We start from the raw sequence: 144,179 nt of genomic DNA on the forward strand, positions 1-144,179 counted from the left end.
CTCTGGCCTCCTGGTTCAGCTTTGATTCAGCTTTGCACCTTCTATTATTACTACATGTCATCAGAATATGGCAGAAGAAAAACAAATTAAACAAGCCAAAGGATCATTATGAAACATATAAAAATAAACTGGTTTGGAAACACATGTCTGACGATCCAAGATGCATGACATATTTGAACGCTCATTTAAACTAAACATCTATCAACTCCTGTTCTTGATCACAATGCTGTCTGTGTAACTGAATAAAATAGAAGTGGTGCACTGTTTAGATACAACAAAAAGCTATAGGAAATAAGGCAACGAATCAAACAATTTTTTATGAGTACTTGCCTAGTGGGCAACTTGTTACTGTCTTTCAATTCTATTCTTTATATTCATATAACAACATAATGATGAGAACAGACCTTTCAGCCTAACGATGCTAGCTATTATCCTTACGCTAAATTGTACCTAGTGCTTGGTTTACCTGCAAACTAGATATAATCTCTAACATCGTATCAAGCCTGGTCTTGAAAACCTCAGACCTGAAAAACTCTTCTACGCAGTGACTACACACTGTGTGAAAAAAAAAAACTTCTTAACATCTGAAAGTATTACTGCATGCAATAGATGGAGCATTTACTGCATTGAATACATGCAGTAAATATTGCCAAATCACGATATGCAAGTCATTTTAAATATAAAGGAAAACAATTCCTGCAAATGTTTACCTGTTGGAGGTTTCTTACAGTATGTTAATGTAAGCAAAATAGGGTAAAAAAAAAAACAGCTTGATCTGAGCTTTTAATTTGTAGAATTCAGCAGAAGAAATTATCAAACCCAACTCATTGTGGAATAACTAATGTTTTTGAAGAGTATTTCTGTTTTGGTAGTTATTATTTTAATATTACAAGGTGCAAGACGTTCACCATTTAGTAGCTTTCGTTTTATCGACTAAAATTCTGTCTTCGTTGTAACATCGCAATAAACTCTTGTTCAGATCTTTCAGACTGACTCCACTCGCTGTAATTTCCCTTATAAAAGGGCCGATTCTGTCCATTTAGGTTCTGCATACTGCTTTGTCTGTGTTCCCTTACTTATATGCACTCCTTATACTACAGTATATGACCGATTTGAGTTTTTACTGAAGTATATATATCAGAAATGAAAACCTTCCAGGGACATACAGATGCCAATCAGCCTGAACACCTTGACTATCAGCACTCTGGGGCTCCGCCCCCAAACCAAGCCACACCCTGCCCTCCGCTTCACTACGCAGGCTGGAGTGCAGTGGTCACTTGGACATCTGGGGTGGACAGTGGGGTCACTTTGAGGACTGTGGACACTGGGGAAACAGTGTGATTGAGGTAACACACAGTGTGATTGAGGTGAACACCAACGCGTGTGATTGAGATGAACACCAACACGTCTGATTGAGGTGACTGTTTACTTCCTACATCTTTTGTAACACAATGTGGTCTTCTTGAAAAGCATGAATGTCTAAGTTCTTTGTTAACAGACAAGCAAACATTGCTAACGGGGTGGGAGCCGACCAGGGGCAAATCCCCATCTGAAGCACACCATCCCTTTAAGTGCTGGCAAAAGTCTGATAGATAACTGACCATTTCAAAACAAATATCCCATTTCAGCAACATCCAGATCAAAATTCTTTCTTTTTATCTAATCTGTTTAAAAAATATGGTAATAATATTCAAACAGTTTGGGGCAGAAGAAATATGTACCGGAGGACAATTGATGTATTTAACAAAGTCCATTCCCTTAAAGGTGTCTATAAATGTCCTCTCTGTCTGGGGTTGCCTTGCCATTTTGATAACCCTTTTCCGAGCACTCGGCCCTGACACAGATATGTGAAAACAAGGCTGCAGAGGGATAGTCTTGCGGTCTGCATGTCTCAGAGCAGGATCGCCTCTATCGCCAGTGCTCTCTGAAAGCTGCAAGCTGGGGGGGTTGTGGGGGAAACTCATATTGGAGAGCGTATTGGAATTCTTCAGCCCTGCCGAGGCACTAGATATAAAAGGGATTATATTCAGATTATGAGAGGGATCGCATTTCCCTCCTGGGTGGAGGGGGGGGGGGGCACTGGGGGGGTCCCAGTGCCCTGTCTGCACCCATACTGTTGCATCAGCTGCCGGTCTGTGTTAAAAATATAGCGGCGGGCATTCACTGGGGTTGGGTTACAGGGCGAAGCAGCTTCCAGGAAGTGGCTGCTTTCTGGCGGTAAGCGCCAGCAGGGTGGCGGGAAGTGCAGGGGCGCTCCATCTGGGACAAGGGACACAAACAGCGGGGCCAAACAGCGGGGGCCAAACAGTGGGGGCCAAACAGCAGGGGCAAAACGACGAGGGCCAAACAGCGAGGGCCAAACAGCACGGGCCAAACAGCGAGGGCCAAACAGCAGGGACACAGAACAGGGGCCAAACAGCAGGGACACAGAACAGGGGCCAAACAGCGGGGCCAAAGAGCAGGGACCCAAACAGCGGGGCCAAACAGCGAGGGCCACACAGCAGGGGCCAAACAGCAGGAGGGGCCAAACAGGAGGGCCAAAGAGCAGGGACACAAACAGCGAGGCCAAACAGTGGGGGCCAAACAGCGGGGCCAAACAGCGAGGGACACAGAGCAGGGGCCAAACAGCGGGGCGAGCAGGGACCACAGCGGGATCAAACAGTGGGGACCAAACAGTGGGGCCAAACAGCAAGGGCCACACAGCGAGGGCCACACAGCAGGGGCCAAGCAGCAAGGGCCAAACAGCGGGGCGAAAGAGCAGGGGCCAAATAGCGGGGGCCAAACAGGGGGGCCAACAGGGGCCCAGTGGGACCAAACAGCGCGGTCGAAAAAGCGGGGCTCAATTAGCAGGGAGCACCAAACAGCTGGGGCCACAGCAGTGCAGGGGCCACGACAAGGGACAAACAGCGGGGCCACACAGCAGGGGCCAAACAGTGGGGGTCAAACAGCAGGGGCCAAACAGCGGGGGCCAAACAGCAGGGACACACAGCAGGGGCCAAACAGCGGGGGCCAAACAGTGGGGGCCAAACAGCGGGGCCAAACTGTGGGGGCCAAACAGTGGGGACCAAACAGCAGGGGCCAAACAGCAGGGCCAACAGCAGGGCCAAAGAGCAGGGCCAAACAGCAGTGGGGGCCAAACAGCGGGGCCAAACAGCGAGGGCCACACAGCAGGGGCCAAACAGCAAGGGCCAAACAGGCGGGGCCAAACAGCGGGCCAAACAGCAGGGACACAACAGCGGGCCAAACAGGGGGCCAAACAGTGGGGCCAAACAGAGGGCCAAACAGCGGGGCCACAACAGGGGCCAAACAGGGCCAAACAGCGGGGCCAAACAGCAGGGGCCAAAAGTGGGGGCCAAACAGGACAGGGGCCAAACATGCACAGGGCCAACAGCGGGGCCAAACATGAGGGCAACAGCAGGGGCCAAACAGGGGGCCAAACAGTGGGGGCCAAACAGCGGGGCCAAACAGAGGGGGCCAAACAGTGGGGGCCAAACAGCAGGGGCCAAACAGAGGGGGCCAAACAGTGAGGCCAACAGGGGCCAAACAGTGGGGACCAAACAGCGAGGGCCAAACAGCAGGGCCAAACAGAGGGACAAACAGGGGCCAAACAGAGGGGCAAACAGTGGGGCCAAACAGCGGGGCCAAACAGAGGCGAGCAGGCAACAGCAGGGGCCAAACAGTGGGGGCCAAACAGCAGGGGCCAAACAGCAGGGACACAGAGCAGGGGCCAAACAGCAGGGGCCAAACAGTGGGGGCCAAACAGTGGGGACCAAACAGCGGGGGCCAAACAGCGGGGCCAAACAGCGGGGCCACACAGCGGGGCCAAACAGTGGGGGCCAAACAGTGGGGGACTAACAGCGGGGACACAAACACACCCATCCAAATCACTCCTCCACCCTCAGACCGGACAGACAGACATATTCATGTACAGTACAGACTTTCATGGAGGTTGAATGTATGACTGCAAGATACAAAAATGCAAAAACTGCAAATGACAAAAGCCACAATTCTGAGGTCAAAGGGAAATGGACCATTTTTGCCTTTCTTCAGAATATAAACCCATCTCCATCATTACAAATAAAGCATGTAATATTGCATGTGTAGAGCTGAACATTGAATAGGAATATCTACACCAGACAGAAGCCTGATGAAAACCTTACGTAAGGTATAATGACATTTGGCCCTGAATGATTTATTCTGAGACGTGACTTTTAAGACGAAGTTGAGCTCCAGTAATGCTGAAATCTGAATAAAACAGTGTGTTCCTTTGTGTGCGAGCACATCCAATATTCTTCTCCTGTTCGTGCCAGTTAAATTATTCATTGTCATCAGCTCTCCGAATTGCCTGGCTGAAGTTGCCATTGGTAACAGCGGTAAGTAGCAGCCAGTTTCAAGTATAGCTCACGTCAAGTGACTCCTGGTGCAGGGAACTCATGCCACTGCATGCCACACGGGCTGAGGGGATGAACACAGAGGCAGCTGCACATCTCACAGTCATACAGGAAAGAAAATACTTATAAAATCATCAGCGTATGTGCTGTGATACCAAACCGCCATTATGAATGTACCATAATGTCAGTTCTCTCTCATTTTTATCAGGGATGTCTTAATGTCTGGGGAGTGCAATTACCCTCCTCCAGGATTAGCCGAGTGGGATTTGTGTACTTTAAAGGGTTGATGAACTTTGATAAAATCTGGATAAGTAAGCAAACAAAAGGCTTTGGCAACTGACATCCCAAGAGATCGGGGTTGCTTGAAGTTTGTCTAAGCTTCTGCAAAGACAGTCTTATCCACATACAGTGGTTTAAGTAATTCCTTGACACATCGTAGATTACATAAACTGCACAGGTCAATACACAAGTCATGCTAAGTGTACCACGTTGGAAGTTTGTCATTAATATTTATGTTACTTTCTTCACATAATTCTCTCTGGTGGCAAATATTTTGATACTGCACTATATTACAGCAACTGCCAAGAGGGTGAATGGGATTGAACAATAGTTTTAGGGTTATGGGCATAATAGCAATGCACCACTTTTCCAACAGATGTATTTAACTGAAAATATTACATTCAAATACAGGAGAAATTTACGATTATATATATATATATCTAATATATATATATAGATAGATATATATTTAGATATTTTATATAAGAAAAACCCAAGCTGCACAGTGCTCTTTCAGAACAGGTTCTCAGAGAGCAGAGTTTATCTGTGCTTTATATGCTGTAAGGACGTTCCAAAATTATATGATGCTTATTCAGTTATTTACTTTACTGACCCCAAGAAGAAAAGCAGGCTCTGGAACAGAACAATGGGCATTCGATACCAAAAGAAATAATCTGTGCTAGGCTCCGGTCAGAGCACTGGTTAAGTGTGTATACTGTTACTTTAGCAAACCACAACATTAAACTGATTAACTCCATTTTCAAAAATAAACAGAAAAGAACAATAGTTTTTTTTTCCCTGCTTGGCCAGTAGTGTGTGAACACACAATGGAGATGTTGCTGATTGCGTCAGTTTGAGAACTACGTTTTTTTTTACTCTCTCCCCCCTCATGTCATGGGGACTATGTGTTCTGGGAGTGCAGAAATTTTTTCCAAGAATTTGTCGTGCTGAGGCTTGGAATGATTTTATCTTGGAAAGTCCAGATAAGATCTTATACTGACTTATAATGAACATATGATGACACACAATGTATATCTCTGTTATGCTCCTGAAATGAAATCCTATATTAAAAATGAATAAAATATGCCTTCTTACGACAGACAGCTGGGCTTTGGAGCCCAGCGCAAGATCTACATAATGAGACATTTTGCCCCTTGGAGCTATTGGATTAAATCCTGAGTTTCACATTGGCACAGGCACATTGAAACACTGCAGCCAACACTGTTTTGTCTGACTTCAGTTTTGACTTATGCTCAGACTGCTTAATTGTATCTCTCTGTACTTCTCCTCTTTCAGTTCGCAATTATCAAATTCCACAAATATTTATCGCAAGCAAAATATTACAAGTAGAAAATTGGGGGGGGGGGGGGAGTTCAAAGTTGAAATAAGCAAAAAGTGAGCATCTGTAATAACATTTCACACATCATCTGAAGGTTAATGATATCACTGCTCCCCTGAAAAAAGTTAAAACATGACAGAGTGCTAATTGGACTTGAACCCTCATGGGATTTAAGGTTGGATGCTTAACAGCCTTCCTCGGGGTGCAGGGAGTGTTCGCACAGCCACTGGTGCTAAGGAGTGCTGACGAATAAACCAGAATAAACGAAACATAAGTGGCAAGAGAAGTCATCACTGACGTGCATCTGTAGTCACTTACACATGTGCATGCGCGTGTGCGTGCGTGTGTGTGTGTGTGTGTGTGTCTCTCAAATGGCTGAACTATGCATAGGAATGCGTGTAGAAATACGAGAGATGTGAGTCTCTGCTGTACGGGAGAAACATAGCGTTTTCTGAGTGTAATTAGTGCAAGCCCTGTCCTCTGCCAGCCCCTAGTGAATCATGGAAACTTTCAGATAAAAATCCCAATGACTGGGCAGAAGAACATGGCCCACTTGTTTCCAACAACCATGAAAACTCTGCGGAGCCAGATAAGACCAGATTAGACTCGTTACGCTCAGCGCTATACTCTCTGCCCCCACTCTACCTCTATCAATGCCACCTGCATCTACATATCTTTCATTCTGTGGGGGTGTCCTTGGCACTGAAAGATGCTTACTTGCATTTTCTCTCTGTCTCTCTGTCTCTCTCTCTCTCTCTCTCTCTCTTTCTGGCACTGTGGTTTCAGACTTCTACCAATAACACATGGTTGCCTCAGGCTATTTAATTTTTTTTTTTCAAATTCAACCATTGTGGCTAGAGATTGCATCGGATCTGAAAGCTGAATTTATACACAACATGGGCAAAAGTTTGTGGACACCTGATATCCAACATCTCATCCAAAATTATGGGCATTAATATGAAATTGGTCCACCCTTTGCTGCCTATAACAACCTCTACTCTTCTGGGAAGGCTTAACACTAGATTTTGGAGCATTGCTGCAGGGATTTGCTTTTGCACCGCAAGGCGTGGCTCACAGTCAGCTTCCCAACTGATCGCAAAGGTGTTGGAGAGATCAGGGCTCTGTGCAGGCCAGTCAAGTTCCTCCACACAGTTCTCAAAACCATTTCTATATGGACCTCCCTGTGTGCCCGGGGGCATTGTCATGCTGAAACAGGAAAGGACTTTCCCCAAACTTTTAGAGAAGCACAGAATCATCTAGAATGTGATTCTGTGCTGTTGCATTAAGGCTTGCCTTCACTGGAACTAAGGGTCCCAGCACAAACTATGGAAAACAGCCTCAAACCAAAGGATGTCCAGATACCTTTGGTCATATAGTGTATATCAATGAATCCACAGGTGGTTATATTATTGGGAAAGATGCACATGTAATTAGTTTTGCATCCTCCTATATTTTTTAGTATGAGTCACAGCCAGAATGTCACCACATGACAACATGACACATGACAAAAAGAAATTTCATGAAGTGAACCACAAAAACAATGTAATTTCTTCTGTTCTTCAGCAGAGTAAATCACGTTATCAAGGTCCTCTTACATTCTCTATGTCATTCAAAAGAATGTGTCTGAAGCCACTTTCATAATGAGCAACAGCGAGGTGCTAAGTGCGAGCTCAGAACAAATTATCTGGCCTGTTTTTAACATCCATAAAAATGCTTTGCTTGGCAGTCCACTAGCAGGAGGCCCATTCAGCAAAGTGCCTGTATATTGCTGATTGCTCTTCATTCTTTTTCTGCTACTGGTTGCCCGTATTTGCACAAGCTGCCCCTAACCCCTCACCCTTGACCTATAGAACACATATCATCACACTGACCTCTGCTGGAGGGATGTGGAATAGACTTCCATAGATTTTCAAATCACTGAAGCTCACCTCAATTGTAGGTGTGAACCCCACTTATACTGCTGTAAGCTGAAGAAGCTGAAGAAGCATCCTCTATATTTCTGCAGCTGCTCAGTCTAGTGCTGGCAAAACCGGTACTACCAAACCAGCACTACCAAACCAGCGCTACCAAACCAGCACTGCCAAACCAGCGCTACCAAACCAGCACTGCCAAACCAGCGCTACCAAACCAGCGCTACCAAACCAGCACTGCCAAACCAGCACTACCAAACCAGCACTGTCAAAAACCAGCACTACCAAACCAGCGCTACCAAAACCAGGGTGCCTACCAAACCGCACTGGCAACACACCAGCCAGCTGCAACCCCAAACCAGCCTCCAGCCAAACCAGCGCTACCAAACCAGCGCTGCCAAACCTGCACTACCAAACCTGCACTGCCAAACCAGCGCTACCAAACCAGCACTGCCAAACCAGCGCTACCAAACCAGCACTGCCAAACCAGCACTGCCAAACCAGCACTACCAAACCAGCACAACCAAACTTGCACTGCCAAACCAGCGCTACCAAACCAGCACTGCCAAACCAGCGCTACCAAACCAGCACTGCCAAACCAGCACTGTCAAACCAGCACTACCAAACCAGCACTGCCAAACCAGCGCTACCAAACCAGCACTGCCAAACCTCACAACCAAACCTGCACTACCAAACCAGCACTGCCAAACCAGCACTGTCAAACCAGCGCTACCAAACAAGCACTGTCAAACCAGCACTACCAAACCAGCACTGACAAACCAGGGCTACCAAACCAGTATTACCACACCAGCACAGCCAAGCCAGTGTGACCAAACCAGCACTGCCAAACCAACGCTACCAAACCAGTGCTACCAAACCAGCATAGCCAAACCAGTGTTACCAAACCTGCACTGACAAACCAGGGCTACCAACCAGTGTTGCCAAACCAGCACTGCCAAACCAGCGCTGCCAAACCAGTGCTACCAAACCAGCATAGCCAAACCAGTGCTACCAAACCGGCACTGCCAAACCAGCACTACCAAACCAGCATAGCCAAACCAGTGCTACCAAACCGGCACTGCCAAACCAGCGCTACCAAACCAGCATAGCCAAACCAGTGCTGCCAAACCAATATCTTTGCATTGTTCTACTGCGATACGAGATGGACAAGTCAGGACTAATCAAAAATCCAATTTTGATCTCACCCAGAATTTCAATGAACTCAAAGAAGAGGACGCTCATGGAGATGATTTAACGTTGGGCTGCATGTCTTGACGCAACCTTTCATGTACTTTAAGGTGACACATCTTAGCTCATAGTCAGAGCTCATCTGAAAGATGTTACAAATCTGAGGGGTAAGCGGTTCTTTCGAGTGAACCCATTGCCTTCACTCCTCCAAGCAGCCCACACCACATCACCGACAGATCATCATTTGACCGCAGTAATCTGCTGTCTTCCAAGTGCAATCCAATCACTCCCAGGTTTTCCATCAATCTTTAAGGCCTCACCTTTCTGTGGCTGAATGAAGGTCCTTTTATCGACATACAGGTATAATAGCACGAACAGACCAGCAGGAAATGGTTACATGTGACAGTTTTATGCTGGACCATTTTACATTTTCACACGCACTTCTGGCCTTCGGTCAGTGTAGAGTTCACACCTATCCAAGGCTGAGAGCCATAGAATACTTGCACAGAGAAGTCCGGATGTTTTAACTGTCTTGATCTGTGTTTAGTAAATCATTCGGATTTTCCGCTTAACGCACACTCGCAATGTCTTCTGCAAGGCATACGCTAAGAGACCAGACACTTCTCAACAGTAAATATCATCCAAGGTGAAGTCTCTTCAGGACGTTTTAAGTCTCCTTGCATTTATTTAGTACAAAAAAAAAAACAGAACAGCAAGCCATTATGTATTTTTCATATTCATGGAACAGAGGTGGACTTGGGCATCATTTCCATAGGGAGCACGACTTTCACAACGAAATGCAAGAATCTTAGTCACTAAATCATAGTGTTGTGTCGTTTGCGAACGATTCTTTCAAAAGAACGAATCTTTTGGGTGAACGAACTGAACTGAATCACTTCCTGAAACGATTCGTTCATGAACGTGAACTGGTCGTTCATTGGAAACGATTCGTTCGCGAACGTGAACTGGTCGTTCACTGACTGACTATCGTTCGCAGACTATCAATTCAGTGATTCATTCACTGAACGTACTAGAGATGTGACGGTACACTGAACTGACGTATGCCCGAATCGTTCGCGAACGACACAACACTAGCCCGAATCGTTTGCAAACGACATAACACTAGTTCGTTCCTCTTGCTGTAGCGCAGGGGTCCTCAATCTCATTCAGAAAGGGCCTGTGTGGGTGCAGGCTTTTGTTCCAACCGAGCAATTACACATCTGATTCTACTAATCAAGGTCCTTAGCAAAGACTACTCTAGTGGTTGATTAGTAGAATCAGGTGTGTAACTGCTCAGTTGGAACAAAAGCCTGCACCCACACCGGCCCTTTCTAGATAAGATTGAGGACCCCTGCTGTAGCGGATGCAAGGAGCGAGGAGTCTCTGGGGAGGAAAGTGGGTACGGTATGGAATAATGGATAACAAATGGATAATAATCGAACATCACTGTCACACAAGTGTGCTGTTTATTTTCAATGAAATAACAATACTTTTTTTAAACATGTCTCAAAGTAGGCTAGCCAAGGCTACTATTGTATCGACTACATTTTATGAGAAAACGATGTATCTACCTAGCCAACGTATATCAGATGACACTTCCTCTTTCGTTAGAACAAGTCACGGTAAAGAAATCAGCATCTAGGGCTAAACAACCCAATTTGGGAAAATTACTGCACTGCTATTATTTATGACATTGGCTGTCACAGTCATGACAGTGGAGTACTCATTTTTTTAAGTAAAATGAATCGAGGGCTATGTGGCAGGGGCAGTATAGGGCAGGAGAGACTAAATGGAATGCACTTTCTACGGAGAGCCGGGGATCTGAATTTGAAGGAGATTGTTGATGATTTTTCTTAACGCAAAGGTGCCCTTCAAATGAGTGAGTAGGCAAAGTCCTTTTCAACGGGAATGGAACGGTGTACCTCCTACGACAGGCAGTGAGAGCTGGTTTCTTTAGAAAACACAACGGTCTGGCCAATATGGCCAAATTTATGTAACCTGCTGTAGCTTTGAAAGCAAACTGATTTTTCAGCACGCACTGTCAGGAGTTTTCAGAGCCCTGAAATTGAGCTTTGCTTCAGATCTCAAAATTGATAAATCCACCACTGTCAAGGAATAGTGAAGTACAAAAAACTGTGGGGTCACTTAATGAAATGTGTATGCATGATACAGTATGATGTCCCATATATATATATATTCATATTTAGAGAAGGTGTGCTGTTATTACTTTATTTTAAATAAAGGCAATGGAAAGGCATATGCTCATGCATACAATATTGTTATTTTATTATTGCAAATTCCAAAAGGAAAGCCTTTTTTTCTGTATGTTATTTAGAGTTAATCAAAAGGGAGGATAGTCTTAAGAAATACACGCTACCCTCTAGCTTCAACTGACCGGACTGTGACCGGACTGTAATTTTAAGTCTAGTTGAATGTAGTGTAAAGACTTCTCCAATCACAGAGCAGTGGTCCTAACCTTACATTACTACTTCATGTCGAGTTGTGGTTTGGTTTTATTTGTGCTTATGTGGTTTGTGACCAGGAAAAAAGTCCCGAATGTGTGCCCAGTTCCGTTTCTGGTTTCAGGGAGAGGGATTCCAGCACGGGGCAAACACGTTTCTGTTTTCTCTTTTCTCATTTTTGGAAAGACCATCTGCATTTGTGAGCTGGCCTCATGGGCTGTAACTCCTCTGTGATTGCAGGAGAGTGCGAGGGCCCGTTCCCTTCTGAAACGCACCCTGGCCCCCATGAGGGGCCCGTTCCCTTCTGAAACGCACCCCGGCCCCCATGAGGGGCTCGTTCCCTTCTGAAACACACTCTGGCCCCCATGAGGGGCCCGTTCCCTTCTGAAACGCACTCTGGCCCCCATGAGGGGCTCGTTCCCTTCTGAAACACACTCTGGCCCCCATGAGGGGCCCGTTCCCTTCTGAAACGCACCCCGGCCCCCATGAGGGGCCCGTTCCCTTCTGAAACGCACCCTGGCCCCCATGAGGGGCCCATTCCCTTCTGAAACGCACCCCGGCCCCCATGAGGGGCCCGTTCCCTTCTGAAACGCACCCCGGCCCCCATGAGGGGCCCGTTCCCTTCTGAAACGCACCCCGGCCCCCATGAGGGGCCCATTCCCTTCTGAAACACACTCTGGCCCCCATGAGGGGCCCGTTCCCTTCTGAAACGCACCCCGGCCCGCATGAGGGGCCCGTTCCCTTCTGAAACGCACTCTGGCCCCCATGAGGGGCTCGTTCCCTTCTGAAACGCACCCCGGCCCCCATGAGGGGCCCGTTCCCTTCTGAAACGCACTCTGGCCCCATGAGGGGCTCGTTCCTTCTGAAACGCACTCTGGCCCCCATGAGGGGCTCGTTCCCTTCTGAAACACACTCTGGCCCCCATGAGGGGCCGTTCCCTTCTGAACGCACCCGGCCCCATGAGGGCCGTTCCTTCTGAAACGCAATCTGGCCCCATGAGGGGCTCGTTCCCTTCTGAAACGCACCCCGGCCCCCATGAGGGGCCCGTTCCCTTCTGAAACGCACCCTGGCCCCCATGAGGGGCCCGTTCCCTTCTGAAACGCACCCCGGCCCCCATGAGGGGCCCGTTCCCTTCTGAAACGCACCCCGGCCCCCATGAGGGGCCCGTTCCCTTCTGAAACGCACCCCGGCCCCATGAGGGGCCCGTTCCCTTCTGAAACGCACCCCGGCCCCCATGAGGGGCCCGTTCCCTTCTGAAACGCACTCTGGCCCCCATGAGGAGCCCATTCCCTTCTGAAACGCACCCCGGCCCCCATGAGGGGCCCGTTCCCTTCTGAAACTCACCCTGGCCCCCATGAGGGGCCCATTCCCTTCTGAAACGCACCCTGGCCTGCATGAGGGGCCCCTTCTCTTCTGAAACGCACTCTGGCCCCCATGAGGGGCTCGTTCCCTTCTGAAACACACCCCGGCCCCCATGAGGGGCCCGTTCCCTTCTGAAACGCACCCCGGCCCCCATGAGGAGCCCATTCCCTTCTGAAACGCACCCCGGCCCCCATGAGGGGCTCGTTCCCTTCTGAAACACACTCTGGCCCCCATGAGGAGCCCGTTCCCTTCTGAAAAGCACCTTGACCCCCATGAGGAGCCCATTCCCTTCTGAAACGCACCTCAACCCACATGAGGGGCCCGTTCCCTTCTGAAAAGCACCTTGACCCCCATGAGGAGCCCATTCCCTTCTGAAACGCACCTCAACCCACATGAGGGGCCCGTTCCCTTCTGAAAAGCACCTTGACCCCCATGAGGAGCCCATTCCCTTCTGAAACGCACCTCAACCCACATGAGGGGCCCGTTCCCTTCTGAAAAGCACCTTGACCCCCATGAGGAGCCCATTCCCTTCTGAAACTCACCCTGGCCCCCATGAGGGGCCCGTTCCCTTCTGAAAAGCACCTTGACCCCCATGAGGAGCCCGTTCCCTTCTGAAACGCACCCTGGCCCCCATGAGGGGCCCATTCCCTTCTGAAACGCACCCTGGCCTGCATGAGGGGCCCCGTTCCCTTCTGAAACGCACCCTGGCCCCCCATGAGGGGCCCATTCCCTTCTGAAACGCACCCTGGCCCCCATGAGGAGCCCATTCCCTTCTGAAACGCACCCCGGCCCCCATGAGGGGCCCGTTCCCTTCTGAAACGCACCCTGGCCCCCATGAGGGGCCCATTCCCTTCTGAAACGCACCCTGGCCTGCATGAGGGGCCCCTTCTCTTCTGAAACGCACCCCTGTCCCGCACGATCACGGAGACAGGGGAGGACACTTCACATGCAGCTGGTCCAGGAAGACTGCAGGTTTGCACTGAGACATGTGCAGTGCTATTGCTGCTTTAGCATGAGGAGAACATGCTCAAGTTAAAATGTCCGGTGGAAATGCCAAGTAATTTTTATACAGGCCCTGTTTGACTTCCTAAATTATTGTAAAATTAGCCTAAAAATGAAACAGAAGGCTGACAAACCGGGACGAACTTTGCTCGTAAGTTCAGTGTTTAATATGCAGTAATGGCTGATGGCTGCTGGCCTATGTAAAATCCCATGGTTCTGATGGTGTGTTGGCGTTACAGGCCAATGTCTTCATTATAATTGCCTCACAATTAGTTTGAGTTTATTAGTTTTAGCGGCTCGTGTATTCCCCTCAGAATAAAAAAAAAAAGATATATTCTGACTAAACCTTAGCAGTTATGTCACTATATTACACTTGGCTAGACAACTCAAACAGCTGCTTGGATCCTGGAAGTTTGATAACTGCACTGTTAAAAATGGCCTTTTATGAGATTTAAATATAATATCTCACGGTAAGATACTGTCTTCTGCATTTTACTGTGAAATCAATGGCTACCTGGATTTTATTATATGGCACATTACATGGTATATGGCGGCTGTGGTTGAAACCTCATGAAGCGACACTAACGGCAAAGTCAGAGTCACCTAGCAGACAGGTATGGTCAGTATTAAGCAGTGCTAAGTTATTTCACCAGTAAGATTCACTAAGAGTGGCTTCCCCATTATGACTGTAATATATGCAGCTCACTGTGGTCATTATAAACCCCATGAAACTCATCGTAAAAAGAGCAAGGGGTTGCCTGATGTCCTAGCTAAGTTTCCAACCTGGCTTTCTCAACCTGCCACATAATAATTCCCTGATGTTGAATTTTTTAAGGTAAATTGTTGGCTACTGAGTTGCATTACCTTTACAGTCGAAATGTGAAAATATAGGCGATTACCGTAATTTATAAACAGTTCACTACTGTAATTGTACATGAGCATATAGCAAATAAGACAGTAATCCATAGTCTTATTTGCTGTGAAATCATAGTATATGGTTGTCTTTTAATTGCAATTTACTGCGAATAATTTACAGTAAAGTACCGTGAATAACAGTACAGTAAATTGCTGTGAAGCTTACTGTAAAAGTACTGCAACAACTTAACAGCAATTTACTGTAAATTTACTGCTAATTATTTTACAGTGCATACATTTGCATCCATGTGAATTTCACTCACAAGCACACCATACAGGTAAATATACAGACATAAATAAAAACCATGTTCAAAAAGTTAAATTTGAATGCTTAGCCATTTGAATGCTTTGCCTGCTCTTTATACATAAAATGCATGCTCCAAGCCTGTAAACTGTAAAAAAAATAAAAATAAATAAAAAAGTATTTCATATGAAATATTTGGATGGCTGTTCCCTGTGGCATAGAGGAAAGCCAGTGAAAAATACATTTATTAAAGAGAAAAGGCCTTAAAGAGATATGCCCATATTAAAGAGAATATGAGGCCCTGAAATATAGCGAAAGAAAAATAAGTTAATAAAACAAGCCGCAATAAGAAAGTCTCAGCCGGGGAAGGGAAACATAAAGATGAATAATTAACCTATGCAGCAGTGGGCAATTATTAACTAATTTCAGACTGGGAAATAATAGTGCACTGTAAAACGTTAATGTATTTTACACCTCACAAGAATTTGTCTTTATTTGTTCAGCTTTATAGAGAACTGGGCTCAGTAGCTACCAGTGCCAAGAACATTATAGTTAATTATCCATTAAGAAAACATTTGAAAGGCTAGTAAAATTAACTGCATTGTTGTAGACCCTTCATTATATTTATTTTTGTATTATATATTAACTCAAGGAGAGGGCCCTGTGTAGCTCTCCCCCTCCAAAAAAAGTTATGCTCAGTTTATTCCTCAAAGTTATGGAAAAATGACTTACAGAGCTGAGCCCTAAAATTAAAACTTCACTGTTATTCTAAAGTAGCAACTTCTGAGACTAGGATGCTCTTCTACAGAACAATACGACAACCAAAGAAATAGAAAAGTTAACAACATTGAGAGGTATAGTCCTGCTATAAAGTGCCAAACACTGAGAAACCAGAGGCTCTTGTGCCATGACACAGTACTGTTTGCTCGTATGCTTTTGGGAAGAAACCTGGATCTTCTGTTTCAATTTGAAAGAGGATAAAAAAATGCAATAACTTGTCCTCGTGTTCTTTCTGCGTCTGCAGGCCCGGGCTTCAGCCTGGCAGTCGAGCTGGGCGCCCGCCGCGGCTTCATGCTAGCACAGTGCCTTGGGAAGGCCGGTGCCAAGCAGAGGTGATGTCATTGCGAAAGCACCTTATCCCCGAATGCCCGCATCCTTCGCTGATTCTCCTTGACAGTGGAAAAAGGCGAGAAGCAAACAGGCAGCGCGATTCCCAAAAAAAGAGAAAGGAAAACAACAACAGAGAGACGAGGAGAAAATCCCACTGATAATGCAGATCTTTATCGCGGATGCTGAGAAAGCCGCTTTTTTTCCCTCCCTGTCTCGGTTTTGGCAGTGGGAAAGAGCAGTGACAGGTTTTGGACTCCATAAGGTATCTGAGAAAATAGGACATGCATTATTCAAGCACTGCTGGAGCTAGATTCTCAACAATATTAGATAATTACCCATAAAGCAGTGCTGTTATCTCACCAGTTGCTACTTATAAAATATGTTAGCCCGGGACTGGTTGGTGAGTGATTTGGAGACCAGTAAAGAAAGCAGCATCCTGTCTGAATGTGTTAGCTCTTTTCAGTTTTGAGCATTCATTTAAAAAAAGTAGAACAATGGACCCAGCCAGCAAAAAAACGGGCTTTACGCATATTGTGAATGTGAACAAGCAGGGTTAGCTCTAGAACTAGAATCCACACGTAGCATCCGCAGTTGGCAGCCACTCCCCCTGGTCCACAGCCAATTTCACCCGGTCTGCAATCCCTCCCACCCCCCACCAGTCTGCAGTCACCCCCCCCACCCCCACCAGTCTGCAATCACCCCCCACCCCCACCGTCTGCAACTCCCCCCCCCCACCAGTCTGCAATCACTCCCCCCCACCAGTATGCAACCACCCCCCCCACCAGTCTGCAATCACTCCCCCCACCCCCACCAGTCTGCAATCACCCCCCCCCCACCAGTCTGCAATCACCCCCCCACCAGTCTGCAGTCACCCCCACCCCCACCAGTCTGCAATCACCCCCCCACCAGTCTGCAATCACCCCCCACCCCCACCAGTCTGCCATCACCCCCCACCAGTCTGCAATCCCCCCCCCCCACCGTCTGCCATCACCCCCCACCCCCACCAGTCTGCAATCACCCCCCCCCACCTGTCTGCATCACCCCCCACCCCCACCAGTCTGCTCACCCTCCCCACCATTCAATCACCCCCCCACCCACCGTCTGCCATCACCCCCCCACCAGTCTGCAATCACCCCCCCCCACCTGTCTGCATCACCCCCCCCACCCCCACCAGTCTGCCATCACCCCCCCCCCACCAGTCTGCAATCACCCCCACCACCAGTCTGCAATCTTGCCTCAGGCGAATGAGAGGCTACCCCTGTGCATATGAGAAAGCACTTTTAATAGAGGACTGCAGGATTTCTTTCCCATGTCTTCTCAAAGTGTTAAACCCAAGGAATTTTTAAAGACTAATGTTGTATTAAACCGTGGTACACGTTGGGGGGAAAAGCATCAGCTTATATAACTGTGAAAACCTATTTCTGTCATCATTTTTGGAGCATGAGACTCTGTTCCCTTGTGTATGACTCAAACAATGTTAATTATAGACTCATTTTCAGCTAAAGCCAAGTCACACCTTGGAGGATAATAAAGTGAGAAAGCAGACAGTGGTGGAATAGGATTATTAACACGACACGTTTGTTGTTATGGCTAGGATTTCCCTGTTTTCTGTACCATAGCCTCAAACTCTCACTGTTGGTGTAAAATTGATTTATGCATGTAGATTTTGGAACCTCAAATGGGCCATAAATTGCTATCATGATGACATTTTACATGTTTACATTTTCTAACTTCTAAAGAAAGAGACACATAAAAATATGTAATATACATTCATGGTAATGAATATTCACTGAAAATACACGTCTTTAGTATTTTAACCTTAAGTGTTTTAGTCTTGTAATGAGACTTTAAAATGTAAAAATGTTAGCTTGTTTTAAGTTACAAGTTGTTCAACAAGTGAAATTTTCGTATCCCATTGGGAAATCTTGAAATTAGTCAAATATTTTTGTCTTATTTAACAAAAAAGTAACAGAAATAAGATTGTCTACATGTAAGAGTGAAATAGTAATTTTTTGTGTGTTTTTGCAGTGTTTTTACTATTCAAATTACTGTTAAACTTTTTTATCCATAGTCTATAGCCACGGTATAGTGTTGGCTAAAAAATTATATCAAGATTTGTAGCTTTCTCAGATGATTTCACTTGCTTTCTTTCTTTCTTGTACTATTCTGTACAGGTTCTGTCTGAATTCTTAAGTTCTGACTTTATGACTTTGGAAGTATTAGCAGACTTGCAGAGCCAACCACAGCTTTCTTTGAGTTTTCTTATTTCACATCATTTTTAAACCAGAGCGACAATATTTCACAACCATGAACTTCCCCTATTATGCTGCATGTACTTTGTTGAACTATACAAATGGTGAATATTAGCAAATTAGTTGGCATGGCAATGTGTAAACACATATAAATGTTTTAATTTTTCTTTGCAATTTTGGCATCTCCAATCCCAACTGAATTTGGGAATGACCAATTTGTAAACTATGTATAACAGTGCTCATATACGAGGCCTGCTGCCAGCTCAGGAGAATGAAGATCCTCCGAATCCTGCCCACCAGCGGCTTCTTTTCACACTGCAGTCACAAGCTGTGCATGTGCAGAGTGGATGCAGAGGAGACCCAATCATACACGTGCACAGAGAGCAAGCATGCGCAGAGGAGACCCAATCATACACGTGCACAGAGAGCAAGCATGCGCAGAGCAGGGGCAGAGGAGACCCAATGATACAGACAGCAAGCCACAGTCACTCGGACGGTCAGCAGAGGTTTGGTGACCAATAAAAACTGCTATCCCAACTGACTGAATCCCTCCCATTTATCCCTTGGATATATGTCTACCCCTGCAGGGCTGTCAGTCCAGAGTCGGCACTTTTAGTTGTTAGCACACACTAAACTGCCCTAAATAATGTCTTCCTCTGGTCTCCCACAGAAGTTATAGTGCTGTGACTTCTGAAATGAAAACAACTATAATATTTGAAATAATATTTGGTTAGTTAGCTGCATATGATGGGAGTAAAATATACACAGTATCTCAACCCACCGTGCAGAATTTAATCCCGATGCAAAAGTTCAACACATGCATGTGATGAAATAAGGATGCACACATCCATTTTCATCACAAAGCTGTTAGTTCACTTGTGTGATAATATTAAATCTTACTAAATAGCTCAAATAAATAGAACTTAGAATCTGCTTTCACCTATGAGCAAATGTGAATCAATGACAGTTCTGTTTACCGAGGTCTGCATCTCTGGATATTGTGTTTACAGGTCAGTGGTCCCGGTTACTTCCTGTGTAATTGAAAATTGATCAACCGCGCTCTCCTGTAACTACCGGATGGCCCGTTCCAAAACAACGCGGGGCAGGCCTTGCTGCCTTCGGCGGGATAAACCATCATTATGCTGGAGGGGGGCCAGACCACGATCCGCTGACCGGAGTGGCGGTGGAACTGGAGCCTCGAGACGTGGCAGCGCGGCCTCGGGAACAGGCCTGCCAGCGAAACGTCCGGCCAGCGAAACGTCCTCTCACACACATTCCTGTGAGAAGGCACAGGGATCTCTGCCTTTTAGGCTCCGTGTATTAACCCTTTGAAGAGCAGGTTGATTGGAATGTGTTTTTTTTTGTTGTTTTTTTTAAAAGTCAGTGTTCTAGAACACTATTGCTTGAAGTGATTGTTACATCAGCATTGGAATGTTCAGTTAAGAGCATTCTAATCATTTATTTGTGATCTCAGGCCTTAAAGGGCTAATTAAGCATCTCAGACAGGGAGTTTTCACCCTTTTAACTCGCAATGGCCATGGTTACCATGAGTGACTGTTTCTGCTCTGAGAGACTATGAATATGGACCCGGGTTTTTCTGCAGTGATCTGTATGGGGTGGGGTGCAGGGGGGGGGGGGGGGTGGTTCATAAGAGGGGATAGAGAAGACAGACAGCTGAAGCAAATAATCTTTTCTGGAACTTTCTTTTTTAAAAATCCTCTCACAATGCTGATTGGAGCACAGGCATTTTTTGATAAAACGGAGCTTTCTTGATAAACAGGCCTTTAAAAGGACGGGATTACAGGTGACGGAAATGATTTCACGCCATCTAATGTGATGTTGCTATTGTTTTAGTCTCAGCCTTGAATGTCCCATGGTCGTCCTCCTCCTCCTCTCTGTCATTACCGTGTGTTTTACGGGCTTATAAAATAAGACAGGCCTTTTGACTCAACATAATTGAGTATTCACTATAGATTAGTCCACGTTCAGGCTCAGTAAAAGGAGTAAATAAGTTCCCTCAAGTCTGGTACATTTGGAAACCTCAGGGGGGAGTTTGAAGTGAAGGTGCCTTTCTCAAAGTGTTAAGCTGTGAACTTTTGAACCTTTTACCTCGCTGTTCACTTCCTCCTTGGACATGCAGTCTCCCTGTTTACTGAGGTTTGAAACTGGCTGTTTGGACTTTCTTTGAACTTTTCTCATTAGCAGTCCTCCACCCCCGAAATGTCTTTCCTGCAGCAGAACAAAGCAGCCAATCCCCTGATGAGAAGACAACCCAGATAAACCCACACGCATGCATGGTGGTACATACTGTACCGACACACATGCGTTTATGCGCACACACACGCACACACAAACATCCACACAGACACACTCATGCACACACAGAGACACACACGTGCGCACACACGTAATGTACAAATACATAGACACACACATAGACACAAACCTCCACACACACATACAGACACATACACATGCACACACACACCCACAGACACACACACACAAACATCCACGCACACACACACACACACACGCAATGTACAAATACATAGACACATGCACAAACACCCACACATAAACACGCACACACACCCACACATACACATGTACACACAAATATCCACACACACACACACATAATGTACAAATACATAGACACATGCACACACACAATGTACAAATACATACATAGACACATGCACACTCCCACCCACACATACACAAATACATGCACACACATGCATACACACACCCACACACATGCAAACATACACATACACCCACATGCACACACACACCCACACACATACACAAACACACACACACACGCACACACACACGTACAGACATATGCATATGCAGGCCTGCACACACACACACACACACAAACCCAATTCTTCCATGGACGACTAAAAAAGATGAGATCCAAATGGTCTGGTGTGATTATTGTTGTACTTGAACTTAACACAGCTGGGCACACAATGACGAGATTGTGCGCCTACTTGATGTAACGCTATCTTTCATATATTACTCACAGTTCAAAAAAGCAAAGACCCTGGACTTCAATTCCTGCTGAACACCTGGACACAATTATTTATGCTATAAATTAAGCATTTTGGAATGGCAGTTTTGGTTGGGGAGGGCAGCCCACTCCCAAAATGGAGAGACAGAAGTCTTCTGCATGGCTTGGCACCAGACTCAGTCTAATCTGCCATTACAGCAGATTGCGACACAGGGGTAAGATGGAGATGGTACACCCTTAACCTCTCTAAATGGTTTCAAATGTCTTCGGCACGCTCAAGCAGCCAGGCTCTCTGAATGCATGCCGATTCCGCTGTCACTCAAAGTCAAGAAGCAGGCCAGGTTGGGTCCTGTTCTTAAACATCATGAATATATTTATGTGTGCATTTGAAGTCATTTTTCATGGATTTATGTGTTTGAAAAAGGTGTGTGAAATGAACCTATAGAAGGCTGAAGGTCTCTGCTTACTCTCATTACTCAACATAATAAATATCATTACGAGTAATAATTCACACGTTCCTGATGTCATGTAGCAACATTTTATTCTCACATTAAAGCAGAACAGTCGAAAGGAATCTCACGGTGGGGATTGGGATATTAATTATTCATGCATTTAATTTCTTCAGTATTTAACCTCCCTGCCCTCCCTGGTATTCTACCTAGCTGTGTTTCACTTGATGCTTACCATCAATATCAATTCAGCGCTAATAAATGATATGAATTCAGCGAGCAAAAGCAGGATTTCGGTTAGCGTAGTGTTTACTGCGTCTGTTTCTGTAGGATTTTGATTGCAGTTGAGATGGTGGATAAATGTGACGGTGAGGTCACTTCAGCCGCTCTCAGGTTCTGAGATTTAGCTCTTAAATCCGACGAGCGACGCAGCTGCCGCCCGATCTGATTAAGCGTTGCCGAGATGCGCTGCGATCGATCGCCGGGCCCTGGGTGTGCAAACAGGGAGAGGAGACGTGCCCCCCTGCCGTGCTCTGGATGTAGGGCCCATATTTTAGTGGCGGTTTCAGAAACCTGACACCCCCCCCCGGAAGAGAGGATACACTCCCCCAACATGACACACAGCGATTATGAGAGAATCAATCTCTCGCATAAAGACTGCTGTCTGTGGGTTCTGGATTCAGTTCCTGGAATTTTACAGTACTGCCATTTTTACTGTGGGATATATGCTGAAGCAATTTCGGGCCAGAACCTTGCTCAAGGATACTTCGGCAGTTACCCGCTTGGGAACCTTTAGATTACAAGCCCATTACACTGTCCCTTTACTGGCTCTGACCTACAGTGACCCCTATCTGCTGATGGCGGTTTTATAGAAGAAGAAATCACCAATCACACAATTTTACCTGCTTCTGTAACCTTTAACCTCAGGTGGTCTTCCATTGCATTATGGGACTTTAGCTTCTATAGACTTTCTAACCATGGTTGATCTGCTTCACAGCACATACAGTAAGCTTTGCTAAGTGCAGAGCAGACCTGGGTCAAATACAAATTTTTTTGTATTCAAATGTTTTTCTGTGCTCTGTTGATCTTGCCTGGTGTAATTGAGCCTGCCAATATGACCAGAAGGCGTGGTTTGCACTTTTTGAAAGAATTTAATTGGTTACAATACACCATACAAGATAAGTGAAGTAGTGTATTGAAATTGTATTTGACCAATTACCAAATATCCACCCTAAATGGAGTATGACCAAACAAAATGTCTAAATTATGCATTGCTGTAAATCAAAACAAATTCACGTATTTCACTAAATCAACTGTATTTACTCAAAAAACTCACTGTTGCATCATTTTCAAGTGGTAATTAAAGCTTTCTGTCAGTACAGTGATCTAAAATAGCTATGGGTCCAGAAACATATCCAAAATATCTCCAAAAAGGAATATAATGCTTTTGTCCATTGTAAAGCATAAAAATGAGCCCCTTATGAAGGTTTAAGATGAAACATTGATGTCAGATTTAAAAAATAATGCTAAAATATTGCGGCGAGTTAGACAAAATGGAGTTTTCACAGGAGTTTTACGAATCGCTCGCACAGAGCTCCGGTTTATTTTACCAGTCCTAACTATTGGTTTACTTCTCAGACCGTTACAGCAATTTAGGCACAACACATACACAAGACGAGGGGCAAGGAACGCGGGGGAAACTCAATAACTACTACAAGAGACGTGATACACAACAAAACTGTACAAGCACACGTAACACGGATCTACACTATTAACACACAAAAGCACGCTAACTACACCTAGCTACACACAGCTATACACAAGCAAGTATTTATATGGCGCCGCCTAGCTAGCTACCAATTGTAGCGGGAGCGTATCTGTGTCCCCAGGGTCCTATGTTCCCAGGGTCCTAAGTTCTATTGCACCTGACAAAACGTGAACAATTTTTCATAATTTCTTGGAAAATATTATTATTATTGAGGACTTCTGAGCATAGATAAGCCATTTGTTTGCTGATAGACATAGCTGACATCGTTTTGTGGAGTAAGGCAGAAAATCATTGATTTACTGCCTCTGTCTCTATCTACTGAAAACAGATAAGATTTCATGTAGAGCTGGGGAAAATAGGACCCTGGGAACATAGGACCCTTCGTCATGTTCCTATTATGTGCCATATAAATTCGGGGAACATAGGAATTACCCCATCGTAGCTTGCTGCCTATAGCTAGCTACACCAGGGTCGCCACAATATTGTCACACAATGCTGTACAGTACCTAAATGTGTAATAATGAACTCTTGAATGTATTTCTATACTCTGTACTCTCGTATGTATTCTTGTATGGGGATGGGACGATATAAAAACAATTTTCAACCATCCACCACGTTTTGGCAATGTTCCAACACTCTCTTCATCACTGTTGCATGCATCACAAAAACTATTACACTACTCTTACATTACAGTGTGAAATATCCACATTATATAATACCACCAAGCTATTTAAAGACACTCAATTTCAAAAATAACGTATATAACCGAAATATTTTGAGCAGTAAAACTTACATTTTTATCTGTGTTCAGCAGATGGAGACAGAGACAGTAAATCAATGGTACAGTTCAATCCGCTTCTGTTTTGCCCCAGAAAACGATGTCAGATAGGTCTATCAGCAAATTTATGGCTTAGCTATGCCCAGAAGTCCTCAATAATAATAGTATTTTCCAAGAAATTACGAAAAACGTTGACAACGTTTCGTTAGGTGTAGCGTCTTTTACTGCTACCACAGAGTGATTGCGTTGTAAGTGAATATGATAAGAACATTTTCGGTTACGCTGACCTATAAAAGGCTATTCCAAAATCAAAATTAGACATGTTATACGTCGTTAGAAAGCTTATACTCTCACCTACTGAATAAATGAATTGTCAATCAAGCCAGACTGTACTAAAAATGGCGACCACGCCGTAAACTACAGGTGTGGTATTATGCCCAGCTATTTTTTGACGGTACCCAGGCATCACAAATGCGCGTATATTTTACAAACAGATTGTCCAAGACAATATATGACAACTCAGTCTCAAAAGGGACATTTCTACGCGTAAAACCAATGGTAAGGTTGTGTATTTATTCAATATTTAGTCCCAGATACTGACTGTAGAATGACATGGCATAATTTTTTAAAAATGTCTTGTTTATTTCGTTATTCAGTTAGCAGCGTTTTCATTGCTGTATTGGCGTATCTTAGGGTTATTGTCAGGTTTATCTTGTTGCTATGGCGGAATACGATTTTTGAGTGGTAAAAGAATATTTTATGAATGCCCAGATAGACAATATTGTCAATTATGTCATGGGTGGGGGCGTAGTTGCAGATGAAACTGCAGGGAGGGGTGCGTGTTAAATGAACGACCAGAGCGACAAAGCAGCATAGTTGTCGTGTATCGTCTACTAATGAAAGTAAACCAAAGTGTTTCTGTTTTTAACTCATACTTTGGTTGCAGTAGCACTGAATGTCTGAGTTTAGTAATCTCAGCACGGGCCGACCACTAGGGGCTTCGCGCTAAGAGGTTAAGCCAAGCACGAAGACACCTGATTCAACTCCTGAACTAATAATGGTCTTCAGTCAATACGTTGGTAAGTAGAATCAGGTGACATAATGCTCGGCTCCAACAAAAACCTGCACCCACGCCAACCCTTTTCAGGTTAGACTGGGTAGCCCTGGACTAGGAGATTTCACAGTCTGTGTAAATCTAAGCAATCAGCCTTCGACAGTAATTAGCATTTGCCACAGAGAATAGGTTTCTCACCATGCTCTAGGCTATTACTTATGAGTATACTTCTCTGTGCTTGGACTGCATGTTTTACCAGCTAGTATAACTACCTCTGACTGTAAGCTGCCCAACACACTTCATCATTTGCTCTGATACATCCCTCATTATATTTCTGTTACCATTCATATTAGCTTAACTATTATACCGGGCCGTGGGGGATGGGCTGTCCTATTACCGGATTCCTCCTGAGATTTCTTCCCATTGGGGAGTTTTTTCTTGTTCACGATTTGTGTGTCCTCCTTCCCACTGGGGAGTTTTTTATTTATTTATTTATTTTTATTTTTTACATCAATTGATCATTCTATGGGGGTTCAAGCCTTGATCTGCTTTAGTTGTTTTGGCCCAATTTTCTTCTGTTTTTCCACTGTAAAGGCCTTTGTGACCGTGTCTCTCTAAAAAGTGCTCTACAAATGAAGTTGAACAGAACAGAATACACCCCTCTCATTGGGGTGCTACACAAGCCAAAGTCACACTGGGCAGGGTAAACTCTGATGTTCACTTTCCTCACTTTTCAAACTGCACCGAGGAAGCAAATAAATCACGCGTGTTCCTTTTCTGGCAATTGTACCGCAAAAGTTTATTTGTTGAGGTCGTGCGTAAAAGTTTCACACGTTTATTACGGGGGGGGGGGGGGGGAGAGAGAGAGAGAGAGAGAGAGGAGGAGGAAAAAAAGCTGGTTAATGTTAATGTGCGTTAGCCCGTGTAATTTATGGAGGCAGTTTTGTAGGATAACGTCAGTGGGTGTTGATAATTGCCGGGGCGACGTCCCTGACCCGTCGCGGGCAGTGCAGGCGGTATGCGCCCGATGGGAGAGCTGCGCTTCAGGCGTCTGCCGGCGGCCGAGGCGCGGCTACTCGCGCCGAGGCCGTGCGTGTCTCAAACTGAGCGCGCTCCACAAAGTGATGTCAGCTCCAGCGAAGCCGTTTGTCCCAGGTTTTCCTACCTCTGTAATTGTGTTTGCTCTAGAGCGGGCCGGTCCAGCGGGCCGCTCCTCCGGCTGTTCCTCATTATGCAGGCATCGGCCTGTGCAGCGACACGGAGGAACCGAACGCACCGCAGCCCGAACTCAGTCAGCCACGCTCCTCAACTCTACCCACATTCAGATTCAGGCAGCAGTTCATATCGTTGCAAACACAATGCTTTTGTAAAATTTAAGGACAGTTGTTGACTGGATAATCGCTGTGGTTTTTGCATTTCTTTTCTCTGCAATGGGGCAATTTAAAACCATGAATGAACAATTTAGTGGCTGTGACTGCCCTGGGAAACAGTACCTGCTTTCTATGGTCAGGATGGTAAAGGGTGTAGGAGGATTATTAAGGGCATTACCTGCTCTCGATGGTCAGATTCGTACAGGGTGTAGGAGGACCATTAAGAGCATTACCTGCTCTCTATGGTCAGATTGGTTCAGGATGTAGGAGGACCATTAAGGGCATTACCTGCTCTCTATGGTCAGACTGGTACAGGTGTAGGAGGAGGGAACCCCATGTAAGGGAGGCGGATTACCTGCTCTCTATGGTCAGACTGGTACAGGGTGTAGGAGGACCATTAAGGGCATTACCTGCTCTCTATGGTCAGACTGGTACAGGGTGTAGTGCAGCAGTACACCAGGGGCTCGGAGCTGAGATTATGCAGAGAATGCGCCGGTCAGAAACAAGCCGTCCTGTGAAACACGTTATAAACATCTTCAGCTGGTCGCTCTGCTCTGTCCTTAGCAACGGTTTCTATTGCTTTTTGATCTTGGCTACTGATACTGCAGGGCACTTTGTAACTCATTTGTCAGGTCTAAGCCTGTTAAACGGAATATATATATATATTTGAAAGTGTGGCCATCTTGAACATCTGGGCTAACGACCACAGGCCTGTTAAGCTGACTTGACAGTTTAAATCGCACTGTGTAAGAAATGATGGCGAAAACAGAAATAAGTTCTTAATGCTGAACTGTCCAGATAATGAGTAGCTAGGCCTTTGTAGCTGCCTGAAGTTGCCTTTGCTTCCCTAATGAGAATTTAAGTTTCCTTAGAGCCTCTTCCAACTCCATGCTCATAATTTATCTGTCATTCACGCACTCAAAATCTTTGCACGGATCACTGAGCGAAGCGTTAGTCACGTCGCATCTGTCTCCTTCAGACGCCAATCATGCCAGACAGTCGTTATGAATCACTCATTAACAAAGTTATGGCAAACAACTATTTTTATGGTGATATATTTGGCAGGTTAACGCGTCCTAACCACAAGATTTTTTTTATGGAACACCAGTCGAAGTAGATCATCTAATTCACCCAGGTATTTTAGAGATGGCTTTCACAAGTCATTTACCAATTTTTAAAATTTTAAAATGTATTAATCTATTATTGTTGATGATTTTCATGCTGCACCCTAGTCATCAGGGATTTGTTTGTGTGTGTGTGTGTGCGTGTGTGTGTGTGTGTGTGTAACCTGTTTCAGCTTCAGAAGCTATTAGTTCAGACAGAATGATGCCCTCTTAGGTAAATTTTAAATAAATGACAGATTGAAACTATAACTATAAGTGCAATATTCCTTGACTCATGACTGCATGAACAATGGAAGTGACAGACAATTTTCAGACATCAAATCTAGATGTTGCTATTGCTGTGATTCCAGCGCATTTTCTCTCTCTTGACATTACAGAAGCGGGCCGGCCTCCTCGTAGGCTAACTCAGTTCAGGTCCGACTGGGCAACAGCGTGCGGCATTATCAAGTGTCACCTTGCGTCATCCGTGTATCTGCGTGCGGAAAGGGCAGAGATACGCGCGCACGCCGCTAAAAGCCGTGGAACTCAGTGAATAATTGAGGCCTTTGTCCGGAGACGCGGTATCGGTGGCGCTAACGCCATAGCATTCGCCGCTGATTTTCCTGTCGGCCTCTGTGCGCCCGTTGTTTAGCGCTGGGGGTCACGCTGTTTGCGGCGCGACCGGCCCGCTGATGAAGGGCTCTCAGCAGTTTTTGGGAAAGATGGCGAGTGACGAGGCCGGCCGGAGCGAGTTTAAGTGTGTGAAAATGGAGCGCCGATAACAGGTTTTGGGACCAGTTCCACGGCAGACTTGTTTGTTTTTAAACCGGTTGCCAAGCAACCGATCGTTTAACCCTGGTCAAGCATCCCATCCCACAAGATTTTGGGTATGGATTAGGGTAGGACTGAACTTTCACCTCAGTGCTAACCCCTGCTGTACTGGGCACAGATAGTGAAAGGCTTTCTTATTGCCATTCATGTGCAAAAATGAACGTCGCACTGAAAATTATAATAGAACAATGTCAAGACGTGCTTATTTAAAGTGTGCAATATATCAGCACTCCAACCATCCAACCAACACACACACACACACACACACACACGCACTCACATTAAATGAGTTAAACGTGCAAATACTTTTTGTTGTTTTTGCAGTTATCATGCCAACGTTATTACATAGCACACTGCAACTTTGCAAGCCCTTTCATGTAATACTACAGCCATGAACGTAATGGTAGCAATAACAATAAAAAATGCCGTTATGATTTAAGTCCTCATGGAAAATGAATGATAAACTCAACAGCGCTTATGAAAACACGGAATGACTTTAATTTCATAATTGCGTGTGAAAACTCACAACTATGCCTTTCCTTTTCTCAGTCAGTGCCGTTCTGAACCGCTCCAAAGGAAATAAAGCTGAGCGCATGCTTCACACATCGTGGCTTCAGCTCTTTCTGACATGCTTCCCCCTCTCATCCACCGCCACCAGCCAGGGCTAGGCCACTCTTCTCCCTGCTCCCAAAAGCCTGACAGCTCCTCTTTACCTCTGTATTTCCTTACAGACTCTTTCGCTGACTTACTGCCATGTGCAGTGTGCTGCCCGGATGGCCTACCTGTCCTCTGGAGACAAGGTCTCCCCCAAAAGATTTAGTGTCTCTCAACCAAATCTTAGGCACTCCATTTCACCATATAGGGCTTATTTATTTCATGTAACAAAAAGGCCTATCACACCGGCATCAGTGTGCTTCAATGAATCTTTTCTTGGGGTAGTTTTTAACAATAAAAGCAGCAGCAACAACAACAACAACAACAACAACAACAATAATAATAGGTTGATGTTGATAACACAAACATATTTTATTTGTGAGTTGAGTTTTTAGTTTATTTATTTGTAGATAAAAACACGTAAAGCATTAGGCCTTGATGTGGTTCCCGTGGTTGCGATGCCTCATTCGTCACGGTCGATGATGTTTTATTTTGCGGTGGACCGTGCAGTTTGTAATGCACCTGACCATAACAGCTCCTGGGTGGGCAGGATCACAAAATCATGTGAGAAAGCAAACTCCTGGAAGCCATCTGCATGTGCAGTGACTGTCAGTGGTTAGCGCTCAGTATATCACTTACTAGCTAGCTGATGTGGCTAACAACATGCAAAGAGCCATTTCAAAAGAGGCTGGCTAGCAGACGCAAAAGCGTTTGAATTATGATATCTGTGGTACTAGTATTCTGGCAATGCCCTTTAGAGTGTTGTATAATGTACAACAAACAGCTTTTTCAGTTCTGTAAGAACAGTCACACACCCAGTGGTTTATGATAAAACCTGTGATAAATAGAAACCTTATGTAAGTCCTTCAGAACAGAGCATGTTCCAGTGTAAGCAGTTCTTAACCGACATCAAAAAATGTTACTCTCTTTAGTGTGAGTTAATTCTTTACTGAATTTCAAAGTGGTAATCCTCGATCAGTGCTGCGCTTGTATAGGATTTATTAGATGTGACTTTGCTGGATTAAACAGAACAAGTCTTAATAAATTCCTACGCTGCTTATTTCACAATAACTTTGTTGTTAAAATAATAAAAGGGGGGGGAAATCCATAAGCGATTCACATAAAAGGTGTATCACATTTTCTTCCCTGCAACCAATCCTTGGAACTTTAATCCGTTGGCCTGAAGGATGACCCCCAGGAAAGGGCTTTTCTGCTTTCAGCAGGTTTGTGCGTAGTTGTACACCTTTCATCCAGCTTCAGTGGTTTGGCTTCTTTCACAAAGAACCGTGGTTTTGGCTTGAGACTGTGAGGTCACACCTCCAACATTCAAGCCTGAATTATTGTCTGACTTTTAACAATGCCGACTGGACCGAGGCCAAGCGGTGCGACCTTTGGTGAAGTTTATGGACCACGTGAACTGTGACTCACCATTTAATGCGGTGAAGCTGCTCAAAAACGTCATGTAATTGATTCAGAATGCATGTTACATAAACACCGGGTCTGAAACTGACGGTTTCCAAGATGTTATGTCGAACAATTTAATGTTGCTATCAATACTTTAAATGGAGAATTCTCATGCTTCTGCGTGCCATCTTGTGTTAAAAGTTATTTTTTCAAACAATGTTTAAAACCAGTTTTGTGTTTCTCACGCAAAAAGATTGTTGAAAAATAGTCTCACGGCAATATAATATTCAATTTATTTCACGATAAGAACAATGCTAATTATACCCAAGTGTCCTCTTAGGGCAGCGGGTGGGAGGGGGGGGCTTTAATGGCAGGCCTGTGGACACCAATTCGCCGTTACTATGACAACCTGGAAACAAAGCTATCTTTCATCCCAGGGTGGAAATGTGTTGGTTGTTCCATTTTCATGCGCAGTTCATAAGTATTGTTTACGCAAGTGCAACATCAACCTGTTTCCCAAGCTGAACACTTGGGCTACATTATGTGGCTTTAGAGAGCGCAATAAACGTACCAAACATGGAGAACCGCAGTTTACCCCTGCTAGCTCTAAATTAGACACAGTAAGGCACAGTTACTTTTCCTGCGTGTTTTGTTTTTTTTTGTTTTGTTTTTTCCTTTTGCCTTTTAATTGTGCTTCAGGTCTCTGTAATCTCCGAGTAAGACCATTTTTGGGTAAAACACAGCTCAGCAGAAAAAAAAAAGAATGGAACTGACTTGTAACTGTACGGCATTCCTTCTCTCGAGTGGCAAAGCACTTTGCTGGGTTCTGACCTGATTATTTTATGGTGGGGTGGATTATCTTGTCTGTCTGTGTAATTATGAAAGTGTAATTTGGCAGCACAGCCCTCAGTTTCTCCTGATGTCAGCATGTTTCTCCTTTGTATTGTGTTTCAGGGAATCCCACTGAAAGTGCCAGAGGTGAGATAAACCTGTGTTGGGCTGTTCTGCATGTGCACACTGATGGATAACTGTGCAGTTCATGTGAGATAAACCTGTGTTGGGCTGTTCTGAATGTGCACACTGATGGATAACTGTGCAGTTTATGTGAGATGAAACCTGTGTTGGACTGTTCTGCATGTGCACACTGACGGATAACTGTGCAGTTTATGTGAGATACAACCTGCGTTGGGCTGTTCTGCATGTGCACACTGATGGGTAACTGTGCAGTTTATGTGAGATAAAACCTGTGTTGGACTGTTCTGCATGTGCACACTGATGGGTAACTGTGCGGTTTATGTGAGATAAAACCTGTGTTGTGCTGTTCTGCATGTGCACACTGATGGATAACTGTGCAGTTTATGTGAGATAAAACCTGTGTTGTGCTGTTCTGCATGTGCACACTGATGGATAACTGTGCAGTTTATGTGAGATAAAACCTGTGTTGTGCTGTTCTGCATGTGCACACTGAAGGGTAACTGTGCAGTTTATGTGAGATGAAACCTGTGTTGGACTGTTCTGCATGTGCACACTGAAGGATAACTGTGCAGTTTATTTGAGATAAAACCTGCGTCGGGCTGTTCTGCATGTGCACACTGATGGATAACTGTGCAGTTTATGTGAGATAAAACCTGTGTTGTGCTGTTCTGCATGTGCACACTGAAGGGTAACTGTGCAGTTTATGTGAGATAAAACCTGTGTTGGGCTGTTCTGCATGTGCACACTGATGGATAACTGTGCAGTTTATGTGAGATAAAACCTGTGTTGTGCTGTTCTGCATGTGCACACTGAAGGGTCTCTGTGCAGTTTATGTGAGATGAAACCTGTGTTGGACTGTTCTGCATGTGCACACCGATGGATAACTCTACAGTTCATCTCAGATCTGCACATTGGTATTTCATGATTAAATCGCAGTCTTCAGCAGGGGTGCACAACAAGGGCTGATCCGTTTCAGGATTTTATGCCTCTTAATTGTTTAGTTAGCGCAATCATATCTTTATCTGACATTTGTATGAGCACCAGCTACAGCCGCAGTCTGCGAGTGTATCCTAAACATTTTACTGTGCTCAAGTACAGGAGGACAGCAGTCTAGTTTATGGAGCTGTCAGAACACTACAACTGTGTTCATTGGCTGGAATAAAAAACCGGCCCTCCAGGACCGGAGTTGTGCTGCCCTTGCCTTTAGAAATCAATGGAGTGTAATTATTTTAGTTTGTCTCAACATGTCCTACTTTTGACCAATGCAAATACAATCCTTTAAAGTTTGTTATTTAAGGTAAAATGTGGTTTTGTACAGTGACATACTTCTTGACACCTGCATAGTGTGTCCTGTATAGTGTGTTCTGTACAGTGTGTCCTGTACAGTGTGTCCTGTATAGTGTGTTCTGTATAGTGTGTTCTGTACAGTGTGTCCTGTCTAGTGCGTCCTGTATAGTGTGTTCTGTATAGTGTGTCCTGTCTAGTGTGTCCTGTATAGTGTGTTCTGTATAGTGTGTTCTGTATAGTGTGTCCTGTACAGTGTGTCCTGTGTAGTGTGTCCTGTATAGTGTATCCTGTATAGTGTGTCCTGTATAGTGTGTTCTGTCTAGTGTGTCCTGTATAGTGTGTTCTGTACAGTGTGTCCTGTATAGTGTGTCCTGTATAGTGTGTTCTGTCTAATGTGTCCTGTATGGTGTGTTCTGTACAGTGTGTCCTGTATAGTGTGTTCTGTATAGTGTGTCCTGTATAGTGTGTCCTGTATAGTGTGTTCTGGATACTGCACAGGTTCTTGCTAAACTGGCTCCTGGTGAGAAGATGGGCAAAGTCAAATTGAGTCTCTTCCCATGATTCAGCGTTTCTGCGTCCGGGTGATGCGCATTCCCAGAGAGCAATGCTGCTGTAAGCACTTGTGTTTGAGCCGTCTTTCCTTGCCATCGGCGAGGCAGCGAGGGGCCGAGACGTTGTGCAGAGTACGTGGAAAAGCGAACGCGTTCGGTCTCAGGTTTCACAATGCTGGCAGAATTATTATCATATAATATTACTCACATTCCACATGAATTCCATGATTTCTTTGTCTGAGGAAGTGATTCATGACCAAGGTCATACTCTGCCAACGGGGGAAGGTGGATGCCCAGTCGTGTGCGTTTAAACAGTATTACTCATCTCACTTGGATAAAGGCATCATAATTATTTAATGCAAGATACTGTTCAAGATTTTATTTCGGTGTCTAAATTCATCATGCTTTCTGGATCAATCAATCAGTATTTCATTAATTTATTGTGAAGTCAAGAACTGAATGAAGACCGTATAATGTAATATAAAACCCTTTAGGGGCTATGTTTTGGAAATAGATCATATCTCTGAAAGGGTTTTTTAAGTTAAAAAAGGACTGGTTATGCGTTATTTTGAAGTTCAAACGGAATACGCACAGAGGTTCACCTGATACGCTGTAAAGCAGTCCGCATGTCGGATTTCTTTAAATCTCTGGACGGCTGGAGAGAGAGCAGCTGTCTGGCCAGACTAAAGGCCATTTGCGATTGCTGCACTTCTTCATCGTTACAGCAAACGGCTCGGCCCTGTTTGATACCAGGGATCGTGGCTCAAACCTTCGCTGCTGCTTCCAAAGGGAAAACACCCAACTATAAACCTCCATCATTTCTGATTGATTTCGCTGGATAATTTACAATGCATTCCCTGCTATAAACCACACGTATTTATTCATATTGGTGTTGGGTTTCTCTCAAAAGTTATACAGTTAAATGCAAAAGTATTGGGACAGTGACACATCTTAGTTGCTTGGGCTCAGTACTCCAACGCAGTGGATTTGAATTAAAACCATGAATATTAAAGTGCACAGCCAATTTTATACACAGGCCCCCCCATTTTAGGCGAGCGGATGTACTCGGACAGTTGGCTGCTCAGCTGTTTCTTGGCCAGCTGTCTGTCTATGCATCATTAGTTCATGCACAAGAAAGCTAAGAAAAGGTCCAGAGTCGGTTCTAGGTGCGGAATTTGCATTTGCAGTCGGCTGCTGTTGTCTCTCAACACGAGGACCAAAGAATTGTCAATGCCAGCAAAGCAGGCCATCATGGGGTGGAAACATCAGAATTAATCAGAGACATAGCCAGAATATTGGGGGGGGGGGGGGGGGGGTTTAGCTATTCGCTACAGCCAGTCTGCTGCCAAGCAACAGCAGGTGACGGGGTGTGAGATCGTGCGGCGTTAGTTTCAGGGTAACCCCTAACCCGTGCGTGTGGAGCTGCGGGCTTGCGTGCGCAGGGCTCCTCCTAATGCAGGCGGGCAGGTGTGAGAGAGCCTCAGCCCGCGCTCCGCAGGGAAACAGGGACCTCCCCTGACCCTGCACCCCTGCACCCTGCACCCTGCCTCCAAGCCAGAGACAGAGAGGGGGCCGACTCTGACCCTGCACCCTACACCCTGCCTCCAGGCCAGAGAGAGAGTGAGAGAGAGAGAGAGAGAGAGAGGGGCTGCCCCTGACCCTGCACCCTGCAGAGAGTGGGCGAGAGAGGGAGACAGAGAGGGCGAGAGAGAGAAGGTGAGAGGGAGAGAGAGAGAGTGAGAGAGAGACAGAGAGGGCAAGAGAGAGACAGAGAGAGGGTGAGAGAGAGAAAGAGAGAGAAATAGAGGGTGAGTGGGAGTCCTCTGCCATTTTTTCTGGTCGGGTTTAATTCTTTTAAATTGACAGCAGCTGCGATGATGTCACAGTGAGCGGTATATTCCAGCACTGGCGCAGGGGCTGTATATAAATGTGTATACTCAGGTGTGCTGTGTGAAGTCAGGGCCGCCTCACGGCCAAACCCAGGCCCGAGGGGGCCAGCCCTGCTCTGGCTCCCCCTGCTTCCCATGAACCCAAGCCCTCGGAACAAAAGCGGGGAATAAATGATCCTTCTCTCACTTAGCAGGGGTGGCTTCCCCCCCCCCCCCCCTTATTTTTTTGCATTTTATTTCCTCGCATTGCAAATCCGGTTAGCGGGATGCGCTGTTGTTTGCGCCTGTCATCCCGGCTTGCTTGGATTGGCGGTCTTTCTCTGCGTGTTTTCGGGTCAGGTGAGGATCCCTTATCCGCGATTGGCTTAAAGGGGCCGGGCTATTGTGGGCAGCTGTCATTAACCTGTATTTTCTCTTGAGTATATTCCTGCTGAACCCTCCTCAATGCGCTCCAGAATAGCACCAGTGTTCTGTGTATTCCGGCTGTCTCTTACTTTGTAAAACGTATTATTCTGCAGGCTGTCGCTGCTGAGATCTTATCCAGAAAGAAAAAAAACGGCACAAAGCATTAATCTAACACTAGCAGTATTTACTTTAGTCCAAAAGGTGTAAAAAATATAAACTTTCAGAATTGATTTAGCACTCACAGTTTTACAGCCAAAGACCTAAATTCACTCCACATTTGTCCTCAGCTTCGTGTCAGAACTTCCTGCTAGCTTTAGCTTTGTATTCATAAACAGCTTAGCAAACTCATTCCCGAACTTGCAAATCTATGGTGATGAAGCTAAGCTAAGGAACTGAATCCAGTCCAGTAGGTTTTTTAAATCAAAGTGCTTCGTAAATTTTCTCCTTGTATCTCACTGTGTCAAGGAACTGTTGAGAAATGTTGTTGGCAAGAGATCATTACATTACAGGCATTTAGCAGACGCTCTTATCCAGAGCGACTTACACACGACTTTTACATAGCATTTTACATTGTATCCATTTATACAGCTGGATATATACTGAAGCAATTTCGGTTAAGTACCTTGCTCAAGGGTACAACGGCAGTGTCCTTACCCGGGAATTGAATGAGACCAAAATCCAGAGAAGGGGGCCTTGGAATACGGGTGCTACTGATCGAAACTGAACCACAGCTTCAGAATCCAAACTTAGGTGAATGTTCACCTCTGAAGGACAACACTTCTGTGATAGTTCCCAGAACATGTCTTCCGTGAAACAAAAGTGTTGTACCAAAACTCCAAACAGATCGGTCTGATATAGTATAGTTACAGGGTATGGTATAGTAATCGATATAATACAGTATTTAGGGTATAATATTTGGTATAGGGTATAATTTTTTACAGACAGAGCAATCTATAACAAATTATCATTTCTGTGGATATGGGTGTTTTTATTTCTGTTGCTGAAGAAGAAGAAAAAGAAGAAGAAGAAGCAAAAGAATAATCTTAATTTATAATCATATGGTGTGCTCAAAGAACTTTCCAGAACAGTAGTGTCAGAGCAGTTGATACAAACGGCATTAAAAGGTACCTAAGCCATAGTGTAATAGAAATGTAAAGTCAACAAGTAAAACATACGTCCTAAATAGAGAAAAACAAAATGACATACAGTACATATATAAGAATACAAAATATATAAAATTATAATAAAAACATAAAAAGTACAGGGTGCTTCAAGTTTAACTATGTTATCGGGGGCTGAGCCATGTGCAGTTTCTAAAGTGACCATTAATGTATTCAATTCTGCAGGAAGCCATTGCAAACAAGTAAGACTGGAGGTATATAAAAACTCCCTTCAGTTATAATTAAAAGCTCCTCTGTTTATTTTTTTAAACAGCACGGAGTCAAGCTAAACTCTGATGATTTAGACCTGAATGTTGAGGATTGCAGTAGTCCAGTCGAAAAAAGATCAAATTGTGGTTGACTTTGTCGGGTATCACTGGAAGGCAAAAGCGTACTTATTTTAGCAACGTTTCTGAGCTGAAAATAGCATGCCTGAATAAACCGGATGTATGCCCCTGTGCTCCCATTGTGCAAGACCGACCAAGGCCTGGATTCAATCATATTTGTCCGTAAATTTGATTTCAATAATTATAAATTAGCGCTCATTTTTAGCATTTGTGGGCTGAGAGACAAACTGCTGTACTACTGCTGAGAGCTACAGCAAGGCCTCTTATTTGGATCCACGGGGCCAAACAGAGAACAGAAAAGACACAAATAAAGCAGTGTCGTTTATTTGCTTGCGTTGTGAAGCTCTTTTTTCGATTTCAGTGATACGCTCTGGGACCTATTTTAATTAAAATGAAATTACAATTATAATTAAGCTGTATTCTGCCTTTTTGTTATTTTCTCTATTTTATATTACTCAATTATTCTTATTTGAGACCTGGCAGTTATGAATTTTCTGTAATGTACTGTAGCTATTGTGCGTTATTTGTGCTTTAAAAAAAACTGAGCAATACATTGTTTTCAAAGGTGAAATTTTTTCCAGCTGAATGCTGGCCTTCTTGTTCAGCGGCAATAAAACAGGGATTGAAATGATGTGTGATCACCTTTCACATAAAAAGCAGAGAGGACCTCCACCAATCACAGGGCATATTGATAAAAAAAGAAAAAAAGGATGCTGTTGGCGATTGGTAGATACTTTATGGTTATACTTACCGAATCTAGCCAGAACATGCTTAAGCTGTTTAGATACTTTGTTTGTGAGGCACAAATATAGCTAGCTAAGTAGGTCTCAGTTTAAAAATAAATCTGAATTAATGCATGCATGTGTGTGTGTGTGTGTGTGTGTGTGTGTGTGTGGGCATGTACGTGTGTGTGTGTGTGTGTGTGTGTATGTGTGTGTGTGTGTGTGTATGTGTGTGTATACGGGTTCATTATGTACTCTGAACATACATCAGACACAGGGGGATGGTGAATAACTGGTTCTGTAGGGAATATTAATTGAGAGACCTTGCTGAAAACACTCATCTCTGGATGCATTCTCTAAAAAGACCTCAAGTCTCAGTGCCAAGACTTAGTCCCCAACTACTATAATCCCACACTAACACACCCAGATCCTGTAATCCCACACTAACACACCCAGCTCCTATAATCCCACACTAACACACCCAGATCCTGTAATCCCACACTAACACACCCAGCTCCTATAATCTCACACTAACACACCCAGCTCCTATAAACCCACAAAAAAGTATTTGTATCTGTGCTTTTTTTTTCTATCATACTGTTAAACATGATATATATATATATATATATATATATATTGGAACAGTTATCAAATGAACAGAAACCCATTTAAATATGTACATATGTTCACCACGTGTTGAGAACCAATCAGGAGACAATTTAATTTGAATCATGTTACAAAACCATATTATCTGCCATGATCAATCCGGGCTTGTTTGAGAAAGAGAGAAAGAACAGCAACACCCGTCACACATGAAAGGCCCTTTACGTGGACGTTACTGCTTTATTGCTCTCTGTTCCCCCATCGCTGACTCTGTTCAGAGACTGTTTCATTTTAAAGAGTCAGCCTGCCCCTGCGTATCCGGTGTGTTTCTGGGTGCGCGGTCCGTGCCGGCCTCGCTCGGAGAACGGGCTTCAAAGCAGAGCTCCTGATGCTCGGCGTCGATACGGCCCAGCGGAGGGCACGTTCTGCGGATTATCTCTCCCGCGCTGGAACTACAAAGGCAGGACTGTTACCGCACAGGGGCCAGGGCCCGTTAAACACGGCCTTGCGGTCATCGTGTGGAGGAGCCGGTCGCTTTTGAATAAAGGAGGACACGATCGCTGTGCCCGGCTCAGCGTCCTGGTGGTTCAGTCAGAGGAACACAAACAAGAAAGAATCCTGTTTTAAAATGCGTATTCTAAACCGGGTCCTCTCTGGACAGTCTCCCAGAATCACACGGGAACAGAAGGTCACAATGCCTGTGTGAATCAGGGCAGGACAGGATGATTCAGTGCCTGTGTGAATCAGGGCAGGACAGAGTGATTCAATGGCAGTGTGAATCAGGGCAGGACAGAATGATTCAGTGCCTGTGTGAATCAGGGCAGGACATTGTGATTCAGTGCCTGTGTGAATCAGGGCAGGACAGAGTGATTCAATGGCAGTGTGAATCAGGGCAGGATAGAGCGATTCAGTGCCTGTGTGAATCAGGGCAGGATAGAGTGATTCAATGGCAGTGTGAATCAGGGCAGGATAGAGCGATTCAGTGCCTGTGTGAATCAGGGCAGGACAGAGTGATTCAATGGCAGTGTGAATCAGGGCAGGATAGAGCGATTCAGTGCCTGTGTGAATCAGGGCAGGATAGAGTGATTCAGTGCCTGTGTGAATCAGAACAGGACATTGTGATTCAGTGCCTGTGTGAATCAGGGCAGGACAGAGTGATTCAGTGGCAGTGTGAATCTGGGCGACAGTGATTCAGTGCTGTGTGACCCAGGCAGATAGAGTGATTCAGTGCCTGTGTGAATCAGAACAGGACATTGTGATTCAGTGTCAGTGTGAATCAGGGCAGGACAGAGTGATTCAGTGCTTGTGTGAATCAGGGCAGGATAGAGTGATTCAGTGGCAGTGTGAATCAGGGCAGGATAGAGTGATTCAGTGCCTGTGTGAATCAGAACAGGACATTGTGATTCAGTGGCAGTGTGAATCAGGGCAGGACAGAGTGATTCAATGACTGTGTGAATCAGGACAGGACATTGTGATTCAGTGGCAGTGTGAATCAGGGCAGGATAGAGTGATTCAGTGGCAGTGTAAATCAGGGCAGGATAAAGTGATTCAGTGGCAGTGTAAATCAGGGCAGGATAGAGTGATTCAATGACTGTGTGAATCAGGACAGGACATTGTGATTCAGTGCCTGTGTGAATCAGGGCAGGATAGCGTGATTCAGTACCTGTGTGAATCAGGACAGGGCAGAGTGATTCAGCAGCAGAAGGTCACATTGCCAGTTCTGTGCATTGCCCAGCCTACAGAAGGTTGTTCCTCTGCCTGAAATTCAGACAGTGGAACAAAGAGGTATTGAGCCGATACACCTGTGGTACAGTGCCATGGATCAGGGCAGGTTTTGGGTCATGCCTTTAGTGATAGACAGTGATTGCTGTTTCCCTGTTACAACACAGAGAGCTATTTTTTGTTGCGTATGTAGGTGATTGAGCTTTATGTCATTAAAATACGTTAAGAATTTGGAATACCAGAACAAATGTGTTCAAATAACATGTGCCAACATCCAGCAGTTCTCTAACAATCTCAGACCCTTCAACATAGAATAGAATAGAATAGAATAGAATAGAATAGAAAGGAAAATGACTTTCTTGTCCATCTGGAAGGGAACATTTGCCTTTGGCTTCATTTCCCAACTTGCATTCAAATGAAGAGAAACAGAGAACAATTCACAAGCACAGAAACTCACACACACATACACACATACACGAACACACATGCACACACATGCACACACACACGTGCATACACACACACACGCACACACACACAAACACAAATGCACACACACACACACTCGCACACACATGCACCCACACACACGCTCACACACACATGCACACACACACACACACATGAACACACATGCACACACATACGCACACACACACGCACACACATGAACACACACACATGCACACACACACATACACATACACACGCACACACACACACATACACACACATACACACACACACACGCACACACATGAACACACACACACACATGCACACACACACACACATGCACACACACACACACACGCACACACATGAACACACATGCGCACACAGGATTAAACGGGCACAGTTGCAGCATATAAAGCGAGCAGCCAACCCAGTTTCTTTTCTCATTTTCTGTGTAGTTAAATGCACTTGGACCCCTTTAAAGCACTTACAAGCCGATTTAAGAACACATTTTCCCTTTGTTCTGCCGAACAGTAAAATGACAATAGTGCGTGCCTTCGGTTGGCATTTTTATTTGCATTATGTTTATTAGTGTTGTCTCCAGACAGTGTCATTAAGCATTACTGGGGGCCTTTCGCCGAGTGTTTTAGATTATGAACGCTGAGGCGGTGAACAGGCTCGGCAGCGTTAGCGAGGGGATTAGCTCGCCTCTGCGGAAGAGTAATCACGATTCCAGTTTTTTCCAGCGCAACAAAACAGCCCCTCTGGCCTTCTGTGGGTGAAAAGGACTGCTCCTGGATCCAGGCTAACAAAACAAGAGCCCGCTCTCATGCCAAAGTAAATTCCTCTCTGTCACTAATTATAAAGAAAGTCAGCCTTTTGGGGGAGATATGTAATTCTGTCAGTATCCAAAGCAAACAAAACCCACTGCTGACAGCAAGATACCCACTGTGCCAGCACCAGGCCTCATAAATATTCTGACCCGAGATTGTTTTCGGCTGGGGGGTGGGGGGTGGGGGAGGGGGGGAGCACTCTAGTTGGTCATGGGGCAGAAAGGGGCGTGGTCTTCCCTGTTATGGATCTGAGTTTCTCCCTCGCTGTCTGACGGGCAGTTTTGCTGATGTTTTTTTTTCTTGTTCGGTTCATCAGTGATTTAACCACATGAGAGATATGAGAAAGCTGTCCTATTCTGCTAGACAGCTTTGAAATAGCAAAATCTAAATTTTCAAAGAATCAGCATTACATTTACATTGTGTGATCCTTGATAAATGTGGGGTGAGAAGGTGGGGGGGGATAAAGTATGTACTGCCCCACAGGGCAGATTGCCACAGCTAGAACTGCCACGGTCAAAATTTGACTCAGCAATGCAGTGTGCGTGACTACACATACAGCCGCTACTTTACCCGCGAGCACCACCTGGCAACCCCCTGCCTGGGCCTTTAGACGCATGTCAGCCATTTTGTTTTCATGTGAGAACAGGACGGCTCCATGGCATCCGTCTGATGCGCCTGCACGTTCACCGGTGTAAATTATTTACTAGTGTTTGTGAAATTAAATAAATAAAAGCTCAGCAGAAAGTCAAAACATTTCTTGTTTTAAGGACTTGCTTGAACTTGAGTTGATGTCTTTGAAAGCCCTGTCAGATCAGGGTGATTCATTGCTAACCAAGGCCAGTTGTAAATCAGCTTTTAGCTGTAGCGTTTGGTGCCAACATGGAGAACACTCTGCCAGACTTTCTCCCCAAGTAGATGCTGAAAAGTGGATTTAAAATTCTAATTTAATTAGTTTCTAACCTCAGGATTCACACTTTCAGTCAGCAAAATGAGAAGAGGATCATCTGATTGAACAGACTGAATAGGCTAAGCAGGCCAAAGCAGAACAGCCATATGTCCTGGAAACAAATGTACTGGAATGTTCTGGTTGTTAACTGAAGTAGTTTGAAAAGTGTACTCCCATTGTACAGTGGGTGTCTGATCATAGCCTCACTGTACAAGGCAATGCTAGTACTGCAGTTATGAGAACATAAGGTCATAGCTAGTGATGTTTTAGTCCATTGTCATAGAATATCAAAAGAATGACTGTAATTCAGATTTTTTTTAAAAGAAAAATAATACTGACATTTACAGCCTTTAAAGAGTCCAGTAATTATTAAAAAAAAAAAAACATAGAACAATTAAATGAGCATAGCATGTGTGGGCAGATGTTAGAAAAGCAGATATAAGCATACAGCACCAGCAGCAATACCATGTGTCAAAATGCCACTTCTTTCCAAATTAACCACATCACTCAGCACCTATTTCTGAGACATTGCCACTGTCTTCTCCCACCAAGAGAACTTCAGTTTATGGTTGTGTGGAACAGACTTATGGGATACATGGTTGGCATGGAGGCCTATTGAGTAGCTGGAAGTCTGTCTACATAGATATAAATCCAAATATGTGTATATTTATGTTAGTTAAACAGAGACTGCAGTAAAGTACAAGTGATAGCAACATCTCTTAAAGAAGAAGGCTTGCTGTGCTTGAGAAGTAGACTGGTCAGGTTGAGCTGGGCCTGTGCTGTACAGTGTGCTGGGTTCGCCTCTGGCCTCACCTGTAAACAGCACCCAGGAGTGTTCAGGTGTGGGGCACACCTCCGGCCTCACCTGTACACAGCACCCAGGAGTGTTCAGGTGTGAGGCTCACCTCTGGCCTCACCTGTACACAGCACCCAGGTATGTTCAGGTGTGAGGCTCACCTCCGGCCTCACCTGTACACAGCACCCAGGAGTGTTCAGGTGTGAGGCTCACCTCCGGCCTCACCTGTACACAGCACCCAGGAGTGTTCAGGTGTGGGGCACACCTCTGGCCTCACCTGTACACAGCTCCCAGGAGTGTTCAGGTGTGGGGCACACCTCCAGCCTCAGCTGTACACAGCTCCCAGGAGTGGTCCGTCTGTTGGATTCTTTTCCCTCACTTCCTGTATATGCCATTTTGGTCATTTCCCTAAACACGTTCCATTCTAAAATCCCAAATCCCACAATGCTGGGTTATCACGAAACACTGTGTATCCGGAGGGTCAGCCTGTAGTGTTGGGCTTCTGCGGGAGGTCAGCTGGGTTTTGGAAGAAGGGGAATATTCAATCATTCGGCACGTGTACTTCCTGTTTCCTCCCACCGTCCAGTATGACTGTCTACTGGAATATAGCCTCCCTCTCTACCTCCCACAGTCCAGTATGACAGTCTACTGGAATATAGCCTCCTTCTCTACCTCCCACAGTCCAGTATGACAGTCTACTGGAATATAGCCTCCCTCTCTCCCTCCCACAGTCCAGTATGACAGTCTACTGGAATATAGCCTCCCTTTCTCCCTCCCACAGTCCAGTATGACAGTCTACTGGAATATAGCCTCCCTTTCTGCCTCCCACAGTCCAGTATGACAGTCTACTGGAATATAGCCTCCCTTTCTGCCTCCCACAGTCCAGTATGACAGTCTACTGGAATATAGCCCCCCTCTCTCCCTCCCACAGTCCAGTATGACAGTCTACTGGAATATAGCCTCCCTTTCTGCCTCCCACAGTCCAGTATGACAGTCTACTGGAATATAGCCTCCCTCTCTACCTCCCACAGTCCAGTATGACAGTCTACTGGAATATAGCCTCCCTTTCTCTCTCCCACAGTCCAGTATGACAGTCTACTGGAATATAGCCTCCCTTTCTGCCTCCCACAGTCCAGTATGACAGTCTACTGGAATATAGCCTCCCTTTCTCTCTCCCACAGTCCAGTATGACAGTCTACTGGAATATAGCCTCCCTTTCTCCCTCCCACAGTCCAGTATGACAGTCTACTGGAATATAGCCTCCCTCTCTACCTCCCACAGTCCAGTATGACAGTCTACTGGAATATAGCCTCCCTCTCTACCCCCACAGTCCAGTATGACAGTCTACTGGAATATAGCCTCCTCTCTCTCTCTCCCAGTCCAGTATGACAGTCTACTGGAATATAGCCTCCCTCTCTCTCTCCCACAGTCCAGTATGACAGTCTACTGGAATATAGCCTCCCTTTCTCCCTCCCACAGTCCAGTATGACAGTCTACTGGAATATAGCCTCCCTCTCTACCTCCCACAGTCCAGTATGACAGTCTACTGGAATATAGCCTCCCTCTCTACCTCCCACAGTCCAGTATGACAGTCTACTGGAATATAGCCTCCCTCTCTACCTCCCACAGTCCAGTATGACAGTCTACTGGAATATAGCCTCCCTCTCTACCTCCCACAGTCCAGTATGACAGTCTACTGGAATATAGCCTCCCTCTCTACCTCCCACAGTCCAGTATGACAGTCTACTGGAATATAGCCTCCCTCTCTACCTCCCACAGTCCAGTATGACAGTCTACTGGAATATAGCCTCCCTCTCTACCTCCCACAGTCCAGTATGACAGTCTACTGGAATATAGCCTCCCTCTCTACCTCCCACAGTCCAGTATGACAGTCTACTGGAATATAGCCTCCCTCTCTCCCTCCCACAGTCCAGTATGACAGTCTACTGGAATATAGCCTCCCTTTCTCCCTCCCACAGTCCAGTATGACAGTCTACTGGAATATAGCCTCCCTCTCTACCTCCCACAGTCCAGTATGACAGTCTACTGGAATATAGCCTCCCTTTCTCCCTCCCACAGTCCAGTATGACAGTCTACTGGAATATAGCCTCCCTTTCTACCTCCCACAGTCCAGTATGACAGTCTACTGGAATATAGCCTCCCTCTCTACCTCCCACAGTCCAGTATGACAGTCTACTGGAATATAGCCTCCCTTTCTCCCTCCCACAGTCCAGTATGACAGTCTACTGGAATATAGCCTCCCTTTCTCCCTCCCACAGTCCAGTATGACAGTCTACTGGAATATAGCCTCCCTCTCTACCTCCTACAGTCCAGTATGACAGTCTACTGGAATATAGCCTCCCTTTCTGCCTTAAAGATGAGGGTACTGGGATGTACTCTCATTCTGGACATCAAATGTTTGGAATTGTTGTTTTCATAATTCATAATATAGATTGTAAAAAAGATTCCATTTGTGTTTACGTGAAGGAAGCCCATCCCGTGTTTTATAATTTTGCTGTCTGAACGAGTCAGGCTATCTTGATCTGAAGTGTGAAAAAGAGTTGGCATCTTTTGTAGGGGTTTGTATCACACAGGCCCCAGAGAGCTTATGATAGCATTACATCATGTGTCATAACACAAACAGGAGAGGGATCACGGTGGGTGAGTATGTGGGCGTGCGTGTGTGTTTGTGTGCGTGTGTGGGTGTGCGTGTGTGTGGGTGTGTGTGTGTGTGGGTGAGATCAAGGTTTTGGAAGAAGTTACAGGAAGGGAGGGGAGGAAGGATGGGAGGAAGGAACAGAAGAATAAATGAGGGGAGGGGAAGGAAAATAATGGAAAGGTAGACATGCAGTGCAGCACAGTGTTTTGTTGTTTTTTTTTCCTGCTAATTTCCCCCATGTCCATGGGAGAAAGGGCAAATCAGCAGTCAGGAGAACACTGTGTGACATTTCACCCAGCAGACCTCTGTGATGTCTTCACAGCTTCGCATTTATTTTCTTACTTAGTGGAAATCCTTTTTAAATAACAGATGGCAAAATATGTGGGATATTTAATGCAAGTTATGCAATCTGTACCAACCCGAGGACAGAACTAACAAATGCAGTACTGGCACAAATTATGGAAGCACTGCACTTAAAGAACTTTAGTACTCTTTAAACTTTTATCTGTGTCCTTTCTTTTGTTGCGGTTTCTCAAAGCCATTTTCATCTGTAAAAATGTGTTCAAAACTGTTTTCTTCTTGACCACAAGTGGTGATGATAGTATTATGTGACCATCATATAATAAATAAAGTATACAAGCCAAAATAATGGTTTTCTTTGCATGAATATTGTCATTTTATGTTGATTATGAAATTACCAAGAGTAAGGTGCATTAGACTGCTCAATTATGTTGGTGTAAACTAATACATATAGGAAGGTAAAATGATTATTACTTGTTTAATACAAATGGAAATTATTTTTGTTTTATGTTGATAACATTAATTACATATTACATTTATTATGCCAAAAACAGAAATAGTTACAAAATATTGCATAATTCGTCAAACTCTGCTTATAAAAGCAGTGTTTCCATAATTTGTGCCAGTACAGTAAATAACATGTTTGGAATTTGGTAAGGGTTTAAGGGCTGCTACTGAAAACAGATATTATAGGGGAAAGGTGGAACCAATCCTGACACGTTTAAAGCGCTCTTGTTCCTTTGATTACAGCCTCCAGATGTCCGTACGCAGTATGCTAGTTGTTTGTGAAATCTGAGCTGAACGCAGGGCCAGTACCCCATTTACAGCTGATAAATCTAATGTCTTGTGTTCACATCCAGCTGTTTCTGGACCTGCCAAAGCATTTTCACTGAGATCAGGTGATTGGGTGAGCCGGTCCGAACCTGGTAACCATTTTCCCCAGATCATTTTCAAAGTCATGAACTTTCGTCTTTGCTCTGTTGACAGGTTCCCTACCTGGCAGTGACTGAGGAAACTACCCCCTAGTTAGCTGAACATCATCATCTTCCATTGATTTATGCATATGAATATTATATCCATGTTTTATAGATGAGTAATAGATGTGCTATTACAACGACACGATGTTAACAGCTTAATAGTTGTTTATAAGCTGTATGCATGCTGTAATAGGAACAGCCATGGTTGTTTGTATTACTCCTAATGCTGCTACGCTAAACTGCTGCTCACATACTGCCAAAAATCTACCAGAACCTCTTGTGGAAACCCTGAATTAGGTTTGGTACGTGATGGCCTTGGCACCACATTCATGTGATTGCCTCTTGTTCCACAGCTGTCAATCAAACACCACTAGTCCACCGTTGACAGCTCATTCATGTAAATGTTTCTGTTGATAGATGTGAGTTCCACAATATCACTCTCCTGTCACTACATGGTCAGAATCTGGCAGTTCTAGGGACATTCTTTTCTGTAAGTTTGAAAAAATGGCAATGACAGCGGTAAGACTGTTGGTTTGAGGGTTACCTGCAAGTCGTCATACAAATCAACACAGCATGAGTTACAATCGCAAAGAAGTTATATTTTCTCTGAGCGATTTACACATTGCTCACAGGTATAGTAGACCACACACATGCTAGAACGATAAATCCAACTCAATGTTTGCATCTCAGTTTCACAGCATTAGGAACAGATCACACCGTGGAAACATATGTAGATTGATAGTATTTCAAAATTACTTTCAGTGATGAAGATATTGACTATAAGGTTGGTTTCAGTGAATCAGGCTACGTGTGTTTGATTGAATATAGGAGATAGTTGTTTCTCAAACATACAGCTCAGTATGTGTTGATGGTGAAAAGCTTTCCTTACTGAACGACTAAGGCACTCTTGACCTAGTTAAACTTCCTCCATGCAGATCGGGCCAGTTTGGTCCCTGAACACCACAACAGGCACCCCGACAGGGGTAGTTTGTGGGTTTTGAGTTATTGAGTGAAATCATAACAGCCCTGTATCGTAAGGACTGCAGTACCATACTGTAAACATTGTGTGTAGCACCTACAGTACTATACAGTAAACATTGTGTGTACCACCAACAGTACCATACTGTAAACATGGTGTGTACCACCTACAGTACCATACTGTAAACAATGTTTGTACCACCTACAGTACCATACTGTAAACATTGTGGTATTTGTATCTGCACTTGGTGATACTGCTGAATGGTGGTTCAAAATCCAGTGGTATAACATTAAAGTCAGCCTATAGTTATACCAGCTGAGGTGACACGTACAAGTTTTACTGGTGAAATCAACTTTTTCCAGACGTGCCCCGAGCAGTCGTTCTGTTCCAGTGCATAATGACACTCGTAATAATTGCTGCAGAAGTGAACTTTTGGGCCAGGACACGGTGAATAATGTAAAACACATTTAGCTTAAACTGCCTCTTAGTGTGCAATGTGTGCTGGGGCAGCAGGTTGTGATCCTAAAAAACAAAACTAATCTATAATAAAACTATTCTACCTTTTGGTTAGAGCATACCTTTCCTAAAAATAAAAACAAAACTATGCTACCTTTTGGTTACAGTGTGATTTTCCCACATATTGTGTGTATAAATCTACTGAAAGACCTTTTTTAAACTATCCTCTGCACACAAACTGGGTCCAACAGCCTCTGTCCCCACATTTGAGAAGGGTGTCCTGGATCAGGTCTCATCACTGAGCTCATGAACGAACACAAAGTTTTCAGTGTTAATTCAACTCTTACAGAGTGCATGTGGTCCCTATTGGACTCATATGTACTGTGCTGAATTAACACTGGGCATTTTACCGTGGAGGACCAATGGGAGCACGCTGGGGCTTCCTGTTAAACTATTTCTATGGTATTCGTATGGTATATGGTATAAGTATTTTGGGGACTCGGTTCAGCTCTCTCACCTCAGTCACCACTCAAGCAAACCAGCTCATTGTTTTCCTCTGAGAACAAGAGTATGACTCTATAAAATCATACCGTAAATAAATGAATTGCATTGTAACATGGCATCAGTGCTATAACTATGTAAGTAGAAGAGAAATATTATCTGTCTCCACAGAGCATATACGTGGATTAAAATTCAAAGGCTTTTAAATTGTGTGGAAAAACCACCCTCTCGTTCTACTCCAAGATATACATTCATACATAACATTTTATGTGAAGGTGAAATATTAAACGGGTCGTGCGCATAGTGATTTAAAGTAAGATTCTGTTTTGTTGTTTGCAAAACTTTTGCGGTTTCCATGGAATCCCAGCATCGTCATTTACTAAATGAAATAAACTCGCTAAAAGGGATGATGGATGCATCCGCATGAAACGTAAAAATAAAAAAAAATCCACTGTTTATGTCGAAGAGCGCTTGTGTGGTAAATACGAGTTGATTTATTGATCTGGACGAAGAAAAGGGCATTTTCTGCCGAAAACAATGATTGCAACCCAGGATCCCGGCTTTACTGGCACTGGAGTTTATGATTGGGCCTGCTGAGTAAAGCAGAACAGAACATTATTGCACAAGCAGATATAAAACAATTTAATGACAGATTTGGAAAAGTCATTATAATGAACATAAAAGAAAACGTAGAAGTACTTGGATTTCAACAAATGATGAGTAATCCACAACAGGGCCACTGAAAATACACTGCGATAAATGACCAAGTTTAATTTAAAAAAAAAAAGAAAAAGTAAATAATAAATGATGTGTGTGTGGTGTGTGTGTCTGCGTGTGTGCGTGTGTCCGTATGTGTGTGTGTCTTTGTGTGTTTTTGAGTGTGTGTCTGCGTGTGTGCGTGTGTCCGTATGTGTGTGTGTGTGTTTGTCTGTGTGTGCGTGTATGAGTGTGTGTGTAATTTTACTGAAACCACAACAAAAGCAAGCTTGGGCTAATATGTCCCAGCCAAGGGTCATTAGTTTGTCATCCATAAAGAAAGGCATCTTAACTATTACACACAAACAACCTCCTCACTTTAGGGCTGTGGAGGGCCTCAGTGTTAAGCCTGAGAACCAGGCTGCTGAATGGGTCAGTGTTACTCTCCAGTGTTACTCTCCATGTCCGATCTCCCCTTATTTTCACATTTCTCTCTTCTCTCTGCCCTCCTCCGTTCCTTCTGTCATATAACCTTTCCCCAATCTTATAACTTTGCCCTGATCATATGACCTTGCCCTGATAATATGAATTTTCCCTGATCTTGCAACCTTGCCCTGATCTTACAACCTTGCCCTGATCTTACAACTTTGTCCTAATCATTCAACTTTGCCCTGATCCTACGACTTTGCCCTGATCTTACAACTTTGCCCTGGTCTTACGACTTTGCCCTGATCTTACAACCTTGTCCTAATCATTCAACTTTGCCCTGATCCTACGACTTTGCCCTGATCTTGCAACTTTGCCCTGGTCTTACAACCTTGCCCTGATCATACAACCTTGTCCTGATCAATCAACCTTGCCCTGATATTTGCCATCGCTATTTTCATATGTCAATGCAGAATGCATGAGGCTAGGTGACCTGTTGTTCAAGGTCAGGCTCAGGCTGAAATGTACTGTCGACAACATCACGATATTCGTGCATATATTTGTGCATATATTTCTGACTCCATTTTGAGGACCTGGGCTGTGCAGATCAGCTTTGACACAAAACAGTTTCTTCTTCACAGACACGGTCTTTTGAGGATAAGTTGAGATCCCACCGTAAGTGATGAGTTAGCGAGCTCAGAAGGCCCTGTTCCTGGCATGCAGGCGATGTTTACAGTCTGAATAATGAGGGCCTTCAGCGCGCGGTCACCTGCGTTCATTAAGCCGGAAAATTAATCCCGCTGCGCTCTCGCTGACGTCGTCCGGCGTGACGTACGGCGGATCGCCGGCGAAAGGGCGGCTTGGCGTGGCGGTGCGGCGGATCTCGTTACTGACACGTCAGCAGGACGGGAAGGTTCTGGATGAGAAGAGGCTCCAGAACAGCTGACTTGTGTAGAATCTGTCCTCGTTTTCTTTTTAATTTATATGTCTCAGAGAGGTCTTGTCCTTACACAGTAGAACCATGCAGCCTATTTTCCGGGCTTAGGCACGACTGGTGTAAATTTGAGTACATTCAAATCCATTGGTTTTTATAAACCTTTTTTTTGTATTAGCGCACCAGTTTCTGGTTTGCGAATCTCATAGCGAGACATTAGAGATATTAGAACGCTGGTATCAATAACACTGCTCAAATGATCACATTGGCGGTGGGTCTACCCACACTGTGAACAGTCATTTTCCAGCAAGGATTCTCATGCTCTTAGCTTTCAGATCCTGCAAGCTAGCAGTCCTGCATGCCTGTCATGCTAGAGAAACATCCATGGCACCGTGGAAAATGCTGGCAAGCAGAACTGGAAAGAGGGGATAAAAATCTTGGGGATTAGATTAAATCAAAAGACTCCTGTCTGTAAATTTTGTCTGGGATAGGCCCTGCAGAAGTGAATCTATTTAGCCTCGTGTTCTGGGAGAGAAAGCGATCAGGGAGCAAAAGCGGTGAGAACGAGACCTTGCAAAACTTCTTCCTCTCTCCTCCTGTTGAGATCAGATCTGCCAGTTCAGCTGCTGGCTCGAAAAAAGACAACAAGCTGTTCAGCTTGGTAGAGAGAGCGAGAGAGAGAGAGAGAGAGAAAATAAACTGCAATAACCTGTGCTCACTTCCAACTGACACATTTCCCACGCAACGAGCGCAATATCTAGCGACTTCCGACTGATGGTGAGAACATTATTTTCACAGTGGATGTGGTTATGAAATAGAGTAACAATGTTATAAGTATAAGCTAAATTAGTTTATTTGGATATGTAATGGTGGCATATTGTATGAAATATCTTCTTAGTTTGCAGCGAAATTAAAGGAAATCCTAGTTATTGTAATAGTGAATGTATATATTTTATATAAAAACAACATTGGCTGTACTCCTATATTATACCTCACTTCGTTACACAAATCCAAAATAAATGCTCAAATGAACCCTAAAAAAACAGTCCACAAAACGCAATCTTTTGATAGATAAGAATTCTCCTGATAGCACATAGCAGTGTGTGGCATATTATCATTGTGGGGACAATGGATAGGACTGGACCTGCCAAGACATTTTTTAAAATTATTATCCCCTACATACTTATTCGAGTGGCGCTAGGAGTGGGGGTATTGGGGGGGGGGGGTGCTTCTGGGAGGCTCGAACGCCTGGGCTATAGGGTAGCTGAGGAATCCCACCCCTGTTGCTCGGTGTTTGGGTCTGCTCAGAGAGCGAGCTTTTCCTGGCCGGATCAGGTTGTGGAGTATGGGAGGGAAACTGGAGCAGGTAGACACGGAGGCACACACAGGTGTAGGATACCTGACCTCTGTACAGCCTCTCCAGCACTGAGGATGAGGGTGGAGACTCAGTGCAGTCAGTCAGTCAGTACGTTCACCACACAAAACATTAATCTGGGTGCTAGAGTACCTCATGCTACGTGCACACGGTGCTTTAACACAAAGCTTACTGCAGCAGTCTATTTTTGGGGTGTGCCTCCTGGTCATCACTGAAATACTATATCACAGAGTGGAGATTTAAAATTGATAACACCAACCAGTTACTGTCGCATTAGTTTACGTAGTGAAATTGTCTATAGAACAGTGTAAAATCTCAGTTACCAGATTTCGACCTAACTAGCTGGTAAGATATTGCTAATTTCATGTAGCCAGCTACACACAAATGCACTCACATGTAAGCTAGCTGGCTACATTTAGACCCAGCAAACTCCAGCGAACCCTGGCTTGGCGGTCACCATCCACCTGTCCGAGATGGCCCTTTTTTCCATTCTGTGTCACCCTACCCCAGTTGGTTGTTTACTTAGTGCAGTATTCCAGATACGGATCTGGAGAAGTGTGCAGGCACAGTGTATTAACTTTACTTACTGTCACCTCTCCTCAGCTGTGACCCAATTTTCCCTGACAGGCTCTTGGGGGTGGACAGGATGGGGGGGCTGGGGGAGGGCAGGGTGGCCAGGGTACTTGCCTTTTTCATGCCTGTGTGGTTTCTCTGTCTGTCCTCATAGTTATGCTGCCATATTGAAGCCCTGGTGAGGTTTCTGTTGCCCACTCTCCTCTCAGGATCTTTGTTCAATGCCCATAGTTCTTCCCTAACTCTCCTTTCATATCCCAGCAATGGGGCAACTGCCTCTCTTCCAAAAAAGCTGGCTGTCTCTCACTTATATGTCCACCACTCCAGCCTGAACCCCCCCCCCCCCCCAGACCCGCAACCCTCCACCCGGACCCCCACATTCAGAAGCTTCATCCAGCCTGCCCCCCACCCCCTACCCCACCAGGACCCTGACATTCAGAAGCTTCATCCAGCCTGCCCCCCACCCCCTACCCCACCAGGACCCCGACATTCAGAAGCTTCATCCAGCCTGCCCCCCATCCCCTACCCCACCCGGACCCCCACATTCAGAAGTGGCATGCAGCCTGTCCCAAACTGACCGATTCTGTACTTGTGAACCCCCTCCCTGAGCAGGCCAGAGGGGGACGGCCCCCCTGCTGAGTCTGGTTCCTCCCCAGGTCTCCTCCAGGGAGTTTGTCCCTTCCCACTGCTGCCTCTGGCTTGCTCTGAGGGGGTTTAGACCAAAGTGTGACGCATATTGCAAAATGTGCTATATATAAAATTTGATTGATTGATTGATTGATTGATTGAAATGGGTGTCGGTCATACGCAAATACATTGAAACCTGCCTTGGCTGTCACCTTCGTATGACATGACCTGCACACAACACCCATTTTTCATTACCTCGATGGCCGTCTTAGGGTTAGGGTTAGCTGGCTACATAATTACAAAGCTATATATGATTTTGTTTTGCAGTTTACTCCTGCTTGAAGCAGGAGCAGCAGTATAGGTTAATACTCAGGGGAACTGGACCTGTCACTGAAGTACTGTGGGTACAGTTCTCAGTTGGGATGCTACATTTGTACCCATGGCTAAGGTACTTCAGTAAATTTCCACCATATAAATGGATTTTATCCATAAATGTCAAAAAAATGTGCAACACGAGGCAAGTCAATGCCAGTACTTGATTGTAACTAAAAAACTCAAAATAAGTTGCCAGGCATTAAAACAACAGGACACACATCACTTACAACTGTCTGATTTACTTCCCAGCCGAGGACGGAGCAGTCACAGAGCTGCAGTGATTCTGCTCCACTCCGTCTTCAGGCCGCAGGACGGGGGGGGGGGGGGCGGGGTGACGCCGAAACTGCGCCACGGCTCAAATTTGCTCAACGTTATTTCAGAAATAAACGGAATGGAAGAGAGCGCTACCCCCACATATGTTATTACTGCGCGATTACACGGCGAACACAACGCAGGAGAATAACGAGCTTTGAGGTGGTTGGTTCTCTTTGTGCCGAGAAGCACATTCATAAGCAGAGCTGTCCAACATTGTGTACACACAAGGGAACGACCTGGCAACTCGCTTAGCCTGGATTCCATCAACTCGTCCCTAACTTTCGCTGACAAATAAATGCAAGCGTGACATATTTTCTACACGAACAGGGTTGGGTAAGTTCATCGATCTTGAAAATGAACTCGCCAAACTTTGTGTGAGGAAAACTTTGTTAAAAAAAACAAACAAAAAAAAAAAACACTTGGATTTCAATGTGATTCATTGTGAGTAAACCAAACATATTTATTGAATCCACGCCAATGTCAAGCTCTAACCTTCCTCGCTGGACTATTTCCAGATCTGGTGACATATCTGTGTTACAAATACAATGTTCCTCTGTTTTTTCGCTGCTTTATGCCTTTGACACATATGAATACCGCCACTGAGTGGAACTAAATGAACAACAATGGAAAAGACTTTAGTGTCCTTAGAGCTGCGTTTACATTTTTCAGCCATGGCAAATATGTACACGTATGATACATACATGTATATGATCCGTGTCCTTTGGAAGGTGATTAACTCTGATTGGCACAAGAGAGCTTAACTGTAGGTATGTCACTGAAGACGTTGACCTGCACTCCATATTCTGAATAATGATCCTTATTCTGGTTCGGGTCATATTCCGATTATACCTTTTACCTGTATACCATGAGTGGAGTAACCCAGTCTCATTCTTGCCTACATGCTTAAGCTGAATATTCTGTTTATGTCCTTTGGTAAATGTCCTAGTAATTTTCCCATTATTTTTCCTTTGTCCAATAAAGTATTTAGAATACTCTGGGTGTAAAACCACTGGTATTGTTTTTGGTTTCTTTCTCTGGCGTAGGTTGGGGTTGTCAGCGTTGATTAACACATTAAACTTTTGGACCTTTTTTTGAATGGAGGATTTGCTCATTTAACAAAAGCAAGGAAAAGTCATGAATGACATCAATTTTTTAGGAAGTATTCCCTCTCTCTCTCACTCTCTCTCTCTCTATATATATATATAAGAATAAATGAATGAGTGAATTAATCATTGCATTTGTATCGCACTTTTCTGAACACTCAAAGTGCTTTACAGTGATGAGTGGGATGATTAGGTGGCAAGTTCGAGAGAGCCAGGGTGGGAATTTAGCCAGGACACTGGGGAACCCCCTACTTTGCAATGAGTGTCGTGGGGTCTTTAATGACCACATGAATATATGTGTGTGTGTGTGTGTGTGTGTGTGTTTAACATGTAAGTTTGCTGTTTGCAGTGTGCGGGTCTGTGTTTGTGTTGTGTGCGTGTGTGTGCACGCATGTAAGTTTGCTGTTTGCAGTGTGCGGGTCTGTGTTTGTGTTGTGTGCGTGTGTGTGCACGCATGTAAGTTTGCTGTTTGCAGTGTGCGGGTCTGTGTTTGTGTTGTGTGCGTGTGTGTGCACGCATGTAAGTTTGCTGTTTGCAGTGTGTGGATCTGTGTTTGTATTGTGTGTGTGTGTGTGTGTGTGTGTGCACGCATGTAAGTTTGGTGTTTGTGGTGAGTGGGTCTGTGTTTGTGTTGTGTGTGTGTGTGCGTGTGTGTGTGTATCTCAGCATGTTGGACTGTTTCCACGCAAGGGGTGAAAAAGCATGCAGCTTAGCTCTTTTCAGGAGTGCCTGTTTATCAGAAACACGGGGCTAACATAAAATAAAAATACTTGGATACGTAAGCCTGCTGAATTATACTGAATCAAAACAAAATTTCATTTCTCTTAAGTATTGTCGTTGGAACTTAGAAACTCCTATGTAACATTACCCGAGTTTATGACAATCATTTCTCAAAAGAGATAAATAAGTTTTTCCTTGCTACAAGGCCATAGCAAAACTTATTGTTTGGCTTAATTCACAAACACAGTTTTCCGGCACCCATCTCATGTCGATCCATATGAACATGTGTAAAATAATAGTAATTCAAGCAAATTAAAAAATAAAACTTTTAAGATCCTACAACAACATTGATTAAATTCTCTGCATGCACACTAGATTCTATATTCAACATACAAGTACTTTCTGGTACAATTTTCAAATTTTACCATCGCATAAGTCCTAGTATAGATAAAACATGTGGGGCTCTATCCTACAATGAGGCAGCAACCCAAACATGTCTTTGCTGGTGTTAAGGTTTAAAACCTGCGTCTGCAGCCGCGGGGTTTAAAAACACTCTTCCGCAATTTTAACATCGCCGACAAATGTTTAAAAAAATGATCGTGTATGGAAATGTACGGAGTGTAGCACAGTGGGTAAGGAACTGGGCTTGTAACCGAAAGGTCGCAGGTTCGATTCCCGGATAAGGACACTGCCGTTGTACCCTTGAGCAAGGTACTTAACCGAAATTGCTTCAGTATATATCCAGCTGTATAAATGGATACAATGTAAAAATGCTATGTAAAAGTTGTGTAAGTCGCTCTGGATAAGAGCGTCTGCTAAATGCCTGTAATGTAATGTAATGTAATGAAATGCGCATACTATTGGGTGTTGGAAATTAAATTGGGGATGTGCGATAAGTTATTTGCTTTAAGGGTATGAAACAGGCAGTAAAGTATGGCAAACCATTAATTACGCGGTAAATAAAACGTGTGTTGCGTAGGTACTTACGTGGTGTGTTTGAATGGACTGGCAAACAGAGTGTGGGCCAGACCATTGTAATTTCTAGAGGGGTTTGCCGTGGGTGCAACCACTTTGTTCTAATATGGGGGAGGGGGGGGGATAAAATAGGAGAGCATTGCGAATTGTTATATTTGTTATATTGCGTTTTATGTACCCCTGTATAAGAGCTTTTGTTTAATGTTTCTGTTAAAGTGTCATGGTACCATGTGTTAGGTTATAATTGTTGTTATCTGTCATTTTGTGTCTGTTTTGTCTTAATTGGTAAACAGTAAGTGTGGTTTGTCCTAGGGGAGGGGATACAGCTTAATAAGAGCTGTGGTGAAGGCCCTGAGGGTTGGTTGAGTTTTGCAGCTGTATGTAGTGTGTGTGGGGTCCAGGCAGGACATAGCCCTTGACTACACATTTTGTTTATTTTTGTACAGTTATTATATTTATTTTGTTGGGTATTAGGGCACTGTTTATAATCTGCACTGGAGTTTGGGAACCACCTGTAAAATAAATCACTGTTTGCTCCACTTCGACGTCCTGGCTATTTTGTCTAAGCCTCCACCCGCTGGTGCACCCTAACAGCTGGTTTCAGCCCGACGCAGTTTAAATGTCAAATGAACTTGCGCCCATCTGGGTGGGTTGGTCTTAAGATGAAGAGCGGTCAGGCGCATTGTTGGCAAATTGCTATTTTGATGCAGCTGAAAGCGTTTGCATTATGACCAACACAAACCTGGTCATAAGGTCATATTGCGGCTTCATTATTATTTTAAGGTGGGTGCATGAGGCAGACGCATGCTCCAGTCCGTTACACACACAGGGCACAAACATACATGCATAAAAATATCAATTACAACGTGATTGAATATTATTCTGCTGAATCAAAAAACTCACAATAAAACAAATTCAAATTCAGTCATACCTGGTGGTCATAACATTGATCCGAATTAGACGACCGCAGTGATGCGAATGAAGCTGGCCGGGAGCCCACTCCATCAACGCCCAGGTGATCTGCGACGTGTGAGGTCACCTGTATTCACAAGCAATCCTGGATCAAGCCATGACTCCTTTATACTGGCCAACTGTCGTTCCAGCACTCTCCCTGGAGGGGCGGTGGGGTGGCTGCTGAGGACAGAGGCTGTCCGTTAATGACATACATGGCTGACGTGCATGCAGTGTGTGAACTGCCATTCAATCGAAAATGAACTAAAAACACACTCTGTAGAGAAGGTTAGATATGTTCCCACACAATTGTGCAGAGTTCTTGCCCATGCTTGTATGGCTTCTTGTGTAATATAGTAAGAGTGTACTCTGTCTTATTAGTGGGGTATAATATAGTAAGAGTGTACTCTGTCTTATTAGTGGGGTATAATATAGTAAGAGTGTACTCTGTCTTATTAGTGGGGTATAATATAGTAAGAGTGTACTCTCTTATCAGTGGGGTGTAATATAGTGAGAGTGTACTCTGTCTTATTAGTGGGGTATAATATAGTAAGAGTGTACTCTGTCTTATCAGTGGGGTGTAATATAGTAAAAGTGTACTCTGTCTTATCAGTGGGGTGTAATATAGTAAAAGTGTACTCTGTCTTATCAGTGGGGTGTAATATAGTGAGAGTGTACTCTGTCTTATCAGTGGGGTGTAATATAGTGAGAGTGTACTCTGTCTTATTAGTGGGATGTTCAGGGTGCTGAAACTGTGTTTCAGAAGGCTGCATAAATCAGATGGAACATTACAGTACAGCCCTCAGAAGGTCTGAATGTTCTTTGTGGTTTGTTGTGTGGTAACGTTGCCAAAAGTCCTGGAAGCCTCAGACATAAATAAGGACACATTGTAAGACTTTAAAAGGTGTGATGGTGAACTGCATGTGCTGATGGCAGTTAATTAACTGAGATAGCCCAGCAGCACGAGCGAGGAGGAATCAGCTGGCAGAAGGGCTGCTTCGTCTACAGCCAGCCAAGCAGACAGAATGGCTTATTTCATTGAAAAAAGCCCAAAATTTTGCCCAGCAAATATTGCATTTATTTGTACATTTTAAATCATCTTAATGCATTGCAATGCATGTTTTCAACATTATTTGCTATATCATATATCACATCACCATTTGTGTAATAATGGGACTTATGTGATGAACAAATATTGTTTTCATTGTAAAATATGGGGGGTTTGCCTTTTCAAGGTACTGTACTACATAGTGTGTGAGTGTGTGTGCATGCGAGCATGCATGCATGCATGCTTGTTTCTGTTTTTGATAACACTGTGTAGGCTATTGTTGTGTCAGGCATACAGGCTTGGTGATATTGACACAGGTTCAAAGATTGAGTTGTGACTTTAATTTCGTCATCACTCCATGTGGCCTTTAAGTTAGCTTCTCCCAGAGGTACCCATATTTGTAAACTCCCTTGGTCTGAAACAGGCTTGACTCATCATTTTGCTGTGAATAGTGCAGCTGCTCGCAGCATGAGTGCTGTTCTTATACTTTTTAATTGGGACCCATTTTAGCTGATTGTCCAAAGCAAATGAACAGGGTCAGGTCATTGTTTTTTTTTTTTTTTTGGGGGGGGATGACATACCTGTCTTTTCCCTGCCGTCTCAGTCGTGTCAGCACATCTCCCCGTGCGTTGGTAACGTCTCTGTGTGCACACGCTGACATCACTCAGGAATCCCCGCTGATTGCGCTCTTCCTCCCGGGCCCTGATTTGGCCGCGCCCGGTTTCGGCACAGAGGCCACAGCGGCTCCGCGCCCCCCCCATTTCCAGGGAGTCTCTCGCTGACTCATAAAAACAGCAAAGCCTCTCCGCTCGCCCCTCGCGTTATTCCCTCTCCGGTCCGGTCCAAGGGACACACCGCGGGGCCTCGCCCCCCCCGCCGCCCCCCGCCCCCCCCCGGGAGATGAGCTCACCGAGAGCCGCCTCTCGGCATCTCGGAGGCAGGGGGGGGGAGAGGCCGGATCAGGTGAACTTAATCGATGTTTTGGAAAAACACCGTCACTGAGTGACTGTGGATCCAAACAGGGGGAGAACAAAGACGTGGCTGAGGGGTGGGGCGGCGTCGAGCGCTCAGATAAGTCCTTTACTAGATGTTAACATTTGCAGCTAATCCCGCCATTTTAAAGAAGCTTTCGCCTAATTGATTACTCAACGCAAAATTACTCATTTGGGGCGTGCGTTTGAAATCGGCGCCGAACGCCAGCGCGGTAGACTCCAAAACCGAAGACAGATGTGTTAGAACCGTCTCCTCAAAGTGCTCCACAGAGGGACCGTAAAGTCCAGCGTGGAACAATGAACGTCACCCGCAATTGCCGGAGAAGAGAGACAGATGGGACTCATTAAGGTGAGATGGAGTTCTGCGGAGCAGGGAGGAGACAAACAGCCAGGCATGCGGCTCCAGACCTGCATCCCGGTCATCTCGTAGGCTGACAGCGAGCGTGCTCACCAAGTGCTTCCAAGAGTACAGGGCATTCCTGCCAATAGCGTTTTTTTTTTTTCCCCCCAATCTGATTATCCAGTCACATAAGCCTAATTACTCTTTTTTTGTATTGCTCTCTTCGAGGACCGTTGCAGGAAATGATGAAGCAAATCCTTCCAGAAAAACAGAACATCAGAGGTAAACAGAGCATTGCGAGCGGTATCACGGAGCTTATGTGCTGGGTGCACCTTTCCTGCGTGTTTGCACTGATTTCAGTTACCACAGGTTTTATTACACCCAACTAATAAGAGTACACTCTTACTATATTACACCCCACTGATAAGACAGAGTACACTCTTACTATATTACACCCCACTAATAATACAGAGTACACTCTTACTATATTACACCCCACTAATAATACAGAGTACACTCTTACTATATTACACCCCACTAATAAGACAGAGTACACTCTTACTATATTACACCCCACTAATAAGACAGAGTACACTCTTACTATATTACACACCACTAATAATACAGAGTACACTCTTACTATATTACACCCCACTAGTAACAGAGAGTATACTATTACTATATTACACCCCACTAGTAACAGAGAGTACACTTTTACTATATTATACCCCACTGATAAGACAGAATGCACTCTTACTATATTACACCCCACTAATAATACAGAGTACACTCTTACTATATTACACCCCACTAATAAGACAGAGTACACTCTTACTATATTACACACCACTAATAAGACAGAGTACACTCTTACTATATTACAACCCACTAATAATACAGAGTACACTCTTACTATATTATACCCCACTAATAAGACAGAGTACACTCTTACTATATTACACAAGAAGCCATACAAGCGTGGGCAAGAACTCTGCACAATCGTGTGGGAACATATCTAACCTTCTCCAATGGCATGATATGTGTTTTATACAAAAATATCACCTATTTTGAGTACAAGCAAGCCACATGCCAACATTTGTTTTTCTGGAAGACAAGAATTATATGCATATTGCAGGTCTTCCGCATCCCCTAGTCACTGAAGCAAGATGTACAAGGACTTTTTGTTCTCTTTGAAGGACAGCTTTTTCCCAGACTGATAAGGTTTAGTTACTTTCAGGGCACGTTTATTGAAGAAAAGTCCCTGGAAAGAACGCAGTCTTCACTGGAAACCAGAGCATTTGTTGCTGTGGAGGATAGACACATAATGCTATTTAGCAAGTACAGCGGCAGATGTTATTTCTTGTAAACTGTCTGTAAAGCCTTGCGCTTGATTTAACGGTGCTATGTTGCTCTTCTTTTCAAATAAATCACACCTGCAGTTTGTATAAAATGACTACTGTGCACTGTCAGGCAGTTAACTGTTGACACCACACAGTTAACTCAATGTTAAAAAAAAACTAACAGAATCAAATGGTAACAAAAGGTTCTCTATTAGGGTGAAAAGTGTTGATTTCACAATGAACATTTTGCAGTGCAGTTGCACACTGCAACTTAACTAACCATGCCATTTTCTGAAGATGATATTAATTTAGTGACACAATATCTTGCATGCTCCAGAGTAGAGCTTTCATCATTTTAATGAATTCCACAAGCTGAACCGCACGTGACAGTTAGCGATAGTTCGTCTTTTGTAAAACTGGTTCCCGACCTCACTTTCTTCCAGGTGTGCAGTGTAAGGTGTATTTGCATTGCCTGGGTTTCTCCTTTTTTTAAAAATCTTGATTAACTGACCTTTCCCCCCTTCCCCCCTTCCCACCGTGAGATAAGAACATTTCAGTTGCTTCAGACAGTTGTGCTGTCTTGTCTGAGCAGACACTGTTTGAAAAATGTGGTCAGGGTGTGCAAATAAGAAAACAAACTCCATTGTGGGGACTTTTCACAGGCCAGAAGCACAAAATTCTGCACGTACACGTTCTATGTTTGGTCCCGGGTTGAGGAGTTCAGCGTGAGGAACGCTAGCTCCAGCGGAGGAACGCCGAGAGTGCTCCAGTCGGTGCATTTTATGGATCAACGCTCGCACACACTGCCCAGCTCAACCAGTACGATGAAACGATAAGCTGAATAAATATTATTTTTTTCTTACGTCATCATCGTATTATCACTTCATGACTCGGGGAGTCTCAAGAGCATGAAGGACACAGCTACAATGGGATCTTATCCACGCAGTCCTTAGCATGTCATGGATGCTAGAAGTTAAGGAGCCAGAGAGCGGAGAGGAGTCCAATCTTGCAGCTGACTCTAAATGCTTGTGTCACACGCAGATATTCAGCCAGAGCATCTGTTTTCTGAATTCCGTGCGCATTGTATTTTCCAGCTGAACCAGAATCACAGAAGTCCGGAGACATTTCGGGAGACTGCATCCTCAACAGCTTTCTGTCCAGCAAAGGAACACATTTACTAAACAAATTACCCTCAGGGCCTCAGAATTCTGCACCGTCGCGTGTTTCCTAACAGATAACATTTCGTCCCACATTCCAGAACGGGACCGAATGTTATCTGTTATGATTTGCTTACACTGTTAGACTTGAATTAACCCTGGACATGTTACTAAGACTGCTCATGTAAACGAGCACAGCCCTTCATTTAAATGCACTGCTGGTATTTTAGGATGTCTCTTGCGCATGGCAAGGAAAGCAACATTGTTATTCCGCTCCATCTGTGATGAAGTCAGGTCTTGGACAGATGTCAGGATCCATGGATGCAATGGATAGGCACTGTCACCTTTAAGCGTTAACACGTCTCGTTAGGAAAAACTTCAGAACACTGTTTTTTCTAAAAAAATATTTCAGGTTGTTTAATTCTGTGCCCAAGAGCCAACCATCTCCAGAGTCACCGTCTCTCAACTTCTCCAACAGGCAACCGTTCCTAAAGATGATGGAGTCATGTGTTTTAAAAAGATATAAAAAGATTCTCTCCTTTTGCAAACGTGTGGGGAGAGTGGCCATAAATGTAACGCCTGATAAATGTAACACGGTCAATAACTTAATGTACAACAACGTCACCGTAGCCATTTCAGGTTTGTACGTGCAATTCAGTCTTCTATCGCCTCCCAAAAGAACAGAGCAATGTGATAACCTTTGCAGGAAATACTTCCAAAAAACTATCTTTGAGCAATGTAAGTAAAAAACTGTTCCGGAAGTATAAGGCTTTATTTTTATTTGCAATAAATCAAATAATGCATCATTTTAGAAAGTCATATGTCCATGAAGAGTTAGTATGGTTTTTGGAGTGTATTCTAGCGGGAACTGGATGCTTGGTGACCCAAAAACATGATGTCCCCGTCTGTATAAATGTAACAGCTGTTAGGGTTGTGCCGCATCTGAGTTGCTATAACAAACAACATGCTTTTTTGCTGTGTTCAGCTAATTTTCTTGCTGTGTTGACATAGCCTCATCTTCTGGATGCTCCAGGTGATTAATAGAAAAGAAACAGCTACCTGGTCACAGGCATTTATAATAAGCATGCACAAGATTGGTCTGTGCGGTAGGCTATTTGCTTTGTAAAAGCTTGCCTGGGTGTTAAGAAGCAAACAAAAGCAGTTTTCTTCATCTATCTGGACTATTCACACCTCACTTCAGGGTAAGTCGCAAAGTGTCTTGTACAGTCTTTTTCATGAATAAAGTCCTATGCTTCATAATCTGAGGGTGTGGCTGGTCTCATGTTACCATTGGTTATGTGTTTTCTTGACTAATATTAGTATGTGCAGAAGCAACCCCACACATAATAGGGTGTTTTCATTTACTGTTACAATTATTCCACACCTTCCTGCCTCTCGCCTAATGCACGCTGGGATAGACTCCAGCACCCCCCACAACCCTGCCCAGGACAAGCGGGTAAACATAATGGATGGATTATTCCACGCCTCTGATACAATCATATCGACTAGGTGGTATGAATGTAACATTTAAATTTTAACCGGCTCGATTAAATTATGAATGTAATTGAAATGCGTAATGGCTACTGACATGTCAAAGTTGTTTAAAGTCAATTTTCATAGTGCTAGGCTAAATATTTTCTCAATAAATTATCAAAATCTGAAAACTGTTGCATTCAAGGCAACTCTAACATGACCCCTGCCTTAACATGCTGACTCTCTCTCTTCTTACGATTGGCCGCTCTTATCTTGTGCTGGAGAGAAGTTAACACCTGCTTAACACAGATTAACATATAGATGCTAGTCATTCTAATATGAACTCTTCCCTTCATGTTTATCAACAGACATGTTCTCCTGTAACCAAATAGGGTCACACTTTAAATGAAGTCTGTCTCATAAAGGCTTTGTTCCCTCAGGTTGATTTGGATTGTTTCATGACATCAAGTGACATCATGAGTTATGTCACAGTTAGCCTAGTAACTTACATAAGCATGTTTTGTCATCCTTTATGACGTTTAGCCATTAGCCAGGTGACATTGTTAGTTATGTCACATCTGACATAACATGCTGCATAAGTGTTATGTCACCTTTATGAAGCCTGACTTTTGCTTATGTACGATCTATGAAACCATTATGTCATGTTTAAGAAAGCATTACATATGTTGTACAGTATAAAGCCTTTATAAGATAGACTTCGTTTAATATTGAATTTATATGATACCAAGGGTTAAACAAATTGTCCTATTTGGCATGAATATTCTCACTTAAATTAGAAAATATTTTTGATAACTCCCAGGGGAGTAATTGGCTTTATTATTATTTATTCAATGGTCCTTAAATTATTTTCTGTGTGCACTGCTGTTTAACATCATCTGTGGACATGTCATCCTCTATTTGTGCTGTTTTTGTGCAATTAATGACTTTGTAGTTATTGGGGCATGAACTTCTGAACATAATGCTGTCACAGCAGTTAAAATAACCCTCATCTACAAAAACTATTCAGCACACTCAAGTCAGATTTAAGAGCAGGGTTTTTAAGAGCAGAATATCACAATAGTGTATAAGAAACAACAGGATGTGTTTATAGACGTGGCTGTTCTCTCTCGTGTGTGTTTTTCTAACCTAAGATCCGTCATCTGTTAACATGGGTTTTTACACAGTTCCCATTTGTCTTACCATGTAAGCAAGTGGACCCAAAAACACTTCGCTTTCTTGTTCTGCTTTTGAACAATTCCCCACCTCCTCCTTCCGCTGAATTCTTCTGTTACAGAAAGGGTGAAGTTCTCACAGTGTGTCTGTCCCTACCTTGAACCTCCATCCTACGGGAGTTCTGGGTAATTAGGAGAGCTGGCCTCGTGTGAACCTCCCTCTTTCAGAGCAGCGCAGTGAGTGTCTGTTTGGCGGTTGCGTGAGGAATGTTGCGGTATCTAAACAAAAAGCAATGTTGCAACGGTTCAGCGGCCTCAGCTTTGTTCTCGCTGATGTTTTTTCTCTAGTTTTGCCCTAATCTGTCAGCTAACCCACTCGAAGACAGATGATGTGCCATTCATTTTATACCTTTCAACCACGACTGTTACTTAACAAAACCCATGAATAGAAGCTTAAGGGCTGCAGTGGTTTTGGTCAGATTTGATAGTCTGAATATGCCAGATCTCTGGCTGCGAACCATGAGAGCCCATAGCAAGCGAACGCATCTCTCTGCTGTCTGCACAGGGCTGGATTACGAAACCCATGTGTCGCAGAGGAAGCGTCACGAGTCCCACTGAGTGAGATACGTCCAATGCTTTGTCAAGCTTTCACTTACTAAAATACTTCTGTACAGTAAAACCTAACACTATGCCTCTCTCTCTGGTCATAGCTTTGTGCTTATAATAAAATAGGCTTTAGTTGGGTAATTTACATCTCTCTCTCTTTCTCTCTCTCAGCATTCTTCCACCTGAAGGAGTGACTCTAAAGCTGCAGTTATGAAACTTCCTGCAATGGGCAGTCGAACCTGGGCTTTGTGATGCTGCTTTGTCTGTGGCCTATTACAGGGACAATGGAGGCAGTTGAATTGTCATTTGTGGTTGACATGTAATGATAACACATTTCAGTTACACTGAATTGCTTTTTACTTTCGTCTTAATTTCCTTTTGTCAGCAGCCTTATACTACAAGTTATGATAGTTTGGGTGAGGAACAGGGCAGAACTGGCATGTCTACTTAAGTTGATTTAGCGGTATCCTCCAGCGACATAGCTCAGGAGATAAAAGCGGTTGTCTGGCAGTCTGGCAGTCAGAGGGTTGCCGGTTGCCGGTTCGATCCCCGCCCTGGGCGTGTCGAAGTGTCCTTGAGCAAGACACCTAACCCCTAACTGCTCTGGTGAATGAGAGGCATCGATTGTAAAGCGCATTGGACAAAAGCGCTATATAAATGCAGTCCATTTACCATTTAGCTCTATCTGTTGATATGGTTGTGTAGCAAATGGTTGGGGTAAGTCTGTGAATGTTTCTACAACTGCTTAAGGTCAGAAGATGTTCCAGGGGGAACTTTTCTATATGTCATTCCTCTTCTGCTCTGTTTCAGTGCTTAAGATATGAACTGCACTTCATAGCATTCGGCTCCTTCAATCACATTTGACTTTATGGTGAGTTAAATGGGAAATATTTACACAATCACATCACCTTTTGAAGCTGTCTTTTTTTTAAATACATTTTTTGACATTTGATTAACTTTGACCAATAAAGCTTCTAGACTGCTATTCAATCTCTCTCTAGCAACGCTGGCCAGTTTCCTTTTATCATCAATAGGTCTGATGGTTTCATCTTCACCACTTCTGTCTGTTTCTATTTTGACTCATAATTAGTCCCATTCTCGTCTTACCATTCTTGACTCATATTGTCTGTTACAGTAACATTACCATTCTCTATGCAAGTTAGTCTGTACAGTAACATTACCAGTCTCTATACATCGTCTGACAGTAATTACCATTCTCTAATGCAGAGTTCAGTCTGCTACAGTAACATTACCAGTCTGTAATGCACAGAATTCAATCTGTTACGGTAACATTACCAGTCTCTAATGCAGCGTCCAGTCTGTTACAGTAACATGACCATTCTCTAATGCAGAGTTCAGTCTGTTACAGTAACATTACCAGTCTCTAATGCATAGAGTACAACCCCCAGACCCCCCCCCCCCCTTCCCCGCTAGTTTAGGGCGACCAAAATCATAGGGCCAGCCCTGTGTTACAGTAAAATTACCAGGCTTTGCATACAGTCCAGTCCGTTACAGTAAAATTACCAGGCTTTTCATATAGTCCAGTCTGTTACAGTAACATTACCGCTCTTCTCTGTGGCTTCCAGGAACTTTGTCCAAGTTCCAGGGTTCTTCCCAGTCTTAGCCTGGGAAGTGCGCTGCATGCTCTTGTAATGTGTCCTCTTCCCCCACACGCAGCACTGCAGATTCCTGCAGCAGAATGTGTCTGGTTGATGTTCAGTCCCTCAACATGCCTGTCTGATCTTTGCAAATGTTTTCCTTTCAGCTGTGTTGTAGCTGTACAATTTTTCTCTTTTGCTTGAAAGGGCCCGTATCTAATGTGAGTGATAAGGTTAAGCCTTTAGTGTGGGCTGCAGTGAGCAATAGGTCCCTCAGCTCTGGAACTTTTAACACCACACAAAGGGCGACCTGTTAAAAATTGCTCTAAAAATGGCCGAACCTAAAAGCTGCAGATAATGTTTTTTGTTTTTTCAACTGGCCATCTGCTCACTGATAGTCTCTTCAAAAAGCTGGTTCCTTGGCTCCTTACATGCTGTAAATTCTAATAAGATTCTTTGCTTGACTTTAATGGTACAAATAAGTCCATTAACAAATTGTGTTTTTCTAACCCCTACAGAACAGTGCTTTCTGTCATCATCTTATCTCACTTTGTCTCTAATCTGTAAACATAATAAGCCTTGAAGGTTTTCCTCGAGTTAAAATAGCTAGTTTCACCTTTTTTGTTTTCTCTTTCTAAATCTATAATCGCCCTTAGCACACTAACTAACAGGCAGTCTCCAGGGTTGTCAGCCATCTAGAATTGGCTGGGACACTACTGAAATTGGCCAAGGTTACTCGGTATGCAATAAATCTAATGTCGGAGACTTTTTTTTTAATGGAATAAGAATAATAAGGAATTAATAAGTAATAAACAATAAATGTGATAAAACACATTTGCCATTTGGCCTCTTATTTTGATTAAGCCACTGCTGTTCTGCACTTTCAAAAAACTGCAAATCCTGTACATATTTCATTTAGGAGTGTCTGATTGGTTGATGGACAAGTCATGTACAATTGTGACTCTTTTTGCACCATGAAACATCTGTTTATTTCCAACAAAGAAAGTTATGCTGGAACTTCTGTTGGCTACAGAAATTTTAAAAAAGCAGCCTGCATGTTAAAATAATAATGTTTTTATAAAGATTTTCATTAAAATAAATGCCTGTTAAGTCACTATCTATCGCCAAATTAGGTAAAACAATGGTGATTAAGCATATTATTATATTAATTTATATTATTATTATTATTATTTCTAATTAAAGAACTGGGTGTCTGTGGCGACATTCCCGGGAAAAAATCACAAGCGGCGCATAGTTAGTGACGTGTTTTCCATCACCCGTCAGTGGTTGGTCTGTCAGAGAGGGTAGGCGGAGCTAACGCAACAGGCTCGCTCTTCAACTCACTTGTGTGTGAGCGGCGTACTGTTTTTTCAGGTGTCTGCCAGCGTTACAATAACAGAGAAAGTGGGGGGCGGGGGGGGTTATGGAACGCTAAAAAGTTTTTGTGTAACATGAGAGGTCATATTATTTGTTGATGTAGATTTCGTATTACATTTGATGACAATGTATCGTTACTAAATTACATAGCTATTTGCACAGCTAACGTTAGCTACCGGACCATGTCAAGAAAGGCAACATTAGTTTAGACAACGTTGCGCACAGTATCCATCTCTCATATCAGGTAACGTTGCTTTAGCTAGCTAGCTAATGTAAATAACACAATCTAATGTCAGCTAACAATTATAAAAAACGTTAGCTAAAGCTACCGACGCTACCAATCGGTACCGACCTCGCAAACCGTTTCTCGAATGCAATGCTACCCTAACTACAGGCCAGTTCAGATCACTGATTTGCAACGAGACTGGATGCAACTTACAAAATTCCAAGAAGTCTGATTGTAAACGTTCTAAAACTGCACTTGGCGATTTGACAAGGTAGGTCTTTTGAGACCCCAGGCAACGGCTTCAGACGCTCTGCAACTAACCAGTTCACACCGCTACAATTTTCTCTGCAACATTCTAAAACCGTTTAGTTTCGTTGCGAATCATTGATCTGAACTGGCCTTAACGTTACCGTTATTTACATTGCCATCAAGTTCATCAATATATAAGCCGGGGTATAGGTGGAGCAGAGCCGGTTCTGATTTCTGTGTCAAGCCGGAGAAAACTAAATAAAAGAATACGGCAGTATGGATTAGCGTTGTTATTATTTTATTACGCTTCCTCATATGTTCCTTCAGCCTTGACGCCCTTTTTTTTTGAAGAAATCTCCTTTGTTTTTGTTTTATTCTTCTTATTCTGATTGCTAATTTAACACCCAGCTCAGCTTTATTCTCAAACAGTTTAGCTAGCAAAACCAGAAACAAGGCAGTTGTTTCAAAAATATCACACAACAATCATTCACGATGATGATGCACGAGATACATAATTGCACAAGCCACAGCGAACCCCACGGATTCTTCTCTGCAGTGTAAAGAAGTTCATACCGAGCAAAAGGTGGATAAAGAACGTCAGTGGAAATTGATCATCACTAATTCTACCCCAGGTCTGCTACAGCATTTTAACCCGACTCGGCAGTGTAAATACAGCTTAAGTTAGTCTAATGTTAGACAATGAATGAGTATGTACATAAAGTACTTTTATAAAAACCATTTTTTATTCAGTCGATAGTAAGTTTTACAGTTACCGTGGCCAAGGTGCCAAATGACTGACGTCACACAGGCGACACTGTTTGGAAGTTGGGAAGTGAGGTCCAAAAACACACCTGTAATTACCGCTTCTCGCCATTGGTACCGCCAAAGAGAACGAAACTGAGATCTTCGAGATCGTATCTTTAAGAGAGGAGATAAAGGTGGAGATAGGCAAGGGAAAGGGTTATGAGAGAGCAGAGGTACATGCCAACAGTGCCTTCAGGGAAAGCAGGTTCAGCGGGTTATGGTAATAATGTAAAGGGCTCTCACTCCAACACGTAATAGTGCCTTTCAGACTGTACGGCTGGATCATAATTCATCTGCTTTTAAAAAGCCATTAATTATGTCTGTTATTATGGCTGTCATAGCGGACATGCAGTTGGCACACCAGGACAAGCCCCCACGTGATGCAGTAGGGATCGGTAAGTCCGTTACGCCCTGTATTTTATACATAAGCACCATGAAATAGTGCCACATTGGACAAAAACTAACAGTATATTTTCTTCATACTGTAAACAACTGGTAGCTCAATATCAACTTTACTAAACAATGAATTAAATACATTTTGGTTTCACCATGTAGGATTGACAGCACTTTTTATCCATAGTCGTCCCTATTTTAAGGCACCATAATGTAATAAAATATTATAAAATGGCTTAACAGGTGTTTCTGGTTAGTCAGATGTATTCAATTGCTTCCATAGTGTAGGTATGCAACAGCTTTCTGTATCTAATCTTGATTCTAGGCTTTTGAGTAACTTTGAAGTCTGGTATTGGAATTTGTCAACATAAGGACAAATTGAGTTTTCTATATTATTGTGGGAATATAGAACATATGGTAAATATATGATCATAGTCTATTACTTTTTCGTCAGTGTAATACATTCCAAATTCAGTTATCTTTAGGTCAGTAATAAAAACAACCGTTCTGTTTTACCCTGGGGCTTGAATTTGCTGCCATGGCCTTCGGGTGACTGTCCTGCACCCAAACAGGAGAGTAATGTGGCTGTAAACAAAGGAATTAACTATTTCAATAACCATCAGAGCAAACTGAGAACCTGTATTACATACAGCAGTGCCATATGAAGGAAACCTCACCCTAGCCAATAACCATCAGAACAACCGAGAACCAGCATTACATACAGCAGTGCCATGTGAAGGAAACCTCACCCTAGCCAATAACCATCAGAACAACCGAGAACCAGCATTACATACAGCAGTGCCATGTGAAGGAAACCTCAGCTCACCTTATCCTGTTGGAAGGGTCATATTCTCCCACAGCCGTGTGGCATATAGCGTTCTTCAAAGGAATCTGCGAAGCTCCAGTCCAGTTATTTTATACCAGGAGGCTGTATGGGTGAATGGTGCTGCGGCAGACAGGACAATGGGGAACTGGAATCCCAGCCCTGGGGCTAGGCTCAGCAGCTGAAGCTCTCCCTGCCGGTAAAGGTGTAAACCACACTGCCGCAGTCAAAGACCTGGACCGGCGTTTGAATGCGGCCTGGTTGCGATGATACCTGGACAGGAAGCCAAAATTCCCTGCTGTTGCAGCAGGAGCTACCTTTATTCGGCGGTGGCAGGGTCCTGCATCACATTTCAGAGATGAAAAACTGATTCTTTCTGATCCAGATACTCAGCATCAGGTAGCTGTAGCAGGTGTTTGAAACATTTTGTACTGAAAGGAGTATATGCAAGCTCCCTTGGTCTTCTGTCAGAATTGTGAATCAGGGTGTGTATTTTAGCTGAATGACAGAATTCCATTAAAAATGTTTTTGGTTGATGAGTAGCGTGCAGTTTTTGCCCGCAGGACCTTCTTCTTCTGAAGAGGTAGATCTGAGCTGATGGCTGCTCATTTTGTAGGGCTACACCTGACACGTCACGACTATGTGCAAACTACAAGCAGACTACAGGCGTAGCCACAGTTCTCATTGGCGGTGGGTGAGGTCTTACACCCCAGAAATGAGTGCAGTGTGAACCGGATGTGGCCCTTATGTTACACTAGCAAGCTGAAGTGTAAATGCATAGTTTCGGTCAATTTTTTCATCTTGGTGTGTGACGCTATTGTCCATATTGGTCAAAGAGTGTTTGTAAACTGGCTTTCCAACATCGTGGACATTTGGGCTTGCGCCAAATACAAATACCATATTCACAACACTCGAATGTCTCTCCGAATGTGTTCTCCTCCCAAATTTGGCCAACATTATTTGGATTCAGATCTTTTTTCCAATCTTTTTCAGGCGATTAACTCATGAGTCAGCACCAAGTTTATCAATTAGACACACACACACACACACAGACCTGCAGAGAGACAGCGAGTGAGAGTTTCCCTTAACACTAGACAGGCCAGAGCAACGCCATGGGGCTTTAGGGACTTTAACATTAAAATTACTCCAATGTCGTAAATGCTATATATCCTCCTTTCATGACTTTCCTAAAGATTTGGACTTAAAATAACTGTTTGTAAAAAAAAAAAATTTTTTATCAACTCAGTATAGGAATACAGGCAGTTTGTGCCATTTTCTTCACAAGTCCTCCACTAGACAGTAGACAACAGGTGCATTCACCCAGGTGCAAACTTGACGCTGTCTACTCCAGCATGCTATTCAGCAACTGACTGACCGGCGATTTGATAATAATTTCCCACTCAAGCACTATCAAAACTATTGACATTGATGATGTAACTGCTGATAGCAGCCACAGAATGATTTCGGAACTGAGTGTCCCAAACAATATGGCGCTCTGAAATGGAGGGACTGTGTATAAAAAAAGTGCTGTAATTTCAACATGGTGAACCCAAATGCCATTAAATAAAATCTGAGAATGTGCACTTCAACCACATGCAAATTGTTTGATTACAAATTTCAAACTGTGGAGTACAGAGCTAAATCAAGAAAAAATATGCCTTTGTCCCAAACATTATGTAGCTCACTGTCTCATTATTTGAAGCACTAACCTTCTGTGAACACACCCAAACTGTAACCTAAGTCACCCCCCCCCCCACCCCCACCCTCCTGCCTCCCTGCCAATAACAGACTCATGGTTGCGTGCCTTCCAGTGCTCAGTTTTTATGGCTCCAGAACAATCTCATCGCCCTGGGGGCTGCTTGACTCGAATCCATAACACTGCGATGAAGGTTGAAAAGTGAAACACGCTGTTTTTACTTAAGATTCACGGTCCTGGAGAGCAGGGGAGCCGTTGCCAGGGATCAGTCACCTGTGCCCCGGGTTCCTGGAGGGATACAGGGGCAGGTCTGCACCCATCGTCCCTCCAGTGCGGCAGGTTCTCTGTCAACACGCACACAGACAAACAGTCATCACCTCTGCCACAGGTGCCAAATTTTACATCTGAGGGGCGTAATCATTCAAACACAATCAAGCGGCTCTGGCACTGCCGGCATATAGTATTCGTGTTTAGTGTGCGTGCGTGTGTGAGTGTGTGTGTATTTGTGTACACTGCATGCTCTGAAAGAACAAAAACAGTCGCACGTAGAGAATGTCTTTTCATATTGTGGTCAATCGGGCACAATTTTATTCTTGGTATAGAGTGGCATCACAAAAGCTTCCACATCAGGCCTCATAAGCATGAAATAAACACAGTGTGGTACCCAGGCAGAAACTAGCAGCACCTCCCATGTACAATGTCTAGATTTTAATACTGGACTGCGTGCATGTCATCACCCAGGCTGGTGTTCGGCTACCTTAGGGTAAGCCGACTTCTCGGTTGCTAGTTTTGGTGGGAAGTTAGTAACATTGATGTACCTGTTGCAGTTACCTTTGTTATTACTCTGTTATTGAACACCTAGTGCAAGCTGTGTTCATTCAGGGTTTTTCACATCGCTGGTGCCCTTCCTGCTAATTTGTCAATTATTTGGGTGCAGTTTGGCTTGTGATGGTGCTTACGTAGAGGATGAGTGAAAACATGATTAGAAGATTACTACCATCATTGCTTTATTCAGTTAGCATTTAGCAGTATTCTTAGAGTAGTTAGCAGAGTATCTGTAGAGGTAAGACTTTGCAGACTTGGTCAAACTAAGACAAGGAAGTCTAGATTTATCTACCTTCCTTTAACCCGGTCCGCTGGCCTGTCCACCTGAAAGCTCTCGTCTCCAGAAATGTCACATTTGGTTAAATTCTATCCAATCCAAAATGCAAAGCTGACTATCAAAACCTGTTTTAACCGTTATCTCTTACCCCCTCCCCCATTATCCTTCCTCAGCTTTCACTGGTCTCTGTGGATTTTAAGTCTCTGCGGATTTGGCCCACTTCAAAGAAAATTCTTGCAGCAGACGGGTCCTTCTGGTTGTCACACTCCTTCTCTTTCCCACAGTCCTCTCTAATCATCAGCATGCCTCCCTGGTCCTCTCTCCACTCTCTTTCTCCCTTCTTTTCCATCACAGTTCCATCTCCCGCCTGTTGGTGTCACATCACCCACGCTCTTGTACCTCATCGTCTCACCCAGGGTCCTCCCAATCATCTCCTCCATCATCAGCTCATCACTTCAGTAAGGCCCATGTCACTCCTGAGCAGAGGAAACCGACCAGAATTAGAGTCCAGTCTTTTCCCTCGTCTTCCTCTCCTACACTCTTGTGTTGTTTTCGAACCAGTTCTCTCGCACATCACACCGGCTCCTCTATTCTGCACTATTCTGAGCTTCTATTATTCCTGTTAGCTTTCACCTCAGCTGTAACCTGCTCAACCCATTTTATTTGCTGTCTGCTACTTTACACTAGGATGGCTGGCCAGTGGAGGATGGGCTCCCCCTTTATAGTCGTTGGAGGGTTTTCTCCCCACTATGATTTTTTTACCTTATGTACCTGCTATTTTGGGGTTCAGGCCTGGTGGTGGCCTCTGTGTGCTCTTTTTCTCTGTCTCTTGCCTTGCTACTCTATAAAGTGCCTTTGTGACAGTTGTCTGTAAAAAGCACTATACAAATAAAATTAAATTGAATAATGACTTTGGTCTCCCCGTTGAGACCGAGGTCCTCTCCATCAGTCAGGCATGTACGTCAGTGAGAGGGTCTGACCTGTCCTCCGTTCCAAGTCTCCGGGACCTCTCTGTAGCTTCTGACACTGTCAAAATTTTATAGTAAGGAAACATATTTTGGAGCTTAATCTCTTTCTTTCTGTGCATTAAAATGATTGAGTAGTGTTCCATCCAGGATCAAACATCTGCAAAGTGGCTCTTGAAATCTACTTATGTCCCCAATGCAGCATGTGCCCCATGTACAGCTTCTGTTTCTGGCTGCAAGATCTGTTAATGATTCTGTATGCTGCTTTGACAGTGATGGCTTTGTGGGACGTGCATAGTAGAGCTTGATGGAGCAGAATCCTTCAGTCAGGCAATGATGACGCCTTAGCATAAACAGGCTATGTTAGATGCTCAAATATGTATATCTGTGTGCTTGCGTGTGAGTGTGTCCATGACTCATGAGCCCCTGGGCACTGTAGTTTTCTAACAAACATCTCTGTCCTCTAAGTAAGTCTTACGGTGCATTTGCTGTGTCGGACCCGTTTAGAGACCCAACAGAAAAACAAGATCCCAACAGTAGATATTTCTGAGTTGCTGTCAAAATCAGTGAATTTCTATTTTATGCGTTCTCAGACTTGAGGGAGAAGGCATGATTAAAGACCAGTCGTGATTGGCTGTGTAAGAACTGCGGACAAACTTCTTTGTCATTCTAAGAGAAAATCTTAGAGGCAATTTTGTATTATCCGGCCATGGATGTGAGGATATTCCTCCAAGGCTCCAGAAGCGGCATGGACACTCAGGACATCGCGTTCTATTCAGATTTATGGACGCTTTCGAGGCCAGCCTTCTTACGGCCAACAATAATAAGAAATTGAAGTATAACTAAATATCCTCCCTCTTTAAGTGAATTATGGCTCCTGTTAGAATAAATTCAGTGCGCAAAGTTCACGTTTCCTATGATGTGCATGACACTAATGGAATCTCAGGCTGCTGAGGAAATGCATGAGGGCTGCCTCATGGAAAGCATTCGGCCAGGTAATCTGCAGTCGGGCTCAAAGTCGCCAGCGACTACGAATGTTCAAATCAGGCCTAATTAGACCTCCACTGCAAAGGAACATGCTCTGGGTTTCCATGAGGCGTGCATAAGGAGCTCTGATAAAAGCCCTTCTTAGCCATGCTGGACGTGACACTGACACAGGGGTGGCAGCGTACTTGAATAATGAGGGAGCAGGGCCTGTAATTCAGAGGTTGCAGGCTCAAACCCCAGCTGGGACATCCTGCTGGATGAATGGCGGCATTTAAAGGCATAAGCTACACAATTTGCTAATGCAAAAATGGCAGTTCTCATAACTGACACGGCGTTTCCACTTCATGTAGCCTTCATTGTGATATTGAGCTTCTGGATCAGTCTCCCTGTCGACTGTGATACTGAAATGTGCGTGAGATGCACGTTGTAAGAACTACCTGTCGACAACCATGTGTAAAAACAAAAAAGATGAAAGAAAATGCTTGAAAATGTAAGTTGAAATTTGAAAATGAAAAGCATGCGCATGTCTGAGAAACTGAAAGCTGTTGAACAGAAGAAGCACTAAGAAGGACACAGTTAGGTTAGTTTAAACAGTACTGAGGGAGTTTAAACTGCACTGAGGGAGTGAGTTTAAAGTTACAATCTCGAAGATTTCTGTTTCGTTCTCTTTGGCGGTGCCAATGGCGAAAAGCAGTAATTGCAGGTGTGTTTTTGGACCTCACTTCCCAGAGATCCAACCGGATCCAACCAGTGTCGCCTGTGTGACGTCAGTCAGTTGGCACCTGGGCCACGCCAACTATAACACTTACTATTTACTGAATAAAAAATAGTTGTTATAAAAGTAACGTTATGTACACACTCATTCATTGTCTAACATTAGGCTAACTTAAGCTGCCTTTACACTGCAGAGCCGGGTTAAAATGCTGTAGCAGACCTGGGGTAGAATTAGTGATGATTCATTTCCACAGACATTCTTTATCCACCTTTTGCCCGGTATGAACATCTTTACACTGCAGAAAAAAATTTGCGGGATTCGCTGCGGCTCATACAATTATATAATTATGCACACTAAACAGTCTTTTTTGTGAATGATTGTTGTGATATTTTTTAAACAACTGCCTTGCAAAATGTTACCACTGGTGTTTCTGGTTTTGCTAGCTAAACTGTTCGAGAATAAAGCGGAGCTGGGTGTTAAATTAGCAATCAGAACAAGAAGAATGAAGCGAAAACAAAAGAGATTTCATCAAAAAGGGCAAGGCTGAAGGATCATATGAGGAAGCGTAATAAAATAATAACACTAATCCATACTGCTGTATTCTTTTATTTAGTTTTCTCTGGTTTGACATCTTTACACTGAAATCAGACCTGGCTCTGCTCCACCTATACCCCTGGTTAATGCTCTGTGTAAAGACAGCTTTATTCCGATCATTATAATATATTGATGAACTTGATGGCAATGTAAATACCCACCTTGTCAAATCTCCAAGTGCAGTTAGAACGTTTACAATCAGACGTCTTGGAATTTTGCAAGTTGCATCCAGTCTCGTTGCGAATCATAGATCTGAACTGGCCTTGGCTTTAGTTAGCTACACTGCAACATTGCAACAAGGTAGCATTGCATTCCAGAGACGTTTTGCGAGGTCGGTACCGGTCGGTAGCTTTAGCTAGCGTATTTTCTAATTGTTAGCTGACATTAAATTGTGTTAATTACATTAGCTAGCTAGCTAACGCAACGTTACCTGATATGAGAGATGGATACTGTGCGCAACGTTGTCTAAACTAATGTTGCCTTTCTTGACATGCTCCGGTAGCTCGCGTTAGCTATGCAAATAGCTAGGCTGTCTAATTTAGTAACGTTACATTGTCATCAAATGTAATACGAAATCTACATCAACAAATAATATGACCTCTCATGTTACACAAAAACATTTTAGGGTTCCATAACCCCGCCCCCCCTTCTCTGTTATTGTAACGCTAGCAGACACCAGAAAAAACAGTACACCGCTCACACACAAGTGAGTTGAAGAGCGAGCCTGTTGCGTTAGCTCCATCTACCCTCTCTGATGGACCAACCACTGATGGGTGATGGAAAACGCGTCACTAACTATGTGCGGCTTGTGATTTTTCCGCCATGTCGCCACAGACACCCAGTTCTTTAATCATAAATTATTATATTAATAATAATATAAATTAATATAATAATAGGCTCAATCACCATTGTGTTACCTAATTCGGCAATAGATAGTAACTTAACAGACATTTATTTTAATGAAAATCTTCGAGATTATTATTTAAACTGCACTGAGGGAGTATAAACAGCACTGAGTGAGTGTGAGTTTAAACAGTACTGAGGGAGCGTGAGTTTAAACAGTACTGAGAGTGTGAGTTTAAACAGTACTGAGAGTGTGAGTATAAACAGTACTGAGAGTGTGAGTATAAACAGTACTGAGAGTGTGAGTATAAACAGTACTGAGAGTGTGAGTATAAACAGTACTGAGAGTGTGAGTTTAAACAGTACTGAGAGTGTGAGTATAAACAGTACTGAGAGTGTGAGTATAAACAGTACTGAGAGAGTGTGAGTTTAAACAGTACTGAGAGTGTGAGTTTAAACAGTACTGAGAGTGTGAGTTTAAACAGTACTGAGAGTGTGAGTATAAACAGTACTGAGAGTGTGAGTTTAAACAGTACTGAGGGAGTGTGAGTATAAACAGTACTGAGAGTGTGAGTTTAATCAGTACTGAGAGTGTGAGTTTAAACAGCACTGAGAGAGTGAGTTTAAACAGTACTGAGAGTGTGAGTTTAAACAGTACTGAGAGCGTGAGTTTAAACAGTACTGAGAGTGTGAGTTTAAACAGCACAGAGTGTGAGTTTAAACAGCACTGAGGGAGTGTGAGTTTAAACAGTACTGAGAGCGTGAGTTTAAACAGTACTGAGAGTGTGAGTATAAACAGTACTGAGAGTGTGAGTTTAAACAGCACTGAGAGAGTGAGTTTAAACAGTACTGAGAGTGTGAGTTTAAACAGTACTGAGGGAGTGTGAGTTTAATCAGTACTGAGAGTGTGAGTTTAAACAGCACTGAGAGAGTGAGTTTAAACAGTACTGAGAGTGTGAGTTTAAACAGTACTGAGAGCGTGAGTTTAAACAGTACTGAGAGTGTGAGTATAAACAGTACTGAGAGTGTGAGTTTAAACAGTACTGAGAGTGTGAGTTTAAACAGTACTGAGAGCGTGAGTTTAAACAGTACTGAGAGTGTGAGTATAAACAGTACTGAGGGAGTGTGAGTTTAAACAGCACTGAGAGTGTGAGTATAAACAGTACTGAGTGAGTGAGTTTAAACAGCACAGAGAGTGTGAGTATAAACAGTACTGAGAGTGTGAGTATAAACAGTACTGAGAGCGTGAGTTTAAACAGCACAGAGTGTGAGTTTAAACAGCACTGAGTGAGTTTAAACAGTACTGAGAGTGTGAGTATAAACAGTACTGAGAGTGTGAGTTTAAACAGTACTGAGAGTGTGAGTTTAAACAGTACTGAGAGTGTGAGTTTAAACAGTACTGAGAGAGTGTGAGTTTAAACAGTACTGAGAGTGTGAGTTTAAACAGTACTGAGAGTGTGAGTTTAAACAGTACTGAGAGTGTGAGTATAAACAGTACTGAGAGTGTGAGTTTAAACAGTACTGAGAGTGTGAGTTTAAACAGTACTGAGAGTGTGAGTATAAACAGTACTGAGAGTGTGAGTTTAAACAGTACTGAGAGTGTGAGTATAAACAGTACTGAGGGAGTGTGAGTTTAAACAGTACTGAGAGTGTGAGTTTAAACAGTACTGAGAGTGTGAGTTTAAACAGTACTGAGAGTGTGAGTTTAAACAGTACTGAGAGTGTGAGTATAAACAGTACTGAGGGAGTGTGAGTTTAAACAGCACTGAGTGAGTTTAAACAGCACTGAGAGTGTGAGTTTAAATAGTACTGAGAGTGTGAGTATAAATAGTACTGAGAGTGTGAGTTTAAATAGTACTGAGAGTGTGAGTTTAAACAGTACCGAGAGTGTGAGTTTAAACAGTACTGAGAGTGTGAGTTTAAACAGTACTGAGAGTGTGAGTTTAAATAGTACTGAGAGTGTGAGTTTAAACAGTACTGAGTGAGTTTAAACAGCACTGAGAGTGTGAGTTTAAATAGTACTGAGAGTGTGAGTATAAACAGTACTGAGAGTGTGAGTTTAAATAGTACTGAGAGTGTGAGTATAAATAGTACTGAGAGTGTGAGTTTAAATAGTACTGAGAGTGTGAGTTTAAACAGCACTGAGTGAGTTTAAACAGCACTGAGAGTGTGAGTTTAAATAGTACTGAGAGTGTGAGTATAAACAGTACTGAGAGTGTGAGTTTAAATAGTACTGAGAGTGTGAGTATAAATAGTACTGAGAGTGTGAGTTTAAATAGTACTGAGAGTGTGAGTTTAAACAGTACCGAGAGTGTGAGTTTAAACAGTACTGAGAGTGTGAGTTTAAACAGTACTGAGAGTGTGAGTTTAAATAGTACTGAGAGTGTGAGTTTAAACAGTACTGAGGGAGTGTGAGTTTAAACAGTACTGAGAGTGTGAGTTTAAATAGTACTGAGAGTGTGAGTATAAATAGTACTGAGAGTGTGAGTATAAATAGTACTGAGAGTGTGAGTATAAACAGTACTGAGAGTGTGAGTATAAACAGCACTGAGAGTGTGAGTATAAACAGTACCGAGAGTGTGAGTTTAAACAGTACTGAGAGTGTGAGTTTAAACAGTACTGAGAGTGTGAGTTTAAACAGTACTGAGAGTGTGAGTTTAAAGACAGAACAAGATGTTTCTTAATTCCCTTAACGGGGGGGGGGGGGCTTAGAATGGGCAGCAACCCAAACAGGTGTGCTCTGACTACCCAGCTCAAATTATACTACTTCTAGCACTGTTGTAATTTTAAACCATCCATCATGAGTCACACATCACATTAAAATGAATATTTACTGTACGGGAGTAGTTACTATTGTTTTTGTTAGGTTATTCCACTAAAGTGGAAATCAACTCCCCTAATTAACTGATACTTGTTGTTTGCAATTTTATCAAGGAGGTGTAAGAACACACCATTAACTAAATATATAAAACCACTGTATAATGGAAAAGACCCTTTGTATTTTTATTGGTTATTAAAGAAGACACAATATTGACTGTTCCTGGGTATGTATGCACTGGATGACCAAAATCAGTTACATAATTTTCTGTTGACTGCCTTCAGTCCAGGCAGCAAGTATCTACACCAGCTCTTCTTGGAAGTACTTTGTATTTGTCTTGATTGATGCTGTATGGATGTTTTGTATGACTACTTTATATACTAGGGCTGGCCTGTCCAGTTCCTTGAAATCTACCATCCTGTAGGTTATCATTTCAACCCTAATTTGGCCACCCTGATTCTGCTAATTAGCAGCTCAATGAGATCACTTGCAGTGCATGAGGTGTGCTTTGTTAGGTTTTGAGTGAATACCTACAGGGCAGTAGATCTCTAAGAACAGGATTGGGCAGCCCTGCTGTATGTATGCTATTGGTAGAAAGGAGCGCAATGATTTTTGGTGTCTACCAGATTTTCATGCTTGAGACTGTCACTTTCCCTTCAATCCCATGCGGCCTGTAGACCAAACAGTCTTAACCCGCAGTGGTCAACTGTATCTGACATGCAGCCCTCAAATAGTGCATACTCGCTCTGATTTTTCCCATCAGTCCTTAAATACTGCATACTCTGCATTTTCCCATCATGCCCTCACACCCTGCATACTCTCTCTCTGCTTTTTCCCATCAGCCCTCACACCCTGCATACTCTCTCTGCTTTTTCCCATCAGCCCTCACACTCTGCATACTCTCTCTGTCTGCTTTTTTCCCAGCATGCCCCAGTGCTGGTTTTACTCACTCACTTCGCTGGCCTTAAACCAAATTGGAAAAGGTTCGCGTCTGCCTCTCGCAAGCGAACCACTCCTCAAACCGCAGGGGTTTCGGGGCTCGGGGTCGTTCCTCACTGCGTAATTAAGGGAAGAGGCGTGCGTTCCCTCCCCCAGAAACGTGAACACGGCGTTCCGCAACACTCAGAGGAAACCGCTCAAACTTGCGGCCTCAGCCCGTACTCAGCCAGAGGTCTCCAACCTGTCCTGTTTGCTTTTCGCGGCTGACAGTCACAGAGGAATGTACGACTGATGAGAGCTAATGTGTCTTTGCTGTCTTTGTGGGGTTTCTTTTTCCCAGAGATGTCTGCATAATGGTTTCCAATCTGCCTGAGTCTTAGCGTCGCGGTTTGTTTATCTTGCAGGTGTATTTGTGTTATTTGGCCGTCACGTCTCAGATTTGCTCCCGGAGTGCCTGTGCGCGTTGCGTTGTGGTGTCAGTGCTAAGGACAGCGTGTTCTCAGAGGGAGATGAAAGGCTTTGACAGGATACTCCACGCTGTTTTCCTTGGAGATGCATGCTACGGAGATGTTTTGACACCGCGGGTGCTGGAGGGTCCTGCAGCTGGGTGTGAAGCGTTAGCTTGTGTTGGAGTTGGCCTGTTTGTTGTTGAGTAAGGTATGATATGAGTTAATGAGTTGCTGCCAGGCCTCTGTGCGTAAGATGCTGTCCGTGAGAGCAAACCACTGGAGAAGCCAATCAACGCTCTGTCTGCAGCGGCCTGCGGGAGCCAATGAAATTACAGTGTCACAGCCTGTCAGATTGGGAACTGTGTGTGTGTGTGTGTGTGTGTGTGTGTGTGCGTGTGTGTGTGTGTGCATCAGTGCTCTAACAGCCGCTTGTCACAGAAATGGCTGTATTTACCTAACTGTTATAAAGACACATCAACATATCTGCTCTGTTGTCGGTCTGCACCATAGAGAAACATCACGAGGCATGAAATCCTGCACACTGGCAGGCACACTGCTGAGGTGAGGGCTCCCTCGACACTGCCTGGCTACGGGGTCCCTCGACACAGTTCCAAACCATGAAACACTTTTTTCACATGGTGACAGAAACAAAATGTAATATTGTTATGTGCTGTAGACACAAATCAAATACAGTACATTATGTGACCAAAAGTGTCTGGACGCCCCTTGGTCTGGGGCTGTTTTTCATGGTTGGAGCTAGGCCCCATAGTTCCAGTGAAGGCAAATCTTCAGCGTACAATCACATTCTAGATGACTCTGCACTTCTCCAACAGTTTGGGGAAGACCCTTTCCTGTTTCAGCATGACAGTGCCCCCGAGCACACAGCGAGATTCATATAGAAATGGTTTTGTAGTGAACAGTGTGGAAGAAGTTGACCTGCCTGCACAGAGCCCTGACCTCAACCCCATCAAACACCTTTGGGATCAATTGGAAGGCTAACTGCGAGACAGGCCCAATCGCTCAATTAGCACCGGTTCTCCAGGGGTACTGTGTCACCAAAAAGTCGTGTTCCTGACACTTCTACTGAGGGGACAATGACTTGCAACTGCCAGGCTAGCTCGAACAACATTTACTGTTTTATTTAGTAGTGAGCTCCATAATTCTGACAGTGAATTCTGAAGTGTACATAAGCATCTGGAAGCATCTGCAACATTATTATTATTATTATTATTATTATTACATCATGTTAAACTTGCATCATGCTAAAAATGTATAGTGGCCTCCAGAGATTGGAAGATAAAATTTCCTTTGAAAGAGCGTGCAAGCATGTGCGCATGTTTTTGAGCACGCCTTCCAAAAGTCCCCGTTATGAGGGGAGGGCCCCTATTCCACCGCACCAGAGGGCCCACAAAACTCACAGCGCTAACGGTTAGCGAGAGCATCCGGTCCAACGCCGCTTCCAGAGTTCCCATCCAGCCATGGCTGAAAAGCATCCCCTACGCGGCCAGCAACTCCTCCGATAACGATTAAAAAGTCAGGACTCATTTTGATAAACTCACTCAACATTGGAGAACATTTTGAAAACCGTATGGGCTGATAGCAGTGTAGAATAGCACAGGTTTTTTCTGGAGATTTCCATATTTTCTGTATGTGGATCAAGATTAAGATGCAGCAGGCTCTCAAGCTCGTTAGTATAGTCCCATGCTAATCCTGACTGCGATGTGCTTTAGATGCCCCCTATAGGATACTAGAGTTGTCTACTTCCTAAACCTGCTGCTGACTAGATTTTACTAGAGACTGGAAAATAGTGTTCACAACTCTTTATAGCCTACAGTACTCCATCCACATCTTCCACCACACATCTGCAACTGGCCAGCACTTTTACAAAGAACTCACATAAAAACTATGTTTTGTTGCATTGAACGCAAATACTAAAAAGGCTATATATGTTATTGCGTGAAACTCCAATATTGATGTCCTTGGCTAAATCTTTCTTTCCATTAAATTGGTATTTTAAAAAGTACACCACTTGATGCTCAGATTTAATTTGGATTTCACCCCATTATTAATTTAAATGACTGGCTAACTCAAAATTTACTAACTCAAAAATTTTTAAGGACACCACTGTCATTTCAGAGAAAATTATTTTCTAAATTAATCCTACCCAAGCAGGATTAATCGAGTACCTGATGTGTACTGATGAGTGAATAATTACAGTGAGCTCCATAATGTTTGGGACATGCATATTTTTTCTTGCTTTGCCTCTCTACTATGCAATATTGCATTAGTAAACAAACAATTCACATGTGATCAAAGAGCACATTCTCAACTTTTATTTATTTTGTTTGAGGTCTGTGACCCAGAAACAGCACCAGGTGCTGAGCATCTTCTCTAATGGTGCTCTTCAGCTCCTGCATATTTCGGGGTCTAGTTGCCTTATGATTTCTCTTCGGTATAAGAAATACATGTTCAGTTGGGTTCAGATTGGGTGACTGCCTTGGACAATCAAGAATTTTCCAGTATTTGGCTTTGAAAAACTCCTTTTTTGCTTTAACAGTATGTTTGGGATCATTGTCTTGCAGTAGGATGAAGTGCTGTTTAATGTTTTAATGGAGACATTTTCTTGAACTTGAGCCGATAAGATGCTTCTACACACTTCAGAATTTATTCTGCTGCTGCTATTAGCAGTTACATCATCAATGAAGACAAGCGAGCCAGTACGTGCCCAGACCATAACACCCCCACCACCATGTTTCACAGAGATGGGGAGATGCATTGGGACTTGAGCAGTTCCTTTTGGCCTCCACACTTTGAAGGCAATTGAACACACCAGACACATCAGAAACACCTGTGAAGCCATTTGTCCCAAACATTATGGTGCCCTGAAATCCCCACTGTATGTATAAAAAGTGCTGTAATTTCTACATGGTGAAACAAAATGTATAAAAATAAATGCTGAGAATATGCATTTTGTTCAGAGCCAAATGAAGAAAAAAAATGCGTTCGTCCCAAACATTATGGAGCTCAGTGTTCAGTCAAACAGTATTAACTATAGAAATGAATGTGCAGATAGATCTGTCTTCTGACCAGATTATCTCATTATCAGTTTCATATGCTATTCTAATGCCAATAGAGAGGCAAATAATTTTGGTGATCACAATATTTACGTTAGATATTGCATTAGGACTCAAATTATTCATTTTGAAATATAACATTTAGGATGCAAAAACATTAACATAAACATTAATCTTGTAACCGTTTATGTTGATGAAAGTTTAGCAAGCATACGTACATTCTAAAGTGGTTTTAAGGCAGAAGTTTTGTTTATATGGGCTCTGTAATTATTACAATCACAGATATTTCAGGAATTTAAAGAAAAACAACTCCACATGAAATATTAAAGAATTTCCATTCTTTGCTTTCACCGTGACAGAGGCAGCACAGAAGCGGTGCTTACGCCTTTAAATCCGCGAACTCTGCTCAGGTGCACGCGCCCGACGGCGGGGGGGGGGGGAACGTAAACAGGGAACCTCTGGACCGGCGGGAGCCTTGCTGGGGATCAGCTGATTCGGAAGTCCGATTGCACGCCGCATTCAGGGCCTTCCTGAACTTAGTGTGCAGCCAATCCTGGGCGCGGCGCCTTCGGAAAACGGCGGTAACAGCGCAGCTGTGCGCTTAATGCCGGAGGCGTGCGGCCCCGCCGGCCCCGCCGGCCCCCCCGCCCCCCCCCGGCGGGTAATCCCGGCCGCCGCGGCTGTGCGGATGCCGCCGGTGCTGTTAAGACTAGTGTTAATCGCGATCTCCCATGCGCGCATTTTTTTTAGCGGTTTCCAGCTGTGCTGATTCTCCTGGGTTTTGTGGTAAACGGTAAACGGACTGCATTTATACAGCGCTTCTTATCCGAAGCGCTTTACAATTGATGCCTCGCATTCACCAGAGCAGTTAGGGGTCTGGTGCCTTGCTCAAGGACACTTCGACACGCCCAGGACGGGGATCGAACTGGCAACCCTTCGACTGCCAGACCACCGCTCTTACCTCCTGAGCTATGTCGCCCCTGGATTCATTAAGGGGACGAAAAGGCGCGTTACGTCGTCCGTAGAGACCAACGGCTAAACGACGAAGCCTTTGATCATCATGATTGATTGATTGATTGATTGATTTGATTGATGGTCACGCGCCCGTCAGTTGGTTTTGAGGCATCGAGCGGCGCACGGAACCTCGCCGTTCGCGGAGCGTTCGCGCCGGGCCGGGTCCCCTCAGGACACGAGCGGAACGCGGGGCGCTCCGTGTCCCGGACGCCCCGCACTGGAATTTCTGGTGTTGGGAAACGGCCGTCCTGTGCACGGGCTGAAACAGTGTTTTAAAAGGCTGTAATTCCATGGGGGGAGTGAGGGGGAGGGGGGGACGGGTGGTCCCTCTTGCTTAATGCGGGGTGACAGGCTAGTCCAGTGGGGCGATAGAGCGGAGGATGGGAAGTACCACCCTAACCCCCCCCCCAACCAAATTAACCCCCCCCCCTCCCCCCCCGTTTCAGATTTAACAAAAATGCAGCAACTGTACTTTCACGCATTACTGAAAGTAAACACATATAAGTGCTCGATAAAAGAAAATAACAGTGCTAAGACCAGGACTAAATCAACAGTGGTCCTGAACTTTTAATTCTGCAAAAATGGGCAAGTTTTTGCATGCTTAGCTGTTGGACTGGTGATCGCTGACCCCCTCAAACTGTGTTTGTAAATAAGAAATGAAAAATTGATAAAATGTTTGTGAAATCCTGGCCTACCACACTGCTCGTAGGGACACTACATTTCCCTGAGCTTGGAAAATATCTACCGTAACCTTTGTCCCAAAAATAGCCAAGCAGCTTAAAGGCATCACCATCGCAGTTACCGGACATAAGGTCTTCCTTCTATTTTCATAAAGTGTTCTGAACATATAACCCAGGCTGTTGTAATAACTCAAGTTTCTTTCAGGTCAGTTTCACTTTGTTCACAGTGGAAAAAGAGGTCTGTGATGTGCTGGTTACAATATTGCACAAGATTTATGAGTGTTAGGACAAACGCAGACCAAAGGTTGGAATGCTGTTTATAGACCTCATCACCTCTAACGCTGCTCAACGCTGCACAGTATGACCTAGCATCTCCAGCACATAAAACTTAACTCTTCTGTGTCTCTGTGACTTCACGGGATATTTCTTCCCTATACATACAAATGCACACACACACACACGGATGCATGCACGCACACACACGCACGGACGCACGCACACACAGACGCACTCACGTACACACACATACGGACGCACGCACGCACATACACACACATGCGCATACACACATGCACACACACACAGATGCATGCATGCACACAGACATATGCACGCACATGCACACACTCATGCACATACACAAATGCACACACACTGCAGAAATATAAACTGTGAACTAAGTATAAACTACACTGGCTATTGCATTTTGTTTTTTGCACAGTTGCAAAAGCTACTAAGCTCCTTCATGGCTAAACTAAGGGTTTCAAAGTTCTTTCAAAAATAACGCAGGCTATTGTCAAAGCAAAAATCTAATTTTATCCAAGACACACCAACCACTTTAATGCAAATATTTTAGAGGGACACCACAGATGTGATCTGCCTGTTCGTACATACGCGCACACACTTCCACCTCTGTGTGTCTACAAGGGTGAACACAGAAGTGCGATGGAAACGTACTGTATTATTTTTGTATAATTATAGTATTGTGCATATCGGTTAATAATTGCACACATACTGTGTTCGGTGACGCTGAGTGATTGTTTCCTTTCTGAAACTCTGGATACCCCGGGGCACACAGAAGTACAGAGGGTCAGCCCGGCGCGCGCTGTTCTGGCCGGAGACGCGAGCGTCCGATTGGCTCTCGGCGAGAGGTGCCTTTCACGGAAACGGTCGCCACGGCGGCGAATCGGGCACGCCGCGGTACTCGGTTCACAGCGAGTGATGCTCCAGAGAGAGGGTCGCCGGGGGCAACCAGCCCTGGCACAGCAACCAGAAGATTACAAGTGAGGGAAGGAGCAGATGGGGGGGGAGGGGGGGGGGGGGTAGGGTAGGGGGGCGTGTGAAGTGGGGTTGTTTTTCTTTTCCTTTTTTTCTTGCAGAATGTGTGTCCATGTTTGCGGTTTGTGCACCGTATGAGTCACGTTGTGCGTCCCCAGAAACACTGTGTGCCTGTGTGCGGGAGCATGCTGGGCCTTTGTGCCCAGGCCCGCCGGAGGGAGGGGGTGGGGGGGTGGGGGGGCGCTCGCCTGCTGCCAGCGGGGCATTGCGGGGTCCTGTCCCGCTGGGCCATTGTCCCCACAGGGCCAGGCAAGGTTTTTGGGCCGGCCGTGGGGGGCGCGGTCCGACATGAGCACATCAGGTCCCCAGAAGCGCAAAACAAGAATGCGCGCACACACACACACGCACACGCACACACACCCACACTCACACTCACACACACACACACACACACACACTCTAACAAACACACACACACTCACACACACTCACACGCACATACACACACACACACTCACATGCAAATACACACACGCACGCACACACACACTCACATGCACACTCACTCACATACACTCACTCACACACACACTCACACGCACATACACACACGCACATACACACACACTCACACACCACGCATACACACACACACTCACATGCAAATACACACACGCACGCACACACAACACACGCACACACGCACACACGCACACACACACAACACACACCACACACACCACACACCACACACACTTACACACACCACAACACCACACTGCAACACCACACACACACACACACACCCACACACCACACCACACAGCACACCACACACACCACACAACCACGCACACACTCAACACACACACACACACACTCACACCACACTCACACACACACTACCCAACACACACACCACATCCTCACACACACACACACACACACACGCACACACTCACATACACGCACACACACACGCACACGCACACACTCACACACGCACGCATGCACGCACATACACACGCACACACCCAATGGCCAGTGCGCTGGCACGGCGGCGGGGCTATCGTCACGGCGATCGCAGGCCTGTCAGGCGGCGCGCATCACGGAGCGGGAGAACCTGTCAGCCGCGAGCAGCGAAAGATGGAGGCCGCAGCCAGGGGTAGTCTCTCTGAGACCGCTCTGAGCATTGCACAAATACGTTTTATTCAGGAGGATGGCTGTACATGGCAAAGACCCGCAGTTAAAAACAGAGATACTCGTATGATAGGACTGTTTTAGGTCACATCCGTTCACTGTAAACTGCACTCAAGGGTTGTTTAGACGTTAATGTTAACACGATGTTCTGATACTTTGTTGGCAGTCAAAAAACATACATCTGTGTGCGCGGGCCGTATGGTAAGTAACACTTTCAGTCTGGCTGTGAGGGGAAGCAGCTCGTTATTATGCTCTGAAACACTGAATTTATGCATGCGGTGTATGCTCGCACCAGCACTTCTTTCATTTGTCCTAGTTTTAGAAGCACGGGATGTTGGAACCGAACAGGTGAAAAATCCAGGTGAGCTTGCTCCTCCTCAGCTGGTAAAGATGGGGCATAGGCGGGGGGGGGCGGGGCATAGGCAGGGAGGAGGTGTGGTGTTTAGCAGGTTGGGGGCGGGGCATAGGCAGGGAGGAGGTGTGGTGTTTAGCAGGTTGGGGGCGGGGCATAGGCAGGGAGGAGGTGTGGTGTTTAGCAGGTTGGGGGCGGGGCATAGGCAGGGAGGAGGTGTGGTGTTTAGCAGGTTGGGGCGGGGCATAGGCAGGGAGGAGGTGGGTGTTTAGCAGGCTGGGGGCGGGGCATAGGAGGAGGAGGGTGGTGCAGTGGGCGGGCATAGGCAGGAGGAGGTGCGTGTTGCAGCAGTTGGGGCGGCATTAGGCAGGGGAGGTTTGGTGTTTGAGCAAGTTGGGGCGCGGCATAAGCAGGAGGAGGTGTCTTTAGCAGGTGGGGGCGGGCATGGCAGGAGATGTGGTGTTTGCGTTGGGTGGGGCATAGGCAGGGAGGAGGTGTGGTTTTTAGCAGGTTGGGGGCGGGGCATAGGCAGGGAGGAGGTGTGGTGTTTAGCAGGTTGGGGGCGGGGCATAGGCAGGGAGGAGGTGTGGTGTTTAGCAGGCTGGGGGCGGGGCATAGTGACAGTGCAACCTGGCACAGAACTGGAGCTGCCAGTGTGCCCGCACCTTGGCAGATTACTGGCAGGTGCCAGCCTTTGTGTCTCTGCCAGCCCAAACCATGCCAGCTATATACAGGACAAGAGTCTCTGCAGACTGAAACCAGATGACAACAATCCCTCCATTCTTCTCTTCAAATACCTGCCCGGCCTCCGGTTTCCAGAACCGCCTTGTAGTGCCGCACAAAAACAGCCCCCCTCCCCCTTCCACCCTGCCCCCCCCCCCCCCATCCCCCACCCCGGATCTTTTTTCTGGACCAAGCTTCAGAAAGATGATCCTGCAATTTTTCAATGACAATATATTTTATTGAAACAAAAAGGAGCTTGCATTGTGACTGCTTGTTATCTGATGACACAGTGTGATCATAACCAGTAATTATCATTCCTCTTTTGCGCATAAGTATTCCAAAAACTAGATTTATAACAAAATCATAACTTGGCAGAATCTTTTTTTTAGTTGGCCCAGGTCAATCCTGGTTTAGGAATTTGCTGCAGTGTTCAACCCAATGATAATAACTACAATCCATATAATGTACATGTACTTGAAAAATACTTAGGTCAAAGAAATCACTGATTTATGAGCACATCAGTGCCGTTTCAAAAAACATGCACTGAAGACTAAAAGGTCTATAGGATGAAGCTTGTTGGCTTTAGAAAAAAACTGGCAATGAGCGCATTCATCAAAATGTAAAAAGAAATCATTTTGAAATCTTCAATAAAATAAAAAGCACTTATGCCTCAGAATGTAGCACAGATGAACCATAGTTCTTTAGTGGACTCCCCGTATCAAGTGTAGACAGAAAACTTGCTTTTGTTCTAGGAAAAGCAAAGGTCAGAACAGGTGTGTGGACCAAACACTCACTACAAGTCACGACAATGAGTGATTAATCGTGGTGACAGAACACCAGGTACCGGAACGCTGATAAAATGCTTTAGGTGTTCTGAATGTGAGCTCCGAGTGGGCCTTATGTAACGTGGGAACTCGAGGACGTTTCCCCGCACGCTCCTAACACACCTCCACAGTTCAGCGGGTTCACTCTCGCCAAGCGGAGTTTTTAAAAATGCATTCCGTATTCATTATTCATTCTAAAAAACCCGGTCGCGGAGAACAAAATTTGGCCAACAGATACTACCCTGAAACGTGGAGCGGCTGAGCTTCGGATTCCCCAGTCAAACGGCTAAGATCGAGTTCCGTTGAGATATGATGCAGCGTGTGAGCAGCCTACCCGTATTTAATGCTTTGAGCAGATGGGTCCAGCAGTTAGCTACTGGCATATCACCAGGACATGTTTTATATGTGCGTAACTGGCATTGGCTCAATCGTCCCCTGACCACAATGTGACCTTGAACCGTCTCCTGTTCCCATTGGGTAATTAAAATCCTTCCCCGCCGTCCTCAGCCGAATCGGCTTTGCAGTTCTTGGATGGAACACTCTGTATAAATGAGAGTCGTGTATCACTATCATTCTGGGCCACCTCTCCTGGGAAATTTCAGGGGAAAGAACATTAATCGCCTGTCTTTTGTTTCAAGGAGATTTTCGTACCGGTGTTAGTTTAGCGGCGCTTCGGTGAAAGTCGGCCGTCGGACGAGAGACTGCGAGACCCCTGGCAGACGAGCCGAGTCAGACGTGACACGCCTCCTCCGTTTGAGCCGCGGGCCAGGAATAAGACAGCGCAGAAAAGGAGCGCGGAACTAGCGGGAACAGTTTGTTTCAGTTTCGCAGGAGCTGCGATGGAGCTAGTGTTGCGGTGCATTGTGGGCCTGTGCAGCTCGGCGATTCGGCCCATCGTGTCTACGGAACTGCGCAGGCGTCTGACGCCACGAGCTGCACTCAGCTGCGCAGGAAAGGAAGAGGACAAACTGCTTAATTAGCAACAAACGCCGCGCCGCGTTTCCACCAAAAGTACCCGGAACTTTTAGTCCCCGGAACTACTTTTCAAGGAACTAAAAGGTTCCTTCAGCCCATGGTTGTCTGCGTTTCCACCGCGGTCTAAAGTCCCGCGAAGATTAGGCAAATTAGCCCACTGACGTATGAAAAAGCGACGTTGTCGTCGGTCCATCTGTCCTATGATTTCTTCTGTAACCCCATACTACCACCGAAGTAGCCTACATTATTTTCTAATAACCGGGACAGCCCGGAGGGGTTTATTCCACTTATATACAACGGGCTACCAACAATGACTGTATATGGTTACTTTTGTATTTATTGATTTTTATCGATTTAATCACCTGGAATTGAAATATTCTTCTGCAGCCGTTTGGGCATATTTTACCGTTGTCAAGCAAAACTGTCGTTGGTAGTTGAACTTGGACCGTTGTTATGCAACAAATAGGATATAACAGGCCAATAGTCAGATTGTAACTGTGTTATATATCCTCTCAAACACATTCATTATGTTTTTATGCGAACATTCACTTTCATGTCTTGACATCCGAGGCGACAGAATGCATTCACATTTCCAATATAACTGGCAACAACAGCAGAAAACATGCACACGTTGTAAACAATTTGCTGTTTGATTACTTTCTCATCGTCAATTCCATATAGGCTAATCGCAAAATGACAAGAATAGAACGAAAACTCAGAAAAATTAAATTAGCAGTGGTACAGCCACCGTTTGCTTTCCTTCGAAGTTACTGCTAGCCGAGCAGCGAAGTGTGCCCCCCAGATGCGAACCATGCACCATAAATTAGTCCATAGTCTTCCTGGTCTTTTTGTGGAATTGCAGAATGGCAGAGTAAAATTACAGCAGTCTGAAAAAGCTAAAGGGACGATTACTAGAATTAACCTGTTATTTTACCCTGACAAAAAGTGCGGAAGGTGATTTCCAGTTTGCTTTTACTGTATCACCAATGTGAATTACGCAGAACTACCGAATACCTCACATAACTGTATCAAACGTTTTGAGTCAATTACAACGGGCTAACAAAGAAAATCCGGAAGAAAATATTCAGCAACTGAATTAATACGTTTGAATATTTTGGTACGTAATATGCTGTCCCAGCACGAATGCTTAGCATTTTATAAAACAAATACTAAAGCAAGAAAAGAACAGAAGAGCACACGTTATAATTCCAAGACGTTGGCAGGCTATAACAAAAACTAGGCTACTGCGCCGCATAACATACAAGTTTGATTTGAAGTTATTATGAAAATAAATCGGTTTGCGGCTGCATATTTTTAAACATGGCGGTTGAAATAAAACAAATAACACTGCAAGTAGTCGACCAATCAGAAATGTTCAGCGCTTGCGCCCCACCCCAAAGGTTCCGGTACTTTTGGAAAGTACTACCCCCCGAGCAGGAACTTTTTTGGGTGTAAAATAAAGCCCCCGGAACTAAATTTAGACCCTAGTTCCTGCGGTGGAAACGCACTGAGTTCCTCAAAAGGTTCCTAGTTCCGGGGTAAAGTTCCTCCGGTGGAAACGCGGCTTAACTCTGTCTTCACTCAAACAAAGGGAGAGAGAACACATTGTTACTCATGATGTCACAAGAGAAGTTCAAGGCCTAAATTCAGTCCATGTCCGCCCTTCCCGCTGACTCATGGATTGTTTCTTCACGAATGCAGTTTCGCGAGCTCGAAGATGGGCAACATTAAGTTGTCAGAGTGTATTTGTGAAAAAGCTTTAATGAGCTGATGTTACAGACAAATGCTGATTGAATCCAGGCCTGTGTTGTGAAGCCTCAAGGACTGGGATGATATGTTCCTTCATCTCTTCAGTGATGTGAAATAAATCTCCTGCCATAGCTTTAGCGCTTGGAAGGTTATTATCTCATCACGGAAAATCAGATATTGATGAGCCCAGAATGAATTCAGTGGCAAACCCAGAATGGAAATGCAGCGGTATTTATGAGAGTCCATCTGGTTCCATAAAAAAAAAGGCAATATGTGGAGGAATCGCAGAGTGCTAACTCCCCTTTTTTGGACGTCCTGTCATAAAACATCATCCCCTGTTAACAGCAATCATTTCTGATGAAGTCATGACACAAATGCAAAGATGGTTACATCTGGTGCAAGATATTTTCTGAATAAGTGAGATCTTCCTGGGCAGCGTTGAGTAGCGTTAAATCTATGCGTGACTCAGAGTGTTTAATTGCTGTTGTTGGCACAGCCAGAGGGTTAGTGGGTGGGTGGCTAACACACACCCAGGGAGAAGAAAAAGAAAAAAAAAAAAAAGGTCAGTTTTCGGGTCTTGTGAGACGTCAGCTCCGAGAAAGTGACTGGCTTCCAGTCCGATTTCCTGCGTGTTTTTTCACAGGACCTGCGTCTTTCCCGGCGGTGGGAACAGAAAAGCGGCCTGTTGTTCTCAGGCAGAGAGGTGTGCTCTTCTGAGAGGCCGGAACGCGCGCCAGCCCCCGTCCCGCAGGACACCAGCGCCGTTTGAAACGCAACGAAAACGTCCGACGCTTTTAAAACAACACGCGCGGAATTAACCCCGCCGAAGCACAAACATCTCCGAGAGAGTTCAACCTGGGCGAAAAAAGATCGGCACAAACAGAAGGCCTGAGAGGAGCCTCTCTCAGGAAGACGCTTAAACAGAGCTGGCTCCATCGGTAAATAAGACGGACCTGGAGCGGACGGGCTCGCATAAACTGTTTAGATGCTAAGATGGCGCTCGGTTCCCTGCGATTCGCTGACGTTGTGCCAGCGCGTATTAACGTTAAAGCGGCACAGCCCGCCGGCATTCGTTTGCCCTTGTAATTTGAATACCCGCGAAAAAGGACGCGTGTCAAATCTGGGTCAGTATGACGCACCGCAATAATGAAGGTCCGCTGAGATTCGCCGAAGTGTCGCGTTTGACGAATGACTCGCCGTTGGGTTGTATCAAAACAACACCTCCGCCATCGACCTCAGATTGACCGAAAAGGCAAAACGAGGTTACTCACGGAAAAATAATCATCTGTTTAATGGGCCCTTGTTTTAATAAAGAGGCCGCCATCAGCACTGTTGATGTTATTCATGCAGTAGAGGCCTGGCCACAGATCACAGTCTGCTGCTCCATCAGATCTTTATGTCCTGGATATAAACCGCAGACTGAGGGAGGGAGACAGCTGGGTAGAGCTGGAGATTATTCATCAGCTCACCCCACATGAACACCAGCCCATCTCCTAGGAGATCTGCCTTTACAGACAATGTTCATTCGCCGATTTTATTTCCGTTATTTTATTTGGTGTGTGTCTGTTAAAATGGAGGAAGGGTCTCAGAGAAACCGGACTACAACTCCCAGAATTTCCAGCTGCACCTGTGTGTCATGCCTAGAGCTGAACCAGGGAACTGGAGCCTAGAGACATGTGGACAGAAGGATTGGCTGGGAAGCACTGCCGCTTAGCCCATATATTAACTACATTTCTAACCTCCTACCAGGCTGGTTATAGTAGATACAACCTCTAGGTAAATAAGAAATAATACTAACCATGCAGGTTCCCTCTTTCCAGGCTGATTTGTCCCATTTTGATCAGTATTGGAAGGTTAGGCTCCAGTTCCAGTTCTTTGAGGCTGTAAAGCTTGTTATTTTAAAGTTTAGCACAGCCTCACAGGTCAGTAATTAGTTGAATATTGTATTGCAGGCTGATGCTTGTCGGATTTAGGTTGTGCGTACTACTATAACTAGCCTGGGAGGAGGTTAGAAAAGTAGTTAATCGCTATAGACCGCTAATCAGCCTATAAGCCATGGGTATTATTTGCTTCTCTAGCTTTACACAAGTGAATTAAACCAAGCTAGAACTGCCAGCTAGCCAGCCATTTAACTAACTAGCTAACTTGCTTGATAGCTTAGGCTTTGTGCTTGGCATCAAAGCTATCTAAAATAATTTCTGACCAATAAAAAAAAAGCAGTTGACAGACATGCAAAACAAATTTAAGAACAGAATTGCCTTTGCAGCAGTGTTACTATGAGCTAGCTGGCTAGCGGTTCACAGACAGATTTAAAAGCAGCCTTATCTTTGCAGTGGAGAAAACATGGTAGCTGGATATTTACCTGCGAGACTGAGCTCAGCTCAGCTGTCATATCTACGGAGGACGATGGGGGAATGTGATTGGCTGAAGCGGGGGGGGGAAGTCTTCCAGGCAGCAGCCTCAGAGTTGACTGTCACGTCAAAAACGCTCTACATTTCAGGGTGCGTCCCAATACTCAAAAATATGTATCTTCCTTTCCTCCACTACCACGTCCTCTCCTCCGTGACCCGGCAACCTATCTGCGTGTCCTCCCTCCCCTCCAGTGTCCCAATATTAGAGGAGAGGAGCAAAGCGACTTCAAACTCTGCTCCACCAGCGAAGGATACATCGATGTATGCTACCGCTGTAGTCTTTCCGTATTTCTAGGTGACATTATCGTGCTCACACCCACAGGGATTGAAAGGCCATCCCACAGAATCTGACACATAGGAGCGCTACGTGATACACGCTATCTTTTGGAGCAGGGCATGACACACATTGTGCTCTGCGAGTTCATATTCTAGTCTGCCTCTGGACTAATTATTGTGAATATTTTTCTGTGGGATTATTCCATTTTTGGGTGAATTTTTCCTTTAAGGAACAGTTGGATATTCTCCCCCTTCATAGTTTGTTGGTTTGCTTGTCATTTCGAAATTAACTTGGCAAACTATGTTTGTGAAGAAGAAAATAAATACTCTTATTTAATTGTGAGTCAGTTAAGAACAGTTGGTTGATTGAGGTGAGTGTCAATGATGGAAAGCAGAGTTGGTACCTAGGTTGATTACCAAGCCAGGTCAGTTTCTTCAGCTCTACAGTTATTGGCTGTAAACAAAGTTGCAAATACAATCAGGTCTCTACCAAGAACCCTTTTCCTTTTAAAAAAAAACTTTTATACTAAATTTAACTTGTTTTCTTCTTACAATAACCTGGACTATCTATTTCATTCATAAACATTCATGCAATTTCAGAGGTGTTTTTCCTAGGCATGTTTGCACATGGCTGGCAAGTGAACAGCATGGCTACATCTGAGGCAATGTCCACTGATTTCTTGCGAGTGAAATTTTACAACCGTCATTACTTTTGATTCTTCTCCTTTGCTCTGACCATTTCATGACAGGGTGAGTGGTACGTTTTCCTTTCAGCGCTCAGCTGCGTGCGCGATTCAGTGTCCGTGTCTGAAGGAACCTGTCACCGCACGTCCGGAGGAACCGCACGTGACGTTCCCCTCGCCGCGTTCCGCTTCGCTGCGTCCCAGTGCCAGCCTCACGGCCACGTCACGTGACTTAACGGAATGAGCCTCACCCCCCTCCCCCCGAATCAAGGTGCCTTGGTGGAGGTTGGGGGGGGAGGGGGGGAAGGGTCAAGCCCCCGTGACAGGATGGGTGCTCTTTTAAACAAAGACGCGAGGTTCGTAAGACCGCCGTCGCGCCCCCCCCCCCCGGCTCCTGTCGGTGCCTCCAGTTGAGCCGCGTAGAAAAAAGGCCTCTCGAGTTTCCTCACCTGCGTCTGCTCGGTCACATGACCCCAGGGGCCTGGGGAGGCCTGCGGTGCGTTACCGCGGAGACACGCCAACGCCCCGCCGCATTCAGCTCTCCGGCTGCCCGGGGCGGGCCAGGCGACACCCCGCTAAACTTGCAGAGAGAGAGAACAGAAAAGCGCTCCTATACTCTCCAGCACACTAAAGACGCCCTACTGAACCTGCAGAGAGAGAGAGGACAGAAAAGCGCTCCTATACTCTCCAGCACACTAAAGATGCCCTGTTAAACCTGCAGAGAGAGAGAGGACAGAAAAGCACTCCTATACTCTCCAGCACACTAAAGATGCCCTGCTAAACCTGCAGGAGAGAACAGAAAAGCGCTCCTATACTCTCCAGCACACTAAAGATGCCCTACTAAACCTGCAGAGAGAGAGAGAGCACAGAAAAGTGCTCCTATACTCTCCAGCACACTAAAGATGCCCTACTAAACCTGCAGAGAGAGAGAGAGAACAGAAAAGTGCTCCTATACTCTCCAGCACACTAAAGATGCCCTACTAAACCTGCAGAGAGAGAGAGAGAACAGAAAAGTGCTCCTATACTCTCCAGCACACTAAAGATGCCCTGCTAAACCTGCAGAGAGAGAGAGAGACAGAAAAGTGCTCCTATACTCTCCAGCACACTGAAGATGCCCTACTAAACCTGCAGAGAGAGAGAGAGAACAGAAAAGTGCTCCTATACTCTCCAGCACACTAAAGATGCCCTGCTAAACCTGCAGAGAGAGAGAGAGCACAGAAAAGTGCTCCTATACTCTCCAGCACACTAAAGATGCCCTACTAAACCTGCAGAGAGAGAGAGAGAACAGAAAAGTGCTCCTATACTCTCCAGCACACTAAAGATGCCCTACTAAACCTGCAGAGAGAGAGAGAGAACAGAAAAGTGCTCCTATACTCTCCAGCACACTAAAGATGCCCTATTAAACCTGCAGAGAGAGAGAGAGAACAGAAAAGCGCTCCTATACTCTCCAGCACACTACAGATGCCCTACTAAACCTGCAGAGAGAGGACAGAAAAGCGCTCCTATACTCTCCAGCACACTAAAGATGCCCTGCTAAACCTGCAGAGAGAGGACAGAAAAGTGCTCCTATACTCTCCAGCACACTGAAGATGCCCTACTAAACCTGCAGGAGAGAGAGAACAGAAAAGCGCTCCTATACTCTCCAGCACACTAAAGATGCCCTGCTAAACCTGCAGAGAGAGGACAGAAAAGTGCTCCTATACTCTCCAGCGCACTAAAGATGCCCAGCTAAACCTGCAGAGAGAGAGAGGACAGAAAAGTGCTCCTATACTCTCCAGCACACTAAAGATGCCCTGCTAAACCTGCAGAGAGAGAGAACAGAAAAGTGCTCCTATACTCTCCAGCACACTAAAGATGCCCTACTAAACCTGCAGGAGAGAACAGAAAAGCGCTCCCATACTCTCCAGCACACTAAAGATGCCCTGCTAAACCTGCAGAGAGAGAACAGAAAAGCGCTCCTATACTCTCCAGCACACTAAAGATGCCCTGCTAAACCTGCAGAGAGAGAACAGAAAAGCGCTCCTATACTCTCCAGCACACTAAAGATGCCCTGCTAAACCTGCAGAGAGAGAACAGAAAAGCACTCCTATACTCTCCAGCACACTAAAGATGCCCTGCTAAACCTGCAGAGAGAGAACAGAAAAGCACTCCTATACTCTCCAGCACACTAAAGATGCCCTGCTAAACCTGCAGAGAGAGAACAGAAAAGCACTCCTATACTCTCCAGCACACTAAAGATGCCCTGCTAAACCTGCAGAGAGAGAACAGAAAAGCACTCCTATACTCTCCAGCACACTAAAGATGCCCTGCTAAACCTGCAGAGAGAGAACAGAAAAGCACTCCTATACTCTCCAGCACACTAAAGATGCCCTGCTAAACCTGCAGAGAGAGAGAGAGCACAGAAAAGTGCTCCTATACTCTCCAGCACACTAAAGATGCCCTGCTAAACCTGCAGAGAGAGAACAGAAAAGCGCTCCTATACTCTCCAGCACACTAAAGATGCCCTGTTAAACCTGCAGGAGAGAGAGAACAGAAAAGCGCTCCTATACTCTCCAGCACACTAAAGATGCCCTGCTAAACCTGCAGGAGAGAGAGAACAGAAAAGCGCTCCTATACTCTCCAGCACACTAAAGATGCCCTGCTAAACCTGCAGAGAGAGAGGACAGAAAAGCGCTCCTATACTCTCCAGCACACTAAAGATGCCCTGCTGAACCTGCAGAGAGAGAGAGGACAGAAAAGCGCTCCTATACTCTCCAGCACACTAAAGATGCCCTGCTAAACCTGCAGGAGAGAGAACAGAAAAGCGCTCCTATACTCTCCAGCACACTAAAGATGCCCTGCTAAACCTGCAGAGAGAGAGGACAGAAAAGCGCTCCTATACTCTCCAGCACACTAAAGATGCCCTGCTAAACCTGCAGAGAGAGAGAACAGAAAAGCGCTCCTATACTCTCCAGCACACTAAAGATGCCCTACTAAACCTGCAGAGAGAGAGAGAACAGAAAAGCGCTCCTATACTCTCCAGCACACTAAAGATGCCCTGCTAAACCTGCAGAGAGAGAACAGAAAAGCGCTCCTATACTCTCCAGCACACTAAAGATGCCCTACTAAACCTGCAGGAGAGAGAACAGAAAAGCGCTCCTATACTCTCCAGCACACTAAAGATGCCCCGCTGAAAACAAAGCATGCTCTTATACTTTCACTTTTTTATTGACTTATTTTTATATATTAAGCCTTTAACCGGGGCCTTGTTCCACAAAGCAGGATTACTGAGTTAGCTGCGTAATTTAACCCTCCTGTTCTGTTCATTTTTTAGGTACAGCAAAAATGTTCCCGGGTGATATAAACATACAGGGGGGTTTTGCAAATACATGAAATGAACCATTTTCATTTAGAATGTTGATTACACTAATTAAGGCCAGTAGAAGAAGTTTCATACTGAAAAAATAATTTTAAGTATTTTTCCTAGATTTTCAAACTTTAAAAAGGGTCAATTTGACCCGCAACATAACAGGAGGGTTAAGCACAAATTACAAACCCTAAGATCTCTTTTTACTTGAGTCCATGTTCCAGATTTGGGTGGGGGGTTCTCAGTGCGGTCAGCGACTCATTCTGTAATCCCTCTTCGTGAAACAGTCCCCAGGTCACCTGAGAACTCAGCTATCTTTTGTAGTGATGACCTGAGGACTAGAAGTTGGTAGGAAGACAAGGGCTTGCGCAGCTGGTCAGATACAAGGGGCGATTAGGTGGACAGATGTACACGGCCAGCTTTTCTGTGGGAATTTGGCACAGCGGAGACTGTAAAACCATGCCGAAGGGAATTATAAATATGAAGCACTTCTGCTGAAACTTGCTCTAAATCTGAGCACTTTTTTTAGGGGTAAATACTCCACTGCAATTCAGGGCTTCGACGTAGATTATCAAGGTTTCTCCTGAAATAAATTCATACGCCAGTGCTTATGACATTTCTCAATTTAATAAAACTGGCCTGCAGTGCAATGCAGTAAAAATGCTTGTATTTTATTATCTCTGTCAGAATGGCGGTTAGCTGCTCTCAGGAAAAATGGATTAAACTGCCTGCAGTACATTGAAATAAAATATATTATATAAGAGGCTGTATGTATCCAATCGATGCACGGCAAGTTAGATTTAGTGATCTCTGAAGTTGCCAAACTGCGATTGTGAAGAAAAAAAAAATTATTCCTTTTAGCTGAGAGGAGAGTCAAAGTTAAGGACAAATGTGGATCAAATCTATATGGAAAAAATATGAGCAATACAGAATACACAAATTACTGCCACTTTTAGTGCCCAATCGCTATTTAAAAAGACATTTGCAGTGAAAATTATTTATCAAAATAGTTTCCAGAAAGTCCACATATTTTCAGTATATTGCGGTATTTTTCCAGAGGTTTTAAATAAAAAAAATTTGATTTCTTTATTCTTTGAATTCATGTCTATCCCTGCTGTAATCTCCATGCGATGAACCATACATTATAATCCAGAAAGGTTAAAGGGGGAAGCTTATGTGCAGAACGTGGTTGCAGTAAGAGATCACAGACAATATAAAAGTGAATTACTGCAGAACATTAAGCTTCATGCTGCCCCAAAAATAATAATAATAATAATTTTAATGGTCTGTTAAGTAATTAACATACTAAATCATTTATGTTCTGAAACTTCCACCAAGTACAGTGGGTTTTCAACTCTTGCTTGATCCAGAAAAATATGGTGCAATGTAAGACCAATTGTGAATGCTGATGTTTTCTTTGTAACCAGGAACTGAAAATATTGCAGCCCCTTTAATTCCGTAACTATGACAACAGAAAGGAAGGAAAAGAGGACACTGCACTCGCCCTGAAAAGTTTGTTTGTTTCTTTGCTGCCTTCTTTAATTCCAAAATAATATTCTGGATTCTGAAGCTGAGGTTTTCTGGCGTTTTCTGTCCATGTTTGGGTTGCATTAAATGTTACAGGTGGGCCTACTTCTGTGCAGAATCCAGGCTCTACTGGATTGCTCCGCACGAGCAAAAATATTTTGTTGCTCCAAATCGAACCATGACAAAGATATGTTTTTTCCCAGATATTTATTTTTATTAAAATGACTGCTCTTTATGCTCTGCCTCGTGTTTGCTCTTTCAACGATGGAGTACTATTGGAATGTTATTCATTTGCATGTTGAGGAACCTAGAAATCAATGATCACATCAAACGAAAGCAAGGGAGAAGGCCTTGTGCTGGTGGAGGACTCTTATGTGATTTCTATTCTATTGGTTACGGAATGTTAGAATTAGCACAGCTAATCTTTTATGATGGTGATCACCTTTGATCATTGGCGGGTCTTATCCAACTATACTGACGGTGTCAGTAAATGAGATATTTTAAAGGAAACACACACCTAATTGAAAAAAAAGAACATGTCATGCTCAGAAGATTTGTTACTGTTTTATATGAAACATAAGAAAGATCAGATGAAGTGCTCCAAAGCTCCTGCCAAGAGGTCCCGTCAGGGAGAATTCTCTCGCATTGCCGCTAGCCTTTCTAATAAGCTGCTGAATTAGAAATTAAACACCGTGTCCTTTTACTGCAGGTGGTTGAACCTCCTCATTCAGAGCTCTGTACATATAGACGTGTGCTTGAGTACACTCTGCATTGGTTGGTGAAGATGGTGTTTGACATGCAGTTACATTAATGGTGATGGTTATGTGCTTGTTTAAGCGTAAGGTTTCTGTTAAGGTTTTTTCTGCTTCATTCTGCAGCTGAAATCTATCCATGAAAAACATGCCAGCGTTCTGTCTTGTGATTGGCCAGAAAACCATTGAAATTGAAATAATAAGATAATGTGAGCTGAGGCACACCTGTTTCACTTGTGTGCGTGTGTGTGTGCATGTGTGTGTGTCTGTTTGTGTGTGTGTGTGTGTACGCACATGTATGTGTGTGTTTATACGTGTGTGTGTGTGTGTGTGTGTGTGTGCCTATGTGTGTGTTTGTGTGTATGCGTGTGTGTTTGTGTGCGTGTGTGTGCAATGCATGTCGGTGTGTCTGCATGTGTGCGTGCATGTGTGTGTGTCTGCATGTGTGTGTGCGTGTGTGTGTGTGTGACAGCGGTGTGAAACCACAAGGGCTCTCTTGGAAACTGGGAGACCAGAGTTTGAGCCTGGGGGGTGGGGGGGTGGGGGGTCATCTTGGGTTTTGGGCTGTGGGACAAGAAAGAGGAGGAAGTTCATGACCAGGCGGGTAGTCACTGCGCAGCACTGACATGATATCTGCAGATTCACTGTGGTGGGCGGAGCGTTAGACAGCAATCACAGCTGGGGGGGGTTCTGAAGACAGGGGGGTGACCTCTGAGAGAGTTCATTTCGCTGACATGTTGCAGCGAATCAGAATGCCTCTCCTAACATTGCCCTGCTTACCTGCAGGTTGCCAAGACGACAGAGGGTTTTGACTGACAGGCGTGGGGACCAAATACGACGAGCAACAAATCCTTTGGGCGAACAGCCCGGGCATTTTCTGGGGCGGGGCCAAATGGGTAGGAACTGTTTTTCTCTCCCTCGGTTTTTGAGGAGAAGGACCCCGTTGTTTGCGGGGCCCTGCCCTCGGCCCTTTCCCCACTCCTCCTTCGGCACATTTGGAGCGTCCTGTCATGACCGGCTCCCCTCAATGTTATTTACCCCCGGGACGCCAGGGGGGATGAGCCTTCTGACAAGGAGGCCTGCTGTGTGTGGGCTTTCCAGAATGTTCCACTGTTCCTCCATACTGCAAGTCCCAGGCACAAAGGCTGCGGATTAAAGGGGAACCACACAAGCACATGGAGAAGGGAATGTACTGATTTAGCATTGCCTGAGCGCTAAGCATGCTAGCCGATAGGCGCTATGCATGCTAGCCAGTAGGCACTGAGCATGCTAGCCAGTAGGCACTTATGCATGCTACCCAGTAGGCACTAAGCATGCTAGCCAGTAGGCACCATGCATGCTAGCCAGTAGGCACTTATGCATGCTAGCCAGTAGGCACCATGCATGCTAGCCAGTAGGCACTGAGCATGCTACCCAGTAGGCACTAAGCATGCTAGCCAGTAGGCACTATGCATGCTAGCCAGAAGGCACTAAGCATGCTAGCCAGTAGGCACTTATGCATGCTACCCAGTAGGCACTAAGCATGCTAGCCAGTAGGCACCATGCATGCTAGCCAGTAGGCACTGAGCATGCTACCCAGTAGGCACTAAGCATGCTAGCCAGTAGGCACTATGCATGCTAGCCAGAAGGCACTAAGCATGCTAGCCAGTAGACACTATGCATGCTAGCCAGTAGGCATTGAGCATGCTACCCAGTAGGCACTAAGCATGCTAGCCAGTAGGCACTGAGCATGCTAGCCAGTAGGCACTTATGCATGCTAGCCAGTAGGCACTTATGCATGCTAGCCAGTAGGCACCATGCATGCTAGCCAGTAGGCACTGAGCATGCTACCCAGTAGGCACTAAGCATGCTAGCCAGTAGGCACTATGCATGCTAGCCTGTAGGCACTAAGCATGCTGGCCAGTAGGCACTATGCATGCTAGCCAATAGGCACTGAGCATGCTCGCCAGTAGGCACTAAGCATGCTAGCCAGTAGGCACTAAGCATGCTAGCCAGTAGGCACTATGCATGCTAGCCAGTAGGCACTGAGCATGCTACCCAGTAGGCACTAAGCATGCTAGCCAGTAGGCACTAAGCATGCTAGCCAGTAGGCACTATGCATGCTAGCCAGTAGGCACTTATGCATGCTACCCAGTAGGCACTATGCATGCTAGCCAGTAGGCACTTATGCATGCTAGCCAGTAGGCCCTAGGCATGCTAGCCAGTAGGCACTTATGCATGCTAGCCAGTTGGCACTTATGCATGCTAGCCAGTAGGCACTTATGCATGCTAGCCAGTAGGCACTAAGCATGCTAGCCAGTAGACACTATGCATGCTAGCCAGTAGGCATTGAGCATGCTACCCAGTAAGCACTAAGCATGCTAGCCAGTAGGCACTGAGCATGCTACCCAGTAGGCACTTATGCATGCTAGCCAGTAGGCACTTATGCATGCTAGCCAGTAGGTAGGTAGACACTGTTGCTCACACGGTTCAGAGACATTGGTTTCAAAGAGGAGAAGTTGAAAAGGCACTGTGTTACTCTCTGAAACACTTTGGCAGTGACCAATATGAACGTGAAACAATGGGAGTGTTTCCCATTTTCCTGCTCTTAAGCCTCGAAGGTGAGAAACAGGGGAATGAGGATGTGTGCTTGTTCTGGGTAATTCAGGTAAAGATCTCTGTCCTGGTGCAGAGGAACTCTTCTAAAGGCTGAAAAATCCTGGTCCAGAGGAACTCTTACCAGAGACTGAGGATGCCTTACAGAATGAAGAAATCACATTTAATTAGAGCAGAAATATCATTCTGCAGCCTGAACGCACAAACTGGATCTTTGCAGATCAGCGCATGGAGACGCTGGATGTACCGGCCCTTTGGGAGTTGCATCAATCATCTCCGCAGGCCCAGTCCTCTCTCGAACGCCGCCTCCATCTTGCACTGATTAAGCTCAGCGTGAGAGGGTGGCGTCGGGCCCGCGTGGCCCGCGGAGACGGAGACGGAGCGCTGCTGCCAGGCCGTCGGGTTTCACCCCTCGCGTCGGAGGATTTACGGTCACTGAGGCGTGCGCTCTCCACGGCGTCATCTCGCCCGCCCAGCCCCCTCCAAGGTCGCCTCGTACCCGAGCGGCCATCTTGCTTCGTGCTGTCCTCCCGCTGTAATTGTGTTCAGATGCACAGAGCTCGCTTTCCAGTGCTTTCCTCAGAATGGAACGATGGATGCTAACGCCCGGCTCAATGGGGTGTTAGGGTGTGCGTGTCGGGGAACCAGCTCCGGCCCAAAGCGGTTATTTCAGGAGAGGATAACGACTGCACTGCGTCCTACTGGCCACCCCACAAAAGCACTGCCACATTCAGCACGAGCGCACGTTTGTGCTCAGCTGCTGTACAGTGGGCCTCTGCTGCTTTAAATCTTCAGCTGCTTCAACTGCACAGCACTGAGTTCAGACAGACAGGAGCTAAAACTGTGTGTGTGCGTGTGTACTGAGTGTGTGTGAGTGTAAGTGTGTGTGTGTACAGTGTGTGTGTGTGTGTGTACTGAGTGTGTGTGTGTGTACAGTGTGTGTGTGTGTGTGTGTACTGAGTGTGTGTGTGTGTGAGTGTAAGTGTGTGTGTGTACAGTGTATGTGTGTGTGTGTACTGAGTGTGTGTGTGTGTGAGTGTAAGTGTGTGTGCGTGCGTACTGAGTGTGTGTGTGTGTGTGTGTGAGTGTAAGTGTGTGTGTGTGTACAGTGTGTGTGTCTGTGTGTGTGTGCGTGTGCGTGTGTACTGTGTGTGTGTGTGTGTGTGTACTGAGTGTGTGTGTGTGAGTGTAAGTGTGTGTGTGTGTGTACCGAGTGTGTGTGTGTGTAAGTGTGTGTGTGTGTGTATGTTGCTTGCGCTGGCGAATACCTGAGCTGAAATCCCATCAGGTTTACGGGGTAGGCTGGAGCCAGATTGTGGCTCTGCAGGTATCAGCTGAGTGGGATTTAGGGAACAGGATGACAGGGCGAGCCTATGCTTCACATTAAGAGCCATGGCTGCTCCATGAAGGAGTGGAGACAGTGTCTGGTGAAAAGAGAGTTCCCCTTACATTTCATTCATATACCACAGTTTCAAATGACCAGCCTTTCAACAACACGTGACCTATTAATCATCCCAGATAACCATCTCTCGCTGCACTACAATCACTACCTGCGCACGAGCCACATACAAGGGTGTATTACATACCGTAGCATGTCCATCCAATTGACATGCAAATTGAGTAGCTTTTCCCTCATGGTACCATCTTTGATGGAATAGGCCAGAGAGGCCCAGGAAGCTTGAGTATATTCATTCATATTAATTTATATTATTTGCAGTTATGTGCATTGAGTTCACATCACATCAAAAAGCACATTTCACATCAAACGCTGCCATTGGACAGCTTGGAGCACGTTCCTAAAAGCGATTACTATATTCTGCATACTTAGTGCCAATTTAATTGCAAATCAAAGTTTTTTATTGAATTCAGGCCATATTCTTCTGAAAAACTGACTGAATCACAATACTTTTATCAAAACGTCTGTGTTTCAGTCACTTTTCTTTACAGATAGCTGTTCAGATATCCAAAACCCGATTACTTCATGAGAAGTGAGATCAGAGAATTGGAATCGGGTCTTCAGTTTAGCTTTTACAAATAATTAGACTGCATAATTACATAGTGGTTCGTGACAAAGTTGCGTTTCGGGGTATAATTATACCCCCAAACTCGAGTGAATGTCTTTGTTGTTTAACAACGGTCCGTGTCTTCGTATCCCACAGACTGCAGAGATCCTTGCTGCTGAGTAATGTGTCATAACCTGCACTTGTAGCTTTTAAACTGCAGGCTAATAACAGTCATTTTCCCAGCCCAAGCACCAGCTCAGGAGAATAGTGTCCAGCTCAAAGTCCCAAGGGTACCAATGGGTCAAACATCAGAGTCATACACACACACACACACACGCACACAGACACTCACACACATACACACACACACACACACGCACACAGACACTCACACACATACACACAGATACATACACACACACACACACACACACAGACACTCACACACATACACACAGATACATACACACACACATATACACACTCACTCACACACTCACTCTCACACACACACACACGCACATACACACACACGCACGCACAAACACACACACGCACACCCACATGCAGACACACAAGCACACACACACAGATGTGCACGCACACAAACACATGCATACACACACACAGGCACACACATGCACTGATACACACACATACACATGTATACGCACATGTGCTCACATACACACGTGCACACACACACACATGCATATCTGCACGTACACACTCACACACACACACACACGGGAAAGAGGACACATATATTGTTAGGTCAGCTCACTGGCGTGACAACGCGATGAAATAATCTCTTTTGGATTGGATAAGCATGGTTCCACATGCAGTAACACCGAAACTATTTAGGATGGTTTCTGCCTTCTCTAAGCTGCTGATAATTCCCTCTGGGGCTTACAGGTGATTCCATGCCAAATCAAACAAACACTCTGCCCAAAGTTCAGGGGAATACCGGCGTGAGCCCTGTGTGTGAGGGCGTGATGTGTTTTGTGTGCTGTTGGTTCTGTGTGGATTTACTCAGAGACAGAGCCAGCCCAATGGGATTCCTCAAAGTCTTCTAACATTACAGTCACATTTCACAAAACCAAAAGAGGCACAGCCTTCTTTGTAATACTGTGTACCGAATATGGGATTGCCCGTTTTGGCTTTAGTAACAAACGAAACAGCTCTTATTTGAAATACTGACTCTTGATTTTGTGCACAGTTTTTTTTTTCTCGAAAAAAAACAAAAATGACAACAACATTTTAAAAATTAAACAGACAAATACAGAAATGTCCCACTCCATCAGTTGGACAGGTCTCCCTGTGATGTTATCCACAGCTGGGCCTTACAGTGGAGCTCCAAAGCTCTGCGTGTGGCAGGTGTGTTTAGGTTAGTGTGGCCATGCTAACCTGGTGCATGGTATGGACTGCGTGAGCCTGTGTGCTCTTCACCATGAGCTGTAGGGTTAAGCTCCTGCATCCTGAGACCACATGGACGGTGTGAGTCTGTGCTCTCTTCACCATGGACTGTGTGGGCCTGTGCGCTCTTCACCATGGACTGTGTGAGTCTGTGCGCTCTTCACCATGGACTGTGTGAGCCTGTGCTCTCTTCACCATGGACTGTGTGAGCCTGTGCTCTCTTCACCATGGACTGTGTGAGTCTGTGCTCTCTTCACCATGGACTGTGTGAGCCTGTGCTCTCTTCACCATGGACTGTGTGAGCCTGAGCGCTCTTCACCATGGACTGTGTGAGCTTGTGCTCTCTTCACTATGGACTGTGTGAGCCTGTGCTCTCTTCACCATGGACTGTGTGAGCCTGTGCTCTCTTCACCATGGACTGTGTGAGCCTGTGCACTCTTCACCATGGACTGTGTGAGTCTGTGCGCTCTTCACCATGGACTGTGTGAGTCTGTGCTCTCTTCACCGTGGACTGTGTGAGCCTGTGCTCTCTTCACCATGGACTGTGTGAGTCTGTGCTCTCTTCACCATGGACTGTGTGAGCCTGTGCTCTCTTCACCATGGACTGTGTGAGCCTGTGCGCTCTTCACCATGGACTGTGTGGGCCTGTGCGCTCTTCACCATGGACTGTGTGAGCCTGTGCTCTCTTCACCATGGACTGTGTGAGCCTGTGCGCTCTTCACCATGGACTGTGTGAGCCTGTGCTCTCTTCACCATGGACTGCGTGGGCCTGTGCGCTCTTCACCGTGAGTTGTAAGGTTCAGCTACTGCATCCTAACACCAGATTCAAAAAGAAAAATTGAGTAAGGGCCAAACAGTTTCCACACACTATTTATAAAACACCTCATGGAGAAGCACACGTATAAACAAAGTAGATGCCTTCTGAAAACACGTGAGAGTTGTAGCAGGTACCCCGGCAATGTGGAAATGCGGTCCTTACTCTACAGACAATTTGTGAGGCGCACAGTGAAACATTCAGCGTTCAGCTGTGCTCGAGATGCAATTGCACTGTAAACTGAGTCAGAGTTACACTAACACTGACAGTGTACACTTTACCATGCAGCTGAATAATGCTTTCTTTCCCAGTGATCAAAGGGGCCCGGAGCAGGTCTAGGGCAGGCCGCACTTGGCCCACAGGACGCCGGTTGAAGGGCTTCGGTGTGCAGTAAAGGCAGCTGTCTCAGCGTGCATAGCCCTGGGGGGGGGGGGGGGGGGGGTGGGATTTGGTGTGGATAGTCCTGGGGAGGAGGGGGTGTGGATAGCATTGGGGAGGGGGATGAATGCGGGAAGCCCTGGGAGCGGGGGGGGGTGGGGGGGGGTGGGGGGTTGTGCATAGCCTTAGTCTGTTGATACTCTTACTCCATAAAGTTATTGATATTACCCTTAAAAATGTCTCTGAGCCATCCCTGCCTCGTCTGCAATTCTGACAGTGTTATTACAGAAAGGCACATTCACAGTGGAGTTCAGCAGCGCTTTCCGTCTGTGTTTCTGGAATGTAAAGACGAAACAAAACAAAAAAAGACCAGCTATGAATTACACCCCGTGAACGATTGTTTTGTTCAGCGTCACCAGGGAACTTATATCCAGTCAATTTGCCATTGGGTGACTTCCAAGTGCTGCATTCCTGGTGTGAGAAAGAGAAAGACGCAGATATGACTCAACCGCAGACACACGTGTGACCTTTCCATCATTGTCTCTTTATCTCTGCCCTGCTGGAATGACGTTCCGGAAAGAATGCATTTACTACAGCAGCCAGTGCAGTGACACATGCTGCTCAATGTCAGACAATGGTATGATGTTCACAGTGCGTAAGGAGAATAACTTCTGAATAACTCATGCAATGCTCTGAAGTGACAGTAACCCATGGCAACAGCAGCAGCTCAGGGGTGTGGCGGAAGGACTAGCCAGAAGTGTGTTTACTGAATTTCATTTCAAACAAATACAAATAAAAACTTCAGACAAAACAAGAACATTCATAAGAAAAAAGAAGGCTCTGACAGGAAGCCAAATTTGTCAAATTTGTTTATCGATTAACTTGTCAAGCAGTGAAGAAAAAGATAACGCTTGCTAACATTTGATAACAGACTAAGCAGACGCATGAATACGCAGATTTTAAATCCCAGCCTAGGACTCACTATAATGAATATTGTCAATCTGTGCAAAGCAGCCAATTAACATATAACACAAATTAACATATTACCATAAAGATATGGGCATAAACATATGTCTCAGCTGTAGATAATGAGGTAAAAGTGTGGGCCTATTTATCTATCGCCTGTCTCAGGGGAGTTACAATCTCTCATTCAAGCTGAAATTTTAACTTCATAAGGTTGTATGACCCATTTACGGGAAGACAAATTGGGCAACCTGTGGCCACCTCCGAACAGGTAACCCTTAGTTCTCTGAACACAGGCACAAAGGGAAATTTGGGGAATCTTTCAATGTGGGTATGAGGTACGAAAATATCTTATGTCAAGGTAAGAAAATGTATTACATGTATGCAGAAATAGACCTGCAAAATCAAAATGAAACATGAATACTAAATAAAAAATTTAACAACGCCTCGGTGATCATGACACTAATTTTTGCAGAAGTATGTTGGTGTTGGTTTAAGCACTGGAGGGCGGAGCCAGGTGGAGCCCCAGCCAATGGGGTGATTAATGACCTCATATGTCCCTTTGTTTTCCAGTGCTTACGCTCACACCACTTGCTTCTGGGTTTTTTTTTAGAACTAAGAAAAACATTTTTATGATTCTTCAATCAAGTACTGAACTCGATGGCAGCACGTGTGTTCATCCGTCGGCTTGTGATAACATTATTAGTGTTAAAACCCACAGCCAAAATCATCAAGTTATGGGGGCACGTGCTGAAATTTCCTGCTGTATTTCCTGCTAGATGAATGGGATTTTTGGAAGAAAAAATGAGAGAGGTCACCATCCCTTACAGGATATATTGCAATATATTGAAAAATGAAAAAAAATATCACAATAAAAAAGATGTTGCAACACTTACTCAATACTTTTGCAAATATGCAAATGATCGATACCTTCAAATATTACTATGTAATTACCTGTACATTTTCTAAAAGAAAGTCCAAACATTTACAATATATTGCAGTATATTTGATTATCATGGGGAACGAGCAGGAAGAGTTTGTTAAGACTTCAGGCATGTTCACAGCCAGCCAAGCACAAACACACACACACACACACACACATACGAACACACGCTCGCGCACACACACACACACATAAACACAACCTTCTGAAATAAATTGGTTGTCAGCAGTATAGATCCTGCGATGTTGCAATGCAGGTATGTTTCATAATGCTTGCGTCTGAAATAATACAAACTGAATGCATTTCTTGTATTTGAACACTTTATTTCAACTTTGGCTCACCCCTGTTATCAGCTGTGCATTTACGTATAGTGCAGCACTGTTTACATCCTGAACTGAGAGCAACATTCGGACACACGATTAATCACCTATTTCGTTGCTAATTAAGGTCTATAGAGATTTTAGATTATTGCTTAGGAACTACTGTCAACACACTCGGAGTTAAGGGGAATTCGTTGAATGGGACGTCCAGGAAACTCCGATGCTTGGGCCCAGACAAATCCGCCCACTTCCTCTGCCCAGCTCTTGTTAAACGCATTAGCGATGTTATTGTTGGCTTGGCGATCTGGCCTTCTTTCACCGGGCCCAAGCTGACAAATTGGTCACGAAAACCATGGACATCACATTGAGCACACCCTCTGAAAAATGTACAATACCTTGAAATCTATTAAGTGAACACAGGTTTGCCAATGCCTGAAACCATATGTGCTCAACTTCAGCACACATCCAGAGTATGCAGTTCTCTACAGGCATGCCTCCTGGGATGCTATAAATGAGAGGTGAACATTAACAGGCTTTGAAAGTTTCGCGTTTGTGACTGCGATCATGTAACAAGTTAGCGATTTGCCTGAGTCCTAGGTGGGGTTTGAACCCGGCCCTCTTACCCGCCCAAAGATTCCACAGGCACACGCGTAACCAGTCAGCGGAAGGCAAAAGGGCAACGTTGTTATTTGGAACTTCGGGGTTGCGTTGCCAGAGAGGGTTGTCACGGTAACCTGCTATAAGGCCTTTGCTTTACCGCACCTCGCTGTGATTCACTGGCGAACTAGCCGCGCTACACCCACTACAATCACAATCACACGACCTCAAAACAATCCTACAGGTCAGTTGATCCAGCCTATAGCATCTATGATTTGAATAAAATGGTCATGGCTAGCAGGTACTTTTGGTAAAAAGTACAGTCCCAGTACAGACATACAGTCCCTACATGCACAGGTGTACGGCCAAATAGCATAGTCAAATAATTTTTTGAAAGTTATATTATTGCTGTATTGGGTACAAGTATTGTAAAATGAAAGAAGTTACTCCCACAACATTAGGTATGGTATATAAAGCAAACTAGCCTGATGTTCCAGTGGTACACATTTATCTCTTTCTCCTGGTTCCTGCAACTGCTTCCGCAGGCTGCCGGTAGGTCCGCTAATTAATGTTTTCATGCTCCTAAAATAAAACTGTGTTTTAAAATTCAAATTCATGAATATTTGAAATCCAGGGGGTGGTGAAGCAATGTGGCCATACTTTATCATGAGCCAGTTAACCAGCCAGTTCTTTATCACAGATTCAACTGTGCAAACACATTATATTTGAGAACAGTGTAAGACACTACGGAAGTCACGTTGTACAGTACATGATGCATTTTCTCAGAAAGTAAGTGCTATGGTACCAAGCTGAAGTGTGATAACTGTAAGAGACCCCTTGAGTGAGGTGCAACACCTTGCATTTCAGAAGTACTTATTTTTGAAACCAGCCTTCAACGGTTTTTCCAGAACTGACCAGCATCTGTGGTGATGTGTTGGGCTGCAGAAGCAGGAATCTCTCTTCAACCACAGCGCAGACCAGCCTGCTGCAATTATATGGGAACTGTGGTCCCCAGCAGAACTACTGCATCTCTCTCCCTCCCTCTCTGTCTCTCCCTACCTCACTCCCTCTCTGTCTCTCTCCTCTCACTCCCTCTCTCTCTCTCTCTCTCTCTCTTTCTCTCTGTCTCTCTCACTCCCTCTCTCCCTCTCTCTCTTTCTCTCTCCCCCCTCTCTCTCTCTCCCTCTCTCTCTTTCTCTCTCCCCCCTCTCTCTCTCTCCCTCTACTCTCTCCTCTCCTCTCCCCCCTCTCCTCTCCCACCTCTCTCTTCCCTCCCCTCCCTCTCTCTCTCCCCCTCCTCTCTCTCTCCTCTCCTCTCTCTCCTCTCCTCTCTCTCTCCCCTCCTCTCTCTCTCCTCCCTCCCTCCTCCTCTCTCTCTCCCCTCTCCTCTCCTCCTCTCCCCTCTCTCTCTCCCTCCCTCTCTCTCTCCCTCCTCTCTCTCTCCTCTCTCTCTCTCTCTCCGTGTGTAATTATGTCTGGTGCCGCCGACTGAAGGAGAGGAACCCGCTCTCCGCTCTCGTGACCAGCGCGCCCGGGCCTCCGCGCGTTTTTCGGGAGAGCCACGGTGTCTGCGGGGCAGGGCGGGGGAGCTCCCCGGTGGCGCCTCTCTCGCTGTGTGAAGAGAAGGCAGCGGGAACGGCGGGACGCGGGGGCCTCTGCCCCAACACGCATGGCGTGCAGCTACGCGCCGCTCCGCTTCTCTCCTGTGGGTGGTAAGCGAGCACCTTCGCATTCTAATTATAGCAAATTTGTCAAAGAACATTTCAGGGCCGAGGGAGAAGAATGCGCCTCCTCCGCTCCCGTGTCCTGCAGGCGGAGGCAGCCCTAATGACAGGGTCTGCTCTCCAGGATCCATGTTGTATGTGACGCTGGTGTTCGCTTAATGAAATAGCATGTAGATTCACTGCAGATGGAAGTCATTTTCATGCGTGCGTGACGCACACACGCACACGCACACACCCATACACAGACACACATACACGCACACATACACACACCACATTATAAATGTTTTTTTCTGTACACATTATACCACGTTTTAAGAGGATTTGTGTGTGTGTGTGTGTGTATGTGTATGTATATGTTTTGTTTCACATATGCATGTGAATTAGCATGCTCGGAAGTCACAGCCCAACTCTCAAAAAAACGAATTTGTTAATTTCTTCCTTTTCCCATTTGTTTAGTGTTCCCTCGCCCATTCAGTTCATTGAGCTCACCTGAAGCTCTGCAGTCCAGGCCGCAGGTATGTCTGCTAGCCTTCAGGGAGCTCTGAACCTCTCAGATTCTCTCTCCTGACAATGGCCGTCGACCCCCCGGCGTAGAGTTACCGAGCCACATTATCCCCCCCCCCGCAGATCACCTGTGACATATGAATCAGCGGGCCGCTCGTCCGCGCGCGCTCGGGTTAGCGTTACCGCTAAGCCCCGAAGCCGGGCCGCGCCTCCAGCTCGTTCCCTTCCTCTGACCCCCCGGGGCGGGAGTCCCTCTACCTGCCCCTGTCACCTGCCCCCGGTATCAGCCATCGCATCTGACCTTTCCCTCGAGCGGCCGTGGCATTTACAGGCTGTGCCTAAACAGCGAAACGGATAGCGGAGCGAACCCGCCGATGCGTCTTCTAATCCTCTTAGGGAACAGCTTACCTGAAGTCAGAGATTACGCTGTAAGGCTACACCGACTATTTTAATACGTTAGGCACATGCGGTGCATTTATCTTGGTGGTTCTTCATAAAAGAGAAGAAGAAAAACACACATCTGAACAGGTTTCTGAACAGGTTCTGCCCACAGAAGTGATTGTTCTGCCAGTGCGAGTGTATCGCTGTTTTATCACAGATGAGAATAGCAGAAAATGGCATAATAAATGGTGAGGAAGCTGGGTTCTGCTGAACCATTGAGCAGATCAGGCACTGCCGGAAAGTGCGTTTATAAAGAAAAGTACAGGACCGAAAGGCGGAATGGCACCAGTGGTTCTGATCCGGCCCGCTTTCCTCATTACGGAATCATGGGTAATGTTGGGAAAACTCAACCATTGTCAAGAGCAACAGAAACAGGGTGATACTGAGCCTGAGAGGACTTACCTGCAGGGATGTTGCTCAGGTGAAGACTGAAACATTCATTGAGCGTAACTAGCAGCTGAAGTTAAGCTAAAGTTTAGGTATCCAGCTAGCTAGCCACCTATCAATGAGCAGGCCTAGCTGTAGCATTAGAGGGATCCAAGCATGTATCGCCTAATGCTAAGCCTCTGCTTTGATATTTTACCTTTTGCCTTTGTTCTTTTAGTTTCAAAGTAGATTTTTATGTTGGGGGGGGGGGGGGGGTGCACAACACATTTCCCTTTACATCAATCATTGGAATCAACTAATCTCTCTTTGGACTTCAAAAAACATTTTTATGAATAGCTATATAACCCACAACATTTCATTATTCACTTATATCAAGTGCTCTAATTCATCACCTCCGTGGGAATATAGCATTAAGTAAAATATAAAAACTTAAATTAGTGTAATCCCTCGTACAGTATTTGTGCCGATTATCTGAGTGACTGTGATTTGTGAAGTTTAAAAGGTCTAAAAATATAAAAGTATACAGACTTCTCGGAGGCCCTTCAAGCCTCAGACTTCAGAATTTCCTCCAGGCTCACGTATCTCAGCGTGAGACAAATTTATCGGTGACTTTACACCAAAGTTAGTGCCTCGCCGTCACTAATAGCATGAAAATAAAATTAAAACAGCGCTCCTGGCAGTTATTTCATGTGCAGCTAATAAATTCTCTGTAAACCTCCCTCAATCGCGCAGCGGGAGAGTTTTTAATGCGAATGTTTCCCCATCCCGGAATGACGGAGAAGGACCCTCCCAGCCGTAAATTAAACGAAGCGTAAAGCCCAGCATCGCTGGCCTGTTCACCACAGGTACCCCTGCTTGTGTTCAAATACACACATAAAGCTCAGCATCGCTGGCCCTTCACCACAGTACCCTGCTTGTGTCAATTCACAAAAGCCCAGCATCGCTGGCCCATTCACCACAGGTACCCCTGCTTGTGCTCAAATTCACACATAAAGCCCAGCATCGCTGGCCTGTTCACCACAGGTACCCCTGCTTGTGTTCACATACACACATAAAGCCCAGCATCGCTGGCCTGTTCACCACAGGTACCCCTGCTTGTGTTCAAATTCACACAAACTCACATAGCGCCCACAACCCTCTGTTCAACAAAGCCTGCATCTGGTTCACCACAGGTACCCCTGCTTGTGTTCACATTCACACATAAAGCCCAGCATCGCTGGCCTGTTCACCACAGGTACCCCTGCTTGTGTTCACATACACACATAAAGCCCAGCATCGCTGGCCTGTTCACCACAGGTACCCCTGCTTGTGTTCAAATTCACACATAAAGCTCAGCATCACTGGCCTGTTCACCACAGGTACCCCTGCTTGTGTTCAAATTCACACATAAAGCCCTGCATCGCTGGCCCGTTCACCACAGGTACCCCTGCTTGTGTTCAAATTCACACATAAAGCCCAGCATCACTGGCCTGTTCACCACAGGTACCCCTGCTTGTGTTCAAATTCACACATAAAGCCCAGCATCGCTGGCCCGTTCACCACAGGTACCCCTGCTTGTGTTCAAATTCACACATAAAGCCCAGCATCACTGGCCTGTTCACCACAGGTACCCCTGCTTGTGTTCAAATTCACACATAAAGCCCAGCATCGCTGGCCCGTTCACCACAGGTACCCCTGCTTGTGTTCAAATTCACACATAAAGCCCAGCATCGCTGGCCCATTCACCACAGGTACCCCTGCTCGTGTTCAAATTCACACATAAAGCCCAGCATCACTGGCCTGTTCACCACAGGTACCCCTGCTTGTGTTCAAATTTAAGATGACAGGTGGGAAAGTCACTGAGCATCCATTAGCAAAAAAAAACTTTCTTTTACACCAATTCTTAGTAGTAGCAATATTGGTATAATGTGCATTCAAAGGGAGCTTGACTAGGGCTCACTCATTAAAACTTAAATGGATCCTCTCTGAGTTGGGTTGTTGTGAACACGCGCACACACAGGCACACACACACACATAAACGCACATGCACATACACCTGCATTACATTGGGACGTGAATGTGGGTTCATTGGCTCCGTAAACATGTGGTACGGTATGATTGAATTATGAAGTAAATCTCTTTTGCATCTCTGAGAGATGAACGATAACAGGGAACTGCACTGTAGTCTTCAGCTGTGCAGTTGACTCCACTGTTGTGGAACTAGACAGGGGAAAGACTACGATTAAAAGCATTATATAATGATAAGGAATATTAATCTACCGGTTGATGGTCATCTCCTGGAGCAAAGGGGAGAAATATGAGGAAATGATCCTTGAGATGTTAAATACAAGGAAGAGCCTGGTTAGCAAGGGTTCTGAAGGAAAATCTAGCTGCATGTCACCCAATGGATTTAACTGAGACTGATGATTGGTTATAAGGTAGAACACAGCACATCCACTCCTCACATTATTTTGTATTTTCACATCGCCTTTGTACACAATCAGTATTTCTCATGCAATAGTGAGTATTAGTGACATCTTTATGAGTATCCCACCTACTTTAAATGTCTTATGAGAGAGGGAGGAACTGCCAAAGCTGACTTAACTCGTGAGAGTTGAGAGGCTTGATCTGGGTTACCCTGGCCCCCGTACATGGTCCCTGCTTGTGGCGTTCCCCCCTCCCTCCCTCCCTCCCTCCCTCTCTCTCCCTCGTCCCTCCCTCCCTCCCTCCCTCGCTCCCTCCCCGGGCCGGACGGGCTGTCCTGGGCCGAGCCGCACAGACCCGCAGGCCCAGGGCCAAGTTCCCAGGGCAGAGCGGCGATCCTGCGTAATTCCAGATGTCCATCTGGTCCGTGGTTTGGATGGGATTCCAGTGTCCGTGGCCCCTTAAATGCAACCTCACATTCATCAGCTGCTGCCTCTTAACCCCACCCCCCCACCGCCCTGGCCGGCCTTCCCCCACTGAAATAAGGTCCCCAGATTTGGGGCTTTTTGTACTTGTGGTCCTTGACTGTTACTAGGGGGACACATAGGCCAGGAGCCTGCAGCCCTCCTCCCTAAGACCTGTAGGGTCCCCTGGACTTTCTTTCAACTTAAAACTGGCAACTAACTCAGACCCAAGAATCCCGGTGAGGTGAGTTAACTGCTTTATCAGATCAGTTAAGTGCTGTATAAAACAGCTAAACCAAATGAACCTCCGGCTCTCCAGAACCAGGGCTGGGGACCTCAGCAGACCCCGCGGCTCTCCAGAACCAGGGCTGGGGACCTCAGCAGACCCTGCGGCTCTCCAGAACCAGGGCTGGGGACCTCAGCAGACCCTGCGGCTCTCCAGAACCAGGGCTGGGGACCTCAGCAGACCCTGCGGCTCTCAAGGATGAGGGTTAGGACCCCTGACACAGACACTGCACACAGCAGCTCTGAAAAGACAACCCCATCCATTCATAGCTCAATAAAGCTAGTTCTGAAAAATAAAAATAACATCCAGAGCCAGAAAAATGATCCTACTGACTTGTATTAAAGCCAGTTTTTTCTAGTAGATTGCAAAGGGAGGCCTGGCTGACCAGTTCAACAGGTGATGCTATTTTGGCAGTGCTGTGAAAAGGTATTTGCTCTTTCCTGATTTCCTGTATTATTGCATATTTGTCACACTGAATTGGTTAAGGTCTTTAGACAAAATTTTAAATGAGACAAAGAGAACACAAAATACATTTTAAAAATAATTTAATTTATTTAATGAAAAAGTTATCAAATACCCATAACACCCATGTGAAAGAGTAACCCCCCCCCCCCCCATACTCAATCAACCAATTAACCTAATTAAATTGATTATTAGATTCAGCTGATTGAACACAGCCTGGCTTGATTACAGCCGGCCCTGTTGAATCTAAACTTCACTCATATTGAACCATACCATCCTATATATATATATATATATGTAAGGAATAGACCACGACGTTCTGTCCCGTTATTGGAATATAATGTGCGACAGGGGTGGTGATGCGATCGAGGCAAAGTTGGGGTTCCTTCACGTTTTTATAGCATACAATTAGCACCAATTTTGGTTCTTTTGGTTCGGGGTGTTATTTCTTCATGGTGAAATTAAAATGCATTAAAATACCCTTTAATAAAAGTTGAGAATCTGCACTTCAAAACACATTTGCACTGTTTGATTGCAAATCTGGAATTGTGGAGTACAGAGCTAAATTAAGAAAAATATGTCTTTGTCCCGAATATAAATATAAAATGCTGAATTATTGCCAAAAATTTGCCCACCCTCTCTTGACAAAGATAAGACTACTGAGTGGAAATACAATCTATTGCAATATTTTGGTATGATATATTTTATACGTTTTTGCAATATATTTCAGTGTTTTCCATTTATAGAAGAGATCAAATTGAATTTATAGTAGATGTGCTTCATCATAGTTATGAACTCAGCCAGGATTTTTACCACAATATCTGTCATAATCAAGTTTCTTTTCCATTTTAATGTGTCCAAGGCAACAGTTTGTCATGTTCTTATTTGTGTTTCAGAGTAAATTATCACTGTGATACATTCTATTCATTAATCTTTCTCTTTTAAAGACACAAAGACATAAATATGTGTCACGATAAAACTGAATTATGAAGTAAATCTCTTTTGCATCGCTGAGAGATTAACTACAATGAGGAACTGCATTGTAGACTTGAGCAATGCAGTTTACTCCACTGATGTGGAACTAGACAAGGGAAAGACTATCATTAAAGGTGTACTGTGTAACGATAAGGAATATTAATCTACCGGTAGATGATATCCTGATGAAAAGGGGAGCTTACAATATGAGGAAATTATCTTTGAGATGTTAAATAGAAGGAAAAGTTTGGTTAGCAAGGCTTCTGAAGGAAAATTTAGCTGCAATGTGTCATCCAATGAATTTAACTGGTCCTGAGAGTATCGGTTATAAAATCAAATACAACACACATATCCACTCCTCACATTATTTTGTGTTTTCACATCGCCTTTGTACACAAGGAGTATTTCTAGTGCAATAGTGAGTACTAGTGACATCTTTATGAGTTTCCCATCTACTTTGAATGTCTTATGAGAGGGGGAGGAACTGCCAAAAGCTGACTTAACATGTGAAATTAATGTGTGAGCCTTAGGCGAAAAACATTGCTGTGGACAGCAAGATTGTCACAAATCCAGCTTTATTAAAGAGTAATTGCACTGTTTCAGTCTGGCTCCGCCTATTACACAATTATGAAAAATGCGTCTCGGAGTGGGCTGAGTAGGTGTGTCCATCTCATTTCTCTGCACTCGTATTCATGGAAAATATCTGCAATGCGTAGATTGTGAACAATCTTGAAGTTTTTGAAGGTTTTGTTTTTGCTGGTTATTCTGAAAGCTAACACGGTAGATAAGAGACTGGGGTATCTTGTTTGTTAAGTGTAGACTATTTGGTGATTAAAACTGATTTTTAATGGATAAATTGAATTTATGATTTAATCCCCCTAACACGGTATGAAGACGCTGTGTGTTAGGTTACTTGCCATTTGATTAGTCCGATTGTTGGCATGCTTGATAATAAAGGAAAATTTATGAAAACAGGTTGAGATCAATGATTAGTTTAAATGAAAGTTTTGCGCCACACCAAAGAGGTATTCTGAAATCAAGATTTCAGACATTTTGAAATAAAGGCATGGATTACAATGTTTCATCATAAACTATACATACAAACATGTTCACAGCAAAAAAAAAAAAAAGATCTAGAGTGTAATTACTCGTTGATCATAATAATAACAATAATAATAATGTGAACTACATGAAGATTGTATTATTCTTCGTAATTCTTAGAAAAATAACAATGAAAACAGATTTTTTTTAAAACATTTTGCAAAGAGTGGAACAAGGCTAATGATACCAGCTTTGTATCTAGGGTTCTTTATGCGGGTTCTAATTTTAGAAGCTAAGATGACTAAGGTCATAACAATCTCATGCCTTCTGGAGTTACATCGATAGTGGGTTTGCAAAAAGGAAAATCTCTGCATTCGTCACAGTGCTTGTTTACATTTACAGTGAATTAACGTGGCAGCTATGTGTCAGACTGAAGGGAGGAGACTGTGTACAACAGAGCACGGGGGAGGCAGGTGTCCCCGCAAACCACAGGTATTTCCATTAATGTCTCTCAACGTGCGTGTTGCAGGATGCACCGCTTGTGGTTAGGCTGAAATATGCGAGAAGCTTTCAGGCCATTGTTCCGCCTAACACTCAACAGGCTCGAAGAATGTGCCTTTATGCTCTGGTCTGAAACCCAGGTATTACCCTTCCTGGTGTGATGTGTTTTTAATACTTACTTAGGAATGCTCTCAGACAAAAATATCTCACATGATGTACCTTCTTGGAATTCAAAAGCGTAAATATTATTTGACTGTGTTGTACACGTTCCATGAAGATAAATGTTATTTGAAGTGTGTTCATGCTCATAAGGCCCCCCCCTCTCCCCCCTTTATTTTTGTATTTTTGTATGTGTCTTGAACAGTATTGTGGCTGGTATACACTGATAGGGGCAGGACAGAGTGCTTACCAGTCTACTGAATGTTTGAAGGTTACAATGATCAAATGAAAAAGCGAAAGTGTCTGATACTGTTTTGCTTAGCTGAGTTGAAGGCCACTGTGTTAAAGGACTCGTTGTTTGTACGATGTATACATTTTGTGTAATGCTCCCTGCTTTTGCTGATTCTCATGACTGGGGCAAACCTGCGCACTGCAAAATTAAGCAGTGTTGGCTATAAAAATCTGACTCCGCCCCACTGACTTATCTACCTCAGAGATGGATCAAGGGTTTCCTGTACTCACATGGTAACAGCTAATGAAGGAACATTAATGATAAACAATAATCTAGGAGGAAATGACCAATGCCTTTGAGTTCATAGAGTTCACTCATGTGGGTGAAAAAATAACATAATCTGTTACACGAAACTTTCATTTACTTATAATTTACAAAGAAGTAGTTTGTAAATTATAAGTAGATTGTTACAAAAAGATGGTATTTTTACACACAAGGAGTATTTCTCGTGCAATAGTGAGTATTAGTGACATCTTTATGAGTTTCCCACCTACTTTGAATGTCTTATGAGAGGGGGAGGAACTGCCAAAAACTGACTTAACATGTGAGATTAATGTGTGAGCCTTAGGCGAAAAACATTGCTGTGGACAGCAAGAATGTCACAAAGCCGAACTAATTCTGCTTTTATTTAAGAGTAATTGCACTCACTGTTTCAGCCTGGCTCCGCCTACTACTATTCATTTCCAAAGAAGTAGTGAGAAGGATTTTTTTTTAAAAGATAGTATTTTATACTGAAACACAGTGAGCATCTTACATACTTTAATCAGATTATTTGTTATGCTGTCTCTATGGTCAGTTGCTGAAGTGTCGGGGTTCTGCCTGGTTAACTGGGGAATGGGGTCCATGCAGAAGTGTGGATGGCCACACACAGGGCCTCATGGCTTGGCACATCAGCTGTGCTCTGAAACTCACAACTTTGTCCTTCCTCCTGGGTTTCTCTCTGGCAACAGCCTGCTGGTCTGTTTTTTCTCAATGACATTCATTTCTTGACCTCAGGCTTACCTGGAGTCTTGTATTGCATGTGGGAGTACAGGGTGTCTTGGCTTGTTGTAAACACAAGTCTGAGGCTACTAGACAAGGTCTCTCATGAAGCATGGCTTTTCCCAAGCTGTGGTCATCAGGAACATGGGACGAGCTGACTAACTCAGTGAAGAAGGATCAATAACCCAACACACACTATTTCTCATCTTCTGGGACCCTATGCCCAACCAATCAACCAGCACTGACTGGCTCAGTGTGAACAGGAAGATCCCATATCCAGGGCTGATTGGCTCCGTCTGAACAGGAAGCTCCCATATCCAGGGCTGGCTGGCTCAGTGTGAACAGGAAGATCCCATATCCAGGGCTGATTGGCTAAGTGTGAACAGGAAGATCCCAGATCCAGGGCTGATTGGCTCAGTGTGAACAGGAAGCTCCCATATCCAGGGCTGCCTGGCTCAGTGTGAACAGGAAGATCCTATATCCAGCGCTGACCGGCTCAGTGTGAACAGTAAGATCCTGTATCCAGTGCTGATTGGATCAGTGTGAACAGGAAGATCCCGTATCCAGGGCTGGCTGGCTCAGTGTGAACAGGAAGCTCCTGTATCCAGCGCTTACCAGCTCCGTGTGAACAGGAAGATCCCAGTTCCAGCACCGCTGCTCAGTGTGAACAGGAAGACCCTATTATTATTATTATTATCAAGTGCTACTGCTCAGCTCTTCCTTCACACAGGGTAATCTGGATCTCTGGTTCAGCTTTATCTTTCCCTTCAGCAGAGAAGGCATCTGGAACTGTGTTTCAGAAAATGGAAAAAACAAATCCCCTGTCTTCCTCAGCTCATGGCAGAGACAAATCTATGAAAACAATTTGGTGTAGTTTCTTTTATACTTAACGCAACCTCTACCATGACAACCCTTTATGAGCACTGCCAAATCACCTATAGGTCAGAATGGCACTAAGGTCCTTGATTGTGCTTTATGCATAAATCAGTCACACATCTCCACCTTCACTCCGCTGGAATAACTGCTGTCTCTTCTGATATCCCGCCAAAAACAGCCTTCTTTACCCTTCTTTACTTGCTGATGCCACCAACTCGCTCTTTCCTCACCACTGACACTGCTTCCTGCTTTCAGATGAAAGCCAATGATGATGAAAGTCAGTCAGGAAACTCTTCTTTCCATGAGGCTCAGTCAGCTACTCTCTTTTCTGCTGTCTCTCTGCCCACCGCTGTTGCTAATGCTAATACTTTATAAGCTGCAGCTTCTCATGGGTCTACAACTAGTCAATTGCTAGCTGACTGAGAATATCTATACTGCTTGTACCGGGCAGTATTGCATGACATACAGCACACTATTTACCTCCTCCCTGAGATATTAGCCCCTGACTGTGTTCCTGCTGTTTTCAGTGGCATGAGTATCTCCCCTTAGAAAACCTAATCTGGATCCTACAGTCATACAAAACTACCACCCAGCTTCGCTGCTTTTGCTCCTACCAAAAGCAGCAATATGCATTCTGGTCCAACAACTCTTTCCTATCGAGGCTGCTAACAGTCTTTTGGATCCTAACCCAAATCTGGATTCAAACCTGCTCATTCCACAGAAAGGGCTGTCCTGTCAGTGTCTGACACAGATTAGCGATGCAGAATTTATTTCTCTTTCCTCTGCCTGGACGCTAATGGATTGGTCAGTTGGACACAGTCAACCACAGTTCCATTATTAAGACCTCCTGTGCTAAGAATTTCACCCTGTGCTCAGAAACCCTCTGCTGTCTAAGCATTCCAACCAAGTTTCCTGGACAGGCTGTGTCTCATCTGTCAAGCTGCCTTCCAATAGGAGTCCCTCAAGGTTCAGTTCCAGGCCTCCTCCTTAAGACGGGTGTCTCTCAAGATTCAGGCCCAGGCCTTCTGCTCTTCTCTCTCTCGCATCTATCATCTTGCCTCCTGGATTTTTGTACTGCACCACTGCTATGGTGATGATACTACACAGTCTCTTTTATTCAATTAGACATTCTATAATTCCCTTGCTTGCCTCTAATCTCTCAGCCTGCCTCAGTGATGTGCCTCACTGGTGTATGAACAACACCTGAAACTCAAGCGTGACAAGGCTGCACTTACCTGCCTGTTAAGTCCTTTCCTATGCATGACCTCGCTGTCAATCATTCCATACTCATGCCATTGCTGTCTGCAGAAAATGAACCTTGGTATTATTTTTCACAACAAATTGTCTTTTAATGACAAGATAGCAGATACATCCTGGAGATGACATCTCTTAGGCAAAAAACAAATCTGTATTGCCACGGATATTTAACGCACATCCTTGTCCAGAACATCGTACGGTCATGCCTAAACATTTCTGACTAAATGCTGGCAGGCCTCCTGGCTGATATCAAGCCATTACAGTGCAATCACAATTCAGCTTCCTGACTTGTTCACAACCTTCTCACAATACACCTGAACATGTCACCTCAGGTTGTATCTCTCCACTAGTGACTAGTTCTCATTTGTAGTTCAAAGCCTCAGTGCTAGCCTACAGGGATGTATGAAGATGTGCTTCTATCTACATGCAAGCAGTTTTCCAATGTAACACCCCCGCCTAACCATTCCAATCTGCGTGCACTTGTCACTTCCCAATTAACGGACACATAGGTTTCTTCCCATGTGCCACAGGGAGATTTTCCTTGCCGCTGTTGCCTTAGGCTTGCTCCTGTGGGGGTTTAGGCCAGGGTTGTCTGTAAAGCGTATTGTGACAACTGCTGTAAAATATGCTATACAAATAAAATTTGATTGATGATTAAATTTGATCGACATCTTAGCCACGTTCATCTTTGATCACCTTAAGTAACTTTAACACTACACTACGCTGCAGGGCTACCCTGGTGTTGTAGTTCTTCATATCTGTTGTAATCATGCCTCATTTTTAGCTTAAAACTTTACTGACTTAGCCAATGCTAAACTGTGTGAATTAGACTTGATGTTCGTGGCTATGGATTGCTGCTACTTTTTGAGAACTGTATTTTATCTCACTTGTGTTGTGTATTTGTTCCTTCAGTAATAACTTATTGTGCGTCACTTTGGATAAAAGCGTCATCCAAATCAAATGTAATTTAATGTTTGTTGTTGGTAATGGCCCTCCAGTAGTGAAATGACCCACTAAAAGATGGCATTTTCTGTCATAAACTGAAAACACAGCTCTACAGACAAAATCTAGGCTTTTCTTGGTAAATGCTATGTGCAAGAGTATGACCATAGAAACTAACTGGTCTTTATGCATAACTTCTGTTCTAACACTAGGGAATTCATTAATAATAATGAAAAGCCTGTTTTGCACTCTTGCACAGTTTAGTCATTGCTCTTGCACATGACTGTTCCTCTAGTCATACACACTCACTGGAAGTCACTGGAAAACTGTCTGTAAAATGGTGAGTTTTAAATCTGGTATTCATGCTGACATATTTATAACATTAATCTGTGTTACTTGCTTGGCTATTTAACAATCTGTTTCATGTCTTGCCAATAATAACCTGGGTGTATTTGTGGAATTACTGAATTTCATGCTCAATATACAAGGATGAAAGGCTATTCCTGATGATCTCATCTTCTATTCTTCTATTGAACTTTTGTCAAATCACCGATAATAAAAAATGTTTTTAAAAACTAATGTGAGCCCCTTGGTCGAAAATGAGAATCGTTAGGGCGTAGCTGAAATGAAAAAAACTGAAGATCTGCCGCCAGCTCAGATTTTCACAGCATATAAATGTTTGAACTCGCTGAAAATGTCACAGGTGGACACTATCCGTCTCAGCGGGCGCCTGGACGGCGAGCGATGCATCACCTGGAGTGATGAGGTGTGAAAGTGCACAACGCGGGGTTCTCACCCCGGCTTCCCCGGGCCCCTCGCACGCCGCCCAGGTGTTAGCGGGCCCTCCGGAGGGGCACGGCACGGGCCGCGTGGACTCCAGACCCGAGCCAGACGCTCAAAACCAACTGCCACTCTAATTGCCGGTTTTGTCGATGCCCTTGGACACAAAGGCGATGGCAGCGGAAGGCTAAATGTATACAAAGATGTCTATTTTTTTCTATTCCAGTAGCTTGCCGCAGTGAAAACAAAACAAAAGTATGCGGCGGGCCATATGCTACATCCGGGCTTGGAGAGCGTCCGACCACAAGAAACCTGAGCCTTAGCTAAAGCGTGCATTAAAAGGCAATACATGTTATATTAAAGTATAAATGGAATGCAACTGTGCGTCTGTGTATATCTGTTAGACAATTCAGTGAAATTTCCAAGAAACCACACAAACAATGCAAACCAAGTCCACCATGCCAAAATAGATTTCTGAATCAAAAGTGGATATTTTAAACTGAATTATATCTTTTAAGGAAAAAAAAATCATTTGGACTCAGTGAACTCAACTTCTGGACTGCATTGTGATAATTAAACTGCAGATTGTCATACAGTGGCAAAGCCAATCAACAAAGCTATTTGGTGTTACAAATTGGGTTATGAAGTAATGACTTAAAAGGTTTTTAGGTTTTCTTTTGGAATACGCGTTGAATAAAGAATAGAAAGATGTAATATTTGACTGGTGGATTGAAAAGGAGGGTGTGGAGTGGACGCAGTGAGGGTAGGGGTTAACAGCTCACAAAGGCAATAGGATGAATAAGAGCCCCAGCTCGTCACAGTCAGAGAGCATAAATATTATTCTTAATACCTGGAGGTGCTGTTACACATATACATTGCCGAAAATGTCAGTCTTGTCACTTAGCGTGCCATCACCGTGAGTGTAGGCTCCTAAATAAAGACTAATGACTGTTGGCTGGACGCCCATATTTGTTATTAGTGCCAAGGCCTAACAACCTAACAAATACACCCTTACGCAAGCACAGCCGAGCACACGCTTACCTGTACACACATGCAGAGTGTAACCTAGCACCCTTACCTGTGCACGCAAGGACAGCGCAGCCTAGCATATCAGTGGCTACTGTGGGTACAACAAATATCAAGAAGGATGAGACAGAAGTCTTCATCCAATGGTCTGACAGCTCCTCCATTGAAGAAGAAGAGAGATCAATGCCTCTTCCTAGTACCCCTATACAAGCATTGCACCATGATAGAGTGAATTGTATGTTATCACCAAATGTAGTTGTTAATGTCATTATTTTATTTTGCTTTTGGAACATTATAAACTGACCGCTGTTTGGTGTGACTGCAGGGAAAGGTGTCAGAGGCGAGGGGTTTCGGGGGTGTGACCAGGCCGCCCCTCCACCACTGTTCAGCCAGGGAAGGCCTGGAAGGTGCGGTCCCTCCGCACACTTCTGACCTGGAGCTCTGGCGGCGTGGGTGTCCCTCCCTGGAAGCCAGGCCTGCACGCGAGATCGCGGCTAATTAGCGCCCTGCGGAGATTTGCTGAATCGTGTCTTTATCGTTTGACGCCTATCTGCTGATGCACACGTTTAAAAGCTGGCAGCTGCAGGCAGAGCTCGACAGGTGCACGTCCTTCTGCGACTCCGAGCTCTCACCCCGTTTTCTGCGTCTCTGAACGGGCTGCAAATCTCCCCAAACCCTTTCATATTCAAGTAGCTTCATCTTAATCGCTATGCTCAGGGGTGTTTTAAAGCATTTGTCTATTAGTTTTTTATGCACAAACAAACAAAGTTTTGGGGCCAAACTCAATTGCTTTGGGTGGACATGGACTTGGACTCAAATGGACTTGAAGTTAGCTGTACTGTACATACAAAGATGAACACTACTGCCTTCATGGATTCACTCTCTGTATGATTAGCACAAAGGTGATTGGCTGCTCTTGTTTTGTAAAGTGTCTTTATGTCTTTTGTCATGAATGAGCCAATCAGAGGTTGCTGTTAAATATATAACTAGTTAAATATATAATAAATCTACACTGACATTGCTGACTGAATGACCTTTTATTAACAAGCCCAGATTAATTTTCTAATAGTTGATAGTTGTAGAGGCAGAATTGGTATTGATTAAAAAAACAAATCCAGTAATGAGCACACGGCAAAGTTAGTCAGTGGGGAAATAGAACAAGAGCAAAATTCATAGACCTGCCATGATTGGAGGAAAAAGCTTAAAGCATCACACCTTTAGACCTCCCCAGGGCCCCCTCTGCCCATAGGGCTGCCTTCGTTCCCTCTGATGTATATGTAAGAGGGTAGCAGTGCGCCCTGGTGCTTTTTGCACAAGGACTGCTACGCAATAATGAGCAGTGACCCCTGTTTGTGTGTGTTCAGCAGTATGGCCACTGTGTGAGGACTGCTTCCCAACACCGAAAAAACCCCCAACACAAGCCCATTTTCCCTAATCTATGGAGCTATTATTCTCTCTGGACTGCCCTGCCCACTGTGATGTCATCACAAACATCCTGCCCTGTGCTCTGTGATGTCATCAGAACCATCAGTCTCTGTACTCCACCAGGAACACGGCGCTACTGGGCGGCTCTTTTGGTTGAAGTTCTGTGCTGTGGTGTGCGGATTAACTACTCTGTCTGGGTAGTAAAACTCTTCATGTTTGCTCACCATCCAAATGTGACATTATGCCATAGATCACTTGGAGGCGTATGCCTCGTACAGCATACTTCTGAGTCTTTGCGTGCTTAAACCAGACATAAAGCCCAAGTTAAATTGGAAAGCGTTCATTGGTGGCTTGAGCAGTCAAGCCACACCCCTCAGCCTGCTGCATTTGTTTTAACGGTGAGTCAAATTTAAGAATAAAAATGCGAGCGTTGATTGAATCATGAGTTATTTTTTGTCAGTCGCATAAATGATGTCAGGATGATTGAGTATCGTAGCCATCATAAAAGCCACATTTATGGGACACATGAGAAGTAAAGCAGTTCTATATACAAACAGTGGGCGCAGCGCGCTAAGATAAATGTGCGGGTATTTCTGGGAATGGACGTGTCCACTGTGGTCGGCATGCCACTTGCATTGTTTGATCTTCCCTCCAAAAACCAGCCCCGGGGTTATCACACCATTGTAAAATGCAGCTGTCCTTCCAGCGGGCCGATCCAGCGGAGAAACCCGCGTGAGTTTTCGGGGCAGAGCGCGGGCCGGATTCCTGCCCGCCGCGGCGAGGTCAGCTGGAACCGCGTTTCAGCCGAAATGTTCGGAGTATGCCTACACTGCAGTACGGGGACCGCAGGGGCATGGACGCGTTCCACCGGCCGCCTATCAGCTTCCCGCTCTGCCGTCAAGGTCGCCGTGCCCTCAGCCAGTGCGCCGGCGGTTAGCGTGGTGAATGTGCTCGCGCAGTGCAGACTGTCAGGCTCTACCGCCAGAGCTACCGAGAGTGGAGTCGGTAAGTCAAGACGAGTTAGATTATTATTATGTCATTATTATGGTGTTATTTTTAAGGAGGTTGGAGGTGGGCATGAACAGCATGACCCACTATGGTTTTAAAAAAATTTCCTTACTTTTTTTCTGCAAGTTTAGAACGCAGGATCATATTCATGAGTCAGAGGAACTTCGCGTTTTGACAACAACCCACTGATTGTTATCCCCCCCGTCAGTCCACTAACTGAGCATCCACAAACACAAATCAGAGGAATACACATCATTTGAGTGGCATGGTGGTGCAGTAGATAGCGCTGTCCCCTGGGTCTTGGGTTCAAATCCTGGCCAGGGCCTCTCTGTGTGGAGTTTGCATGTTCTCCCTGTGTCCGTGTGGGTTTCCTCTGGGTACTCCAGTTTCCTCCCACAAGACGTACAGGTTTAGGCACAGGGCATTGCTGTAAAAGAGCATGTGTGCTCAGTCAACCTACCCTGTATAAATAAAGGTTAATAAAATGTGCAGCTTGCGCAAGCAAACTGTAGATGCCCATGTGACCACTGGGGGTCGCCGGCGAGCGATGAGAGCCATCCTAGCCCACTGAATGGGTGACGCCACAGCCAATCATGTGCCAGCCTGCAGTGTTTCTGGCCGCAGTTGAACCCTGACTATAGGGTCCATCCAAACCCTGGCTCAGTGCCCTAATAGGGCCGCATGCTATCCGCCCGCTATCAATTTAGCCAACTGCTAGAGAAGCAGGTAGCTGGAGCAGATACCCCTGTGCTGGTTTATGCACAAGTGTGGCCAAAAAAAGCTATTTTTTGACAGAGAAATGAAGCCCACCACAGATTAAGGATGCTAAATCACTGGTAAGAGGTGTGCAAAGTACTAGTTTCCTGAATGTATGCAGGAGTCCTTTCCTGCATGTTGTGTATCTGATTATCCTCTCTCCCGTGGTTTAATTTTAAATGCTGAGGTTTTCATTTTCATCAAAATGACGGCTCATGAGAAAAGGCAGGAGCCGATGCTGAGACGTCTGCAGCATTACCAGCTGAAGGCGGAGCTGCAGATTTCTGCCTTCCCAGCAGGGAGGTGAATTAGCTTGCGCATGTAATCACTCAAACTGCCTGGTGATACCACTGACCCACGCTGCTAAATTGGGGACGTGGAAAACAGAAGCGAAACACGCACAGGGCCTGGGTTTGTTCTCCGGGTTTGTCAGGTCTTACATCGTGTGACTCAGAAGGGGATTGTGCTGACTGTGCTTCTCTGCCTAACGTCCTGGCAGGCCCGGGTTCGAGCGGCCTCCCGCCGCTCCAGTCGGATCCATGGCTGGGGGGACGCGAGTGGAGGCTGCAGGGCTTAAAGGCGCAGTCACCGGCCAGCTCCAGTACTGACGTCTAGGCCCTCTCTCCTTCGTTCAGGAGAATATCAGCTGAGGCTACAGCCGTTAGCGAACGCTAGTCCAGGACAAAAAGCAGCAAAAACTAACATGGTGAACTGCAGCTCTGTGAATGTGACTTCTTAGCATAGGAATGGGCTTTAAGTTTAAGTTATTTTCCGTGGACTACCTGCACAATTAGGACAGAAATGCATCATCTGAATAGGTAACTGTCTGAGTTATTTCTATTCAGACATAACTGAGTTACACTGGACAGAGATAATCTGTACACATCTGATGGAGTAACCCCCTGTCAGAGGTTAAGGAGTCTGTTCCTGGACCATCATTTCCTCTTCTTTGAAAATGATAAGCAATGGAAGATATCTCAAAATATAATCTCCGTTAAGTGTATTACTCCAGCACTCTGTTGACCCTATAACACAGGACAGGCTACACCCATTTAAAGCTTTCCTTAGATGATCTCAAAAGAGGCGTTTGGACAGAAATAAATGAGAAAGAACCATCTGAACCTATCTAACAACGGCTTCAGTACTGTGGCCGAGTGTTCCAGAGAAAAAGCCTCACGTGTCATCACACGTTTCATCGCACGTGTCATTGTACGTGTCATTCCGTATTCCGTGAACTTCTCGGAGGGCAGCAGTAGCTGGTACAGCCTTAAACATTGCAGGGGGAAATTCTATTAAAGCTTTATAGATGGCATAGCTGACAAGATATCGAACATGCAACTGAATAACTAGACCTCATTATGGCTACTATTTATATCAAGGGCTGGAGAAAGAACTGCATGCAGTACCATCAACAAAGTCATAGACCTGTGTCCCCAAACTCTGAACTAAAAAAATGGACTAAACTTCTGTCTGATACCCAGTCGCATTCTATACATTAAAATGGCCAGTTGTATGTAATATATGTGACCAGTAAGTAAATGCAATAACGCATTCAGCACGTACAGCATTCATATGAAGGCTATGCAGGACTTCAGGTTGTCTGAGAGAAAGACAGTGGGTCAGCGTGTTTTATCTGAAACGAAGCCTCGTGTGATGCATTGCATTTTTAAAAAGCAGTGTGTGTCGGAATGCACTTTAATTATGTAGGCCAGGTTGGAGTAGCCTGGTGCACCTATGTGAATTTCCCCCCTTTTTCCGTTTGTCATTCTCTGTCTTCTCTGTTCGGATCCAAAGAACCTTCTGGTGACAGCAGAGAGCACGGGCTAAGAATAACGGATGTTTTTTTTTTTTTTTTTTTACAAGTGCAGTAAGGTATTATCCCTCAGAGATCAACAAGATACAATTGTTGCTAGGCTGCGGGCCTTGCGCTGGCATTACAAGCTTAGACCGGGTGCCAGAGTATGTCCAGAGCAGGGGCGCTGTTATGACAGCGTTTCTGCTCTCCGGCTTCTGGGAAGAATCTTCCCGTGCTATGGGACGGGGTTATTGTGAGTGCCTTTCGCACGCGGCAGATACCTTTCTGCCCACCGCGGCTTACAGCTGAAAACGGAGCTCCACTTTACATTTCCCGAGAATCACCTCGGCTCGCATGTCAGCCCGAGCCCCTCTACCGCCCCCTTGCCTTTCAGCCTGGAGTACTGCCCATTTCCAATGATCAATAAATGCAAGCATTTACGAAGAGTATGCATTTTTCCTGCATGAGGGATCAAAGTTAAATTGTACAGCATATGACCCATTAAACTGTTGGTTTTCTTTTGAATAGGTAAAGATCATGTGTGCATTGTTATGGAAAGCCCCGAAATTAGCAGCTAGCTGTATGCTGGCCTGCGACTTGCACCGCAGGCCTGGTCTGAGCAGGCGGGCGGCGCAGGTGAGAATTACAGACTACACTGATACCAAGATTTCAGTACGCTGCTTGATCTTAACTGACCCACCACCGAAAGTGCCTCTCGTCTCACTTCGGTGCACGGCAAGTGACCACATTACCAAACGGGCTCAGGCGTGAAAAATGCCTTTGCTTGCATGATGACATGCCACGCACCCAACGGAAAATAGGCCCCAAAATACCCAAAAACCCCCAATCCAAAAATCAAACCCGCATTCAGTTTGATCTTCCCTCAATAAAACTGGCCAATATTGTGGTAGTGCAAAAAAAAAGGTAGGGATGCCAAAACTTTTTTTTGCGAAGCAGAGATTATCACACAGGTGTGACTCTTAATTGAGGCAAATAACTTCCCAGCATGCAATAGGTCACGTACACAAATTCTGGACGGGCCTGACTACCGTATAATTATGGCTTGCATGACTGCAAAAGGATAGCTGAGTGTCTCTGAAAGTGGGGTGATCATTGGGGTACACGGCAGGAGCTTCAGTGACCGAGACAGATCAGCTTGCTAATGTGTCATGTGCAAGGGTGTGGGACATTTTTTTCCGGAATGTTCTGGAATGACACCTGAGACAGAGTTTTTAATTTCCTTCAGCTGAGCGCGCGTTGATTGACTTTCCCGTGGAAAAGTAGCCTCATATTCCTTCCTCAGGATTCCAGACACGAGTATACTGTACAACATGACACATACAGACTGCACAGCCTGCAAGCACCAGCTTAACACCCTATTAAGTGACACACTAAAAAAAACCACAACTAAGTGCCATTGGTCGTTCTGGTATTGTACAGATTGTTGACAATAATGAGAATATTTTTGGGAAAGGGAAGATAACTATAATATAATAACGCTATTTTTATTGCTATTTTTATTTTTGGGGGAGATTTTGTAATTCTTCTGCAATATGTGCAGTGGATGCTTCCATTGGTATGTCTATTGCAATAAAATCTGTTCCAGCAAATAGAGAGGGTAATATTCAGTGGTCTGATCTGGGGATTGTGTGTTTACCTGGGAAAAACACATTCAACGGGACAAGAACATTCCTTCCCTCTCTTTTCTGTTTTATTTTGTACAAAATAATATTTGAATAACCCCATCAAATCTGAACAAAAATAGGGAACGGATTAACCTGACATTTAGGAACACTGGTAGGTGGATAATTTCATTTGGACATTTAGATTGGATTGTTTACAGAATTAACATAATGGAATTATTATAGCCAACTGTGGCCAATGTCAGTAAAACAAGCAGTACACTTGCCATTTTTTCTTAAAAGAAATTATGCATTCAAAAAAATTCAATTGTGGCTCAGTTAAAGTCCATAAAATGGTGTAAAAAATCACTTCAAAATAGCGTTGGCCTTTCCCTTTGACTTTTTCTCAAAGTTGGTATCCATTAGAAACAGCCAGATAGGTCGGAGGCAAAGGGAAAAGGTTCAGCCAGTTTTGGACAGGTGCAGATTTCACCGACAGTCCTTCTGTTTCACTACGATATCACATTACATTGCTACTGACTTGCTACAGTTCTTTCCATCTAATGAAGTTGGCCAGCCTGTGGAGAGATCATTGACTTCTTAAATATATTATTCACATTGATATCATTCCAATAAACTGCAGGATGTCTAAACAAAAATTATACTGAAAAACGTGAAAGCATAATTTCTTTACTGTACATTACTAGATGTCACATGGATAGCACCTTCAGTAATTGTTCTGGGAAAGTTGTGCTCTAAAAAAAACCCCAAGGACTGCCGTCTTGCCAACTGATCAATTTAATTACAGCCTTTAATTACAGGGGCTTCAGTTTCAAAAAAAGGATTGCCCTGTGGATGTGTGTGTGTACATATACGTGGCACATATGTGAGAATCTATGAGTGTGTGCATGTGTGTGTGTGTGTGTGCATACGTGTATGTGTGGCGTTATGTGTGTGCTGTGTGTGTGTACATACGTGCACATGTGACATCTGGTGTGTGATTTGGTGATGTACGGTGTGTGCATGGTGTGTTACCGGGTGTGTGGTGCTATGGTGTGGCCAGTGTGTGCATGTATGTATGTGTGTTCGTATGTGTGCACGTATGTGTGTGTGTGTACCTATGTGTGTGTGCGTGTATACAGCTGTGTGTGTGTGTGCATGTGTGTGTGTGTGTGTGCATGTGTGTGTACCTGTGTGTGTGTGCGTGCGTGTGCATATAGCTGTGTGTGTGCGTGTGCATGTATGTGCGTGTGTGTGTGTGTGTGCGTATGTGTGCATGTGTGTGCAAGTAGGTGTGTGTGTCTCTGTGAGCACGTGCACTGTGGCACACTCTAACAGTGTGTGGAGTTGTGTGGGAGGAACACGACACCACTCTTCCCTGAGAAAGGCAATCAGCTCACTCGCCGTGGCTGGAAGGGGAAAACTGTCTCAGGGTTGTTCCAGAATATTCCAAACTGCCACCTCGGACAAGTGCAACATCAGCAGTCTGAGCTGTGCGATTGCGCAGTCTTTTGTGTTTGTGAACCTCTCAACTTCAGCACCTCTGAAAGTAGCACTGAAAAAGTGAAAGAGAAAATAATTGATTGACTGTGTCAGCGTAGCAGGCAAGGTGTCACTCTGACGTAGACGGAGGACCTATCAGTGACCAGAGCTGGCTCACCCTTCGGGGCACACTGTCCCACAATGCCAATGGCCATTTTTAGAACTCATTTTCCCAGAATCAATCCCATAGTGCCTCACACTGTGAGACTGACATCGTAGGGCTGTGTGTGATGGGAACAGGTCTGCTGTGGGTTTCTATTAGCCTGCTGAGATGAAGGGCAGGATCCCCAGGACAAGGGAGCTAATTGCACTTATTGCTACCTCAGGGGATGACATCACTTCCTGTAGTGCACATTTACATGCTAACTGAAGTCCCAGACCTCTGCGTAGCTACACTGTCAGATTGTTCACACAGTACAGATATCATGCCTGTGATGCTTCCCAAATACAAAATGTGGTTTACATTGCTGTAAAAAGTTAATTTATGAGTGATACAAACTACTCAGGTAAACCAAAGCGTTAACGCGTAGTACTAACTACCAAAATGTTTTGTTTTCATCTTCATATTTTCAGTTGATTAATCCGAAATCCAGTCCTGGACTGCTGCGGCGTCTGCTGGTTTTCGGTACGTTTCAGCACCGTTCACTTCAGTCATTGATTGGTTGAAGAAAACACATTGTTCTCGAGGCTGTGATTGGCTGCTGATTGAAAAGAAACCACAAACACCTGCAGACAATGTAGCCCATTCAGGACTTCAGTTTGACGCCCTTGGCCTTGGACGGGATAATTAATAATTAATCAATTGATATATAATTCATAAATACCAACGTATCAGTCCTTTGATTTGACACTCTAATGAAAATTACGCATCTCTGTTTACATATTACCACGTTAACTGTCAAAATAGCCTAAATTAAATGTCAATGAATTTGCCATCCTTTTCACCATGAAAACCCAAGGAAGCAGCACCTTATATGGCTTGTGGAGATCCTCTGTCTCCATGAGAAAAGCGGTTTTGGGAAACTCGTGGATATCCAACACTTTCAATGGTAAGAACCTCCACGCGGGCTTGAAGGACCGGGCCCTGGCTCGGTTCTCCTGACAGTAAGACAATGACTCGGATATCAAGACATCAGAGCCCTCCGTATCCATGACAGCGCGGTGTTGGATGTCTGGCATCGGGCAACGTGCCAGAGCGACGAAAGGAAATACCGTCACATTCGCGCACAACAATGCACAGCACGACATTTCACACATCCGTTAAACTTTCCTGGCAGGAGAGGACACCCCGCTCACCTGACATGAACCCGGCCGATGAGCCCCTTTTAACGATCCGGACTGGCGCGCGCATGGGCCGGGTCACGTGACCAGGCCGAGCCGAAGGCAGGTCGGTCGCGATCACTGGGTTACCTCCACCAGCGGGGAGCGGGAGACCCAGCTGAACCCGCTGGACGCATCGCTCTGAAAAACAACCGACTAGCGAATAAACCGTCAGCGATGCAGCATTGTTGCGCTCGCTTTCCGTGTGCACAACATTCAATTATTTCACTTCCTCTACCCGGGGGACCTGAAGGTAGAACAAGCACATAATGTGCAGTTATCGTAAATTGCTCCAGGATGAGTTTTAATTTTATGGTTGTGTGAAAATTCGATGAAAACAAACTGACATCATTTCCAGAATAAATCCAGGATATATTCATCCGGGTAATGAGTGTAATTGAGGCGCTCAGATGTACTGTACTTGCTGTTGGCAGGAAAGAGAAACATTTATATTTTCTTGGGTTTGGATTTCAGGACCGGATTGTAAATGCACCCAGCTGACATGGTTTAATGTTAATTTACCTCTCGCTTCTGTTTTTCAAATTGTGGGACCTGCAATCTCTCTAACGGAAACATCGTCTTAACATCTGGTACAACGATGGGGACTGTATGTTGTTTGCAGTCTTTGCAGGAGTATATTTAATGAATGATTACTGTTTCCCATGCAGAGTCAAAAGTTTGAGAAGGTACTGGGGAAGTTTTTTTCTTTTAAACTTTGAATGGTTGAGTGGGTAAATAACTGACTGAAATTATTGAGTGGAACATAACAACTCTTTCCTTCGTTTGTTTATTTACGAAATAGGTCTTGTAAGTCTGGCACACTAATCCCTCCAGAGACTGAGGTGTTCTTCCAGGTGTGGTGATGTGGTTTGTGTCACAGAGGGGGGGAGGAGGAGGGGTGAGAAAACACGAAGCAGTCCAGCTTGCTGTTCCCGTGTGGGTGGAACAGCACCCCCCCCCCCCACCGTACTCACGGAGACTGACGATGACAGCGCCATGGCGATCTCACGCAGATGCTACTTCCATTTCCTGAGGCGCTGCACACTCAGGTCTGGAACGAGCAGCAAAGAGACGTCGTCCAAGCCCAGCCCGGCGGGAGACGGATCCTGACGGAGGGCTCAGAAATGGGCTTTTCTGGAGAGAAACACCGCATGATCCACAGGAGGAGACCTGCCGGGCCACTGGGTCACCTCCCGATGTCAGCTTCTGCGAGGAAAACATCTGTTCCCAGAAAATACACTGGGCCTTACGGACACCCGCAGTCATCAATCTACTGCTCTTGTGCAAGCACAAACTCTCCAAGAAAAAAAAAAAAAAAAAAAAACAAGTGGGATAAAATTGGACGTTTTCACAATGGTAATGCAAGATACACCCTTAAAAAAAACAGACAAGGTTTTCAGGGGAGGATTTCATGTTCTTTTCCAGGAGGGCGAGTCTTGGAGAACATGCCGAGATGATGATGACTGACTTATGAATAAATTATCAGATGTGCGAGATAGTGTTTGTGGAAAGCTATATAGCAGATTGCCTGCACTAGCACCCGTTCAGCAAAATGCAATGGAAAGTACATTCATAAAAACAGCCAGGCCGATAAGTCATTTGCAGTATTGGACTGGCTGTGTTTATGAGCGTACTTGCCACCGCGTTTTGCTGAATGTGTGATAGAGCATGAATTCTGTTATATAGCTTTCCGCAAGCACTATCTTGCACATCTGATAACTTATTCATAATTCTGAGCACTGCATTCTCTTGGTACAATGAAAACCTTTAATATAACAGTCAAATATGAGTGAAATAAGTCAGGGAATGACTCTCTTTTGCACAGTTTACTGTGGTTCGGTTTTCAGTTTTTTTTTTATAAATCTGAGGCCTAACATATGGCTGAGCATGTCTAATTCCCACCCTAATTTGGAGTGGCCAACTGTCTGCAACTGCAGCCATGATCATGGTGGAACCCCGCTGCCGATTCAGGAGAGTTGTCCGCAGTCTCCTCCAAGACACGCAAGTCTGCTTCTTCTCACACCTCAGATTACAGCTAAGACATGCAGTCCACAGGTGCCAGGCCGACCAGCAGGCTTCGCTAGAGAGAGATGAAACAATCGCCAATTGTGCATTGCCCTGTGGAGCTACCGGCCACAGTTGGATCAGGTTCAGACCAAGACTGCAAAGCCCATCGTGCATAAGTCATAGTGCCTTAACTGAATGAGCCACCGGGCAGCACTGCTTTTGAGATTTAAACTTCAGGTCAGTTCCGTTTCCTGACAGTTACTCCACCCTTGAAGCCGCATCTTGCTGTCCCTGACTGGAGATACTGATTAAACTAAGTAACAACTAATCCACAAGAAGATTTCAGACAATTTCAGTCAATACTAGAAGCAATAGGTTAAGCCAATCCCCAGTAAGGGGGAACTGATTTCAACCAATCCATAGTTAGAGACATAGATTTAAACCAATCCAGAGCAAGAGGGACTGATTTATTGGACAATCCCCAGTAAGAGGCAATGATTTATGCTAATGTACAGTTAAAGGACCAGGGTTAAGCCAGTCCCCAGTAAGGGATACAGATTTATGCTAATCTGCATTTAGAGAAACATGTTTAAGCCAATCCCCAGTAAGAGATACTGATTTAAACCGCTCCCCACTTAGAGGTGCTGATTTAAGCCAATCCTCAATAGGAGGACAGTGGTTAACTGGCCCACATATAAAGGGGGGGGGGGAACTTTTAAGCTTAAGAATGTAAGGGTAACATTTTTAATAAATGTATAATGTCCACTTTAGGACACAATCATACATACATGTACATAAGTAGCTTCAAAGTCAGAAGCACATGAGTCAGACAAACACTGGAGTTCAGTTGGTGTGAGAATATTTGGCTGAAACAAGCTGCTTTAAAAGGGGGTTCTGTTCTCAATATCTTTCCGAAAGTGCTCAGCCGCAAAATGACGTTGGTTGAGGTCTGTTGCTGGTTTTGGTGGGGGACCAATGGTGAAGCTGTTATAACCCATCGCATACGACTGCTCCTCTTAACAGTGCTGACTGGCTGAGAGCCTAAGAGACCTCACCTTCTCTGTGACCGCACACTACTGCACTGAAGAATACTGCACTATAACACACCTTCCCTGTGACCCCAAAATCACTGAATATGCACTATAACACACCTTCTGTGACTGCACACATGCACTGGAATACTGCACTATAACACACCTTCCCTGTGACCGCACACTATTGCACTATAACACACCTTCCCTGTGACCGCACACTACTGCACTGGAGAATACTGCACTATAACACACCTTCTCTGTGACCGCACACACTGCATGGGAATTTCCATAATACCTTCTTGTGACACACACACTATCACCTCCTGTGACCGCACACTACTGCACTATAACACACCTTCTCTGTGACCGCACACTACTGCACTGGAGAATACTGCACTATAACACACCTTCTCTGTGACCGCACACTACTGCACTGGAGAATACTGCACTATAGCACACCTTCCCTGTGACTGCACACTATTGCACTATAACACACCTTCCCTGTGACCGCACACTACTGCACTGGAGAATACTGCACTATAACACATCTTCCCTGTGACTGCACTACGCACTTAAATTCCTGGACTGCACACTACTGCACTATAACACACCTTCCCTGTGACTGCACACTACTGCACTGGATACTGCACTAACACACTTCCCTGTGACGCACACTATGCACTATAACACACCTTCCCTGTGAGCCACGACTGCACTAAACCACCTTCCTGGACGAATACTGCACTATAACACACCTTCCCTGTGACCCACACTATGCACTATAACACACCTTCCCTGTGACTGCACACTACTGCACTATAACACACCTTCCCTGTGACCGCACACTACTGCACTATAACACACCTTCCCTGTGACCGCACACTACTGCACTATAACACACCTTCCCTGTGACCGCACACTACTGCACTATAACACACCTTCCCTGTGACCGCACACTACTGCACTGGAGAATACTGCACTATAACACACCTTCCCTGTGACCGCACACTACTGCACTATAACACACCTTCTCTGTGACCGCACACTAGTGCACTATAACACACCTTCCCTGTGACCCATCTGCTAAACAATAGCCCCAAAAAACCACGGCCGGCAGCGAGTCATTTTCTCCCCAATTTGGCGTGAAAACCACAAACCTGGCAACCCTGGCCTTGGAGCAGAGGAGGTGGGTCTTCAGGCTGTGTCAGTAGATGAGTGACAGATGGGAATGTCGACTGAGTGATGACGCAACCTCTTAAATCCACATTACGTCCGAAACAGCTATGAATGACGTTAATAAATGCCCCACATTGACATACATTCATCAGTAAGCTCAACTAACGTCTTCATTTACTTTAATACGCAGTATGGGAAATAATGGAAAGAAACAGTATTTATAATTTAATGAATCTAAGACTACCATTTGTAGATTATGAAGACTTCAAAGACAAAGCAAATGGAAACAACCAAACCGGTATTGTGTTAAAATAGGCTTAAAGTATAATTTTTTTTTTTTTAATATGTAAGGAAAATGATGGAACAATAATTCTAGCCTCATGGAAGTGATTTTTTGAATGCCTGGAAATAGAATATTCTAAGTGACAATAATTTGTAATTGGCACGCTGATATACACAACAAGCAAACAAATCTATCACGCAGTGTTTTGTGTTCAGTTTGAGAGCTTAACAAAGAAGCCGTCTGTCAGAAATATTTTTTTAAGGTGAACCATCACCCATTAATCCCGCAGTTATCTGGAGCACAGGCATCTAGCATCACAGCAGCTGCTCTTGCTAATGACTTCTGCTTCACTTCATACCCCCAAAACTACACTGTGATATAACTGCGCAACACTAACAATGAAGAAAAAAAATCTCTCGAAGTTTTCCCATGATCCCTTGCGCCCCCTGTCGTCATAGAGCTGTATGCTGAGCTGGTCTTACCAGCACACACATCCCACACCACATTCGTCACCGACATAGCTTGCATTAGCACCTAAGATGTAGATTTTAGTCTAGACTCATGTTAGTTTAGTTTATTTAGCT

Source organism: Anguilla rostrata, chromosome 15 (genome assembly GCF_018555375.3).
Source record: "Anguilla rostrata isolate EN2019 chromosome 15, ASM1855537v3, whole genome shotgun sequence".
Classification (NCBI taxonomy): domain Eukaryota; kingdom Metazoa; phylum Chordata; class Actinopteri; order Anguilliformes; family Anguillidae; genus Anguilla; species Anguilla rostrata.